The 144,179-nt window shown below is 38.4% G+C and overlaps 6 protein-coding genes and 1 long non-coding RNA gene across 8 annotated transcripts in view; 5 read left to right on the top strand and 2 right to left on the bottom strand.

The window, feature by feature from the left end:
- The window catches only part of LOC128026453 (protein kinase C epsilon type), a 97,243-nt gene extending 86,819 nt beyond the window's left edge, over positions 1–10,424 (top strand). Inside the window, exons 12-15 of the mRNA XM_052613631.1 lie at positions 1–97; positions 1,228–1,416; positions 2,513–2,659; positions 7,619–10,424. The exon at positions 1–97 is cut by the window's left edge and continues 42 nt beyond it. Of these exons, the coding sequence (XP_052469591.1) occupies positions 1–97; positions 1,228–1,416; positions 2,513–2,659; positions 7,619–7,765 (580 nt within the window). The 3' untranslated portion in view covers positions 7,766–10,424. The remainder of the gene's footprint in view (positions 98–1,227; positions 1,417–2,512; positions 2,660–7,618) is intronic.
- Positions 10,425–11,866: 1,442 nt separating this feature from the next.
- Positions 11,867–43,433, top strand: epas1b (endothelial PAS domain protein 1b). 2 transcript variants are annotated; one of them, XM_052613630.1, is made up of 16 exons: positions 11,867–12,140; positions 23,578–23,768; positions 27,980–28,131; positions 28,981–29,065; positions 30,049–30,161; positions 30,243–30,445; positions 32,534–32,640; positions 36,101–36,248; positions 36,565–36,773; positions 36,854–37,032; positions 37,135–37,248; positions 37,970–38,433; positions 38,544–38,640; positions 39,593–39,698; positions 40,003–40,119; positions 40,201–43,433. In XM_052613630.1, exons 1-16 carry the CDS (start codon positions 12,115–12,117, stop codon positions 40,350–40,352), a joined length of 2,463 nt encoding a protein of 820 aa, XP_052469590.1. In that variant the 5' UTR covers positions 11,867–12,114; the 3' UTR covers positions 40,353–43,433. The 2 variants fall into 2 exon arrangements, with proteins under 2 accessions (XP_052469590.1, XP_052469589.1); XM_052613629.1 differs by having other exon boundaries at positions 11,879–12,140; positions 30,046–30,161.
- Positions 43,434–52,317: 8,884 nt separating this feature from the next.
- Positions 52,318–66,110, top strand: dhx57 (DEAH (Asp-Glu-Ala-Asp/His) box polypeptide 57). The gene is made up of 23 exons (XM_052613626.1): positions 52,318–52,478; positions 52,745–53,179; positions 53,330–53,539; positions 54,742–55,628; positions 55,713–55,915; positions 56,154–56,275; positions 56,358–56,556; positions 57,056–57,180; positions 57,253–57,386; positions 57,494–57,548; positions 57,644–57,858; positions 58,409–58,525; positions 58,630–58,726; positions 58,933–59,106; positions 59,210–59,410; positions 60,851–61,127; positions 61,204–61,299; positions 61,422–61,505; positions 61,594–61,731; positions 62,164–62,238; positions 62,313–62,447; positions 65,327–65,527; positions 65,599–66,110. Exons 2-23 carry the CDS (start codon positions 52,779–52,781, stop codon positions 65,740–65,742), a joined length of 4,290 nt encoding a protein of 1,429 aa, XP_052469586.1. The 5' UTR covers positions 52,318–52,478; positions 52,745–52,778; the 3' UTR covers positions 65,743–66,110.
- Positions 66,111–67,741: 1,631 nt separating this feature from the next.
- Positions 67,742–80,663, top strand: LOC128026449 (atlastin-2). The gene is made up of 13 exons (XM_052613625.1): positions 67,742–67,908; positions 72,548–72,870; positions 73,791–73,925; positions 74,014–74,118; positions 74,192–74,242; positions 74,325–74,381; positions 74,922–75,014; positions 75,091–75,229; positions 75,311–75,438; positions 75,966–76,022; positions 76,269–76,340; positions 76,677–77,108; positions 79,570–80,663. Exons 1-13 carry the CDS (start codon positions 67,836–67,838, stop codon positions 79,687–79,689), a joined length of 1,785 nt encoding a protein of 594 aa, XP_052469585.1. The 5' UTR covers positions 67,742–67,835; the 3' UTR covers positions 79,690–80,663.
- A 4,908-nt stretch (positions 80,664–85,571) lies between these two features.
- Positions 85,572–94,976, bottom strand: LOC128026448 (lymphocyte-specific helicase). Its single transcript, XM_052613624.1, has 23 exons — positions 94,667–94,976; positions 94,483–94,580; positions 94,283–94,386; positions 93,919–94,041; positions 93,190–93,243; positions 93,064–93,088; positions 91,586–91,647; positions 91,452–91,490; positions 90,988–91,212; positions 90,579–90,761; positions 90,318–90,461; positions 89,949–90,145; positions 89,739–89,835; positions 89,434–89,595; positions 88,939–89,090; positions 88,716–88,860; positions 88,532–88,615; positions 87,835–87,954; positions 87,627–87,743; positions 86,601–86,760; positions 86,397–86,493; positions 86,206–86,282; positions 85,572–86,074 (listed from the first exon to the last, which is right to left on the bottom strand). Exons 1-23 carry the CDS (start codon positions 94,672–94,674, stop codon positions 85,983–85,985), a joined length of 2,565 nt encoding a protein of 854 aa, XP_052469584.1. The 5' UTR covers positions 94,675–94,976; the 3' UTR covers positions 85,572–85,982.
- A 9,230-nt stretch (positions 94,977–104,206) lies between these two features.
- Positions 104,207–137,529, top strand: LOC128026446 (uncharacterized). Its single transcript, XM_052613623.1, has 8 exons — positions 104,207–104,568; positions 110,939–111,735; positions 120,869–121,033; positions 129,753–129,921; positions 130,915–131,045; positions 131,948–132,069; positions 136,102–136,205; positions 136,735–137,529. The coding sequence occupies exons 1-7, from the start codon at positions 104,481–104,483 to the stop codon at positions 136,193–136,195; spliced, it is 1,566 nt and encodes a 521-aa protein (XP_052469583.1). The 5' UTR covers positions 104,207–104,480; the 3' UTR covers positions 136,196–136,205; positions 136,735–137,529.
- LOC128026447 (uncharacterized) lies at positions 116,181–119,582 on the bottom strand. Its single transcript, XR_008186427.1, has 3 exons — positions 118,644–119,582; positions 118,214–118,296; positions 116,181–116,736 (listed from the first exon to the last, which is right to left on the bottom strand). It is a non-coding gene; the product is annotated as an uncharacterized LOC128026447 (long non-coding RNA).
- Positions 137,530–144,179: the final 6,650 nt, after the last annotated feature.

The raw sequence follows: 144,179 nt of genomic DNA, 5'->3' as shown, positions 1-144,179 counted from the left end.
CTGTAAGCTGGCAGACTTTGGCATGTGTAAGGAGGGAATCCTGGGTGGCATCACGACCACAACATTCTGTGGCACACCAGATTACATTGCCCCGGAGGTACAGTATTTCACACATGCACACACACACACACACACACACACACACACACACTCACAAACACACACACACACACACACACACACACACACACACACACACACACACACACACACACACACACACACACACAAAGACAGACACTGACAGTCTCTTTTCTAATGCTATGATCCATATAATTTTTAAATGGCCATATATTCTTTTGCTAGTTTTCATATTGTGTTCCTCATTCATAAAGCAATAGCAAAGATACTCCGTAAATTAAGAAAATAATTTTTATGTAATTGACACATTTAAATGCTTTAAGAATGGTTTTATGAATACTTGTTATGAACATAGACTAATGTTTTGTATGTTTCTTGAATGTGGCCCGATTTAATGTTTAGTTTTAAGTGTTTTCCACCTTTTGTCTTTTTTGAAATCCCTGATATTCAGATGTATGTTTACATGTTTTTCTTACATTAATAACTATCGGTGGCTGCAGAACTTCACAGAAAACTACAGGAGAAAAAAACTCTGCAAATTGGAATTGGGAATGCCCTTCATTCATAATTTTCATTCAAATTCCAATTCAATTCATATCCGATGTCACCTGCATTTGTTTTAAATCAACCATATTATAAAGACTTGCATATGAAATAATAGTAAAAAAAAAAAAAAAGAGAGAGAGAGAGAGAGAAAACATGCTTTTTGACATCAGGTGCTTTTTATGGCTCATATAGCATGATATAAGAGAGAATATGGAGCTCATATGGAAGGAGGGAAAGTTTTATTCATTGCAGACTTCTTGGATAAAATGCATAAGACATCAGTTATTATCTTATATCTCTCAATAATAAGTCCAGTAAGTACTCATCTGGAAATATTACTAACAAGATAAAGTTATTCTTACAGACACATGAACCATAACCTGAAGGTGGACATTTCTACACACATTCTTTCAACTGCTAATAAGAGTTTAGTACCCTCCATCTCCATTTATCACTTTACACCATATGTTCATTATTTCTATATGAATCTGCAGGTTTTCCTCCCAAAACCAGCTCAACATATCTGTTCTGGGTCTGAGCTGGACCTGATGGTGTATCTTCAGTATATATTCAGCTTCAGCTGTGACTGATCTTTTGCAGATCCTGCAGGAGCTGGAGTACGGCCCGTCAGTGGACTGGTGGGCTCTAGGTGTGCTGATGTATGAGATGATGGCTGGCCAGCCTCCTTTTGAAGCTGATAATGAGGACGACCTTTTCGAGTCTATTCTCCATGATGACGTCTTATATCCCGTGTGGCTCAGCAAAGAGGCCGTCAGTATTCTTAAAGCGGTACGTGTCCGGATTTACTCTGGGATCACTCTGGGAATTCCTAAGAGTACAGTTTGCCAACTGATTATTATTAAAGACATCGGTCTGCGAATTATGCCTCTTGCCACTTCTTAACCTTTCGTTTTACTACCGTCTGTTTGTCCGTGAAAGAACAGTTAAATAACAGTAACAGCAAGAGAAGGCGACAGCTCGGAAAAGCGACACTCCTTGTGGGAAAAGAACAGATTGTTTGTGTTCCCTGCTGGAGTTTTGGGTTGCGTAATCTCAGAGGTCTCATTTCAGCATTTACAGGGTTCCTCCTCTTTTAACTGTTCAAATTGGTTAAGTGCATATGACAAAGAGCTAATGAACTATTATTTCTTGGAAGCATATGTTTTAGGTCATGGTTCATTTCTAGATCTGCTTTGTCTCCAGAGCTTCTCCTATAGTACTTTTGAAGTATCTAAAGTGGACACAAATTGTTGATATAAAAGTATAGAGCTCTGAAATGTGTCCAGTAGTTAATTAAACAGTCTGAAACCAGCGAATCAAGGTCTTCAGACTCAATAGAAACTTCCAGATAAAGTGTGTTTGGAGCTAAACTCTGTAGGACGTTGGACTTGACACCCCTTTTATAAATCTACACATAGATGCTGACTTCAGTGGCCTTCCGTATGACAGTGTGATACGTGCCGTTTTTGTTATTATTTATTTGAGTAAGCGGGTCAGTTCAGGAACGTGACCAGTTCACATTCAAATCTGATAATGGCTATGTAAAAAAAATGGGGGATCTGACCAGAAAATCAGAATTGAGCACTAAGGCTTGAAGTTTGTTTTGTGTGTTGCGTTTTTTCCTTTACGTGTACAAGATTTACTTTGGCTGTCCTTTGCCCGTTTGCGAAGCTTTGTGGGAAAAGCAGTCTGTTTGTCTTGGACGGCGTCGTGTCACTCTGCGATCTGACTCAATGGCACTGTGGTCACATGACCTCAGGTCATTCTTCCACAGGATGCAGTCTTATATCATGCATACTGTACATCTTCACTGATCATCCCAACTCAATAATACACGCTGTCAACATTATGCTTCTCTAATGTTTTCTTCACTTCATTTTTTTAGTTCATGACAAAGAGCCCCAGTAAGCGGTTGGGTTGCGTAGTGTCCCAAAGAGAAGAAGAAGCTATTAAAGTGCATCCGTTCTTCAGAGATATTGATTGGGTACTTCTGGAACAGAAGAAGATCAAGCCGCCTTTCAAACCACGTATTGTGAGTATCATGATGTGTGAGATACTATGGATATTCACTCTGTTACACATCTAGTGCTGCCTTCTAAGGCAGCATTATGTGCATTTATAATTTCTACAGAGGTCAATCCCATAATGCATTGCAAGATATATGTTGAGTGACTCAGTATCTATGAATGTCACTAAAAATAGTGGTTTTATTAAAAGTTCACTTCAAATTCAAGTGGCGTTTTGTTGGTCATTGTTGACCAACTTCTTGTGAAATTCACAACTGCTTGGATTCTTATTGAAATTACTGCGAGAAAAAAGGCAGCTAAAGGCAATAAAGCCATTGTTTATGAATAACACTAACCAAGCATGACATAATACATTTCTCAAAATTCTGCAACACAAAATAATAACACACAGTTTCAATGTATTTGAAGTTTAACAGAGTGCAGCAGTCAGATTCCCAAAGTAAAAATCACATTCATTTTCTCCATAGGAAATTGATTTTAAATGATAATCTATTAATCTTTAAAGACAGACCTACTTTGAGCTGTGAGGTTGTTAATTGATGGTAGATGCTTGTGTTGAAGCCACCAGTGTGCATTATTTCAACCTTTGTCTTTCTTTCTTTTCTTTTTTTCCCCCTTTTTTTTAACCACCATGTTCAACAGGGGAATTCCGGGTGAAAAACTACATTACCCATGATTCTGCAGAATCATGGCAAAAGAACATATTGGACTACTAAAATATTTGTATGCATAATATGCATATTTTGTGATAAGCTTAAAATATTCTATATATAATCAACATCTTTAAATCAATAGTTTTATATTCCTTTTGATATTTGACCATCAACTCCAGTCGCATTCATGCAATTGTACAAACCAATCAAATGTCTTGTTTCCCATTTTTTGTTGCACTGGCTAACTAGTTTTTTGAAGAAATAGGATATACTGTTTGACACTTTATTAAGTCGCGTCTGGTTAGCACATAGTTCAGCTCTGAATATTGGCTGTCTCTGCAAATACATAATCACTGGCCTCTCCAAATGCAATTATCTAGAACATTAAAGTACTTCAGCCCTCGTGGTTCTTTGAAGTGTTCCTGTCACAGTTCTGTTTCTGGTAGTGTGAACAGAGGGATATCTGAGATGCTCTTGGACTCTTCACACACATCGGACGCTGTACTTTGATACAGAGAGGCATGCTTGCTGCTGCAAGTGTGTGTGGAATGTCTCTCAGAGAGTGTGAGAAGGGGCCCGCCTGTCCACCCCAATCTCACGCCTGCTCACAAACTGATGAGACCCAGAGGGTGAGAGGGAAAGAAGAGTTTGGGAGAGTTAAAAAAAAATGCACCAACATGAGGCAAACAAAACAGATGTGTGCATGTTGTTTTGAAATCACTAGAACACCAGTCACCAATAATATGTAAAACAAACCAAGCTAACAACAACAAACTAAGATTTGAGAAATCAGATGATCAATGGTAATTAAGTATGAAGTGAAAACGGTATCAAATCCTCCCACAAATAAACGCAAGAGATTCACACTTGCGCACTCGTGAGGATCCTGTTTTATGTACTTCAGCTCGGCCTTTAACACTATCATTCCAAACCTTCTCCTGCCCAAACTAACTCAGCTCTCCGTGCCCACCTCCGTCTGTCAGTGGATCAACAGCTTCCTAACAGACAGGCAGCAGCTAGTGAGGCTGGGAAAATACACATCCAGCACCCGTACAATCAGCACCGGAGCTCCCCAGGGCTGCGTTCTCTCCCCACTTCTCTTATCCCTATACACCAAATATTACACGTCTAAGGACCCTTCTGTCAAGCTCCTGAAGTTTGCAGATGACACCACACTCATCAGCCTCAATCAGGATGGTGACGAGTCTGCTTACAGACAGGAGGTTGAAGAGCTGGCTGTCTGGTGCACTCTCAACAACCTGGAGCTTAACACCCTCAAAACAGTGGAGATGATCGTGGACTTCAGGAGAAACCCCTCTGCTCTCCCCCCACTCACCATCATGAACAGCGCTGTGACTGCAGTGGAGTCATTCAGGTTCCTGGGAACCACCATCTCTCAGGACCTGAAGTGGGACATTCACATTGACTCCATTGTGAAAAAGGCCCAGCAGAGGTTGTACTTTCTCCGCCAGCTGAGGAAGTTTAACCTGCCACAGGAGCTGCTGAAACAGTTCTACTCCACCATCATCGAATCCATCCTCTGCACTTCAGTAACTGTCTGGTTCAGCTCAGCTTCTAAATCTGATCTCAGAAGACTACAGAGGGTAGTCCGGACTGCGGAGCGAATCATCAGTACAACCCTCCCTTCTATTCAAGAGCTGTACTTATCCAGAGTGAGAAAAAGGGCTGGCAAAATCACTCTGGACCCCTCACATCCAGCACACTCTCTCTTTAAACTGAGCTACAGAGCTCTGAACAACAGAATGACCTGACACAGGAACAGTTTCTTCCCTCAGGGAATCCATCTGATGAACACTTGATAATAACTGTGGAACACACAACACTTTTTATATTTATATACACATACACGTATTTATCTAACACACATACATAGTGTATACTTCATGCACTTCTGCACATAATATACCTGTACATACAAAACTGCCTATTGCAATATACCTGCACATACAATTGTCAATTTGTATATTGTCATTCCTTACTTATTTGTATTTTTTTTGTCTTTTATTATGTGTTTTTTTTTTCTGTCGCCGTCATTCTGTTGCATTCCAGAGCTTCTGTCATGAAAACAAATTCCTTGTATGTGTAAACATACCTGGCAATAAAGCTCGTTCTGATTCTGATTCATTCTGATTCACAATCCACAAAAGCACTGAAGAGTTCCACAGGGCGATCCATAAATGCATGCGAGAAATCCACACTCTTGCGCACAATTCACAAATGCACATTAGAGAGCCACATTCGCACACACAATCCACAAGAGTCTCAAAAGAATACACAAATACAAAAACGCGTATTTATAGACATTCTTATGGTAGAACACTAATGCAAAGGACTCGCAATTTGTTGTGTAAATAATGGGTAAATATACAATATTTAAGGTTCATTCTGTGAGCAAAGAAACAATTAATTAATTTTCCTTTGCATTTGTGGATTGTGTGCGCACCTGTGTATCTCTCGCATGGATTTTTTGTGCAAGTGTGGATCTCTAATGTGCATTTGTGGATTGTGTGCATGAGTGTACTGTAGATCTCTAATGTACATTTGTGGATTTTGTGAGTGAGTGTGGATCTCTAATGTGCATTTGTGGATTGTGTGAGCGAGTGTGGATCTCTAATGTGCATTTGTGGATTGTGTAAGCAAGTGTGGATCTCTAATGTGCATTTGTGAATCGCGCTATGCTTTTGTTTATTTGTATGTTCGAGTGTGGATCTCTTGTGTGCATTTATGAGAGGATTTGTGTGATGAGTGGGGCGGGGCCAAGGGACGTGGGACTCGAGATCGGTGGTGGGTCGCAGGTGTAGCTCATCTCCAATCACTACACCTGGCCTCACTCCTCGTTCCCACGCCCCTCGGCCCCGCCCCACTCATCACATACCCCCATTGCCCCTCGCAGGCCGGGGGGTACTCCCGAGACTGCACTTTACCCCCCCCCCTCCCTCCGAGGGGGACCTCTCACGGGGACCTGCGGGAACCTGGGGGTCGGAAAGACGAGGTGAGAGAAAAGGAGATGGAAGGAGGAGCGACAGAGACGAGAGAGGGGGAAAAAAAAATTCCCGTTCCCAGACGCACTGCTGCTCGGCCCTCCACCAGCTGGGCGATCACCTCCGTGGTGCCTGGCGGTGGCACTGGACGGCCCGACACCCCTCCACCGCCCGGTGGATGGCGACGGCTCCTCCGGTTTTGGGCAGCCGGCAGGAGTCCCCCGTTCCCTGCTCTCCCGGATTCCTTCACGGAGGCAGCAGGCGCTGGCCCCCTCCCTCACGGACGGCAGTCGCCCCTCCACATCTCGGGCGGCTCGCAGCAGGCTCGCCCGTCCCCGGCAACTCTCTCCAGCCCACCGCCTCGAGCGTCCATGACGGCACACTCCTCGCCTGCTCGATGGCACCGCGGATTCACCACAGCAGCGAAGGATCTTCAGCAGTGCGTCCCTCCTTCTCCCGGGTTTCGGCACCACTGTAATGATAAAATCTCCATAACTACGGGAAGAAGGAGGCGGGAAGGGGCGCACAATCAAACATCATTTTAACAATCACAAAATAAACAAAACAGCGCCCTAGCCCCTCACGGACGACTGGTGCGCATAAATAAAAAGCAAAACATAAACTAAAACCCAGGCCTGGTCCTCTCTCGTCCTTAACTGTCTCCGCTCCAGTTTTATATCCTTCCATCTCCTACGTGGGACTCGAGACCGGTGGTGGGTCGCAGGTGTTGCTCATCTCCAATCACTACACCTGGCCTCACTCCTCGTTCCCGCGTCCCTCGGCCCCGCCCCACCCATCACAATTTGATACTGTTTTCACTCCATACTTGAGACGTGTTTTAAAACAAAAATGGCAAATAGCAACTTAATTGTTAAAGACGTTCGTCAAGTGCATGTCTTTCACATAGTGTTCACATAGAAGAACAAACAAACAAACAAACAAAAAAACAATGCTTTTTTTCACAGAGAAACTTGATACTCTATATTTTACTAACTGACAGCCTGCTTCAGATGATTCAATGAGAGAGTGTGACCATTTTTTGAAGCCCATTTGGCCAATTTTTCTGAAAATAAAGAACCGACTCAAAAGAATGATTAATTCACAAATGATTGGCATGGCTGTTTCAGTCGACAGAAATAAGTGACACACATAATAACTGCTTAAATATTTGCAGAGAAAGCGTTTATCAGGTCAGTCAGAGCATTTATGAGATGCACTGTGTTTCTACGTGTATATATACAAGAATGTTTTTGTGCGCTCTTGTTCTGAAATTGCTCATTCATCACAATTTTTTCTTCTCCATCCACAGAAAACCAAAAGGGACGTCAACAATTTTGACCAGGACTTCACGCGCGAGGAGCCGGTGCTCACCCCTGTGGAAGACGCCATTATCAAGCAGATCAACCAGGATGAGTTCAAGGACTTCTCTTACTTCGGAGAAGAGACCTTGTCCTAATACTAAAACCTCCATTTCCTGCGCTGTGCACAGCTGTGAATGCCCACGAGCATCATTTACCAAGAAGTTGATGCTTCAATTTAAAAGTAGAGAGTTAGGCGTTATAATCTTTCCTGCTGAACCCCAAAAACCATACGTGTGTGCACAGATACTCACACAATTTCACCAAATGAAACTGAGTCATCTTTATTTAATGTATATAAACACTTAAGGGAGCTCATGTGACATCACTAAAGCAGCTAGATAGAGTTCGTTAGAAGTCCATTTCATGTTTAATTTCTCCTCCGATCATGCAGTGAATCAGGGTAATGGTACACCTGGAGTCAATCCATTTACACTAACACCCTTTTGAAATTCAAAAACCAAATGCAAAGAACAAGTTTTACAGATGTGATGCTTATGAACGCGTGCATTGGGAGTTTTAAGCACTCAGCATTGGGATCTGATCACATGATGGTCTTATGGCCAGAGGACTCAGAATTGCCTTTCATGAGACCATCGCACCATTTCCATAAAAAAATAAACAGTAGTGTGACATGTATGCAAGTCACCAAAACAAGTGGTGTGTGTGTGTGTGTTCACGTTTATGTTGGAGGTTAAGGTTACAAAAGTACCCTCTCTTTATTGTTACATTGTGTGTGTGTCATTTTTCTCATTATATCACTGGATTGTTTTGTTGCTAGGATGTGGAAATTGTTGGTTTCTCTAGAATGCAACAAGACCTTTCATTATGAATGGGTCAGGACAGTAGCCAATCCCATCTCTACAGGAAGTGCAAGTCCTGATTACCCTGATCATTAGCCTGTGAACTTTGAAAATAGACTAATCATCTACTGCATGGTTATGCCTATGATATTCTTGCGTATTATTAGACAATGAGAAACTGTTATGTGCAATATTCGGTGTGTGTGTGTGTGTGTGCTTGCATATGTGTGTGTGTTAGTTTAGCAATTGTTTTCCCTCTCCATTTCACCTTTAATGTCTCTGATTTCCACCGTTTTTTGCAGACTGTCCATTTTGGTTGGTAATCGGTAGGTTGCCAGGTCATGTGATATCCAACACAGGTCCTTTATTTCAGCTGCTACAGCCCCTGTATTTCATATACTCTAGTTAGACAAAACAAGAATATTAGGCTTCTGTTGCAAAAAAGTCAAATACATGGAAATGATCTTCCATTCTAAATATAGCACAAGTACCCTAGAATTTCTCCTAATATGAAACAGTGTAACAGTGATGGATTTATTTGTCAAAAAAAATTATTTGACAGTTCATTTCATTATGAACATAAGAAATAATAAACACATTTGTAATAAATTCAACATCTTAAACATTTCATTGCAAGTTTTTTTATTCATTTATTTGTTTTTCAGACTCTTGCCAACACTGGGTTTAAACGTCAACATGAAATTGTTGCCAGATTTCTCTGTAATAAAAAAGCATTTTAAACAACTTTATTTTTCTGCTGATATCCCCCTTTGCATCCAAACACATTTATTTTGCTGTCAACACTCACTTTTCACCATCCAATCAATTCCTGTTGCAAAATATAGATTTTTCCGTCCCATGTTTTCTCTACATATCAGATCCCAAAGTGAAAAGTGAGTTGTGAACAGCGTCTCATGCTGACATTGAGACATTGACTCATTTCATGCACATTTTACAGATCTGTTGCTTCATGATTTATTTTGAGTTAGATTTTTTTTTTTTCATAGTTTACCTTTCATTTGTTTGGCCATTTTTCTCAATGCTTGTCTTGTCTGGCTTTATTTGTGCCATTCTGAACTGGCATATGTTGGCTTGGATGGAGCTACACCTGCCAGTCACCTGTGCCCTGATGCCAAATTTGCAAAGCTATATCGGACTTAATGAGTAAATCTTTTTATAATTATTATTATTATTGTTGTTGTTGTTGTGTTTGAAATCACTCGAGCATAAGATGAAAGCACCTCTTTGGTTAAATGTGAATCTGTGTCTCACAAAGGAATACATATTTGTACATACAGAGGTACAGTGAATATTAATAGTTATAAACGTGATTTATGTCACTGTAAGTATCATAAATGTGTATGTATTTATTTATTTTATTGTGCAGCCTCATATGTACAGTATGTCATGAGGTTTTTTTTTCTTTTCTTTTTCTTTTTTCTTTTTTTGACGTCTTTGCTATTAGTCACTATCACGTCATTATTCATATTTTACTGTGTGCCAAATGTACCATTCTCAAAGGATGTGAATGTGCATTGTTTGGTTTGTAACCTATTAAATAAGATGTCAGAAATGAACCAAACTGTTTGAAGTCTAAATTAGTCTCCAGATTCCCAGTATTGTAGCTGAGACAAAGTGTTTTAAGAATCGAAGTGCATTCTTTGTGTTTTTACAGAATGCTGGAGAAGACAGTAATGGTTGATTCTCTGATTAAAAAAAAAAAATAATAATAATAATAAGTAAATAAAAAAAGGACTGTAAAGCAAATAAAGGGAAAAGCAAATAGTTAAGCATGAGAGAAATTAGAGGGGGAACTTTGGTCCAAAATAAGGGTCATCATGACCAAAACAGAGAGTGAAGGATTAGTCTTGTCACATGTGACCTTCTACTCTAGATGGAGGCTGTAGATGTCCAAGGACATGAGGAAATGCTTAAACTTGTCATACTGGGAATGCTCAAAACCTTCTGTAAATTGAATAATCTGAGTGCAATAGCTCTAACTGCAGTGAAGTTGTATTGTGCTGTATTTTGAGAATAAATGGCTAATTGAAGATAGTACCAACATAGTTGTTTACACACACACACACACACACACACACACTGGGAAAATATAATAGTCTTTTTAAATATAAAATGAGCAGGGAAACATAAAGTATTCTGTAAATTGAGAGCAGACAGTCCTATAGATGGTAGATTTAAAATAATAAAGAATAAAAAAAATAGAAAAGAAAAGAATACTTTAATTGAACAAAGAGGCATTAAATTTATCAAAAGTGACAGTAAAAACATTTATATATTTTTTTTAAATCTTTCCATTTCCAATAAATACTATTCTTTCAAACTGTCATCAAAAAATACTAAAAAAGTGTCATGATTTCCACATTATTAATCATGAAAAACGTTTCAACAATAATAGTAATAATAATAAGAAGAACTATTAATAACTGAACACCAAATCAGCATGTTAGAATGATTACTGGAGGATCATGTGACACTGAAGACTGAAGCGATTATGCTGAAAATTCTATTTTACAATATATTCAAACAGTTATTTAAAACTGTAATAACATTTCGCAAATTCTTTTTTTATTATTGATATGAGCGAGAGCATAGTAGCCGAGACTTCGTTTAAAATATAAAAATAAATAAATAAATAAAATTCGTAATTCTAAATGTTCCAAGACGGTATTGTTATTTATTCATATGCATATACTATCTATAATCTTGCTCTGCCCAGGCTCACTTTCAGGGCTGAAGAAACATATTTTACAGATTTTCGCCCCAAATTACAGTCTGGGTCGACGAGTTCTGAAATCTGCAGATATTTTACTGTCTTTATGTTTGCGATCACAAAGACAATAATAATAATAAAAAAATAAATAAAAATAATGAACCTATTATTACTTTATATTCTAATTATTTTATTATGTTCCTCTGACACAGTGGAAACATGTTTTGGAAGCTACATGTGCTGTAGGCTGTTGTGTGAAGTTTTGTCAAAAATATGACAAAGTTTTCTAAAATAGCGATGATGTTATATTAAGGGTCAACATACAGAAAAATACAACAAAACAATTATGCTTCTCGGGAAAGCCATACATCGTCATATATAACTAAAGTAGGCTACCAATGGTTCTTAAATTATTAAATGTGCCCCTCATCCCTGAATATTTTTATTTTGCCGTTTACTCAGTCCTGCTGTTGTTATTGTCAACTAAATGAAGATACTTAACTGATTAAATGAGTATGATTAAAGTTGGATGCTAGATTTTGGGAAAGGTAGAGCTGCAGGAGTAAAGCACATCATGCAGAATGTCCTGTCACCCTGACGGTGGGCGGGTCCTAATGGCAGCTTCAGCCAATCAGAGAGCTGTAATTGATTGCTCAGCTGTCAGCGCTCTACAGTGCGGCGCCGCGGTCTGTGAACTTCTCTGACCACAAAACAAGCGAGAAACTCCCTCACCGCGCTCGGATTTAACAAAAGTGGGAGACTGTACAGTCACTTCTGACCTGCGGGTGGACTACTGCAATTCAAAACCAGTCGCGCGCCCTTTTCTGTTATTAAACGCGAGCGTTTGCGGTGGTTTAGAGCGCGTCCTGTTTGCACAGAGATCAGGCTGCGGGAACCGCGAGGGGACAGAGAGATGACCGCCGAGAAAGAGAAGAAGAGGTGAGTTCAGCGGGTGTTTGTGATTGTTGCGCGCGGGTCGGGTGTGTGGAGCTGCTGCAACAAGTGACTCTCTCTCTCTGTGTGTGTGGAGCTCAAAGCCGGAGACTCGCTGCTTACTTCACTGCGCACAGTTAGTTATTTTTTTTTTTATTTTTTTGTAAAAGTCTGAAGATCTTGTTTCTTGTTAATATTATGTAGCCCACGTTACTTTAAAATCGAAAACATATGGTTCAAGTATTCGTAGTAATAATCATTTGGAAGAAAGTGAGAGTACGTCATGAAATATTATTTTATTTTATTATTATTTTTTCAGAAATAAATATAGTACTGTGGTGTGCTTTTTAAAATGCAATAGAATTCTGTCGAAAATATTATATTATATATGACTACTTATTATTATTATTATTATTAGCTATTATTATTATCTGAAATGATTAATAAACAATAGTGTAAAGATATTTTCATCAGTTTATTTAAAACAAAATTTAGTTTTTTATCAATTTAACCTTTATACAGTCAATCCAAAAAACAAAAACAAACAAAAAAAAAAAAAAAAAAATCAGAGCCCAGAAACCATTTGTTATATTTATATATACATATAAACAGAATATTATATAGCAAAATGAAGTAAACTGTAACAGATTATACCCAAATATTCTTCATACATGGACTACCAGTGAAAATTATTCAGACCCTTTGACCCGACCATGTTTTGCTGACATTATCGAGATGAATTTGTTCTGACAGTTTGACTCTGAATTCTTCTCATATTGTATTAACATTTTCTAAACTATAGCGAATAAACTGTCATAATGTGTCAAATGTTGCAAGTGTTTGAAGGTGTTTGAATCAATTTTGTTTTGACTGTAAATAGTATATGTCTTCGTTTTTGTTAGTTTTAACTCAATTGTCTTTATCGGTAACAGAGTGGTTGAACCTACAGTTTGTGACTTTGTTACGACTTTGATTTTTGAGGTTGAATTCTTTAAGGTAGAACCACATTTAAGGTAGCATTTAAACATTAACACTGTTAAAGTTTATTACAGTGAGCAAGATATAGATAGTTTTTAGTGAGGCATATACTTAATATACAGCATGATATTGAGCTGTACATCATCTGGAAACCTTTGCTAACTTGGAGACATATCATGCATATCTGTGAAGATTAAAAGTGCTAATGAGAGAATAATAGAGAATGTGTTTGTGTGCGCCTTGAAGTCTGCCTCATCCTCGTGACAGTTCTTCCCTAACAAGCTTTCTGGCCCTTATCTGATGAATCTCAGAGTGGCAGAACATAACCAAACATTGCTACTAAACTCAAATGAAGAGAATGCATTTCTACAGGAGCGGGACTGATTCAGAAAGGGTGCAAAACCTTTAACCTCAAGACACAAGAGTGTGATCCTTCCTGACACTGATCACAGACTGTGAGACACGGGAGACAAAACACAAGGGGCCAAGAAGGGATGTGTTTACGTGTATAGGTGTGCATTTGTTTGGGTCTCTCTAAACTGATCCCATATGTTTTGGTGGTTTACTGTTGGTAGGAGAGCGATTAGATCAACCCTGACATGTTTTATATATATTTTGACATGTTTGTATTCATGCATGTTGTGTAAGATAGCCAGAGTCCCCTTTCGTGGCCCCATGCGCATATCGTGAGTTTTAGTAGAATATAATGACGCACTGAAATACATTTTTACAGAAACGCCGAAACTGTGAAAATAGTGTTCATTTGCTAATCTATCAATCAAATTAAAAACAAACCGTGTGCTTTTAGGAATATTTAACATCACCATTTCAGTCAATAATTTTTGTCCCCCGAAGCCGTTTAAAGAAAATTAGTTCTCAGTTGGTTCAGTGCTGAAAAGTTGGCACATCACTTATAGGGTTTATCAGAACTGCAATTATGAGCTGTTTGTATCTACAAGGCATGACAAAATTAAGCAAGCCTCTAATGAAGTCATTGGTGAAATAATCATCAGGGCTTTGACTGAGCATTAAGTATTTGTGTGCTTGTCAGTTGGACTTAATTGACTGCTGTAGCATTATAATTCATGCTGGGTGGCTTTTTGATTGTGGTCCCGGGCACTTTTTGCCCATCATTTGTTGTAGTTCTCCATTACGTCACCCTGAATCATCAGGCTTTGTCTCCGGTTCATTCTGTGCCTGAGTTAGAAAACGGTGCAGTGGCTCATTTACGAAGAGAAAGGCTGTGTTGTTGTGTGATGGGGCTCTGTTAACTCCCTCAGACTGAGCTGACCATTAACCTGATGTAACTTGTGCACTGTTTCAGAGCATTGTTCTGTGCTCTGCTGCAACATAACCACTTACCTGCACCTAGTCACCTAACCTGAGATTGGAGTCTAAGAGCCAGATTTATTAAACCGAGCCAATTAGCATGAGACTGTAATCCTAAAAAATAACTGCATGCCTTTTCATTGCTGATTTTTTACTGCGTGTCTTTAGTAAAACCTGACCAATAGAGGGGGGTTCCTGGCATAAACTGTTAGTAAATATGTCCCTAAAACTCTTCTTTCAAATAAGAAAGTTGCTGATCTTTGTATTGACAACTCATTGACGCAAAATCAGTCATTTCCAACCCAGGCTCATTGGAAAAAATGTGCCTATGACGATATTTAAATAATGTACCACCTACACTAAACTCTACCTTAAACTTGATAGTGTGAGCAAAAGCAAGCATAAAATAAAATCTAAATAAATAAACACTTATTTCCTGAAGTAACCATGTCGTTTTAGCTTGCTCCTACAAGTCTTTGAGCTCTTTTATCCTGCTTCATGTTTCATGGCGCTTTGCATCCGTGCTGTACCAGGTGAGCTACCAAGCAAGTCTACAACATTAGAAAAGCCCTATAGATCTGATTATGTGATCCAAACATCAATATATATATTTGTTTATTAGTAAATGTGTTATTACTTGTGTTATATATTAGTCTTTGTGTTAGAGTCTTTATTATCTGACCTTGTCATTATCTGCTGGAAACTATGGTATGTTTCTCTGAAGTGTACTGTAGATAGAAGCACATTTTCCCAAGAGCCTCAAAGGTTGGTTGTGTTCCTTCACTTAGGTACAGCGTCTGTCAGCCTCTGGGCATCGCTTGAGCATTTTGCCAGAATCTGAGCTTGTAATATGTGAACATTCTAAATGAAGTCATCTTAGAGTTTGGGTGTTTATAACATCCTTTGTGAATTCTAAATGCTTGCAGTTCTCATAATACCAGATCTATTTAGCAGTTGTCAAAAATTACCGGCTTCTGTGCTTCTATTTAAAAAAAAAAAAAAAAAATCTTATTATTTCATTTGATAAAACAAATACAGTAAAAATTATTCTGTGAAATGTTGCAATCTGAACCTGAACCATTCCATTTGAATATATTGTAAAATGTAATTTATTCCTGTGATGCAAATTGTTAATTTGGCACAGCAAACTGGTTCATTGAATCAAACTCTTTTGTGCCTCACAGAAGCTTTGCGTTGTTCATATCAGAATGTTTTAGTGAAGGTAAATGAAGAGATTTCTGTTTATATTGTATCATTATATAGATTTTACTTCACACTCTTCATGCTTTTTTTAATTTATTGTAGCCAACAATATTTAAAATAACGAAATGTTGTTTCTTCTAAAAAATAGTAAACTTTTTTATAGCCTTTCAAGAGCATTTATATTGACATATTTATCAGATATCATCAAAAGGCTGGGAGATTTACTGTATTGAGTAGGACTGATGTGGGCATTTAAGACCTTTGTTTTCATAGTAGAATCCAAGATATAAGACTTTGGTTAAGAGCCTCCCAGCTGTAGGACTTGTCTAAACAGAAATGTGCAGTTTATTGTGACAGGACCTCTAGAGAAGGTCTGAATGAAGACTTCATAGCCCCCACCCTCAGCTAATGGCAGGGGTGCGAGAGCGTTCTCCTTCTCTTTTTTCTTGTTTTTCTCCCTCGTACTCCAATCCCTCTGCTTGCCTCTGATTCCGTATCACTCCCATCTTCTCTTTCGTAAGGCATACTGATCTTTACCAGTGTTTTTCCACTCTTTAGCTCCTCCAGACCACTGTCTCCTGATGCTTCCTGTTAGTCAACGCCGTTCTTCCTTCTGCTGCATACTTTACCGTCCCATCAGTTTCTAACATCAGCTGCTTCCAGATGAACTTTACTCTCATTACCCTTATTTGGTCCCCATCACTTAACTACGTCATCAACAGTCACCGTAAACTTTGGCCCCAATTTCCTATAGTTGTGTAGAATTCCTCAAAAGTAGATCTACGAGTAAGCATGAGTGTGGCAGAAGTGGAGCGTTATCTTAATGATCCTTATTCATTGTGTAGCAAGTTTTAGTTCTCATGATATTTTCATATTCATATATTTTAAAAAAATGCTGATTGCTTCTATTGTTCTCTTTTGTAAGTTGCTTTGGATAAAAGCATCTGCTTAATGATTAAATGTAAATATTTTAATGTGTATAAATTGGATATCTAGCAATATTGTTTTTCAAAATCTGATCATATTTTCAGAGGAAGCATCATTTCTATTGGCTTTTAAAAATTGCAAAAATGGCAGTAGTCAAGAAAACACCAAGAAAAACAGAAGTAAAAATGTATGACAATACAGTATATGGTGATAATATTTATTTAAATGTATTTTCTTTAAAGTGTTTAAAAACACAAACAATGTGAGGCTTTTTTGGGCCTTATTTATGGATTATGACGCATATGTGTTTGAAACAGATTAAACGAATCAGATGTGAAATCAAGTGTTGTACAAAAGTGCTAAAAAAAGCTTTTTAAAGACTATATATTTTCAACTCCAAGCTTAAAATGATGCACATTGGATGCTATTTTTAGAAATCCACCAAATTATGTAATTTATTAAATATTACATTTGAATGTTGAAAACAGATGAATATTGGTCCTTCTGAATCCTCTGGACTTCATCAGGGTGATGTCCGGCCTGCAGCTCTGGCGTCAGCATCACTGACTCCATCCATTTCTCTGATCTTTCCTCTCCTGCTTCGACGAGGGTTGTTTGGTTGAGTTTGAGAACGTTCTGTTCCAGAGGATCAGAGATTAGCCCAGACCACATTGTTCATTGCGCTGTTTGTGTTTAGCAAGATGCCAGAACGACAGGAAAACAGACTGTAAGCAAGCTTTGGTGTTTGTGTTGAGAATGAGTGTTCAGGCACGGCTCTGAACTGAACTGCTGCACCTTTCCTCTCTGCTGCTGCGTTATACATTAACAAAGTTAGTCCGCCGTGGACATGAGCTGAATTTAAATGTGGCCGGACACATGGTTCATATATTGTTCATGTGTTTACAACACATACTGTGCTTGGAGCGGCTATTATTTATCGCTTTTGATGTGAACTAAATCGAAACAGAAATGCAATCATGTTTAATGGAAAAACTAAGATCATACTTGTTTGCAAGGACACGAGTGTGAAAAAAGTGATTATAGAATTAGAATATAGAATTGATTTTAGAAATGATTAAAATAATTATCTTCTTCGTGTGTGTGTGTGTGTGTGTGTAACTGGCTGCACCTTGCACCCTGTTACCCATCAACTGTTTGCTCTGTTCACAAACACTGGAGGGCCTGGGGGTCTGTGTCTGGACTTTCAGCTCCTGGCTGCTGTGTCCTAAAGCATGGAGCTGTTTGTTATGAAAATAGTTGTGTGACAGTACAGTAGACGGCTGTGGATGACACTTCTAGTTCTACCGTAGGCTACGCAGTGACATCTATATTTTCCACTTACAGTACAATGTGTTTCAGATCAAGCAGAGAGAGGCACAACAACCCTGTCAATCCAAAATCAGTGAGGCCTGCCGTGCTACAGTACACATGCCTGTTCTGACAGTCAGTCAAACTGTTCTTCTTTCACTCATAAAACCAACATCAGTTTTCTTTCATTTGATTTAATACCTGTAAGATTTGCCCAAGTTGCTCTTTTCTATTGAGTCTATGCTCTTTGTTGATTAGCTGCGCCAATCTTCTAAAACCAAACAAGAACATGCACCTAAATAAATTCTAAAAATGCTGCAATCACGTCTTAAACGAAAGTATTTTTTGACCTTGCATGCATGCAAACCTGGTGTAGGAGACTCCAAAAACAATATTAGGCACCTTAAAATGACATAATAGTGGGCACTTCATCTTATTTTGTTTAAAGTACAATAACTTCTGGTTTTCATTTTAGTTAACAATTATAAACCTGTTCTGAAGTCATATGAAAACTTTATGTAAAAAAAAAAAAAACGGACTTTACTTTGATTTATGCCTGTGCACCAGTGTTGTTATCGTATACCTAAAAATATTAAAACTATTTCCGGTAATTTAAATAAACCTGGAGTAAAACAAAGTTTAGATATTAAAAACTTTTCAGACAGTTGCCAAAGCACCACTTCTAAATTTAATTTCTAAAGTTAAATTGAAGTGCTAAAATTACTGAAACATAAACTGGAATAAAACAACGTACTGTAATAATAAAAGCATAACAATATCACTAAAACTTTAAACTTAATAAACTCATGAAAAATTACAATATTTATGAATACTACAATAGCATATAAATAATACTAAATAGCAGTCCTGTGCACTTTCAAACACAAGTTTACATGAGTCATGTTTGGTGAGAATCTGCATGTTTAAGTGAATTATCCCTTTAAGTAGCAGGTCATGTCATGACTTTGATATGCTTTTGCTGGTCAGAGGTTTAGGCCGGCAGTCTTGTGACATTTCCTGATCCCGTTCTGCCTCTCTTTCCATCACTTCCTGTCTTCTGCACTATCATCTGTAATGAAATGAGCTGCAAAGAAATCATTAACAATTTAAGTTAAATTGAAAGTTAAATGAAAGTTAATTGCATCGCAGTGATTTGTTGGCATTATTGTTCGTTGGTTGAATTCTGGACTCTTTTCCCAGGTGCATGCTGATGTAATGCAATGTAAAACAATCCCTTCTGTTAAATGTAATTTGCTGCATAGAAACATAAGCTTGTACTCTATTGGGATCATTTGAAGTTACGTCTCGCTGCATTCATGCACCATTAGTGTCTTGCAACTTTGAGTTTCAAAATAGTATGTTTTGATTCTGACTAAGATATGGTTCAGGTGAAGGCTGTATACGCTGCTTCGCTAATGGGAGATTCAGTATTATGCATCAGGTCACAAATATGTGGGCCATGATGATTCATTGTGCGAGTCTAAAACGGCATCATTGCTCATTTATCTCATGCTTTAGGAATTCCTTGAGAAAAGGCTGAACATAGAGACCCGCATCCACAGATGCAGTGAGCTGATTTCATGCACTGAGAGCGATTGCTCTGAAAGCTGTTTCTTTACACTGGTGTTAACCCTGCTCAAAGCTTTTTCTGCTTTCTATGCATACTTGATTATTTTGTAGGTTTTTAGGAATTGATTTATCATTGCAAAAAACGTACGAATTGATCATCCCGATTGTTTTTTCCTTTTTATTTAATCTGTATGAAGATCTAAATAAATGTGTTGCATTATTTATATCATATTTTGATATAATCATGTGTGATTGTTCATCAAAATAATTGGAATATAATTTAGTTTTTTTATCTTTATTTTTTTTATATATTTACTGTTTATAAATCTATACACAAAAACTGTTCAAACGTATTTTTTTTAAGAAGTTAAGACTTATTTACCAAGAATGTGTTAAAATGATCAAAACTGACAGTTAAGACATTTATATAGCTATAAAATATTTCAAATATTTCAAATATTCAAATAAATACTGTTTTTTTCTGTTCATCAAAAAAAAAAAAAATCATGGTTTCCACCAGGAATATTATTCAGCAGCACAACTTCATCATTAATAATAACCAGAAATCGTATTAGAATGATTTCTAAAGGATGACACTGGAGACTGGAGTTTTTTTTTTATTTCTATTTTTTTCATTATAATCATAATAATTAAGGTGAAAAGTTATATAAAAGGTACATAAATTACATGCTGGTTTTAATTTATGAACATTTTGGTAAATATAAAAATGTCTACGTAAAATATTATTGTATTGATGTAGTTTTATTTTTAGAAAATATATATGAGGATTTATCTTGAATCATTATGTAGGTAGCTGTTAAATTCCTAGGTGTCTTGTGCGACACAGAAGGTGTTTGGGGATGTTTTGGGGCTTGGAGAGGCCCTCTCACTCAGTACAGGACTATAATAGCTGCGGGGTCAGCTCTTAATTTAGTGCGTTTCACGCAAGGCAAATGACCGTTCTTCCAGTCATAAGGTAGCGTGTCGTTGTTTGCATGCCTGAATAGGGCAAGACTGCTTAGTCAGGTTTCGTGTTTGTTTATCTGTTTGCGTGCCGTACGACTGTTTTATCGTTACACGCCTCTGTGAGCGCGAGGCCATTGGTCGACCCGGTCCGTTCACCTGCTAAACATAGTTCAAGAGAGGTACCTCCTTTAAGTTTGGTAGTCTGTTTATTTGTGTATTTGTAAGGATCTGAAAGCAGCTCATATTTCAGCTTCAGCTGAATCTCATACAGTAGCTCATTTGTCAAACTGAAATAGATAACGTCCTTGTGACAGGTTGACATCTATCGCCCTTGTGTTAAATACTTTGAATTCTCGGTTTGGTCTGGACGGTTCAACAGCATGCGAATCTCACACAGGTTTTTGGATACTCTGCTTGGAGTTTCACTGAACAAACTGAAGTTTGTTGGATTTTGTCGCTGCGTTCAAATTGGGTTCGAATTGATGTCACTGTTTGCATAAGTGCAAAGGTGATGTTAGAAAATGTGATCTGAAATCTAAAATAAACTTCTACTTGAAAATTAGAATGGATTTCTATAGTGCTTAGTTTTTAATAAATGGAGCCCAGATGTTTTTTAGGTTGAAATTGTGTCTTAAGGTGCCAATGCACCAGACTTTGTTCCATGAACTTCCATTCATAGACTTAGGAAGACAGGAGAGCGGAAGAGCAATCATGTGCAAGGAAGTTTTGTCTCGCTGTGGACGTCAAGAAAGTAATCTTCCCAGCTGCATGGTTTGCAGTTTTGCAGGAACTTTTGCTTAAACTACAGTGTGTCTTAGCTCTCTGAATGTAGTCCGCAATGTCTGAATTAACATTTAAAGTCTCACTTGCATTCAGAAATCAGCCCAACTTATTTGAAATCATCTCCTTTGAGAATTTCTTCACTTTAGCTGAAAGGACAACACGGACCAGCAGTGAACAATTGAAGTTACTGCCATTACAACCAAATACATTGAAAGCTGATTTCCTAAAATCTATTCTAGAATGAAAGTATCGAATATCGTATCGAATCAGCTTCCATTGGCAAGGAACACCTCCTCTTCTCTATATCATCCTACGAGTTTAGAATAAAACAAATGTAAAGCTGTTACTTGAGTTGTACTTTAAGGTACAAAAGCTACATTTTTCTTTTCTTTACCCCAAATGCTACATATAAGTACCTATAAGGAACATATTACTAGCTAAACTTTACATGCATAACTTTTGATGTGCACCACCACAGTAACAGTGTGTAGAGAACCACTAATGATGGACGGTAGCTGCTGTAGAATTAGAATTGAGGATTTTCATTCGGTTTAATTTAACCGCTAAAACCCAACATCTGGTAAAACGAGTAAGAAATTGAAACGTTCACCATGTGCCATGTTTAGCAGTCTTGAGGTGACGGGCTACATGTAATCTTTGGTGTGACAAAAGCTCTGACAATAGCTATTCTTCGGGTCACTACCTGTTTTCCATTGTTAGTGGTGGTTTGGTCTTGTAGGGTTAAATAAGACCCTAGACATCCGCGTCTGCTACAAAGGGTTCAGAGGGTTCACTAGAGCGCTTCATGCTCTGAGTGAGCGCTGGATCTCCATTGTTTAATGTCCTGCAGTATTCTCTAGCTCTGTGCACTAACAATGAAGTAGACTGTCTGTAGTTCAGACCTGAACGTGTTCATCCAGAGAGTGAATGAAGCACGCACAACATTTGCTTTGAGTGTGAAGAGAAATGATTGAATTTATGAGCTTGTGTCTGACACTCTTTCGCTAGCAGAATCTTTGTATTCCAGATGTTGAGTGGTACATCATGAGCGCTTCTTCCAGCGTTGGACTAAATTAGCCTGTAAGGTACTATCAAAAGACCATTTGATTTAAATCCTTTGTCATCGAAACAATTATTGGAACAGTTTGCATCATATCTGCGCATTTGTCCTCTGCATTCTTTTTGGATGAAGGACAGGAAAAATGGAATTCCATTTGGAATTTGACCTGGCAGAGGATTCTTTTTATTTATTTATTTGAAAAAAAAAACACCAACAGCGACTATAATGCTTCTGATTTATTATTTATAGCATTCCAAAGTTGATGATTAATCAAGATTAAGCTGATCTTAGTTGTGTTGGTGTTTTTTTTTATTTCTATCGTCTTAATCTCACAAAAATGTCAAGAATGACTTGATCGGCTTTCTGTATTTTGGAAATGTTTTACTGAGTCTATATATAACAATCTAAACATAAGTCATTATCAAGCGGCGACATGAATAGATCAGAACATCTGTAGTTTCCACCTTTCAACAAGATAAATAGGAACTAAATTCTAGTTCCAGGAAATAAGATCTTTTTGTGGAACAGATGTGTTCTAATTTGGGACAATATTTTTGTTTATGAAATCCAGGACGTAGCTATAAGTGATCATTCCCATAAGCTCTTAAACAGCAAGGAATGTCTCACTTGAGATCTGGCATTGACCCGTCCGCTACTGAATGAAGCAATACAATGTTACAAGATCTCCTTTTGCTGCATTATATTACTGATTCATTCAGTTTAACCTGTATAGTGTAGGTTTATTAACCAGTAACCCAGCTAACTGCTTCCACTGTTATGTTGATCAAGAGACATGATCGTTTTGTTTAAGGCAAAATGAATCACTGAAAGGATATCTGTGTGTTTGGATTCATTTGCACCTGCCGGACACTGGCTCAGTCTTTGAGCCTGGTGTCTGAATCTGCAAGAGTGACTTGAGTTGAATAAGAAAGACTGTCAAGTGCACAAAGGGACTGTTATTCTCTGAAACCTCACGAGTCATGAGGAATGGGTTCAGCATGCCGTGTTTGTATACAGCATGAGAAAATATCAAGGTGAGTGTTAAAGCATGTCAAAAAGCAAAGGTCAGCTGAAAAGCAAACTGAAGAAACCATTATTATGGGTGAATCTAAAAAAAAATTTTTGGACAATGGCCAGATTTTAGGTGGAAACATTACCTGTACCAGTACATGTATTTTGGTCTTTTTAAAAACTTTTATTTGGCTTTTTTCCCATTTAATTAATACTTTTGGAAGTATTTGCATATTGAACAATACTTTTTGAGTATTTTGTTAAGTGGTGTTAATTCATCTAATATTTCCCTGTTGTTGCGTGTTGTAGGTGCAGCTCAGAGCGGCGTAAGGAGAAATCTCGAGACGCGGCGCGCTGCAGGCGGAGTAAGGAGACGGAGGTGTTTTATGAGCTGGCCCGCCAGCTGCCTCTCCCACACAGCGTCAGCTCACATCTGGATAAAGCCTCCATCATGAGACTGGCCATCAGCTACCTGCAGACACGCCAAATCCTCACCTCAGGTACAAGCATTCAAATCCACATGTGAAAACACACACAAACATATTAGATCATTAAATCTATTAAATCTATGTGAAAGTTCGGACATTATAGCATTGATTTGATAGTCAAAAACTGTTGATTTTAGTTTTATTGCACTATTTATTATTTTTTGTTTACAAAATATTGTAGATTTTTAATGAGTCTACCATTCATCAGCCAAAATATGGATATAATGATAATTTTATATGCATTAGCATAATTTTTAGTACTGAAGACCTAGTACCACATTATTTTCCTTTACTATGTTGTCCAACTCAATCAATGTATTTATTATTATTATTATTATTATTATTAAAATTTACAGAATTTATTTGGCGATTTGGCATTTAAGTTTTAATGCACGTTACATTTTAACATTTTTAATATTTGCCATTTATGTTAGCAGCCAAAGCTTGCACATTTTAATGTTTGTGCATCATTAGTACTGAAAATGTTCTGAAAATGCTACAAATTAACCAAAATAATAATAATATAGACATTTATTTTTTTTGAATTTCATACATTTTTCTATGCATATATGTTTATCTACAAAGGTAACTTCAAGATTTTCATTGAAAATTGAAGAGTACTATATTAAGAAATAATTTAATTGATAACATATTATAATTACTTTTTTTTTTTTTTTTTTTGCTTTTACGTATCAGTAAAGTCATATTCTTTAGATCTGGTAGAAACCCAAACAAAATCCTATCACTACAATGATTGGTGCTGCGCATTCTGCTGTTTTTATAGAGTAATATATGCAATTTGATAAAGGTTATCACATGGGTGACTCCTCTGTTAATACAGCATCCCAGACCATGCGACTCTACTTGACGTCACTTCAAAGAAAGCGCTGTGTTGCAAATACACACACTCTGCTGATAATCAAATTCTACCGCTCTAGTTTGATCTCTTATCTGGGTTCACCATCATTAGCACTGCACTGTTATGAGGAAATGTTTTAGTCGTGATGTCAGACTGCATTAAAGTTACTGCCGTATTATACAAACGAGGAGGCGCTTTCTGTAAAAACATAATTGCGTTAGTGGATATTGGGCCTGCCGTAACTCTGTCGGAGTTAATTATGTTTAGCTGTAGGTGCTAATCTAATAAATCAAAGACAGCATGTGATGAATAATACAGTTTAATGAAAACCTACAGCTTATGTTTAATAATGGATACGCCAAGCTTCGAGAGATTTGAATGTGTGTGAGTGTTAAGGGATAGTCATCATTTTCTTCCCTCATGTCGTTCTGAATAATTATCACTTTCTTTTTTCAGAAGTAATAATGGTTTCTACTGGATTGTGATTCAGTCACGCTGTAAAAATCATATAAAAGCACCATAAAATTATCAATAATAAGTCTATAAAACGTATGAGCCATTTGTTATTTTAGTGTCAATGATAAATTAGTTTTTGTTATTATTTTGAAAAAAAAAATACTACTGTTTTTACTTTAAATTTAGTCTGTATAAGTCATTTTATTTTGTCTGAAAATATGAAATGTTTCCTTGTTTTTTTTTTGTTTTTTTTTTTGTTTTTTATGGTTTTGGTTTTAGTTTTAGTTAATAAAAATAACCTATGTTTGGCAAGTGTTCTGAAGTTGAAACAGACTGAAATGTAATTCTGTAAATATTTCCCTCCACCGTAGCATTCAAATGTCATGAAAACATTATGCAAAATATCTTTTTTTGTGAAAATCATAGTGGATTTGGACGACATGAGTGTGAGTATGTGATGCCCGAATACTCCGCTCCAGATCTTGCGAAAGTCTCTCTGACCAGAGGATGTGAGCGCGTTCGTATTGTTTGTGTGTCTTTATTATAAAATAAGAATCTCCGGAAGCTGCACAAAAGAGCTCCTGCACTCAACATTCCATTCTGTGTTTTCACAGACACTAAAGAGCACAGGGAACACAATTAGTACGCAGTTAGAACGCAGAATCGCCTCTGTTCGTTCAGTTTAGAACAACTAAAAGACTGCACCTTTCGACTTGAAGTGACTTGACTGTCAAATGTTCATGCAGAAATGGAAAGAGGGAGGGAGGGGAAGGAGACATTGAAAAGCAGCCCTGTCAGTATGAGATGGCACATCAGATAGTGTTATCAGCAGGTCTGCAAGCTCTGTGCTGGAAGCATGATTGGTGCTTTCTTTAAGGCTGGCGCTCTCCGTCTCAGGCCAGCCAAAACACAGGCCAACCCTGGCGCCACACATCCATCCATCCCTCCCCCTTCTGCCACCACCCTACCCATGCTGAGGGTGCATGGGAAACACCTTTTACATAAGATCCCCAGTCCCTGTGCACTGATGCTTACAACTGATTCGCTCGCCCAGTGAATCACTCTTCTCGTCTATGGGCGGCTAGAAAACATATGTTATGAAATAATGTTTGACGCGACGTAATCTTGTTGAAATCAGTGACTCACCACTGCAATTATGATTCTTTACAGACTAACGAGAATTGGCCAAAACAAAACATGATTGCTTCGTGTCATTTTGGATGGCATGTCTTTTTTAGGCTGAAGTCTATATGCGGAGGTAGCTGTTGACGTATTTATCTGTAAGAAGCTTCAAGATAGCGCTTCCTCCAGTTCATTCTGTTCAAAGTTCAGAGGTCTTTAGATGTATGACAAAAAAGGTTTCTATAGGGTTTTTGTTTTGTGTTTTGCTGTCTTTTTTGTGTTTTATTTGGGTTGTTTTATTTTGTTGTGTGTGTGTGTTTATATGTTTCCTTGGGTTGTGTTTTTTTGTATTATTTTTTATGTATTTGTGTTTTTGTAATTTGTTTTTGTTTAGTTTTTTTTATTATTTTTAGTGTTTTTATGCATGTTCTTTTGTGTTGTTATTTGGTGTTTTGTTTTTGTGTGTTTTTTTTATGCGTTTTATTTTGGGTTGTGCTTTTAGCTTACGTTTTTTTAGCTTTTTTCTCTTCTCTTGTATTTTTTGTTTGTTTGTATGTTTGTTTTCATGCTTTGTTTCAGGTTTTTTTTTATGGTTTATGATTAATAACACCCATTAAGCTTTAGCACATATTATGTAAAGCAAAACATCCCGTAATCTTGAAATGCAAAAATGTTGCCAGATGTTCTGCAATGCCTTGAGATATCGGTATCAATATCATCAATATATTTCTAAAGCTCAGGTGATCATACGACCTTGTAGATACATGTCTATCAGCAACCGATGAATTTAGACTCTCAGTAGACTTCTTTCCAGATTATCAATTTCTGAAACCCCAATGCTGGGTGCAGTTTTGTTTCATCTTGAAATAAAAGCCACAGGGCAAGAACCCCTTCAAAGACGTAACTCTAATTCTCCTGGGTCCACAGTCTCTAGGCTCGGCCCAAATCCAGCCCTGGGCTCTCAATGGGCCTTGGGAAAGTTTCTTATCTGGAGGAAGCACACTGGAGCGATCACATGCTTCCGACCCCCCAGCGTGGAGCCGCTCTGTTCTCCATGTCCTTGTCCAGTCCACCTCCCTCCTGAAGCTCTGCCAGATCTACTGCAGGACTCAACCGAAGTCTGGCACCCCATCCATATTTCAGTGGTGGTATTACCGACCATGTAGGGATTTAGTTTTAGATTTTTTTCTTTTCTTCAAATGATCACTTGACTTAATCAACTATCTTTTATCATGCATAATATATACATCAGGGTCTACCAGTTAGCAATGCATTCTTTCTGTGGTCTTAATCTTTTGGACCCCGCTGTATTATTTTATGTTTTTTGCTTCAAAAATGTATTAGAGAGTGTCTGCTATGTTTGTACTGTATCTTCACATTGCCTTAAATAAGTTTCTGTATTTTTAGAAGCATAACCACAGATATTGGCCCCTTCCCATGGGTTTCTCACAGATGTGGGTTTTCCACATAGCAGGTGGAGTTTGTCTCTTTAAATTGAAAGACTGCACAGATTTAGTCCTGTCAAACAGCAAGGCATTGTGGGTGTCTGTGTGTGACTATATGTGGGTATTTGTTTTTTTCTGTGCATATGTGTGTGGAGCGGAGGGCAGTGACAGAATGGCGGTCAGTGTTCTTGGGAGGGTTCGGATTAGCAGGATGAAGTTGCTTAGTTGTTTTTTTTGGACGTCAGCCAGGAACTTAAGAGCCAGAACAAGACTAGCGATGTGTGTGCACGCTCACATGCACCCATGCATTCTCAAACTCTTGTGTTTGTGCCCCGTTTCAGCCTGTACCGCTGCCACAGAGACGACAGACGTAGACAGACTGATGGACAGTTGGTATCTAAAGTCACTGGGCGGCTTCATTAGCGTGGTAACATCAGACGGAGACATGATCTTCTTGTCAGAGAACATCAACAAATTCATGGGTCTCACACAGGTGAGTTTGAATGAACACCAGGGGTCCAGAAATGAATCCCTATTCAGACAGATACTCACCTTTTGTCCTGTTATTATTAGCTGTTTGTCTGTTTAGCATTCATTTCCGCTGGGTGCACTTAATCATAGGCAGACGAGATGCCATTATTAACCACAGCACAAGCCCGTTTCCTTCAAGCACTGTATGGGAGGAAGGATGTGTCACTTTTTTCGTACCCTTGCGAAGCTCTTGGACTTATCTCGTGCCTGGCAATTGCTTCCTTGCACACGGTTGCTGTTTTGTAGAACTGTGGCCTTTTATCAGTTTGTTATCTGATAGACTGCTATTATGGCAAAGATTGAAGATCCATAGTCCTTGTGAATCACAAGAACATGCCCAGGTCAGATTTCACTACAAAATCAAAAAAAATTACATTTACATAATGCTAAATGTTCTCAGTGATGTAAAATAAATTGTGGTATATTATAGAAAAGAATATTTATACTTTATGGTAGCATTTGATATAGGATTTGTGTATGCAAAATATAATTCATGTTATATACACTATGATTCAAACATATGGGGTCTGTAAGATTTTTTTATGTTTCAGAGATGTTCCACCAAAGCTGCATTAGAAAGAAATCATTTTTAACATTATAAAAGCTTTTACTGTCACTTTTAATGAATTTAATGCATCCTTGCTGAATTAAACTTTTAATTCCTAAAATAATAATAATTCTTACGGATCCCAAACCTTTGTGTTTTAGTGTAATATACTGTAATGAGCGGTTTCATGAGATTCACCTTTGCTGGAAAGTAGGTTGTTTCCCATGTAATGCACTGACCGCACCTGCATGTCTCTCTCTGTAGGTGGAGCTCACAGGGCACAGCATCTTTGATTTCACACACCCCTGTGACCACGACGAGATCCGCGAGAACCTCAGCCTCAAAGCCAGTATGTCACTTCTGTTTATTCAGCTTCACCAGCTGCAATATGTGTAGACAAAGCGTGTTTGAGAATGCCAGAGAACAGCCAATCAAATACAACTGGAGAAAATCTGTGTTAACTTGTGTTAGATGGCTGAAAACACGATCACACATAAGTATATGTATGTGAATCACAGGTTTCAAGCCTTTTCAGTTTCAGTTCAAACTCTGAATTACCTTCTAGAAGCATATGAAAGCATTTTAACATTCCAAACTGAGTTCAGCATGGGCTCTGGGTGTACGGTAGAATTCACTCCACATGCTTTCTTATGGGATTTTTTTTTTCTTTATGAAGATGGATTGGACTTTAATGGTTTTAGCCGTTGAGAAAAATGTTCTTATCACTTCTGCAAACAGACTTTCAAACATACCAGAACAAGTATCTAAAGGCCTAATGTGAAGAAAACACATGGCTTCATAGAAAAGGATTAGTTATGTGAAGAAATAACAATCATCTGCGTCTCCATTATTTGACCTCCACACTTTCCTACCCCTATATATTTAAATATAAATAAATATATATATATTTTTTTTTTTAATCAATATAATGGATTTCAGAGGGCCCTATAAATGTACAATGTGATTTAAATTGAATACGTTTAATGATTTCAGTTATTTAGACAAGCTTTTTTTTTTACTGAAATATAAATAAAGCTATTAAAATTGAATATCTTTTTAATGTCCCCCAATGTTGTTTTAATTTTTGTTTAGACATGCTTTTTTATGACTACAATTAAACCCTTAAAGTAGAAAAAAAAAAAGAAACATCTGCAAGATGTTTTGGAATTTGATAACCCAAGAAAAAATACTTGTGTTGAGTTTAGGCTTCCGTTTGCATGGAAGGAAAATGCTAGGAATGTTTTCCTGGGATTTTTGGCCCGTGTCTAAACTGAGACACTCTTTATGTTTGTGTGTGTGTGTGTGTGTGTGTGTGTGTGTGTTAATTGGCAGACACTGGAAAGAAAGGCAAGGAGCTGAGCACAGAGAGGGATTTCTTCATGAGAATGAAATGCACAGTCACGAATCGCGGGCGCACAGTCAACCTCAAGTCAGCCAGCTGGAAGGTGAATAACTTCTCTTTACGATAAGCGCTCACCTGGAGTCAGATGTCGTGCAGCTCATAAAGATGACGGTTGTTCTTTCAGGTGCTGCACTGCACAGGGCACCTGAAGGTGTGTAACGGCTGTCCCACACGAGTGCTGTGTGGATTTAAAGAGCCACCGCTCGCCTGTGTGGTCATGATGTGCGAGCCCATCGCCCATCCATCAAACATTGACACACCACTCGACAGCAAGACCTTCCTGAGTCGCCACAGCATGGACATGAAGTTCACTTACTGTGATGACAGGTACAAACACACATTCTTGGACTAAATGCACAGTATAAGAGCTGTGTTGTCGATCGACACTCATGAATGTTAAAAGTGAACACACATCCTGTTGACAATTTATGACCCCAGACACCGTCAATAGAGGGTACTATTAAGATATATAAATAAATCATTCATTCATTCAATAATTCGCCAATGAAAGGAGGTGCACTTCTAACCATATACAAGCGTCTTTATTTTCTGTTCAGTTTATGTGAGGTTTGTTATTTTGAAATGCTGTATGTTAAATGAATTCAACTGAATGTATTTGTGTTATATCAATAAACGGGTTGAAATATAATAGTCATTTATTAGTTTATGTACATTAAAATGTCAGATAAAAATAACACCTTTCTAAAGTTCTTCTATAAAATTAATTTATATAAAACATATATTTAACATTTATCTACAGTGTTTTAACATCCATAAACACCAGAGAGAGAGGAAAAAAATATTAATGCATTGGTAACTAGATAATACATACATTATAATATATTGAAGCCTACATGAAGAACTGGAAAAAAAGGGGAAAACATTATATTAAAGGCCAGAAGAGACTTGTTTAATGGAAGTAATGATTGCTTAAACGCTGAAATGTTCTGCAGTAGTTTTTGAAAGCGTGCCCTGCTTTCTACAAGAGCCTAGACTTATGTCACCTTGAGAATAAGAGCGAGATAGTCATTTAACGTATTCAAACACCCATCCAGTGGTAATTCTTGTCATTATTGTGATGGTAGCTCACACAAATTCAGAGAAGATTGGAGTAAAACATGATTATTTCATTTTTGGAGCACAGCATCTATGGAAAGATCTGGAATGGGGTCCATGGCCTTAATTCAAAATAGCTTGTATTTCAAAATAGCCCTAGATCGTGTGTGTGTGTGTGTGTGTGTGTGTGTGTGAAGTGGTTAGTTCAATGACTGGTGAATAGAAGCCTCTTTAATGAACAGAAGCCTGCACACACACACACACACACACACACACTCAGTGACATGCAGCTGTCTGCCATTATGTAACTTCAATACAAGGATCAGCTCAATACAATAATCACACACTTTCAGAACAAAAAAATACTCGTGTCACATTCATTACACAAAATCACATAACTGTTACACGGAGAGGGCTTAAACACATTATCACTGGAACTGTAAAGTAAAATTAAACAAAAAGGCCTTGAAGCATGTTGTTTCTAGAAATAGGCAAAAAGGCACAATATAGTAAGACAAGTTGTTGTTGTTATTATTATGATTAATATTACTCTCAGCAATGACATTTGCTGTGGTTTACCAAACTATTTTCTGTCAAAACTATAGAATATATAGAAACTATATTTATTATTAACAAAAAAAATGTATTTATAATATGAATTGGATATTTATATGATCGTAATAATAGCTGTTATCACAGAAATAATTTTCTCTTCAGCAGGTTTAATTTGATATATTTAAAATCAAGTCAAATCATAGTTATTTATATAAACTGTATTGTATAAAGCGTTGTTTCAAATAATTACATTTCAGCTGTAAGGAGCATCTACAGAACACAATTTTCATTATCTGGCTCCATTCAACTCAGATTTTGTTCAGTTTAATTAATGATATTATGGAATATTATTCGTGTAAAAATTCTAAAGCCCATATTTCTTAATATACACTAGTAAATTTCACAAATAATTACATAGAAATGGCAAGTAACATATTTCTTCTTTTCTTAGTCCACTAACCCTTGTTTTACAGTGTACCATCATATATTATCCTTTAATGTAAAGAGATATTAAATATGCAATGTTATATTAATCTGAAATGTTGTATTATTTCACGTAAATTCTAATTATTCACCCCAGAATCCGTATGAAACTCCATTCCTTGACATCAGCCAGACAAATCACATGAAATGGATCATTATTAAATTGGCTTAAAAAATACTTAGCGTGTGCAGATCAAAGAAAATAGCTGAGAGCTTTTGTGTGTGTGTGTTTGTGTGTGTCTGTGTCTGTGTATGTGTGTGTGTGTGTGTGTGTGTGTGTGTGTGTGTGTGTTAATGTTAACTGCTTCTCACTTTTTCCAGAGTCACTGAGTTGATGGGTTACAGTCCTGAAGATCTTCTGGGCCGGTCGGCGTATGAGTTCTATCATGCTCTGGACTCCGAAAGCGTCACCAAAAGCCACCAGAACCGTACGTGTCATGCATTTGCACCCTTGTATCAAAGCCTTGTGTTAGAAAACCAGAAACCCTTTCTTTTTCACAACTCAAGCATGTGTTATTGGGAAATAATTGACTGTATAAAAAAAAAGAGGAAAATCACATCCACGTGTATAATCATATGACTGCTAGACACAACACGCACTCTTAGCATGGCCTTGATGGTGTCGTGTGAGTGAACTGGGGACGAGGATTAGAGTGTGATCCTCTTCTGAGAAAGAGCAGTGGATCAGGTCAGCACAGGTGGTGAGGCCTGCGTTCCCAAGGTTTACTGTTTCAACCCTTCAACACGCGCTCGTAGTGTAACTGCGATCTGATATCTGCTACGTCACAGCAACAGTCTGTACGGATACACAGATACGCAGACACACAAGGACACTTTTGCACTTGCTTTCTCTCAGAATGCATTAAGCTGCTGACCTCTTTTCCAGTGGTTTCATAATAATACTCTGAATCCTGTTCATTGTGCTTTGTCTAATTGAAGTGAAATAGGTGTCCAGAAGCTCTTTTTAAAATAATAATACTAATGATAACGGAATGGCCCACACCTTTTTTTTTCACAAGTCAGAAATTAGTACCTTTTTAATATTTAGTACTTAGAGATTCATACTTTTTATTAAGCAAGCATGCATTTAATTGATCAAAAGTGACAGTATTATGTATTATGACAGTATTATGAAAGACATTCACAGTATTATGTAAATATATATATATATATATATATATATATATATATATATATATATATATATATATATATATATATATATAATATTTGTATGATAATTTTCAAAAAAATATTAATCAACTGTTTTCAACATTGATAATTATGATGTTACTTGTGCAGCAAATCAGAATATCAGACCACGTGACACTTAATACTGGTGTAATGATGATGATAAATTCAGCTTTGCATCACAGGAATAATATAAATTTTATTTCATTTATTAATTTTTTTTCACTTAAATTGTAATTATATTTCATTTTACTGTTTTTTTTGTAATTTAATCAAATAAACAGCCTTTATGAGCAAAAGAGACTTATTTCAAAAACCTCAAGCTTTTGAACGATTATGTATATTATAGTGAATTATTAATCTAAACATTATTAAATAATTATCAATTATTACAAAATATATAAAGAAATAATAAGAATAATTTACAAAGAAAATCTTTTGGATTTGGAGTATTTATTTATTTCTTTATCATCATAAATTTGTTTCTAAAAAAAATGCATTATTATAAATGCATATTAATAGTATTTCCACAGTTCAGAATGATAATAAACTTATAATAAAAAGTATGGGAATTTCTTATTGGAAAAAAACAATAACAGAACTACAATTAGATTGGATTAAGTAATTTTGATAATAAATATTTTAAATATTATATAGAATTTTTATAACATAGAATGCATAGCATAATATAAAGCATATATACATCAGTCGTAGTTGCTCTCGTCTCTTTTACCATCGACATGCTGCCTGCACAATATTGCCTTTTAGCTTTCATTTATCTGTCTCTCAGATAGCAGAGGTGAAACCTAATATCTGTTGATGTCAACAAACACAGACTCTCCACACACAGCTTACATATGTATGTGTGTACTCTATATACAGAGGTCTCTAGCCCCCTCACCCCATTGAAACAAATTGCATTTCACATGCATGTTTGAGATATGAATAAGATTCAAAAGAGCCTTATTGGACTGAATGAGCGGAGCAGCCTTTAGGACATCTTGAACCCTATTAGGGGTGACAGAGGAGATAGGAACACAGCTACGGTGCTCCTCCGCTGGGCCAGGTGTCCCAGATTGCTCCCTAATCAGATGCTGGACGTGGAAGGGTCCACTGAGATGTTAATGTGTAATTAAAGTCTTTTCGAAGTGTATAGAGGAGAATAAAAAGAAATGTTGATCTGGATTAGGCTTGTTGAGAGTGGAGCTGCCTCGTGACATTTGAGTTTGAATGCACCGCTTATTTGTCCCTTTCTTTTCTAATCGGTTTTGTATTTTCTGTTTCCCAGTGAGAGAAACGTTGTTGTGCAGTTCGTTTTATTACAAAACTTGCACCTGGTTACATCTCTTCTGTAAACTTTTTCTATTGTTTTCTATCATAAAATATCACAAAAGCAAAAAAGGCAAAGAAAATCAGTTATATAGGAACATAAATCAAACAGGCAGCATGAACCTGCTCTGTTGGCAACATATATCTATTGCTTCATAAATTAAAATAACAAGCTTGCCAACTCAAGTTTCCTTTATAGCACATATAATACAGACTGTGCCAAACACAGACATAAACAGGAAAAATAGCAGAGTCAATTATGAAAGCTCAGCTATGGGCAGACAATAAAGTCATCTTTTAGAGTAAGACAGTTCAGGATGTACAGTACCATTCAAAATAGTCTTGATAGTTTTAGTAAGAATGCGTTCAGTTTATCAAACGTGACAGTAAAGATATTTATCATTTTACAAATATATTTAAATTTCAAATAAATGCTTTTCTTTTGAACTTTGTTTATAAAAGAATCCTAAGAATTGTTTCTTGAGCATCGAATCGGCGTATCAGAATGATTTCTGAAGATCATGTGACACTGAAGACTGGAGGAACGATGCTGAAAATTCAGCTTTGCATCACAGGAATAAATTACATTTTTAAATATATTCAAATACAAAAACCGTTCATTTGAATTACAAAAATATATCACAATATTACTTTTTTTTTTTTTTTTTTTACGGTTTCAAATAAATGTAGCCTTTATGATCTTCTTTAAAAACTTCTTACAGGCCCTTAACTTTTGAACTGTAGTGGATGTATAAAAAAATAAATAAAACATTTGCTATTCTTAAAACCATTCGTAAGGAAGGGCAAGCCATTTCACTACATGGATATTTTTTCAACATCTCAACAACGAGATGTTTTATTTAAACTGTTAGGTGATATTTAGGAAGAACCAAGCTTGCTGGCCTCCTCTTGGAACCTCTGGCTTTCTATGCGACTTCCTTTACGACTGTGTCGATAAAGTCCCAAGGCTTTCTACGGCAACGTGGCCGTCCTGCAGAGCAGCGCATGCACAGGCCAGGGATGAACCGCATGATCCAGAACCAGTGCTTTCCCACGGCAGATCTGGACCGAGTCCAGGGCGAACGTGCCATGGAGACAGACTGTCAAAACTCAGATCAGCAATCCCTCATTGTCTGCGTCTCTCTGTTTGTCCTTTTGCTTATGTTAGCTTTCCCTTGATGGGTCCGGCTGTCTGTCCCGGTTTATGTTATAGCTACCCAAGACCCTCTTATAGATCCTCAAACCAACATGTATAATGCCTGAGAAAACATTCGGACCAGACGTTAAATCAAAACGTCGGTACAAAAATTAGTTTTAGGAAATGCATGCGTTCTCATGTTGCGCTATATTCTCCTCTTCCCTCACTAGTGTGCACTAAAGGCCAGGCGGTGAGCGCTCAGTACAGGATGTTGGCTAAGACCGGGGGCTATGTGTGGGTGGAGACCCAGGGTACCGTCATCTACAACAGTCGCAACTCTCAGCCCCAGTGCATTGTGTGCGTGAACTACGTGCTGAGGTAAGGCAAAAAAATGAAAGGTGCATGTTTGTACTGCGTCTGCAGACTAGAACTTTCTGTTCTCTGCTCATCGACGCTTGTAATCCAATAAAAGACAAAAAATACAACTTAAAAGGATAGTTCATCCAAAAAATGTACTCGTTTCGAAGCTGTATGCCATTATTATTTCTGTGGAACACAAAGGGGAGAAGTTGATGAATGTTCACACTGCTCTTTTGAGGCATGGCTCGGTGTAATGCTTTACTGTTACACCACAGTGTTGTTTAGACAGTGAAAAAAGAGGCTGTCAGTCTTAGTTTGTGCTCTCTCCTCTTAGTGACGTCGAGGAGAAGTCCATGATCTTCTCTACGGACCAGACCGAGTCTCTGTTCAAGCCTCAGCACTTGAACCGTTTCTTCAGTCCATGCAAAGGCGGCTTGGACAGCGAGCCAGGAGAAATGCTCTTCACCAAACTCAAAGAGGAGCCTGAAGATCTCACCCAGCTGGCACCTACGCCTGGGGACACCATCATCTCTCTTGACTTTGGTGAGAGCGGTCTTCAACCACACGGATGGTTACCTACAATGCAAATCTTCATCTGCTCAACTCTTTCCTCTTTCTTTCAGGTAACTCCCAGTATGAGGAGCACCCGATGTACAGTAAAGTGTCTGCTGTCTCTCACTCTGTTCATGATGGCCACAAGACGAGTTATGCTGGAGACATTGCCAAGATGGCCGCCACTTTCTCTGTGCCTCAGGCTCCGCCTCCCAGCAGCTCAACTCCCAGCCTCAGCAGCTGCTCTACAGTAAATAATACCAATAATCTTCTCATCGCCACATGTTGTGTCTGCATATGAACTTTGATTACTGTACAGTGTGTCCCATAGAGTCTGTTATATGTTGAACAGCCCAGCAGCCCGGATGATTACTACACCTCAGTGGACAATGACCTGAAGGTGGAGCTGACTGAGAAACTATTTTCCTTGGACACACAAGAGACAAAGACTTCCTGCAACCAAGAGGTTAACAAATATTCAACCTGTAATATTAATTATGCTTTTATGTTTAATATGAAGTATGCTGTACTCTTTAACATTTAAATGGAAATACGTCAATCAGATTATAGCTGGCTAAAATTCCTAAGAAACATTAAATATGTAATTTGAAAAGGATTATATCATGTTGTTATTGTTTTTTTAATTGCCTGAATATTTGAACTGTTCTGAAGGTACTTTTAAGGAGTTCCCATATATGCAGTGCATTTCCTCGGAAATAAATTTGTATATGTATGATTTAGTATGATAAGATCGTTAGGAAGACCATTGACACCAGTCAAAGTGAATGCAAACATCTTTTGAGCAAACACATTTTTAAACAAATTAAAGTTTTTCTTTTCTTTTCTTTTCTTTTTGTTTTGATTTTATTAGATTATTATTATTATTATTATTATTATTATTTCTTTTTTTATCTAATCAAGTTCTCTTTAGACACATTTGAGTGTTTTGGTTTGTTTGGGTTTATTTTGTGCTTTGTTTGTTTGATTTATGGCTTGTTTCAAAAACAGTGTTTTTTTGTTTTGTTTTGTTTTTTTGGAGAGAAAAAAATACTGTTCCAAAGGTCTTTTATCTTCCAGAGAAATATTGATTCCTCGTGATCCTTCTAATGTCAACATGTGATTAGTTACAAACACAGTCAGGTGTTATAAAATCTGTTCTGACCTTTGACCTCTCCATGACCTTCCAGACTGACTTGAGTGATCTGGACTTGGAGACTCTAGCTCCCTACATCCCCATGGATGGTGAGGACTTCCAGCTCAATCCCATCTGCCCGGAGGAGCCGTCATCTGAGATCGGGGCCCTGGGAACCAACCAGCAGAGCTTCAGCAACATCACAAGCCTCTTCCAGCCCTTGAGTTCCCCTTCAGCAGCCCACTTCCAGCCCAACATGAGTTCAGGAGGGGACAAGCAGAGCGTCAGCGGAGGCTCTGTGGAGTCCTGGCCATCCGTACCCTCCAGCAGGGGCCCCATACAGATGCCTCCCTACCATGATCCCGCCAGCACCCCGCTGTCCTCTATGGGAGGCCGTCAGAATCTGCATTGGCCGCCTGACCCTCCGTTGCACAGCAAGGCTGGGATGATGGATCCTTTAGCTGCAAAACGCTCTTGCCAAACTGTGCCAGCAAATCGAATAGCATCTTATTTGCAAAGGTAATTCTGAATATTACAGGTTGTTTCTCTTGGTTCGGTCTAATAAAATAACATATAACATGCTTCTGTCTAAACATTTGCATTAAATGACACCTGTGTCTGTTTCACAGGCCCATGGAGAACTTTGTGCAGAACTACAGAGACATAAGTCCAGCTCGACTTTCTCTCGCTAACAGTTTCAAGCGTTCATTCACACAGATGACAATGGTTCGTTCATATTTAACTTGAAATGTTTATGGAATATGTAAGCAATGATGCTGAAAATACAACTTTGTGTCACAGGAATAAATTACACTTTAAAATATATTAAAATAGACAACCGTATTTTGAATTGTAATAATATTTCAAAGTATTACTGTATTTACTGTATTTTTGGTCGAATAAATGCAGCCTTGGTGATCAAAAGAGAATATCAAAAATATTTAACCCTCTCAGGCTCAAACTAAGTTTTAGTAACAAGTTTTTAGTACTCCAGATACATAAAATATGTATCTGGAGTAATAAGGTAGTTCGTTTTTAACTGTTGCAAATCAGCAACGCCTGCCTTATAATGCAATAAATTATTCATCGAAACATTAATAAATAATTTTTAGTGGTATTTTACAAAGGAAATTGGTTAGGTTCTTTTTTTATGCTTTGTTTTGTTTAACATATTTCCCCTCTAAAATTGTCTTTATTATAATGAAAGGAATATTATCATCAACATAATGGTAGAGTACACTTATGAAGGTAGTCGTTTTACAATATTTATTTTTATTAAAATGCAGTAAGTAAAAAAAAAAAAAAAAAAGATAGAAGGGGAGAGAATTTGAAAATTAACTGGCTAACTGTCCTGCAAATAATGATCTATTTAAATAAATAAAATGACATGGCAATCTTAATTTTTCAAATGCACACACTTCCAAAGTTTGAATTCTACACATTTTTTTGTTTGTATTATTTTTAGTGCTAATAATTTTTTAATCAGTTTTATTCAGTTTAGAATGATAATAAATCCATACTAAAAAAGTATGGGAACTTAAATAAATAAATAAATAAATACCTTTTATAAATTAAATCAGGTGTATCCAAACATTTTAGTTTAACATTTTTCTGTTGGGTGATTTTAGTGTTTAGACAGCATGTGTTGTGGTTATGCGTGTTATCTGTTGTGTTTTAGAGTGAGACGTCCTCCACGAAATCACAACACACAATGTGGAAGAGACTTCGAAATGAAAGCTGTGCCGTCATGGACAGGAAATCACTCAGCACTAGCGCTTTGTCAGGTACCACACTGAAAACATTATTAATAGTACATCACCCATGAGTCTGGAGAGAAATCTCCACCAGTCAGAGAATCGAAAGAACAACTCCCATGAATCACTATAAATGACGTCTCCTCATTCTGTCAGACTACTTGTAGTTGTTCGCCCTCTTGTACCTCTTTAAATCAAAGTTTGTAATGTTGTGATTCACCTTGTAGCTGGTTGCTTTGGTTCATGGTTTAAAAAAATCCTCAAATCCTTTTTTTAGCAGATGTATTGTAGACAAAACCAGCACCAATTGTGAATCAAATGTATTTCTGTGTAGACAAAGACATGGCCCACGATGGAGGCATGGACCACCAGCACAGGAAGACCCAGTATTCGGGGAATCAGTGCTGTAACTTCAGACAGTTCAACATGCAGCCTTCCTCTAAAATGAATGGTGAGCTCTGAATCGACACATGTGCTCTTACACACATCATGCTCTGTGGATGCTGATTCTCAGAACCGCTTGTGTTTGCAGGAATCGCCAGTCGTCTCATAGGGCCCTCCTTCGAGACCTACTCTCTGCCTCAACTGACGCGTTACGACTGCGAGGTCAACGTCCCGTTGCAAGGCAGTCTTCATTTGCTGCAGGGCAGTGACCTCCTAAGAGCATTAGACCAGGCCACTTAGACCGGTTTCACCACAGAAATGCAGTCCCACTTCCCCCTGACCCTAACGCTCATCTCATAGCCACCATCCTGACAATAAGCATCCCAGCTTCGGCACATCCCACAAACCCCCTCTCACAGTCATATCTACCTGAGAGCATACATGACAAATGTAGCTTTGATTCTATTTTTATTGTCTACATCTTCATAAATTATATACATGTGCTATTTTTTTTAGTTAAAAGAGCGTTTCTGAATGAATTTAAGTGTTTTGGAGGAGTTTAAATGTTGCGCTGTGTTTCTCTGCTTGTCAGATCGTTTCAGCAAAGCTGTTTTCTGCATATTCTCCTCTTTTTCTCTATCAATGTCAAACGAGAAAAAAAAAGGAAGAAGAAAAAAAAAAGAATCTACTGTAAGCTACTTGTTTTGAAATGTTCTAATTTCTTTCATTTGTTCTAACTTTCCTACCTCTGACACATCACTAGAGACCCCATGAAATCAAGCTCGAGCTCATCTGTATGCTGATGCAGTGGTTCCCAAGCGTTGTGTAGTTCAGTTGTGTGCTTTATTAACAATATTAACAAGAGCCCATCTTCATACACGTGCTGCTGTCTCTCCACTCGCACAAACACATTCGCTCTGAGTCCAGGGTTGCCAGATTTCACAAAAAGCTACCTGGTATAATATAAAACTAGCTAAAGTCTGCAGGACACCGGCCCTGCAGAACCAAGTTTGGAGACTCCTGATATATACAGTGACCCCAGTTACTGTGCTTTAGAGATGTAGTACTCTGATATATAAGAAATAAATACAATTAAATTCAGTAATGTATGAGGTAAGATATTCAGTTTATAATGAATAGAATAGTCTATATAAAATACAATAAAATTACATTGCACATAAATTAGTTTCATTTTTTTATCTCGTAATTTTTTGTTTATGTAATTATGCATTGTTTAATGACACGTATGCTGGCAACCACTGTGCTAGTGTACTCCTCAAAGTTAACCAAATTTGTCCCACACTTTAAAATGTTATCATTTTAAAATATTTCCTGTTTTAATATTTGTTAAATCAATTTCTGGGATGAAAATATCCTCTCTGCAGTCGTCCTTTAATATTTTCACCAGGAAGTATGAAAATAAAGGGCAGAAAACTGTGCTGGCGAGCCGTTTCATGGGGTCTTTATGCCTTGTCCTCACTGACCACTTTCAGTGTTCGTATTTTTTTTTGCGTGCCTTTCTTTGTTCGATTAGTGGCAATACTATATTTCTCTGATCTATGTTTATTGCCTTATTGTGGAGACCACTTTAAAAACCTATATTTTTGTCTATTTAGCTGTAAACATACATATTTAAAGGAAGATGCTCTAAGATTTCTATATAATAGATTTCTACTTTGATGATAAAGTTAAGTGTTTATCTGTCCTGGTACTTTGTCTTGTCTACTCAGTAGATGTGAATCAGAGTCCTTATCGAGTCTGCAGTGCTGGTGTCCTGTGCTCTTTCTTGGTGACTTTTTTGTTTTCCGGAAATATGCAAAATTGCATATTACGATTAATGGCAGGCCAGTAGAGTTCGTTCAATTTTTTTTTTTTTTTTTTTTTTTAATAAAACAAATGAGTTTTAGACATGTTATGTAGCATATTGGATCCTTAAAATGAGTTTAATCTTAGTGATTTCTTGCATTGTTTAAAGATGGTGCTTCACGTCGCCTGACCATATGAATACCCATATGAATATAATAACATTAGCTCTTTTTATTTGAATTTCCCTGAGGTTGTCTTTAAAGTTGAATCATAAAGCATCTAAATTATTTCTTAAGGCTATTAGTTATGACTGTGGCAATTTGTAGTAATGGAGCAAGAACTGTGCATGATGATGATGATTCTTCTGCTTAAATACATATTCGCTCTTTAGATCGTCTGTTAAATTTGAATGTAAATCTTAACCCCTAGTGAAAAAAAAAAAAAAACAGAATGACACGTTGCTATGATTTAAAGGTACAAAGATGAGGTTTGGCACACAGTCCAGTTTTTTAAGTGCTCAAAGTGTGTTTTGATAGAGGACTGGAGATGTGTTGCTTTATGGTGGATCTGCTGTGTGAGACGGATCTGAGAGAGAGAGTGGCTGTGCACAACTGAGCAAAGCTAATTCACAAAATGTGTCCAGGTCATATTTCACTCCAAAGAAATAATCAATATAATACATCACAGGAATATAAGACAATTGTGCCCGTTTTCAGCACTATGAAGATTTTATTGCATTACTTGCATTACAGTTACCCCCAAAATTGCAACAACAAAAAAAAGCATGCGATTTTTAGTAGTTATTTAAATTTATACTGATTAATTTATACTAACAAAAGAAAAAGAAAAAAAAGAGAGAGAGACCGCTAGTCAGATAACACGTGCACATCTTTAAGATCATTCTTTACATCTAGGGAGAACTTTATTGTTGTTGGGGGAAATTCTGCATAGTCCCTTAAATAAGCCAGATACATCTAGACACAATGTGCACATGCTTTTTAACAGTTTCAGTTTTAGTAAATGGCAATAATCCGATATTTAAATTCTTACAGGTGCCTTAAAACGAGAAAAATCTAGGTCACTGACCATTAAATCGCTAACACAAAGCCATAAAGCAATGCAGTTCCGTACATATTACTTGAATGTTCAGATATTAATGCCAAAGGAGGAAATGGTGAACCTGTATCTTTCTTAAAGCAGTGCAGCCATATGAAGATGTTACCGTGAGAGTTGTGCATCTGAATGTGCAGAAAGCTCTGGTTCATGTATGTCTGTGTAATATCTAATACTCTGAAGGTCTTTCCCCAGACAGAGAGCCTAGAATTTGAGATGAATCTGCTCTTATGTGCCCCACTGGTTTTGTGGATTTCTTCAACTTTAAAGACAACATTAGATAAATACAGAAAATAGGCTTTTTTTTTTTAATAAAACAGAAAAGCAATTACGTACATATTTGAATATGCTAAATGTATATTGATATTATTATGATTATTATTGTTGACATTACTGTATGGGAAATGTTACCCAATAAGTTGTATCTCTGCACTGATATCTTATTAAAGCATATCAATCTTCTGTTGATTATCTCTTTGTTTTCATTCATAGTAAAAATATCACTTGTGTGCCAACCTGTACAGTGATGGTATCAGATGGTAATACCATGGTACTCCAAGGCAGGGTCTTTCCATAGTAAAAGTACAAAAACATGGTATTACTCACAGTATTAGCAGTTTAGTATCACTGATGTTTACAAGAAATATTAAGTACATCATAGTTTGATCATAGTCATCGATCACCATTAAACTGTGTGCGTTCCGCTCTGTCTTAACGGCATTTCACGACTAAACTTGTTTAATTTTTATTAAATAATGGCAGGAGGACACGCCTCTTCTCAGAAAAGTCACAATATGCAGCTAAATAAACGTAACTGACAGGGAATATAATGTGCTGAGAGGATGGAGAGACTGCGCTTCAAATGGAGTCGGGGAAACTGGACATAATGCGTAACTCTTGGACCCTGATTGCAGACAGGCTTGTCCTAATTGTCCCCACAAGCCAAGGAAAATGTCCTAATAGCCCCAGAACGTTTGCCAGTACAGACATGCTAATTAAAGGAACTTTCCATTAGCAAGCTCTGTCCCCCTCAGCCATTACAACCAAAAGAGGCAGGGTTGAAGCCAAAGAGCGTGACGGCGACTTCGTAAAAACCACAGACGGTAAGAACGCAGATTAGAGAGCGAAAGATGCACAAGTTTTGTAACGGCATCAATAATGATCCTGTCAGCCATTGCGGGATGCCAAAAAAGGTTGAAAGGCCAGTGCCAAACCTGTTGGTGTCCCTGGCTAAACCGTGAATGTTATCAGCCACACAAATGCACTGAATGTCCTCCTCCCTCGCCGCCTGTGGAGTCACTTCTGTACAGAGATGTTTGCTGGACGCTTGCCTAGCCAAACCGCTCTCATTTATTTGTTATTGTCCTTGTTATTTGTTTGGAATATGACGCACATCCCTTCCTCGCTCTCCATCTTCCACAGACAAATGGATACAAATGGAGGCGGCCTCACGCAGCTTCCCGTCTTTGCACAGGTACTGCGTCTGAGGCTGTGTATTAGCAAACACAACAGTTGGCAGAAAGAAGTCAACCTGAAATGTCTACTATGGCAATCCATTAACAACACCTCGATTAATGTCTGTTGATCTGAAACGCATGTGCTGAGAGCTGCCTAATTCACAGCCTGTTCCTTTTCTGGTCCCTTTGATTTTAGAGTCTCAAATATTTTTTTTTAAACAAAGGTTATTATAGTGTTTGCAAAGAAGCAAAGAAAATGGTGTTAAACATTTGGATAAGCTCATATTTTAGACTTTGGTTTTGCATGAATTAAATGTCTGTTGTCAAGACTCTCAATATGTGCTTTGTTTTCTGTGGATGTGAATCAACACACATTATGAAAACATCTTTGAAAGGTAATTGAGGTTGTATGGTTAAATAGATACAGGTGCTTCTCAATAAATTAGAAAAAGGTCATTTCTTTCAATAATTCAACTCAAATTGTCAAACTCAGGTATTAAATAAATCCAATGCACACAGACTGAAGTAGTTGAAGTCTTTGGTTCTTTTTACTGAGATGATTTGGCTTACATTTAACAAAAGAAAATAAAAATTAATCTCAACAAATTAGGATATGGTGACATGCCACTCAACTAATCAATTCAAAACACCTGCAAAAGTTTCCTGAGCCTTCAAAATGGTCTCTCAGTTTGGTTCACTAGGCTACACAATCATGGGGAAGACTGCTGATCTGACAGTTGTCCAGAAGACAATCATTGACACCCTTCACAAGGAGAGTAAGCCACAAACATTCATTGCCAAAGAAGCTGGCTGTTCACAGAGTGCTGTATCCAAGCATGTTAACAGAAAGTTGAGTGGAAGGAAAAAGTGTGAATACAAAAAAGATGCACAACCAACCGAGAGAGCTGTAACCTTATGAGGATTGTCAAGCAAAATCGATTCAAGAATTTGAGTGAACTTCACAAGGAATGGACTGAGGCTGGGATCAAGCCAATGTTAGGGTTAGGTTCACAAAAGTGTCAAGGAATTTGGATATTCCTCTTGATAAGCCACTCCTGAGGCATCTTATCTGGGCTAAGGAGAAGAGGAACTGGACTGTTGCCCAGTGGTCCAAAGTCCTTTTTTTTTTCAGATGAGAGCAGGTTTTGTATTTCATTTGGAAACCAAGGTCCTAGAGTATGGATGGAGTGTGGAGAAGCACATAGCCCAAGTTGTTTGAAGTCCAGTGTTAAGTTTCCACAGTCTGTGATGATTTGGGGTGCAATGGCATCTGCCGATGTTGGTCCATTGTGTTTTTTGGAAACCAAAGTCACTGCACTTCATGCTTCTTTTTGCTGACCAGATTTCTGAAGATGCTGATTTCATTTTCCAGCAGTGTTTGGCACCTGTCCACACTGCCAAAAGCACCAAAAGTTGGTTACATGACCATGGTGTTGGTGTGCTTGACTGGCCAGCAAACTCACCAGACCTGAACCCCAGAGAGAATCTATGAGCTATTGTCAAGAAGAAGATGAGAAACAAGAGCCCAAACAATGCAGATGAGCTGAAGGCCACTGTCAAAGAAACCTGGGCTTCCAGACCACCTCAGCAGTGCCACAAACCGATCACCTCTATGTCACACTGAATTGAGGAAGTAATTAAAGCAAAAGGAGCTCCTACCAAGTATTGAGTACATGTACAGAAAATGAACATACTTTCCAGAAGGCCAACAATTCATTAAATTTGGTTTTATGAAGTATTCTAGTTTATTGAGATAGCGAATTGGTGGGTTTTTGTTAAATGTGAGCCAAAATCATCACAATTAAGAGAACCAAATACTTTCCGTCTGTGTGCATTGAATTTAATACACAAGTTTCACAATTTGAATTGAATTACTGAAGTAACTGAACTTTTACAAGACATTCTTATTCATTGGAAGCACCTGTATATATGTGTATAAAACATTCACAATGTGCAAATATATGTAAGCACAATATTTATATACATGAGAATTCTATTCAATGTATAATGTAGATAAAATCCTAAATTAAAAATGTACAATGTTTATTAAATTTTAATATAAGATTTCTTACAATTATAATCTAAAATAAGAATTTAATGGAGACCTGTTAAATTATTAAAATATTTTACAACCTAATTAGTATCCCATAAGAGTAAATATGAATAAAATGCATTCCTCAGATCAAAAGTTGTTTTATAATTTTATTTTTTAATGTTTTTTTTTTAAAGTCTCTTGGGCTCACCGGGATTGCATTTATTTATAAAAAATAGAGTGAAATAATTGTACTTAAAATTTTAATATTATGAAATTTTATTTCAATTTAAAATAACTATTTTTATGTTAATATATTTAAAAATATCTTTTTTTTTTATGTGATTCCTGAGCAAATCAGCATTTTAGAATGATTTCTGAAAGATCAAGTGACACTGAAGAAGAATTCAGCTTTGCATCACAAGAATAAATTACATCTTAATATATATTCAGAAAACAGTTATTTTAAATTTGAATATTTTTTCACAATATTACTGTTTTTACTGTATCAAATAAATGCAACATTGGTTAGCATTAAAAATAGTTATTCCACATGTTTTAGTGTAGAGTGTAAAAAAAGTGCTACGTTACAAAAGTCATAAAGTGAAGGCTTCATATTGTAAGACCTGTGTGCTCTCACGGTACTCTTTAATTATAACTGTCTTGTTTACTCCAAGTTACTGCAGAGAGTATAGCCACTACTGTATTATGTCCAAGTAACCATTAATACCATGGTATATCTCCAAAAAACATGGTAAATACCTTTGGTAAGTGTAAAGCTGGTTTCTTTTTAGGTGTTTTTGGAGCAAACAGTGCAGGCTTTGTGAAGGCTCTTATCTGGACACTGGCTTCAGCTGATGAAAGAACATAGTAATGATGAGAGTGAACCCATGCATAATCATTTATTCTGGAACAAATCAAAAGCAAAAACAAAAACACTGGGAGAAATTACAGAAAAGACAAGACAAGAGACTCCTCTTCCTCTGGGTCATTTTTTCCAGTGATCAGTTTTGCCAGTGCCACTGTTCAGAGAGCAGAAAACTTCACCCTCCTCAGGGGCAAACGCATGCATCTCAACCATAACAATCGCCTTCTGGAGGCTTTGTGTGTCTCTTCCTTCCCATGGATACAGGACCAGACTCCTTACGAAAGCCAGACTTCCACTCTTTCCCCAACTACAAAGATTTCATTTTTGGATCAGTTGATTCAGAGATTTCAGATCCTTACAGTGCAAGAGAAAACAAAGTGCAGGAAAATAGGAGGGTCTGCCAATTCAGGCCATGGGACTTCCTCTTTCTTTAACAGTCCAAAACAGTGGCGACCAATAGCGTCTCATAATTAGCTGAGAAAATGAGCCTTTTAAAAATAATAAAGGACATTTCCACACGCACACACCCAGCTATCCACACATTTCCAGTCAATTCGCCTTAGTGGACTTCACAGTTACACAAAGAATGCTTCATAACATCATAGGCATTATAAACAATGCATTTTATTGTAGTTGATGTTTTTACCATTAATTATTTTGGAGGCTCTTGAAAGCATGAAAAGCACTTATACTTGTTGCTGTCTGCTGCTGTGGATGTCACAGCTCAGTCACTAGTGAAGGGTCTGGGAGTGTGTGTGTAATCATCACCAGCATTATGTTATTTACTTGTGGCTCAATGAGAGTCACATGTGTTTTAGCTGATTGGCGGATTTTAAATCGTGTGCTTCTGTGGTCCAGCCAGGCAGCTGCCATTGAGATGAATGGGATGCTAACGGATAGCTTTCTTCAGGTATGGCCTTGATGCCCAATTACCAGTTGCATGGATTTATTGCAAACAAAGTTACCTCATCAGCTTATAGCAATGAATTAGGTCCATGCTTTTCTCTTTTGATTTACAGAGATCCTGAAAACAGCAATGCACTTTCCTCAAGTAAGTAAACATTGAAGCTTTGCTACAGTGCAACTGCATGTTTCTCTTGGTCCTGTGAATGGAATTACCTTAAGGCAGGCCACAACTACTACGCCAACTTTTAAAATTTGAACCGATTTTACAATGCTAGGAATCAGACACTTGCCAACTTTGTAAATGGTTACAGAGAAACACTGGGCATCTCACACAAAATGAACCTCCGGACTTTATGAACGCAACATGTTCATGCAGGAACATGTAACTGGTTGCTAGAATGCACATGAAAAATTAAGTGATCTAAAATCGGCTCAAAATGTCAAACATAGTCTGAAGCTAAAAAAAAAAAAAGTACACTAGCAATTTTCTACATGCACTGTCAACTCTAACTGGCCAAAATCTGCAGACTGGCTCTGACCACCATTAACTCATCCAGACTGTAAACTGGGGCAAAAGTCAGGAAGTGTATTCCAACCTGAAATCACATGCAAAAACAACTAAATACTCAACATAAACAAAGTTTATGCTCCAGAGCAATTTCTCTCCATTGAAAGCAAACCTGGCCTCTTTTTAGTCAACAAATGTGTTTAAATTAGCAGAACTTTGACTTGGACAAGAGTGTCAACATCTCTCGGCTGCGTGACACAGCCAATCAGGATGGAGGGCCTTGATCCTCTTCTGCGTGCTGTTATTGGGGTGTTTAACTCTTCATGGTGTAATCTATAGTGCTACATCTCTTGCTGTGTTTCACAGGGCTTATGATATTGCCTTATGTCCCCCAGCGACACCTTGTCTCCGCCGAGGCCACCCTGTCCCAGACCAGCAGTGCTTCGTGTCCCAGAAAACCCGGCAGTCTGTGGGTGACTCTGTCCTCATCCTCAATGAGAGCCAGTGTATCCACTGAGCGTTTTCCAGTTTGAAACAAGCAGGGCGTCAGTAATTTAATTGGTACTTATAATGATGTTGTGGAGGGGCGAAACACAGATGGAGCATAGGGCTTTTAATTAATGTCTGCCTACAGTGATTTTACAATGCATGACAATTCTATCTATCTATCTATCTATCTATCTATCTATCTATCTATCTATCTATCTATCTATCTATCTATCTATCTATCTATCTGTAATTTTGTGAAAAGTTATTGAAAATTAAAAGAATTGTCTCAGAAAACCTTTGTTATTACTATCAGTGCTTTTCTTTTGTGGAAACGGTGATACTCTGTTCAGGATTCTTTGATAAAATAGTTAAAATTACAATAACTCATTTATTTGTGTTGCTCTGCACTCTGTCATATCCAAAGTCTGACACGATGCATTAGTCATAATTATGTGTATCCACTGATTGTTTTCACTGAGCAGCACAAAGAAATGACATAAGGCCATACACCCTGTGCCTTCTTTCTCCGATGCTCAGGCCTGTGTTTCAGGAAGAAGCCAAATATAAGTGAAGAAAGCCAAAAGGTTACGCTCTATCAGTATAAAAACAGAAGAACGCAGAGAGGGAGGATATCCGCAAGGGATGAAAATGAAACAGATAGCTAGAAATAAGGAGCTGCGGATACAAAGACCTACAAAGATAACAGAAACTACACAATTCATCTAAATGTATGAGAAAATGGCTCCCTTCCCATTTTGTCTAGTGCTTGTTACATAAGTAGCTGTCCTGTTTAAAGAACAGACACAGACTGACAGCATCCCCTCTCTGTTACCCTACTTGCCTCCGACCCACCACCTCCTCTTCCCTAAACTATCCTCTGTCATATTCAGCGGAAAGTTCTGGACTCCACAGATTCCTCCAGCATGTCTGCAGATATTACCACATCCTCCATGATGTCCTACACAGAACAGAAAGAAACTGTTTCTAGTATGAAGGAAATGGGAGAAAAAAGTCCACTGAAGGCTTTTATATATTCCTCACACTTTTCTGTTACTTTGACATATCTAAAATCAGCCAGCTCTTCCCCAATCAGCACTTCTGACCTGGTCTCTCGACTCATCTCATCAACGATCACTTCCGCTATCATCACTGCTGGACATCTTTTACAATTCATTCCCTCACAATGCTGACACAGGCTTTCTATCCATTTATTCCTAATCTTGTTTAAGAATAACTAGCTAAAAATATAAATTACCAAACATCCTGTGATACCAGCTTCATATGCACTTCTTTTAAAGACACTTATTTTAACTATTTTTTTACTTTAATACTTTCTGTTTTCCCAGGTACATCAGCAAGATGTCTGTTTAAAATCACTTCATGCATCTGATGGGTGTCTATATGATTTTGGGTGTCTTTATGATTTCAGTCATATACATTTTCTTTTTTTCACTTTTCAATATGCTTATATAGTTTTATAACGTTTTAGTTATTTTAAATGAGAAATACAATTAGTTTAAGGTTTTTAATATTTTATTTCAGTTTTTAATCATTGTTTTTTTTTTGTTCTTCTTCTTCTTCTTCTTTTTTTTTTTTTTTTACAAAAAGTTTTCATTTTAGTTAGGTTACTCCTGATTTTAACTTACAGCCTTTCTTCCATTAACACCTGGTAACATCCATCCATGTGTCCCAGATAGCACAGAAGTGCTACCTACTCGACCAAAATGTGAGTTTTGCTAATGTCCTGTGACTGTCCCACCACTGTCTTAAATCTAGAAAAATCTAAAGCCAGTCCGTGAACTCGGCCCGGCTGTTACAATCCCCCTCCTCTGGTCAGCTAGCTCCCCCATCTGTCCACATGAAGGATCAATTTAGGCCTTTGGATGTTTGCATCCTTTCCTCTCACAAATCATTTAAGAACATAATCTTCAGTGCAGTCAGACTGGAGATTCATTTATTCAGGTTTCACCTTCTCTAGGACACTAATCTTGTATGAATAAAAGACCCTGTCAGTTCCTCAGTATTTGTTCTGTACTCTGTGCAAACCTGGGCTGCTTAGATTAATGCACCTTCATTTTTAGCATGATATTCCTTGTTTTTAAAGTATACATTCTAAGCAGCATTCACGTAGGTTACTATAACTTTAGTTTGTTTTTTTTCGAAACAGAAGTTGTCGTGTCGAATTTCAAAGCTGTCAGTGACAACGTCTGTTCAGTAATTACCAAAAACGATGATTTTCGTACATGCAACATCAGTTTTGAAGCTGTCAGAATTATTTTGTAGTTTAAGTATATTTGTACTGAGGTGTTACAGTCTTAACACTGTAGGTCTGCTTCTTGAAGGGTTCACATTTTTTCAGTTTGATTTGGAATATCTCTAAATAAATAATAGAACACTATGGGAAGAAAAGAAAATCTTTAATAGGTCTATTTAAGTTATAATGCGTGGTTGTTGTTGTTGTTTTCATGTGAAGTAAAAAAATGTCTCTAGGTATCAGAGACTTTTTCACTTTTATTGTATGATACTCAGAAAGAGTTCATAGAAGAAGAAAAAAAACACCCAGAACACTCAGAAATGACTAATGGCTTGTTAGACCGAAAAGGCTTCATTTTTATGTGAACTCAGCAACCTCTTCTCTGTGAGAGCTTGTTCTGAACTGTCTATCTTGTGTAATTGGACCATTACAAATAGTGCAGTCAGATGGAGCGATGCTAGCAGTGTTTCCCAGTATTATTAGGACACTGGAAATTAGCATTTAAGCAAAACACTGAACTCCCTGTGCTCATTTGTTATGTGGTATAATTATATCCTTTTATAGACCACTGAACCTATTCATTGATGTTTTATTGTTTTGTGCTGATTCATTATTATGTCCTTTTTGAAGCAGGACTTAACATGATGGGAACACTATATATATATATATATATATATATATATATATATATATATATATATATATATATATATATATATACATTTTTATTTTATTTTATTTTTTTTTACTCAAACCAAATGAAATTAGAGTATAAAAACTGTTCGCCGCAGAGCGTAAGCTTTTATTTTGTTCCACGCATGACTTTTATTTTGAAAACTATAACACGTTTCCTGTTGAATCTTGCTTGCGGCCGGTTAGAATCATAGGTTAGAATCAGAATCTCCACTCGGATGTAAAAGCTGTAACTGTACAGCGAGAGATTCTCTAAACTTCAGATTCATTTGAAAGTCGGCTCGATGATCGGTTTGATTTGTGAGTTGCTGTCATTGCCAAATAACACTAATATTTTCTTAACCGCCTCGTCTAAATATAACGTAGCTAGTACACTTACAGTATTTACAATGCGCCCTGATTCATGTCTGGTTACCGTGTTTCCATATTTTAATGGTTAATTTATGGTTCTAATCCTTACAAATAAAATGCCATTCTTAAATATAAATTAACACATATATATGAAATGATTATATTAGTTTGTAGATGGTTTTCAGGACAAGTGTATTTACACAAGTATGTCTCAGTTGAAAGGAAGCACACTAAAAGGGAGCTGAACTGATGAGTGGAAGGAGGAGAGGCAAACCCAATCGGGGTGGAGGACGGTTCAATAAACCCAGAGGAAGAGGAGGAGGAAGAGGAGGAGGTGGAGGAAACAGGAAAGCTGCTAGTGGAGGTTGGGATGATGAAGATGATTTCAGCCTGGACTTGGGTCCCAGTCAGTCCTTCAAGCCTCCCTCATCAAGAGGTCCAAGAGGTGTCCGAGGGGCTCGTGGAGGATCCGGCAGAGGAAGATCTCAGGCACTGCCCAGAAAACATGACGAGGAGGACAAGAGATCCAGATTTAGACCCGAGCAGGTGCAGCTGCCCCTGCAGAAGATACACATGACGTCCGCGAACAGACTACAGGTCAAAGAGCTGCTGCGGGAGCTTCAGAGCCACGACCATCCGACACCAAACAGGTGAACTTGACTTGGCCTCACACTAATGTTCCCTCCGTTCGTTTTTTCCACAGGGGTTTTAACCTCTTAACCCCTTGTGTTGCACTTTAAGCAGTTGTTTATCTGGTTTATTGTTCGTTCGGTGTGTAATAATTGAATATTGTCATGCAGCGGCTCTGATTATGAGGGTGGTGAGGAGGAAGAGGACGAGGAAGAGGAGTTTGATGAGCTGGACCGTCGTGAGGAAGGTCAGTTCTGGCAAACCCATGATGACGGAGTAGAATGTGCCGAGAGTGACGACTGGATGGAGGAGCCGGTCGAGGAGAAGCACTCGAAGCCGGAGCCGGTGATCTCCCTGTTTGCTCTGGGCACTCTTTGCAGGTACACTTTGGCTAAAACAGGCATCACTACTTCTATTACAAGATCACTCTAGTGGGAAAACATATCCGGTTAAATTTACTAGGAAAATACAACAGCTGTGGTTTTCAGAAATCCACCAAAAATGTGACAAAACTCTATTTACTTATGTATTGTTGATAAATCATACCAACATTGGATTTTTACCCTAAAATGTACTTGTACTCACCATTTTAATGCAGGTTCTGCATATGATGAATTCAGGTTTATTGTAAGTGGCCTGTCTACAACATTGGCCAATGCACAGGGTCATACCCAAAACACAAAAAAACACCATCATGCTAACACACGACTCTTAAGTAATGCAATAAACATTCACTAAATAATGAAATGTGAAATGTCACTCAAAACATCTGAATGTATAGTAGTGTTAGCAAAAAACAGAAGCAAAATGTTTAAATAAAATCTATTCATGTGTGATGTCACTAAGGGACCATAAATTATGCCATAAATAATACGGTAATTCATTAGTTTTTACTTGCAGTAACCATAAATTTGAGAGTATTGTATAGTAAAATCACATTTAATGCAATATTAGGCCATTTACAGATTTTCATCTTAAAGTTAATAATTGTAATTATTGTTTCTGTAATATAGCTGTAAAATAACAAAAACTGTAGAAACGAGATGATCAAATTATTTATTAATAATATAATCATATGTTGTGTCATGCACATGCAGGGACTTCTGGGAATGCCTTTTTACAGTTTTTTTTTTTCTTTTCACTGTGAATTATACAGTAATTCTTAGTTTTTGCTTGCAATAACCATACATTTCACAGTATTTTACATTTTAAAAAATCACTGTATGATTAATAATCAATAAAAGTGTTTGTAATTAATAAATAAATTAACAGAAAATATAACACAAAACTCCCTAATGTACATTACTGATAACAAAAATAAGAAGAAACATGATTATATTTAATATTTAAATACGTTTCATTTTTGAAAATATTTTTTCACCATGAAATTGTTTTCTAATTCAATTTAGGTTTTACTTTTTCCTGTTAAAAATATAATTCCAGTGTATTATAGCGTTACGTGCAGATTGTTAATGCCTGGGTGGTAGATGAGGTGGTCTTTTAAGCATACTTTTATAAAGTACTGAATCCGTTTGTTCACTCAGTGCACTGTTTTAGTAACTCCGTGGTTCCCACGAAACAGATACGGGTTTGATCGGGAGCGCTGTCGACAAGCTTTGGAGGCCGGAGAAGAAAGTGGACGAGGTGAGGTTGGAGCGACATTAGAGCTCCTCCTATCCCAGATGTTCACAGAACGTTTTGGCACCAGCGCCCTCAAACCCCAAACATCCCAGCTCCCTTCTCCGGAGGAATGTGTAGCTCTGCGACAGGAAGAGGCCCTCGCTTTGACCGCAATCTACGGGGATCGCTTCTGTGAGCGCATCAGCAGTCGTGTTTGGACGATTCAGCTCGACCTGCTGTGGGTGGATGAGAGTCGCAACAAAACTTCAAACTCGTCCAATTGTAAAAAGCAGTCAGGATCCAATCAGGTTTGTAAGTTTTACCTGAAGGGGGCAGGTTGTAAGTATGGAAACCGCTGCAAGTTCCAGCACCAAACTCATGAACCGAGCTCTCCCAGAGATTTTTGCAAGGGAAGTCAGCCAGGGTTTAGCAGCACAGAAGCTCCCGTTTACCAGCTGGAGATTCGTTTCCAACCAGGTAGTTTATATCCTTTTCAAGCTCCGCTCGTGGCCTTCAGTAGCACCAATGAATCGCTCTCTGGCGCGGGACGCCTCAGTGTCACAGAGCACCTGTTCGATCAGTCACTAAGTGCTGCGCGGGAAGGAGAGCCGGTGGTCTACACCCTCATTTCCTGTCTGGAGGAGGACGGACCTGCCAGAGAGCTGCTGTCTGCTGCTCATCACAAGTACAGTGCTCCGCCCCCTGTCCTGACTCCACCCACCGCCGCTCCGACCAGGAGTCAGAGCAGTAGGAACACACTAGCCAACAGCATTACGACTGATAAAACACCTAGAGATCGATCAAACAACACCACCGAGAGCACAAACCACAGAGTGGGACGAAAGGAAGGTAAGCGATTGGGCGTCTCAAAACTCAAAACTTCACCCGAAAATTTAAACATGTGTCATCATTTACATTTGTGTGTTCAATCAGATGCGTCGTACCGAAGACAGGATATTGGTGATGAACAAGAAGATAGTGATGATGAAGGTGATGAAGATGAGGAGGAATGTATACCCGTGGAAAACGAGAGCTATGTGAACTTAAGGAAGAGGATGGTGAAGAAGAGCGAGGTCAAAACTGAGCAGATACTGCAAGAGAACAAGAAGCTCTGCGGAGAGTTCAAGAAGAAGCAGGTAACGCTCCCGGGCTTGGATGAGTGTGGGACTGTTTTTGGTTTTACTATAGTATGAAGATTTTCCTGTCTTTTTCTTATCCTCATATCTTTTCAAACCTGTACAGAGTGCTGCAGTGATCTACTTCTACTGTAGCTTTAAATCCAGTTGCTTCAGGGTTGATGTTAATGATTACAATCATTACAATCAAAGAGAGCAGTCAGGATATTGTTCAAATGTATTGTGTGTTCTCTCTCAGTCGTCGAGGCGCTACATATCGATGCAGGAGCAGAGGCAGAAGCTACCTGCATTCCTGAAGAGAGAGGCCATATTGGATTGTTTGGATAAGAACCAGGTTCTCGTCATCAGTGGGATGACTGGGTAAGACTGGGACCTCCAGCACTTATCTTCTGCTAACCAGTTTTTCTGACATCTCTTCATGTCTGAATTCATGTGACTTCAGATGCGGGAAAACCACTCAGATCCCTCAGTTTATCCTGGATCGTTTCCTCCGGACTGGACGGCAGGATAAAGTGCCCAATATTATTTGCACTCAGCCACGGCGAATCTCTGCCATCGCTGTGGCTACCCGAGTGGCCCAGGAACGAGCCGAGGCCCTGGGTCACTCCACAGGCTACCAGATCCGTCTGGAGACCGTCAGGGTAACACCGTTTCTACAAACATACCACATTTACTCTAGGCTGAGTGATACGTCAAATATCTATGATATATTCTCAGTTTAATTTTGATCATCATTTGATTATCTTTTGTTTAATTACAGCTACTATTAAATATGATATAACTATAAATGTGATTTAACAAAAACTCCTGTGTTCCTGTGGCTCAGTGGTAGAGCATTGCGTTAGAAGCGCAAGGTTGTGGGTTCAATTCCCAGGGAACACATGTTAGGTAACAAAAAAAAAAATGTTAGCCTGAATGCTAAATGCATAACATTAATTTGATTTAATAGAACTAAAATTAGTTCTTGCATGAAAAGTTTCATCTTTACTCCAGCCTTCGGTGTCACATGATCCTTTAGAAATCATTCAAATGTGCTGATTTGCTGCTCAGAAACATTTCTTCCAACTGTCACTTTTAAACAATTTAATGCATTCTTGCTGACAAACGGATGAATGTGTGTATATGTTGTCTTGCGTCCAGTCCTCCAGCACCAGGCTGATGTTCTGCACCACCGGCGTCCTTTTGCGCAGGTTAGAGGGCGACTCCGAGCTCCGAGACATCACACATGTGATCGTGGATGAGGTCCATGAACGCACAGAAGAGAGGTTCGTGGAACGCAATCGTACACCTATCAACACATCCTGAGTCTGACAGTTAACACGACTCCTGTCTCACAGTGACTTCTTGCTGCTGGTTCTGAAGGATCTGATCGCGAAAAGATCGGATCTGAAAATAATTATGATGAGTGCAACCCTGAATGCCGAGCTCTTCTCCCAGTACTTCAATGACTGCCCCACCATCCATATACCAGGTCCTGAGATTAGATTAGATCAGGAAACATTCACGGTTATTGATCATGAAGAGATGCAACCTTTAATACTTAATCCATAACACATTTCATACTTTCTTTATCTGAAGGACGCACATTCCCGGTGGAGCAGTTCTTCCTCGAAGATGCTATCGCTAAGACCAGGTATTTTGCCTCATCTATGATTATGTTGTATTCTTCACACAATAATAAAAAGAAAGTCTTTACATCGCGACCCGTTTGGTTCTTTTGTTGTAAAGGTATGTAATTGAAGATGGTAGTCCATACCGGCGCTCCACAAAGCAAACTCGTCCCTCCGCTCAGGGTGGCATGACTGGGAAGGGACGGGCTCCTGTTGAAGACTTTGATGATGATCGTGGCTGGTCCTGTACGTCCTTCATGAAAAAGGATTCGGTCAAAGACAACATCCCTGATCAGCAGCTCAGTCAACAGGAGCTCACCGTCCGATATTCCAGTAAGAATTTATTACCAGATTGTCTCTTCATTTCCTGTTCTTATTTTTTTTTTTGTGGGCCTGCTTATTACTCTATTTCTGTTTTTAGTGATTGTACAAATGAACTTCTTAAATCATTTCTTGATATTAGATCTTTGTGTAATTTGACAAAACAGCCTTTCGGACTATAAGTCGCACCTGAGTATAAGTCGCATCAGTCCAAAAATACGTCATGATGAGGAAAAAAACATATATAAGTCGCACCGGACTATAAGTCGCATTTATTTAGAACCAAGAGAAAACATTACCGTCTACAGCCACGAGAGGGCGCTCTATGTCTTCAGTGTAGACTACAGGAGCACTGAGCAGAATAGAGCGCCCTCTCGTGGCAGGAGACGGTAATGTTTTCTCTTGGTTCGTGTCTCTTAGTTCATTTCTCTTGGTTCATGTCAAATTAATTTTGATATATAAGTCGCACCTGACTATAAGTCGCAGGACCAGCCAAACTATGAAAAAAAGTGTGACTTATAGTCCGGAAAATACGGTATATATTTGTGCATCTCTTTTTAAGATTGCTCAAAGTCTGTAGTGAAAACATTGGCTGCTATGGATCTTGATAAAATCAACATGGACCTGGTGGAGAGTCTGTTGGAGTGGATTGTTGATGGAGACCACAGCTTCCCAGCAGGTAAAGACCACCTGTTCAAATAATCTTCTTCGTAAGGTTAAAATAAGTCACAGTGATGGACCGTGTGTGTGTGTGTGTGTGTGTGTGTGGGTGTGCGTGCACAGGTGCTGTTTTGGTCTTCCTACCAGGACTTGCTGAAATAAAGCAATTATATGAGCAGCTCCAGTCGAACAGGATGTTCAATAACAGAAGAAAAAACAGGTAGATTGTTCTAATGGGTTATTGCTGTACTTTTGTTTAACCAGAATGCTTTAGATTGATAAAAATAATAGTGTGGACTGTGGAGATTTAATAATGCTAGAATTAGACTATTGAAAGGTAATGTATGTTAATATATATAAGTAACATTAATAATGAAATGTGACATGTTTTGGTTAACCTGATGAGTGTGTGTACATTTCTTTTAGGTGTGTAGTGTATCCTCTACACTCAACCCTGTCCAATGAGGAGCAGCAGGCGGTCTTTAACCGCCCCCCTGAGGGTGTGACCAAAATCATCATCTCCACCAACATCGCTGAAACCTCTGTCACCATTGACGATGTGGTGTATGTCATAGACTCTGGCCGGATGAAAGAGAAGAGGTTTGAGACTCTTGAGACAGATCTAGATGTTTATTTTTCTTGGCTAACATTGACTGTTCTTTCTGGTTTGGGATGCATTGTCATATGATTGTGCATGTGTTAGGTACGATGCCAGTCGCAGTATGGAGAGTCTAGAGGACGTGTGGGTGTCTCGTGCCAACGCTCTTCAGAGAAAAGGCCGCGCCGGTCGTGTGGCGTCAGGTGTCTGCTTCCATCTGTTTACGAGCCATCGCTTCAGACACCACCTGAGCCAACAGCAGCTGCCTGAGATCCAGAGAGTTCCTCTGGAGCAGCTCTGTCTAAGGTAACCACCTCAAAAGGAAACCAATCACAAAAAACACATGCTTTTACAATAAAACACTTTCATTAAAGGTTCACCCAAGGTCACCCGAAAATTAACTTTTGCTGAAAATGTACTTAGCCTCAGGACATCCAGGATGCAGATGAATTAGTTTGTTCACGGGAACCGATTTGGAGAAATTTAGCATTACATCACTCAGTGAATGGGTGCCGTCAGAATTAGAGTACAGACAGCTGATAAAAACATCACAATAATCCACAAGTAATCCACACCACTCCAGTCCATCAAGTAATGTCTTGTGAAGAAAAAAATGTTTATAATAAACAAATCCATCACTAAGACTTAAAACCATCTCCTCAGTCCAAAATATGAGTCCATAATTCATAATAACCCTTCCTCCAGTGACCAAATCAATCCACTGTTGTTCTCTTATATAATAATTCACCAATGTATTTGTTTGTTGGACGTTTTTTTTTGCTTGTAAACGGTGCTTAATCTGTGCACATTTCTCTCCTGATTCAGATGGGACAGCATTTTCACTGAAGAAAGCAATAGCATGGATAAATGGATGTTAAATTAATGTTAAAAATAACTTAATGATGGATTTGTTTCTTAGAAACACGCAGCTTTTGACTTTATAAGACATTTATTTAATGGACAGGAGTGGTGTGGATTATTGTGATGTTTTTATCAGCTGTTTTGACTCTCATTCTGACGGCACCCATTCACTCCAGTGGTGAGAAAGTGATGTAATGCACCATTTTCCTTCAAATCTGTTCCCATGAACAAACAAACTCATCTACATCTTTTATGGCCTTTCAGCAATTAAAAAATTCAAGTGAACTATTCCCTTAAAGCTGCAGTAGGTAACTTTTGTAAAAATATATTTTTTACATATTTGTTAAACCTGTCATTATGTCCTGACAGTAGAATATGAGACAGATAATCTGTGAAAAAAATCAAGCTCCTCTGGCTCCTCCCAGTGATCCTATTGGCATTTGCAGAAACTCCATCGCTCCTGGTAAAAAATAACCAATCAGAGCTGCGGTCCGTAACTTTGTTTGTGTTCAAAATGTAGAAAAATTTATATAATAAGCGAGTACACCATGAATCCATTTTCCAAACCGTGTTTTTGGCTTGTCCTGAATCACTAGGGTGCACCTATAATAAGTGTTTAGATTCGGACTATTTTAGATTGCTTCGGGGATACCGCGGCGGAGTAACCCAGTACCTTTGTGATTCTTCATAGACATAAACAGAGAGAAGTAGTTCCGGCTACGATGTTCTTCCGCAAGACGCAAGCAGTTCTGTTTATTAACCGCTAGAGCGTCAAAAGTTACCTACCGCAGCTTTAATACAAGTAAACTTCATGTGAAACCCAAGTAGGACTGGTTTAGATCTTAATAGTTTAAACTTGAACCCATTTCTGTTCATGTCTTCCAGGGTTAAGGTGTTGGAGGTGTTTGCAGAGCGTCCTCTGGAGTCAGTTTTCTCTCAGCTTATTGAGCCGCCCGAGGTGGGCAGTCTGGATGCCGCTAAACAGCGCCTGTGTGCCCTGGGCGCCCTGACAGACAAGGAGTCTCTGACGCCCCTCGGCTGGCATTTGGCCTGTCTGCCGGTGGACGTGCGCATCGGTAAACTCATGCTGCTGGGGGCCATCTTCCGCTGCCTGGACCCTGCCCTCACCATCGCCGCCAGCCTGGCCTTCAAGAGTCCATTCGTAAGTCAGCAGCCACATGTAGAAGATCCCACTCCAGCGCTGTACTGTGTTACCTGAGGTCTTGTCATGCTCACAGGTGTCTCCCTGGGACAAACGAGAGGAAGCGAATGAGAAGAAGCTGGCCTTCTCTCTGGCGAACAGTGACCATCTAGCTTTGCTGCAGGCGTACAAGGTCAGTCCAGGCTCTGTAAATACACAATATTTAAAGATTATGTGAACATACTGAAAGTATTCCAGTGAATTTTATTTTCTGTTGACAATATAATCATGATATAAACAGATTTGTTTGCTCAGGGCTGGTGTAATGCAGCACAGAGCGGAGCTAATGCAGGTTACCGGTACTGCAGAGAGAACTTCCTCTCGAACCGGGGCTTACAGGTGAGACTGGACTCTGATTGGCTCAGTGGAAACGTCAGTCATTTTAGCATGCTTGGGTAACTGCTCTGTGTCGTGTGTGTGCTTTCAGGAGATAGCAGGTCTTAAAAGGCAGTTTGCAGAGCTTCTGTCTGACATTGGCTTTGTGAAGGACGGACTGAAGGCCAGGGTCATTGAAAAAATGAGCTCGAAAGGAAGTGATGGGGTGCTGGAGGCCACAGGTTATGAGGTAACCGATTCTGGAGTACAGAGACAAGAACTACAGAACTGAAAGATGTCCATGCAGTGATTAAGCTTTTCTAATAGATTTTGATTGATTTAAGTGTTTTCATAAATTTCTGACTGGTGGTAGAGACAGCTATTTCAAAATTGAAATTAAAATATACAAATATTTTACATTATTTCACTAAAATGGTGCGTTTGTGTTAACATTCTAGTGATCATCGCTGATTAATATGAGTTTGGTAATTGTGCTGTTTTCTGAACTATTTGGAAGATGTTTCATTGCATCTCTTCCAGACAGTGAATGCTTTCTGACACTATATATGTCATATTTAGACTGTTGGGTAAAATCTATACAAGGTATTTAAACACTGTAGGTAAAAATAATGATAAAAACTCACAACCTGTGACCTGTTCTTTGTTTTTCTGCGCCTCACAGGCCAACCTGAACTCTGATAACACCAAGCTGATGTCAGCCATGCTGTGTGCAGCTCTCTACCCTAATGTAGTCCAGGTCAGTGCACACATGTCTCTGGTGTGTAAGATGTTAAATGTGACTGTGTGTAAAACATGCTGTGTTTTGTTTAGGTGAGATCTCCTCAGGGGAAGTACAAGCTCACTAGTAAAGGAGCTATGAAGATGCAGCCTAAAGCAGAGGAGCTGCGCTTCATGACCAAGAGTGATGGAGCCGTCCACATACACCCCTCATCTGTCAACTACTCTGTAACTATCCCATCTAAACTACATCTGCTCTGAACATAGCATCTGAAAAATCAAGCATTTTCTGCTGAAACACTGGGTCTTATTCACTAATTTTTGCGTACAATTTTCTTATATTTACGCACATTTGAACTTCTCACGAGAACTTTCTGCCTTATTCACAACACGTGCGTATGCACATGAGCTTGTTCTTAAACTCGTTCTTCTGTTAGTGAATTTGGAGTCTTCTTAATGAGCGCCCGCGTGCACGAGGTCAGTAATTAGCATAATTCACGCCCAAACCAGCTCCATATAAGGGCTTTCCACAACGCGGCACTTGTACAGAGAAAGACAATTATGGCACCGAAACAAAAGACAAAGAAAAATAACTTTAACGATAATGAACGTGAGGTTTTGCTGTCGCAGGTGGAAGCCAGGAAAAATTATTTGTTATTTAAAAGTGTATCCACTGGCATAACGGGCACAGGTAAGAAGGAAGCATGGGTTAAACACAGGCTTGGAGATAAGGTGGTGAGAGTGGTTGGTGATGTGGCTTAGGTGTGGTTCCAGTGAGTTGCATAAATCAATGAGGACTTCTCTGGGCAACCTAAACAGGGTGTCCGCGGGGTTTTAAAAAGTATTAAAAAGTGATAAATCAAAATAGTCAAATTTAAGGCCATTAAAAGTGTTAAATGTGGTCTCAGAGGTATTATTTTTTTCCAAATTAGGTATTATTTTTTCAGACTATCAGGTGTCCTATTCTGATTGAAATTCTATCTGCGTTCGCGTTAGTTCGTTTAAATATGGGCTTTAGCATATCTGGGCAGATAATCAAAGATCTTTCGTCTCCATCTCAATGTATGTTTGATGCTGACGTCATATTCAGTGGTCGTTCGGCATCATCTCAGAACACTGCGCGCTCAACAGAAGTGGCTGGTTTCCGTTTTATTTTAGACTTGCTTCAAGGCATATCTTCAAAGACTGGACAACCATCGTCGTCTTCTTGGGCAAATGCAAGTTTTCTAATAGATTTACTGATAGCGCTGTTTCTCACACATGCAAAGAGAGAGAGAGCGAGAGTCTTACCACGCTGAATCGACACGCTATATGTAAACTATTCTTTGTTGTCTTCTCCTGTCAAAATAACGGAGTTCATTTAGAATTACTCATATTCATTTTCGAACAAAGTAAGTTCAGTTAAAATGACAAATATGCATTCATTAGGCCTTAAAGTAAATTTTTACATAAGGGCATTGTGCTAGAAATATTACTATTATTTAGTAAAATGTATGTGATACTGCTACTACTGTTGAAAAAAATTTAAAAAACTTTATTTTTTGAAGAAATAAATCACAATATTTCTTCCATGTTTTAATTTTAATAGCAAATCCCCTTTATTTACCAAAAATAAAATGTTTAAATTTCATAAATTAAAAGACAAATTAAATTTGGGTGAAACTTGTTTACTGTTTTTCATAATTATATAACTTGTAGAAAAACTTTAAACACAATAAGTATAAAGAATGGCATTGGTTTTATTTTTAGTGTAAAAAGTAATTTTTTTTTTTAATTAGCATATTTTTGTGTTTTGCTTTGGTACCGAAATTGGTACAGAGAACCGTGGATTTTCACGGCTATCGGTACCGAATATTGAAATTTTGGTACCGTGACAACACTAACAGGAAGGCTTATTGTTCGGTGTGTAAAAAAAACATCAATGTCAACTGGATGGGAGCTAACGCACTTCGGTCGCATATGCAATCCACTAAACATAAAAATGGAATGCGTGCTCGGAGAGAGCAGTTAATTCTACCAATCTCAGCTGTCTGCGCGGCTGCACCTCCACCACCACTGCCGCAAATTCGTGGCGCAGTTTTTGAATCCGCAACAGTTCTTAGAATCCGCAACAGTTCATAGAATCCGCAACAGTTCATAGAAGATGCCCGTTTGTAATGCATCAACTTGCAATGAATGCCAGCCAGTGTGCTGGAACTATACATTCTCTCCATTGCAAATTTTATGTAGTTTGTTTTATTTTATTTACTAAGTTTTATTTACGAAGTTATTTACTCTAAATCTATTCTTTTTTTGTATGTTATATATGTCAAAATCTGTGTAAATAATAGAAAGGTCGCTGATTAACACTTGCAATTCAGTGTCGTGATGGTTTTAAAAAATATTCTGAAGGTAGTAAAAAAGGTATTAAAAAGTAGTAAATTTAACTTAAGGATTGCTGTATATACCCTGCTAAAGTGACTGAACAGCCATTCGTCACTCTCAGCGAACATATCTGTGCGCTCTCTAAAGACGCGCTCTCTCCTTAGAGCACGCGCCACGATGTCTTCAAGCAGTACCAAGTGTGCAATGCCTCTAAACACAAGATGAGACATTAATCACCGTTTATATAAGGATAGATCAGGTGATTGTTGTTTGGAGCTCTAATATTTTATATATATATAATTGGAACTGTAATTATAATTTATCAATAACATCTAATTATATAGGGTTCTTAACACATGCTTATAAGGCCCCCGTTTGTACATGATTATTGCGTACGTGTGGTATAAGTTGTTCTTGAATCTTTTAGTACATTTAGAATAAATTTTAGTACGAAAGTTTTTGATGAATTATTATTTATTCGTGAAAACGTCCGTACGCACATTTCACTGTTTTCAGGGCAGGATATTGTCAGTTAGATTGTGAAAAGCGGGCATTTTTAGACTGCACTATTATCAGTAATAGTATTTATAAATTATATCATAATTTATATAAGACCTGTCTGTCTTACATTATTTGTAAGTTTGTTTTAGAGGCAGATAAATTTAATATAATATTAAATATATTAAAAAATGTGGTATTTTCTATAATATAAGATTAAATGGAGTATAACTTCCACTCTGTAGGTGCGGCACTATGACAGCCCATACCTGGTGTACCATGAGAAGGTGAAGACGAGTCGAGTGTTTCTCCGTGACTGTAGCATGGTGTGCGTGTATCCCATGGTGCTGTTCGGTGGCGGGCAGGTGAGCGTGGAGCTGCAGCGTGGAGAGTTCATCGTCTCTCTGGACGACGGCTGGATCAAATTTGCTGCTGCGTCTCATGAGGTAAAGCAGACGTGCACTAGAATATTATAGCATGCTATGGCAGTATTTGATTTCAGATTGTGTTTATGTAGGTGGCTGAGCTGGTGAAAGAGCTGCGGTGGGAGATGGATCAGCTCTTAGAGGAGAAGATCCGAAATCCCAGCATCGATCTGATCAGCTGTCCTCGAGGATCTCGCATCATAGACACCATAGTGTCACTCATCTCCACACAGTGACACACATTCATTCACAACAAGGTGTTCACCTGGAAACAGCCTTATAGCTTGTCAGTAGAAGATTTTTGTTGAACCTTGTGGAAGCACTTGAAAAATCTTTCATACAAATGCATAAAATGTTCTTTGACCATGTGTGATTTCACACAAACATTTCCTGAATCCCAGAGTCTATATTGGACTGCTTTACTGCAGTATTACAAATGGCATGAGATTTTTGTGAGTATGTATTGTGTCGAATATAAAATACACTATTATTTTGTTTTGAATTATCAACTTCTATTATAATGTGGGACTACTATGAAATGTCAATGCCAAAAGATGCATAATGAAGTGTATGTAAGAAATAAATGAATTAAGTGGATTCAAAATTATGGATTTACTTATTTAAAAAATATTTTTTCCCCCAATTATATTTAGGCACTTGTGATAAAAAAAAACAAAAAAACAATTGTGTGATTTTGTTCCGTTTCTATAATTTCGGCAATTTTGAAAATGTCACCGGCATCTCATCACATGATTGCACTTTTTGGGTAACACTATTACAGTATTACAGTAGTACAGTACACCTAAACAAAATATATTAAATATATATATATATATATTTATATGGGGGTTAAAATTGAATATATATATATATATATATAGTTGAATTAAAATTATAAATATTATGAATTTTAGTTGTTTAGCTTATTATTTAAAAGCTTGCTTTGATTTATTCTTGAGGCTTGCTGGGAAGTGTGCTGAGACCCTGGTTAAGAAACACTTCTTTAAAAAGTGTAAATCTGTTTTCAAAGTTTTTTGTGTATTTAGTAAAAATGGTGTGTTCAATCAAAAAAATATAATTCATGAAACAAGTCGTATGCTCAGACAGAAGTCACAGCTCCACCACTGTAATGAAAGTTACAACACGGAAGTACAAATGACTACAGCTTGAGTTAATGAACTACAATTTCCACTGGAGTTTGCTGTTGTTGTACTCGTACTGCCACCATCTGGATTGGAGCAGTACTGCGCAGAAATACATGTGGCCCATTGGTGCTGCTGCTCTGATTTTGTAATATGCATGAACCATTTTAGTTTAAATTTTAAACGTTGTTTTTATGCATTAAACTTATAAAATGGATTAAAAAAATGATTTAAAAAAAATGTACGTTGCACATGAATAAAAGCAATACTCAAAACAGACATTGCAAAACAACATCGTTTTTTTTTTCATTAAAAAATTAATTCCATCATAACTTATCTCCTGTCTTGTAATACGTATCTAGAATTCCTTGTGGGATTTGAAGAGGACCAATAAGTGCAGCAAGCTGAAGATCTGATCATATTGATCTAGAATAGTTATAATGAAATTCAATAACTACAATAACATTGGATTAATCACTAAGTATTGTATAAAGTTGCTCTTATTTTGTTTAATTTAGTTGTGTAATTTGCTAAAAGCTTTGTTAGTTCATATCCTCTTGAGTTTCTATCCATTGGTCATTATTTCTATATTTTCATGAATGCATTATTTTGTGACATTCTGACCTGGTGAGTTATTAAATGGGCAACATATGCAAATGGTTTTTAAATGTGTCAGTCTAAAGATAGACCAGTCCTAGATACGCTGTGCCTCCGAGAGTTCCTTTTCAAACCTCTTTTGTTTCCTGTCATTTAATTTCTCAGGGAAAATAGCATTAGTTTGAGATCACTATAATGTTTTATTTCTTTCTTATTTTTATTTTATAATTTTTTTTACTCCACAAATTTGTGTAAAAACATGAAGACCGTGTTCTCCAAAGAGTTCCGAAGAGCTTTTTTTTTATTATTCGGTGAAAGTATCTGACCCTCTGCATAAAGTCGCACGGTCAGTGCCACACACATTTGATGACTTTTATTGACGATTGATATAAAAATGCAGTCTCACGAATATTCCTTATAACATATTTTCTTGTAAGAGCTCTTCTCTTTCTTGTGTTGACATCCACACTGACAAACCCATCTTTGTTTCCCAAACATCTCTGAACGAGTGCAGTAAGTTAACGCACAGTGCAGTCCGAGGGAAACTGGGGCCGCGCGACGTCACGCTGCGAAGTTTGAGCAGATCCAAGATGGCGGAAGACGGCGGACCGAGGAATCGGCGTTTCTCAGCGTCGAAGCAGAAATGCCACAACTTTGCTGAAGGTGACAACCTCATTTCATCTCGTGTAGCATCGGAAATCCGTTCTTCACAAACTCACTTTGTTTTCCTGATGCGTGTTTGTTAGTTTGCGTTAATTTGTCTTTTAATGACCGGCTAAAAGTACAGTAAACGGGACCTGAACTCGTGTTTTATCTGTTTCACGATCGAATTTGAGCAGGTGTGATTCAGCGCGCTCCAGAAAGCAGCTCTGAAAGAGTTTTCCAGAGCTCCAGCGCTTGTTGACGCTCGTCGCTGGCGTTAAACGCCGCGTGAGAGTTGAGGTACCTGTCAGTGAAACCATAACGGTTTTATCCGTGATATGCCCCTCTCTCGGTGCATGTTTATCAGGAAACGGCGGTGTTCTCGGCGAGTTCTTACGTTACTTTTATCCTTGCTATTATTAGATGGTTTAATTTGCAACCTTGCAAACTTTGGAGCCAGTCTTCCTTAATTTCTCGCTTTGTCGTGGTCGTTCAGTATGCGCTATACATTAAACTCCACTATTATGAAGACTCGTTAGTGGAAGTGTATTTGTGAATTAGTTACTGTTAGATCATTTCAGTGTTTCACTGAATTCGCCAGCTGGTTTGTGATTGACGAGCTCGTGCACGTGAGCGAGCGCGCGGTCAGCTCTTCGAAGATATCTCGCGCGCGCCATTGGGACCTAATGAAACTATCTACATTCAAACGAGTTGTGCTTCTCGCGTGCTCTCTTTAGCTTTAGGGTGATGGGTGCTATCCTGTAGGCCTGTGTGCATAGTCTCAGAATTTACCAGGCTGATTTGCCATGTAAATTTACTTATTTCTTAGGGTTTGGTTGTTGTGTACAGTAACTGTAAGTGGGAAGGACACTTATATTAAGTTCTCTTTTGTCTGTGCAAATATGTCAGTCAGCTTATGAACCGATAAGACATAAGCAGAGGTGGTTGTGTCTGATTTGTATGTTTTGTCTGTCTGAAGTTATGCATCTGTGTTTGTGGTCCACATCTATGATTATTGGGCTTTCAAATGACTTATAACAATATAGCTTACCTGATATTATTTTTAAAGATATCAACAATTGTACTTTGGAATTATTCAGAGATAAGAAAAATATGATAGAAACATGTACTGTATGTTAGTTAGTAGCACTTTAAGGTTTCAGCTACCAAAATTACTTACATTTAGTATTTGTTAGCACTGTGAATAACAGCAATGGACATCTGTCTTTATTAACTTAAATCAAATTATAAAAGAAGTATGATTAAATGTATTTTTCATATTAGCCAATGCATTACCCAAGAAATGCAACTTTATTGTCTTGATATCCTCTGTCATGTTCTGTCCTGGCGTAAGGAACAGGTTAATTTAAAATGATAGTTTACTATAAAGTATATTATAATTTAATATTAAAGTATTTCTAGTCACTCTTTCCATATTTCCCCCTTTATGAGTTTAGTAACATCACACAAACTCTGTTGCACTACATTACATAGTCATGCTATATTAATGTTTTAATATATCAAATTAATTTATTATATAAATTGATAAACCGTGCTAAGAAATAACTGAATGCAGGTAATCGGGATTAAGTAATCCAGATTCCATCTTTTAAGTAATTATATTATAAAAGGGTCATAGTCAGATTACAGTTAAATTTTTATGGATTGCATGGTTACATATTGTTCACACAATGGCAGCAAATTATTCATAATTTATTCGTTCACACTAGTTCTTATTTTCCTTGTTAAATGTTGCTTTCTAAGTGAACCACTTGCAGTATATACAGAGACTAATAAATTTGCAGGTTACCAAACACTGGATGTGTAGCTGTGACATACTACGTTTTCATCATAATTCAGTGACCTTCACTAATTATTTATTTTGGAAGTCTGGACAAAAATATTACAAACCTGGAAGACTTTGGCATTGCGATGTCAGGTTTTCATGTCTGTTAATGAGCCGACATGAAATATTTAGTCCCCTTGAGATTTCAAGAATTTAACAGCATATTTGCCGGTTCATTCGTGGTATTAGCCGATTATTCAGTCTGGCCAACATGAGAGCGTCACAGATCTGAGCTGAGCTGAACTTGCAGCTGTTTTGGATGGACTGTCCCGTCTCCAGTGTGTCCTTGGTGTGTGTTTGCTCACACTGACACTGCTTGACTCTGTTCCAGTGGCTCTGCTCGGCTGGCCGTGAGCCTGAGGAGACCACAGCGAAGGGGAGAGAGAGGGAGAGGGTGTTTGTTTTCTGTTACATGTGTCTTAACCCGAGGACAAAAATTACCAAATTTAGCCCTGTGGGCGAAGGGATCTAGGCTTATCGCAGCTCATGGATAAAGTGCACGGGGTTTAAACAGAGACCCATGCTCCTGGAATAGAAAGTGACCGCAGTAATGAGCTGCTAGTGAAGTGCTAAAAAGCAAAGCTGCAAACATCAGAAAACCCATCTCTGGTCATCGAGGACTGGATCTCAGTGTGTGGATGTTTCTCATCTGTGCCTTTTCTGACTGGGCCAGTATTACACAACAAAAGAGGACATTGTGCAGATGCTGAAGCTGCAACAATATATATTGTTTTTTTAAATTATTTAAATATATAAATTACCAGTGTTATACAGTATTGTTCAAAATAATAGCAGTACAATGTGACTAACCAGAATAATCAAGGTTTTTCGTATATTTTTTTATTGCTACGTGGCAAACAAGTTACCAGTAGGTTCAGTAGATTCTCAGAAAACAAATGAGACCCAGCATTCATGATATGCACGCTCTTAAGGCTGTGCAATTGGGCAATTAGTTGAATTAGTTGAAAGGGGTGTGTTCAAAAAAATAGCAGTGTGGCATTCAATCACTGAGGTCATCAATTTTGTGAAGAAACAGGTGTGAATCAGGTGGCCCCTATTTAAGGATGAAGCCAACACTTGTTGAACATGCATTTGAAAGCTGAGGAAAATGATTACTTTGATTAAATGACGTACTTTGATTAAAAAGTTGATTAGAGAGGGGAAAACCTATAAAGAGGTGCAAAAAATGATAGGCTGTTCAGCTAAAATGATCTCCAATGCCTTAAAATGGAGAGCAAAACCAGAGAGACGTGGAAGAAAACGGAAGACAACCATCAAAATGGATAGAAGAATAACCAGAATGGCAAAGGCTCAGCCAATGATCACCTCCAGGATGATCAAAGACAGTCTGGAGTTACCTGTAAGTACTGTGACAGTTAGAAGACGTCTGTGTGAAGCTAATCTATTTTCAAGAATCCCCCACAAAGTCCCTCTGTTAAAAAAAAGGCATGTGCAGAAGAGGTTACAATTTGCCAAAGAACACATCAACTGGCCTAAAGAGAAATGGAGGAACATTTTGTGGACTGATGAGAGTAAAATTGTTCTTTTTGGGTCCAAGGGCCACAGGCAGTTTGTGAGACGACCCCCAAACTCTGAATTCAAGCCACAGTACACAGTGAAGACAGTGAAGCATGGAGGTGCAAGCATCATGATATGGGCATGTTTCTCCTACTATGGTGTTGGGCCTATTTATCGCATACCAGGGATCATGGATCAGTTTGCATATGTTAAAATACTTGAAGAGGTCATGTTGCCCTATGCTGAAGAGGACATGCCCTTGAAATGGTTGTTTCAACAAGACAATGACCCAAAACACACTAGTAAACGGGCAAAGTCTTGGTTCCAAACCAACAAAATTAATGTTATGGAGTGGCCAGCCCAATCTCCAGACCTTAATCCAATTGAGAACTTGTGGGGTGATATCAAAAATACTGTTTCTGAAGCAAAACCAAGAAATGTGAATGAATTGTGGAATGTTGTTAAAGAATCATGGAGTGGAATAACAGCTGAGAGGTGCCACAAGTTGGTTGACTCCATGCCACACAGATGTCAAGCAGTTTTAAAAAACTGTGGTCATACAACTAAATATTAGTTTAGTGATTCACAGGATTGCTAAATCCCCGAAAAAAAAATGTTTGTACAAAATAGTTTTGAGTTTGTACAGTCAAAGGTAGACACTGCTATTTTTTTGAACACACCCCTTTCAACTAATTGCCCAATTGCACAGCCTTAAGAGCGTGCATATCATGAATGCTGGGTCTTGTTTGTTTTCTGACAATCTACTGAACCTACTGGTAACTTGTTTGCCACGTAGCAATAAAAAATATACTAAAAACCTTGATTATTCTTGTTAGTCACATTGTACTGCTATTATTTTGAACAATACTGTATGTATATGTGTGTGTGTGTGTTAGTTTATACTGTATAATGTTATAGTTTTATTATTATTTTGAAATAGCTTTTATTTTTATATTTTAAATATGTTATATGTTTTTTTATTTATTTTTATATATATATATATATATATATATATATATATATATATATATATATATATATATATGCTACTGATGTGCTTACTATTTAATTTTTATTTATTTCCATTTAAATTTTGGCTAATTTTTATTTTTTAAGTCATTAATTTTAGTCTTTCAACTTAAACTAAATAGAAATAAAAATTTGAAATTGTTCGTTTTTCCTCTAATATTTATATTGTATTTTGTTGTGGCTTTATTGCAGTTGACAGAATGTTTCTGATAGTTGTAGTTAATGATAATAACCGTTCCAGTGACCCTGTTCGTTCCCCTTCTTCAGAGATGAGCGGTGTGGAAGATGTTCCACTGTGCCGCCCCGTCGAGGGGATGAGCTCACTGGACACTAATGGAGTCACACCGTGTGCTGTAGAGGAAGAGCTTGAGCCGGAGGACCACTCTGTTCCTGAGGGGGCTCGACCCATCCAAATTGTAATCACCAACGAGGACGATCATAAGTTTGAGTTGGATGCTGCCGCGTTGGAAAAGATCCTGATGCAGGAACATGTCAAGGATCTCAACGTGGTTGTGGTGTCTGTGGCTGGTGCCTTCCGCAAGGGAAAGTCCTTCCTGCTGGACTTCATGCTGCGGTACATGCATAAGCAGGTTAGAACAAACCCCATTCTACTGATGTCAGTGCACGAGTAGCTGAAAGATGGACATATATAAGATTTCAGATTAATACGTGTATAATATTTTCTCAGTTTTCTTTTAAATGAGTCATATTTTAAAAGCTTATGTTTCTTATTTACTTCCTAATCGGTTTCTAAATGTTTTTCAGGGATCCTCAAAACATTGCTTCAAGAATTGATGAGAACATTGTTGCTCTTAAATGAATAAATTTATTCAGTCATTAATGTAGATACTAATTAGATAGAAGATATTTCTATTTCCACTTTAATTTTTCTATATTTTACATGTTGAGAAAAATTACACATTTTATAGTTTAGGTGCAAAGTCTGTCTTTTACTAAGCAAATGGTTATAGATATTTTTCCCCCAGTGTACAGGGAAAACACATACAATGACTAGTACAGGCATTATTTATTACAGTAAATCAAGAACATTAATAATAATATATGGGTGCAAAATTGTTACCATATATTTATGCCAGCAAAGGTTTAAATTATTTTAATTAAGATTCTTTAATTTTCTTCATTTTTGTATTTTCCCTGTTTTTACAACAGCTATAAACGCTATAACAGTATAAAAAAATAAAACACCGCTAAAATGAAAAAGAAAGTATTGTCCCTTTTTTGTGAGGACAGTAAAACGACACATCAACTACCCATATGCATTCAAATATGTGAAGCATGAGACCTCTCACACATCTGTTAAAAATAAGTCTGAATTATCGTTCCTGAGAACAAGTTCCTGATGACTCCTATCACTGACATGCCTTAACTTGCGGGCTCCATCCTGCATGTATAAAACCAGCTGGGTCACATAGATGTGAGCATGCATGCTTTATTAGGTACATTTCAGGACATTCACATGGCACTGTCCTTTGTCTGTGTGTCTTTGTAGACATCTGAGTCATGGACGGGAGGAGACGATGAGCCACTGACTGGTTTCTCCTGGAGGGGAGGCTGTGAGAGAGAGACTACAGGCATCCAGGCCTGGAGTGAGGTGTTTGTTGTGGAAAAGGAAGATGGAACCAAGGTGGATGGGCGTTTACTTGAAGATGTGTATTATGTCACTGTCAAGAAATGTTGACTGTGTGATAAAACTAATCTGTGTGTGTCTGAAGGTGGCGGTTCTGCTGGTGGACACTCAGGGAGCCTTTGACAGTCAGTCCACCATCAAAGACTGTGCCACGGTTTTTGCTCTGAGCACCATGACCAGCTCTGTGCAGGTGTGTTGAGCACATTAGTGGGGTTAAGTAATCATTAACATAATAAGTGACCAAAAAATCTTGCTTGTTTTAGGTTTACAATCTCTCTCAGAATATCCAAGAAGACGATTTGCAGCATCTCCAGGTAGCAACTTGCTTTGTTGGTGTACAACGTTAGTTAATGTTAAAAGTGTGTGTGGGACAGTAACATCATGCATCTTTTATAGCTTTTCACAGAATATGGTCGCCTTGCATTGGAGGAAATCTGTGAGAAACCATTTCAGGTAGAAAAGCTGATCATTTCCAATTTACAGCCGTTATTGAAGAATCAGAGCATTTGTTTTGATGGGTTGTATTGCTAAAAAAGAAATATCCCCTCAATATGTATTGATATGTAAAAAAAAAAAAAAAAAACTATTCTGGGGGGGCCAAATAATAACTTTTAACAAAAATGTATAAATTCACAATGCACTAATTAGAGAACAATTTATGAACACTTGATTTATTCAGAAATAATGTAATCTTTACTGTTCAAATTGAAGTAATTTTAGTTGTGGCTTGCTAGTAGAACAGCGTTTACAAAATAACCAAGCCACTTTATTTTGTGTAAAACGCTGTGAAGTGTAGAGGCCCTTTATGGCATTGAATGCACATCTGTGGCCACAATACATCACTATAATTTGGTGTGATCTTGGTCCACTCTTCTTCCAATCTCTTTCATAGTTTGGCAACTGTAGTTGGGTTCTTAGCCATCAATTTGTCACCAAGGATTTTCCAGAGATTTTTAATCTTAAGCTTCACGTTTCTTGTTTACTGTCTTCCAGAAACTATTGTTTCTGATCAGAGACTGGTGTTACCCCTACGAGCATGGGTATGGGCTTAAAGGAGGGAATGGCTTCTTGAACCGGAGACTACAGGTGAGAAGATGCGCAGGTGAACACGGCTTCACCATGTTGAACGGAGTGCGAGTTATGTTTTATGTGTTCTCTGTAGGTGAAGCAGAATCAACATGAAGAGCTGCAGAACGTTAGGAAACACATTCACAGCTGTTTCTCCAGCATTGGCTGCTTTCTGCTGCCACATCCAGGTCTGAAGGTGGCCACCAACCCTCACTTTGATGGCAGACTGAGAGGTCAGTATAGATTTTCTCTCAGACACAGACACACACGTGCACATCTCAACTCCTGGCTCATCATAAACTTGTTTTGTGCAGACATTGATGGTGAATTCAAGAAGGAGCTGCAGAGTCTAGTGCCTTTACTCCTGGCACCAGAGAACCTGGTAGAGAAAGAGATCGGCGGAGCTAAAGTCACGTGCAGAGACCTGCTGGAGTACTTCAAGGTCAGATTTGATTAGTTGAGCTGCAATAACAGCTGCAAACACAAATCTGATCAGGTGTTAATTGTGTCAGGATTGAAACTGAAGAGGCTCTATTCAAGTGTTCCCCAAGGTTTGTGCAGCGAGTGAAGTGACGGTACCGTCACGAGATGCTTTCATGCTCTGATAATAATAGCTTTGCACCATCTTTATACTTTACACCATCATCGAGTACTTGTAATAACTTCTGATTGTGGTTTCAGTTGCTCACTTATCATTTGTCATGAACATCCTTTATTGTTATGAAAATACCTTGAGGTGCATAAAAACACATACAGAAAATATGAGCGTCATAGCACTGCACATTCATGACAGTTGTCTTTTTACAGTTGTCAGGCAACATTAATGTAGAGTTGAGCTGATTTAAGATCACTGCTGGGCTTTTTATAGTGTCATTGAACAGGGTTCATCCAATCAGATTGCATTTCCAGAACATTTTCTGCTTTATGAACATCCAGTATAAGACAAATGTTTATTTTCCTTGTTTGTAGGCGTATATTAAAATCTTTCAAGGGGAGGAGCTTCCACATCCTAAATCCATGTTGCAGGTGTGTTGCTCTCAATCTTTAATGTCACCTACAGTGTTGTACAAAAGTTTAAATGAATCAGAAATGCAGTAATATGGTGAAACATTTAAATTGACTATAACAATAATGTTTTCTATTTGAATGTATTTTATATAGCTATGAAAAGCTAAATTTTCAGCATCATTACTCCAGTCTTAAGTGTCACACCATCCTTCTGAAATATGAATATGAAAGTGTTAAATACCCACTGTTCCCTTTTTTACTCAGGCAACTGCTGAAGCAAACAACCTGACAGCTGTTGCTGGAGCGAAAGACACTTATAACAGAGCCATGGAGCAGGTAGAGTTACCTTGAGCTGCTAGTTTTTCTTTCATGCATATAGACCAATTTGAAGTAGTGTGAGAAAAATACATTCTGCATATGAAAGTTCTTTATTTTCCTAAATGGATCATGCATGGAGAGGGACCTCAGTTCTCTTTAAATATAGCAGGAGCGTGACGTGAGATGAGCTAGCCTATATAACTGAAAATAACAAGGCCATTGCTCTAAAATAGTAGGTTTGGCCTAGATAACTCAAAATACAGAGATGCCTGTAATGGTTTAATAATTTCTGCGATGCATGCATCTGGTGATTAGGAAAAGATTTTGAGCTCATATTTTTGTTGTATGTCACAGGTATGTGGAGGTGACAAGCCATACATCGCCCCTTTGGACCTTCAGTGCTATCACGAAGAGTTTAAGAAAACCTCCGTTAAACAGTTTAGCGTGGTGAAGAAAATGGGCGGCGTGGAGTTCTGTCAGCGCTACCAGCAGCAGTTGGAGACGGAGCTGGATGAAGTGTACACAAATTTTGTGAAACACAATGAAAGCAAGAACATTTTCTACGCAGCGAGAACTCCAGCCATCCTGTTTGCCATCATGTTTGTGACCTATATGGTCTCCACAGTAACAGGTTTCCTTGGGCTATCGGTAATCGCGGCTCTGGCCAATCTGGTGATGGGGGTGTCGCTGCTATCGTTGTGTGCCTGGGCGTATGTCAGATACTCAGGAGAGTATCGAGAAGTGGCTGTGGCAATAGACCTCATCACAGAGGCCCTGTGGGAACAGGTGAGTTATGCTTCCTGGATGTCCTTCCACATGTTGGTTGGGTCCATGCTACAATATCCCACCATCACATTGTTTCAGTTGCTTGCCGTCATTATATAAACCCTTCACTTCTAATCTTGTCATAACCCCAATTTATAAAGATGAGAAAGTAATTTGACTCCTCAGTGACAGCACTTGAGATGATGGGGGCCCATCAAGCTCATTTATACAGGTGCTGGTCATATAATTAGAATATCATCACAAAGTTTATTTCACTAATTCCATTCAAAAAGTGAAACTTGTATATTATATTCATTCATTACACAAAGACTGATACATTTCAAATGTTTATTTCTGTTAATTTTGATGTTTATAACTGACAGCTAAGGAAAATCCCATATTCAGTATCTCAGAAAATAAAAATATTGTGTACAGGTTCAATATTGAAGACACCTGGTGCCACCCTTTAATCAGCTAATTAACTCAAAACAGCAAAGGCCTTTAAATGGTCTCTCAGTCTAGTTCTGTTGGCTACACAATCATGGGGAAGACTGCTGTCTTGACAGTTTTCCAAAAGAGGACCATTGACACCTGGCACAAGGAGGGCAAGACACAAAAGGTCATTGTAAGAGGCTGGATGTTCACAGAACTAAATGTCCAAGCACATTAATAGAGAGGTGAAGGGAAGGAAAAGATGTGGTAGAAAAAAGTGTACAAGCAATAGGGATAACCACACCCTGGAGGGGATTGTGAAACAAAACCCGTTCAAAAATGTGGGGGAGATTCACAAAGAGTGAACTGCAGCTGGAGTCAGTGCTTCAAGAACCACTACACACAGACGTATGCAAGACATGGGTTTCAGCACCGCATTCCTTGTGTCAATCCACTATTAAACAACAGACAGCATCAGAAGCGTCTCACTTCAAAAAGGACTGGACTGCTGCTGAGTGGTCCAAAGTTATGTTCTCTGATGAAAGTAAATTTTGCATTTCCTTTGGATATCAGGGTCCCAGAGTCTGGAGGAGGAGAGGAGAGGCACACAATCCACGTTGCTTGAGGTCCAGTGTAAAGTGTCCACAGTCAGTGATGGTTTGGGGTGCCATGTCATCTACTTCATGCTTTCTGCTGCTGACCAACTTTATGGAGATGCAGATTTCATTTTCCAACAGGACTTGGCACCTGCACACAGTGCCAAAGCTACCAGTACCTGGTTTAAGGACCATGGTATATCTGTTCTTAATTGGCCAGCAAACTTGCCTGACCTTAACCCCATAGATTTTCTATGGGGTATTGTAAAGAGGAAGATGTGATATGCCAGACCCAACAATGCAGAAGAGCTGAAGGCCACTATCAGAGAAACCTGGGCTCTCATAACACCTGAGCAGTGCCACAGACTGATCGACTCCATGCCATGCTGCATTGGTACAGTAATTCAGGCAAAAGGAGCCCCAACTAAGTATTGAGTGCCGTACATGCTCATACTTTTCATTTTTATACTTTTTAGTTGGCCAAGATGTCTAAAAAAATCCTTTCTTTGTATTGGTCTTAAGTTATATTCTAATTTTCTGAGATACTGAATTTGGGATTTTCCTTAGTTGTCAATTATAATAATCAAAATGAAAAGAAATTCACATTTGAAATATATCAGTCTGTGTGTAATGAATGCATATAATATACGAGTTTCACTTTTAGAATGGAATTAGTGAAATCAACTTTTTGATGATATCCTAATTATATGACCAGCACCTGTGTGTGTGTGTGTGTGTGTGTGTATATATATATATATGTATATATATATATATATATAATTTTTTATTTATTTTTTATATAGATTATGTTTTTAAAAGATCATAAAGACTTTGTAAAAGTAATATGTGAACTATCCTTTTTAAAGGATTTGAGAAACATGTCTGACGTTAAGACCAGCGTTCTCATCCTCATGGAAAATCTGAAAGTATCAAGGGATTTAATTGTCCCAGATAAAAAAAAAAAAGATATAGAAGTTTATAAAATCTCATGGACACTTTTTATGTATTAAATATACTTTGTTTTTTAAATGGTCAACTGCTATTTTATCAGCTACACTTTGCTCTTTGTGAGTGCAATGTTTATAAAATTATTTAAAATCCTTGTACAATAATTGCAAATGACTGGAAAAGTCATGGAAGGTAAAACAATTGAGGAGCAGTGTGTTTGAGAGGTTACTTTAAACAACCAACCAGGGGAGCGTTTCCCAAAACCATAGTTGCAAACTAAGTTAGCAACTTTGTTGGTTGCAATACAATTTACAATTTAACAGGTTAGCAACTATGCTTTTGGGAAACGCACCCCAGGAAGATGTTAAAAGAGGTGTATATCTATGGATTTGACCCCTCTGACCTGTAATCAACCACCCAGAACATCCTAGCAACAGGCTAAAAACTCTCCAGACAAGCGCCATTCATGTTTTCATTGTTGTTTTCCCTTTCCTCGCTGATTCTAGGTGCTGAAGCCACTTACTGAGCAGTACATGGAAGAAAATGTCAGACAGACTGTTGTGAACTCTATAAGAGCCACGCTCACAGATCAGGTGACACAAGCCACAAAGTTGAAGACCAACTGACAGTTTGCTGTGCCTTATCTGCCCCGTGTTTCAAAAATCACTGCTTCTGTTGTGTAGTTTTTGTGATGTACGGTCATGTAGGTTCTAACCAAAGTTTACAGCATTATTTTCCCTGACCAAGACTTTTTAAAATAAAGGTGATTCACGATGCCATAGAGGAACCTTTTTGTCTAAATGGATCCATAAAGATCCTTTCTGTTCCACAAAAGGTTCTTTGTGGCGAAAGAAGGTTCTTCAGATTATAAAAAGGTAAGAAAGAGATGGTTCTTTAAAGAACCTTTGACTAAATGGTTCTTTGTGGAACCAAAAATGGTTCTTCTATGGCATCGCTCTGAAGAACTTTTACTTGTAAGAGTGAATGTATACCCCAACATGCTGACTGACACTGTAACAGCAACGGACAGCAGTACAGATGCTTCAGGTTTAATCATCAGGTATACATGCAGCTTTGAGGGATTCTTCAGGGAAGCACTACAAATGTTTTACAATCTGAAAGTTTTGAACAGTTTTGAGATCTTTAATCCCTTATGTGCTTAACGGTTGAATTACTGCTCTCAGTGGATGATCCGTAGCATTTGCCATTTTGCCTTCTAGCACACAGCTTTACTTGTGTGAAAACGCATTTTTGCTGGATTTCTTGAGGCATTTTTAGCCTTTAAGGAATGCTGAAGTTGTAAATCCATCCATGACACCCCTCTATCGGGCCTCTTTCTGTACAGTGTTGTTTTAGACCGTATCATAGTTTCCTGCATGTAAATGAGTGTACAAATATCAGCTGTAGATCACGAGGATTTAATTTACAATATTTTGAGATGAGTATGAATGTGATGCTGTATTTGCTTTTGTTGTCCCACAGAGCACCTTTCATTGTGCAGTCTTCTGACACATGGGAGTGCTCATGAGAAGACTTTTAAGTCTTTTAAGGTTATGCATGTAATTTATTTTTTAAATGATTAAAATATTGAAAAACTTTGTTTCCAGCTCCTTCAGGATTATTTGGGAGGCTATCAGTTTTCTTTTTTTTCTCTTATTTGTATAAAGACAGAAAAAAAAAACTAGTAAGCTATATGTTAATGTTTGTATTCAAGTTAAAATTTACATTAATGTGTTATGGTTGACTTGAAATAAACCATAGCATGTTTAACTTCACCAAGATTACAGTTTTTAAAGCTGTTAGGGCCCATTAACTTTTCAAACCTTCACAAAGTGAGAAAAACAGCAGTTTATGTGAGCTAAACTGGCATTCAGTGTCTATATCTTTCATATTACAAGAGTTTTTCTCACTCAGAAACAAACACCACCAAAATCCAATGTACCTGCAGTCTAGTTTGCTATGCAATATTTCTACAGTAATATGCTACGTTTCTAGAGTAAAACAATACTGAAATGTGTTACAAATCAAAAATGAAACGCTATTTATTAATACAGATTTATTACCATCTACACAGAATAATTGTGTACTGTAATGACACCATGGACCATGATACATATAATGGTTGATTTGAGACATATTTTGGTAGTTTTAGTGCATTTTAGAGAAATTTACTGTTGGCCAAGCTGAAGAGATTTTAAAAAGTGACCTACAGAAAGTATTACGAAATATGGCCTAGCATTGGCAAATAATAATAATAATATTGTCTATTGTTAGTTCATAATACAATTAATTCACCCTTATTGTAAAGTGTTAACCAAAATTCTTACCAATGTCTAATATGTTTTGCTTTTTGTTTTAAAATCAGATACTTCTTGTTTGTTTACAATTATTACGGTTCCCAGCCTCACCAGATGTCAAAACTGCTGGACAGGAACAAATGACATTTTACAATAATAAATTAAGTTTGAGTTGATCCCCACCAGTGTGATAGTAGCTGCTTTTGTTCTGGAGACGCTAATGTTACAGTCTTTCAAGAAGAACTGGTTTAGTTCAAAACCATTTTATAACGTCTTTTTCCAAGTGCTTAGCATTGGCACCATTGGTCCTGTTACTATGGCGACAGACATTAAGTTTTGAACAATGGGTATTGAGTTGCACAGTCGGCTTCTGATGTAGTCGGTTTGGATGCTGGGAGTAATGCAAGGTAAGGGCTAATTTCAACAATTTCATAAAGTGCTTATCAGAATTGAACTTCGTACACCATTGCCTGCATTGTTGTCCAAATAACTTTATCTGAATTTCTTACAGTACAAAGAAACTCACCTCACCTGGACCTGGACATTAAACAGACTAGAGGATCTATGCACAAGTGTAAACCTAACGGCATTCACGACTCACAGCAGGACAGTGACAAACCAATTCCTGACAAGCTGGGCACCGGTCAGCCAGAAAACGTGAAATGCAGTCAAACAACAAAGAGGTGCTTTTCAGTCGGAAGAAAGGACAAGAACTCCCTGCTAAATCACAGCATGCTGCAGTGGATAAGCTTGAAAACAGGTTCTTGAAAGTGCAAGAGAGTTCACTGCAAAATACAAGTGGAAATGTCAATCAAGATTTGAATTAGGGCTGAAACGATTCCTCGAGTAACTCGAGTTACTCGATTACAAAAAATGATCGAGGCAAATTCCTCTGCCTCGAAGCCTCTTTTAATTTATTTTAAATATCACGTCAAGTCTTTCGCAATGATTTTTTAATGTGACACATTGCGTTTACGTCACCCACAAAGTGGAAGGAGACTTAAGCGCTGCATCCGAGATACTGCAAGGAGTCAGCAGTGTTTTGATTAGAGCGCGCGGGCAAACGTGAAGAGAACGTCGTGGCGTGTGTCCATTGCAAGATAGAGCTGGCATACAACAACTAGGGCCATATGATTTCCGCGATGCAGAAAACGCGGAGGGAATCGCGGAATCCAGTCATAAAAACGGAGTTTAACGGAGTTTAACAGTTTAATGCGGAATGGCACGAAATTTGACAAATTGTGAATGAATTAATCAAAAATAGGTCATTGCACTTACATCAAATCAAATATAGACTAATATCTGTAAGTATTAAGCCGGAACAGTCGATTTAAATATGAATCCTGCATGTTCTGCGTGTCTCTGTTAATGAATGGAGCAGAAGCGCGAGTTCCTTTATCACACACACTGAAGCGCGCGTACTGTCTCACTAAATAAGGATGTGAACACATGAACAACATCTCCAGAACTGCACTGACAGTCACTTCATGAGCATTTGACCGTTGTCACATCACAATACAAAGAACTGTAAAGGTACGTCGACCCGTCAAAATAAAAGTCCGTTTTTTTTAAGGTTTAATCACACAACATTTCTTCCATGTTTTATTTTTAATAGTAAATCCCCTTTGTTTACCAAAAAGTTAAGTTTGCTTAATTTTTAATAATTAAAAGATAAATTAAATTAATGTTTTATGTGTTTAATGTTTAATGTGCATCTCAGAAAATGCTTTATTTTAAACCCCAACTGAATGGCACTTAAATGAACTTAATTCATCTGTCAACTTTATTGTCATTGTTCACATTACGAGTACAGACAGAGAAACAATGGGTAATAATTAAATGTTTATTTTTGATGTATGCAATGCATTTTATGCATTTAAAAAGTAAACAAAAAAATTCTAAAAAAGGAAACTTATTTGTTCATTTTAAGAGCCCCAGGAGTCTTATTTTCTCTCGCATAATTAATATTGCACTTTAATTAAGCAAAAACACATTTTATCCGATTACTCGATTAATCGATGGAATTTTTGGTAGAATACTCGATTACTAAAATATTCGATAGCTACAGCACTAATTTGAATGAGCAGGCAATTGAATCCTTACAAAGAATCCTAGCTGGAGCACATTTATTGAGAAAAAAAAAATTGTGGCTACGATGAGTATCCTTAGGTCAAAATATGATTTCCTATAGCCTTACATCTGCCCTTTTATTACGTTATTAGGTCTAATTCAACAAGATCTGTGGAATGTTCCCCAAACCCATCCAAATTCATTTTGAAGGAAATATCAGAGGGTCAAGAAAGAAGCAGAGCCCTCAAAAGTTCATCTCTGAAGAGCAAACATCTCGACTTCTTTGAAGTTGTGAAGAAACAACTGCAACAGAAGGACTTGGAGAATCAACATCTTGTCCATTTGTTGTTGGTTAAGCAACAAGAACTGAAGGATATTAAAGAGACGTCAAAGCAAAAGGAGAAGGAAACCCAAATTGTTACAGAATAGCTGAAGTGCGAAGAACAGAAAAACACTGAAAATCACCACCAGGTTTGAGCAAACCTCTGAAGATTTGAAGAAGGAACTCGGTGAAGCCAAAATTAACTATGAAACGGCTTAAAGCACTGATGGAGAAATAAGAGCGCCTCAAAACACGTGCTAACACCATGAAGGACCAACTCAATGTGGAGCTCAGTGAGAAAGAGCTGTCCAAAAACATTCAAGAAGTTTCAGCAGATGTCTCAGGAGCTGCTAACCAAGCAGAAACTTCTGGAGGAGCAAAGAGATGCAGCAGATGATGGATGCCGAACACAAGAAGAACATCAGCATTCATCAGAGACTTGAGGAGGAGATATCAGCCACGAGAAGTGAATCTGCAAACCTCAGAGAACATTTACGTAAAGCTCGGAAGACGAACAAGGAGTTCATTCAGGCGACTCCAAGAGTCTGACAAGAAGAAGAATCTTAAGGAATTTCAGGATACGGTTGAAAAACTGAACGCGGAGTTGAAAAAAATGGAGAACAGAAAATGCAGTTCAACAGCTGGAGACTGTGAAGTATGAATTCAAACTGAATTCACAAGCAGAGAGTGGAGATACTTCAGCGGCAGGAGCAGCAGAAAGCCTGTCTGCAGCAGTCCGGTTGTTTGAGAAGATTATGAGACTTTGATGCAGATGTTCAGTGAACTCAAGAAAGACAAGCAGGTCTTGACGGGGAGGCGGGAGAGAATTCATAAAGAAAAGATAGCGTTGAAGATGCCAAGCACAAAGAAGGGAGAGCGACTCAAAGAGGCCATTTGTTTGCTGGAGCGAGAGAAAGAGGTGCTGTTAGTGGAGATGGAGGACTTCTGTCAGGATTACCTCGGCCCTTAGTGATAGAATCACACAGAAAATGAGGCACATGGATGCAGCTGATCCTCCCATGACCATCACTACAAACGACCAACGAAACACACAGGTGCTCTAAACCACCAATGATGGAATGATTCCTAAAATACATCACTAGTGAAATATTTAGATTTTCCTATTTTAAATCCTAATTTATAATGCTAATTATATTGTCAAGAAGTGGAGATTAATAATGAATATAAATTAGTATTTGAACATTTGTATGTATTAGTTTTATCCCTAGTTACAGCAGCACTCAAACTGCATGAACTGAGCTGAAATCTGACACTTTCTCCGTGTCAGTGGATGCCAGTTTAACAAACTCATGTTTGTTTTCACGCTATGAAGCAAGAATGCATCAAATAGATTAAAATATATATTTTACAAAATATATTTAATGGTTTTATGAACTTTCTCTTCAAAAATGAAAAAAGTTTATGTTTCCATGTTTAAGCACAAGAGCTATGGCTGCTGGAAATTCAACTTTAAAATAAATTGTGAATTGGATTTATTTGGACATAAACTGTAGTATTTCTATATTATTGTTTTAATAGTATTTGGATGAAGTAAATGCAGTATTGCATCGCATGATCTTCCCAGCCTCAAACTTCTGATCAGACACATACATGTAAAGCCACATGAAAGGCATTCCTTATAACTGTAATGAAAATATAATCTCATGGTTTCTTCTCTGCAGCAATTCTGAAGACAGAAAAGGACCAGCTAAAGTGAACTGGTATGGTGGTCTTTTTAACACTACATCTATTGTGTGTTAAAAATAAATAACCAAGTTACTTAAAATGCAAATTATAGCCGGTTTAAATGAACGGCACGTTATATATGAAATGTTTATTATATTCTGAAAACATGACAAGAATGTTTGCCCTACAGTATTCTAGAAGGTCAAAGTGCTTTGAAGCAGTTTACATGCACGATTACTATTCAGTTTCAGACAGCTACATATGAAATGTACAACAGTATTTACAAAGTTGGCAAAATGTGGGATTCTTTTTTTTTGTGCGCTAATCCCAAAACAAAAGTTGACATGGCATGAAAAAAAAAAAAAAAGACTTTAATTTGTAAAAACTCAAAACCACAAATGGACTTATTAAAAGCAGCAGTGTTCAACTTAAGTCTAAAATAGAGAAGATCTCAATCTTTCAGTAGAACCAGCAGGCAGCTTTTAGACCAGTTTATGTTGCTTGATCAGTTTAGGCAGTGGGACAACTTCAAGTGTCAGTGTTCTCAGGACAGACTGATTTCACCATTTTCATCTTTGGTCTCCATTATTTTAAACACCCCATCCTTCTCCAGTTTAACACGCTTCTTGGCTTGATCTGAAAAGGGGAGATTTGATTCATATAAAAGGGGCATTTAAAATGCCAAAGCATCACTTTGACAATTGCCATGCAGTGGAATCTACACAAATTACAAAGACATTCAGATCTGAGATGTGAAGGACACTTACTCATTAAATCACTACGGTCCAGCAGGATCTCCAGATCTCTGTCACTGATGACCTTTCCTTTGGTGCCTTTCACTGCCCTGCAACAGCACGAATCACATTAAAGCAGTCCTTGTGATGCAACTTACAACACAGAATTTGTCAATACTTTGTGATTGATTAAAATGCTTGATATACAGTGTGAATGTCTGTACCGGTCATAATCTCTGGACTTCAGCAGTTCCACAAGCTCATTTAAATCCACACAGCTCTTGGTCTGTTTGAGTTCTGCTTTAGAACCTTTAAACTTATCTAACAAGACAGATATTGGGGTCAATAGTCTCACAGCAAAAAAATAAGAAGAAATTCATTAAATCCAAAAGGTTGGTAATGTGGCATTTTCTGCAACAGCTACATACTTTTGTGAATGACCATCTTCTCTAGCTTTCTCTTGGCAGAGGCTCTTTCCAGGATCTTCTCATCAATGGTGTTGGCCGTAATGAGGCGGTAAACCATCACAGGCTTCGTTTGACCAATACGGTGACACCGATCCTGTGCCTGCAAATCTGCCTGGGGATTCTGAAGATGAAATTCATAAAATGTATGATGATAATTAGGCTTTTCATTTAAAACCGTAAAAAAGAAAAAAAAGAATAGACGCTTTATCCAACTATTTATTTAGCTTTTAAAGCGGACACAAATTAAGAATTGGTTTAACTAAAAAGATGGAACAAATTCTTAATTTCATGGCCACAATGAATATTTTTCATCTGCATGTCATGTGTGGGGCTCCATACAAGTCACATATATGTGACCCTGGAGCACAAAACCAGTCTACCCCAGTCACTGGGGTATATTTGTAGCAATAGCCTAAATACATTTTCTACCGTACATGTATCTTCCCAGTGCGTGCACACTGGTGTCCTCATGGGTCCAGGAAGGGTGCGTTGACGGACTCCCATGCCACCAGAGACGTGAGCTGCCAGACCCGCGATCCGGATGAGAACCGAACCCGTTTACACGGCCGACAGGCCAGGATGCCGGGCCGTCCATCCCCTGCCAGCGCCGTGGCCAAGGAGAGCGATGTGGCCACTAGAGGAAGCCGCTGCCCCTCCCACCCCGGACCGGAGAGGGGAGCGCATGTGGCTGCCAGACTCCGTCCCTTACCTGGATCCTTCCTCCATGAACACTGCCCGACCCACACGAACCCCGCAGCACGACGAGGACACCAGATTCCGTTTAATTTGGACACTCTTCCCCTTTGGCAACCTTTATCCCGTTTTATTTGATTTTCTGTTTATAAAAGCCTCTCCGAGGCCTGACACCACGCCCACTGTGTCTGTCTTGTCCTCCTCCAGTAACAATATTTAGAAAAAAATTGACCCTAATGACTGGTTTTGTGGTCCAGGGTCACATATGAACAGGTTTCACATTTAAAATCATACCCAGTCACTGTCAAATATGATGACTGTGTCGGCAGCTGTGAGGTTGATCCCAAGACCACCAGCCCGAGTGCTCAGGAGGAAGAGGAACACCTCCGGATCAGAAGAAAACTTCTTCATCTGCATGAGAGAAAAAAAAATATATATTGTCAAATGAGAACAACAAAATGTAGTGATTGCAATTTATTTTAACCAACAAACTGCTGCTCACATTCTCATCTCGGTCGGTGTAGCTCATTGACCCATCCAGACGGCTGTAGTCATAACCGCGGAGATAACAATAATCCATCAGAATATCTAATATGGAGGTCATCTGGCTGAAAATCAGAACCTGTTTAAAAAAAAATTATGTAATTAAAGAGTGTTTGATATGGCTACCATCAAAACATACATTCATATATCTTTTTATACAGAAAGATGCATTAAAGTGAAGGAATCCTGATATAATATATTTGTTGCGGCTTACTAAAAAGCTGTTTTTAACTGTGATAACAACTTGGATGAAATGGCAAGTCATCCAAGATGTTAATGTCTCCCTTTCTTCAGTCGCAAAGAATTTCAGTTGCAACTTATATAATGAAATCATCCGTCATTTTCTTAAAAGGAAATATACACTCTTTGCTCGTTTTGTTGATCTCTACAAGGCGCATGCATAATAAGGGCACTAAATTTTACTAATTCACAATACTTTTTGTGTCTCTTTGATTAAAAATAAATAAATAAATAGCTTTGGTGAGCATAAGAGACTAAACCATTAAAAATATTTCAGCCCTTAATGCAAATCACAGATACATTTTTTTCTACAAAGTTAAATGCGTGCAAACTTTTCTTATAACCACAGTGGAGTTTGTCACTCAGACAGAGCAGTTAATCATTAAATCATATGCATGAAAGATTGTGAACTGTACCTTGTGCCCTCTTTTCTTCAGTTCAGGAAGCATTCGGTCCAGGATGAGAAACTTCCCTGATGTTTCCACTAACTGCTCATCAATCTGTTAACATTGAGATGATTATTTTCACTCATTCTGTTGCCAATACCTTCATACCAGATGAGATCATTACAACTCATGCTAAATGATGTGTAAGTACCACCTTAAATTCCCCAGTGGCGGGGTCCAGAGGATACTCGATCAAGTAAGCATGGTTGCAGCACCTCTTCAGCAGCATCAGTATGTTTTGCAGTTTTAAGTTGACTTGAGCATCAACAGGCATTGAGACATCCACCACTGGGCAGGAGCTAAGGAGACCGTAAGCATATCATGTCAGAAAGCTCAGAGAGTTTAAAGAAGAGGTAAACACAACAAGAGAGACAAACCTTGCCTGACTGTCCATCTCCTTCTGGACCTTCTCTAGATATTTCTCAAGATCTTTCACAGAGTCCGTGTTTGACTCATAATAGTCCACCACCTTCCTGGTCCTGCGCTTTGGTCGGCCACTGGATGTTAGCGGCACAGGTGCTGAATCATCCTTAAAGAAGGGCCATAATCTTGTTATTAATAATGAATAAATAAATAAATACTCCAACCACACTCCTCCTGCTAAGTTTAATTTAATATCCTGTTCACACTTAGACAAATATTCAGTGAGATAAACATTTTGAGTTGAATGAACAATGAATCAGATCTTTGGTGCTAATACATCTTGTATTTGGTGCTGTTTGATAAACACCAGAGCAGATACAAAACTCGAATGATTGTAAATAATAAATACTGTAGAACTTTCTTCTCCGTGACAAGCTGGTGTCAGAAAAGAAAAGTTGCACAGCTTTGTGTCCCAGAATAACTGCTGTTCCTCTATCATTAACACTCACCTTCTCTTGACCCAGCAGCTTCGCTATAGTCTTGTTAACAATGGCCATGTAAAAGGCCTCCTGTTTGTTGGTGAGGGGGGCATACACTACAATCTCTTTCTTAGGTGGGACCTCCAGTGTGACGTCTGACTTCAGTCTTCTCAGAAGGAAGGGTGTGAGGATCTGAAAACATTAAATTGACATTCAAACCAGCAACAAAGAACAGAACAACTATAAATGCTTATGATACTCAGCCTATACCTGATATAAGACCATTTAAAGTTTACATTCTGGAAAACGTCTACAAAACATTGTGGTGAAGATACCTGATGAAGCATGTGGAGGATATTCTGCTCGCGCTCATTAGCCACAATGTTTTCTGCATCTGAAGTGATGGTGCTAATGTCAAACCATGACTCAAAACTGAGGGAAGAAAAGAGGAAAAAAAAACATTTTGATTTTGAGTCAAGAGAATCCTCAATTCTATATACGGAGGAGATCAGTATCATGAATTCCCTTTGCATGTGCCTTCTTACCTCTTCAGGTCATCAAACACATCTGGAAGCAGGAAGTTGAGGAGAGACCACAGCTCGGACAGGTTATTCTGCAGGGGGGTTCCTGTCAGCAGCAGTTTGTTGTCGGTCATCAGCATCTTCAGTTCTTGCACCAGCCGACAGTTTAAGTTTTTAATCCTGTGGCCCTCATCCACAATCATATAGTTCCAGTGGAAACGCTGAGGAGAAAAACATGACAACAATCCATTCATGCACTTCAAACTTCTTTGTGCTTATCAGGATTCAATTCAGTGTTATATATTCACCGTTTTCCAGATGAACTCTGCACAAGACCAGGGACCAGACACAGTTTGTATGCAAGTAAAAGAATGCAATGCCAGATCGGTTTACCTGAAGAAGCTTCCTGTCTCTCATGGCTATTTCAAAGGATGTAACGACAACAGGACACATTCTGAGAGGACCCTGCGGCTGACGGATCTTCTTCACCAGGTCCATCCTCTCTTTTTGTGGACCGTGATACAGCAGGACAGTCACCTGAAACATTGAAAACAAGAACGAAAGAATCAGTCAATCTGCAGAAATGTCTCAAACTGCTGGTATTTATCAAAGCATTCATTTCAATGAAGATGAACAAACGTTATGGTTTCACACCTCTGGGGTGAAGCGCTTGAATTCTGAGATCCAGTTTGGAAGAGTGGACAAAGGAGCCACAACTAGAAAGGGCCCGAGGACCTTCTTCTCAACCATCATCGCAATATGGGCGATGCACTGTATGGTTTTCCCAAGACCCATCTCATCAGCCAGGATACCATTGATACCATTCTCCCACAGCATCTGCAAAGCAGACAGACCCGTTTATTAGCTATTATACAAGCAAAACACATCCTTGTTTGGCAACTCACAAGTATAAGAAATGTGTGTTTGGCTATCCCTTTTTAGGCAGTTCAGAAGATACACACAATATTTAGATGAAAATTGAATCCAGCTCATAATCCAGACACTGGTGATTAAATATACTGCCCTCTGCTGGTCATCTACACATTCAGGTCTGCTCACGTACCCTTAGCCACTCGATGCCTTCCACCTGGTACCACCTCATCACACCCCCAGTGAAGAGTTTGGGCTGCTGTGCAGGCACACGCTGGCCATTCACGGTTCTTTCGGGATCCAGCATCTGCTTGCTATTTTCCCGCAAAGTTTCAGACAGCCGGCCTTTAATATCAGAGTTGGTGTCGCTTATCTTCTCTATATCCTCAGCTTCCAGTTTCACTGACGAATGAGCCTCCTTCAGATAAGAAATCAAAACAAAACAGTATTATTACTAAATATTACAACATTTTATTATAATGTTTTTAACCAGTGCAACTGTAGGTGGTATATGGCTGCCAAGAAATGTAGCAACTTGGCATTAATAAAGAATGTGAGCTCACTGGTGTGTTTTATCAGCATTTTACAACAGTTTCAATACAGATAATACAAATTTCACAATGTCTGAAGGCACAATGAACAAAGCATATACTTTACCTCTTCCAATTTTGTTTTTTTGGCTTTTGAGAGAATTTCCTAAGAGAGGAACAAAGAAAGAAAAAAAATTCAACATCAGTAACATAACAGTAAATATTGGTGTCATTGAAAAACAAACTACAATGAAAACTCACCTCTTTAGTCATAACATCTGCGATTTTGTAATCTTCTTCCCTTTCACGCTTCTTTCTTTCAACTTCAAATGTAACAAACAGATCAGAATTAATTGACTGCACATCAGACATCTTACGTCAGGGCTCCAGACTAACATTTGAGAGCATGACACCAGCGCCACTAAGTTCTGCAGATGGTGCGCCAGGAGCAGATTTGGTAGCGATAGGGGTGACACGTGAAGGTATTCAAAATAAAGATCATTCAGTCATAAAATTACTAGTGTTTTGCATCAATAAGTGCAGTTACTAATAATATTTCATGTTCATTTCTTGTTTATTTTTATTTTGTTTATACAGATTTAGCAGTAAAGCACTATTAAGATGCATACAAAATTTACTTTTAAAAACAGTAACCGGTGCAAAATCTACTTTATATAAAGAAAATATATATATATATATATATATATATATATATATATATATATATATATATATATATATATATATATATATATATATATATATATATATATTCCACTTATTAAATGTACCATTACTCTTCTAGCATATGGAACTGACCAAGTTCAGTGATTATGTGTGATTTAGTAGCAAACTGAAGAAAAGTTTGAGACTTATTACTTCTAACACACACACACACACACACAAAAAAGTATAAAACTGACAAAACCTGATTTGAAAAGTAATTTTATAAAATTAAAAAAGTAGAAATGAATAACTAGTAAGCCAATAAGTGCTCCTCTGCTGCAGTCTACTGGTTATAATTGTGATTTGAGGTATTTTACATAAGTGTTTGCTTACCACAAAGTATATTGTGTTCATCCCATTAAAAATAACATTAAAAATGGATCATTTTAAAGCTTTAAAGAGCTGGAAATAGTTGTGTGAAATGCTTGAAAGAGATTGAAAAGTGCTTGAATTTCTCTCTCAATTGGTTGCACAAACCCTGAAATGAATGATATAATGCATTCGATTATTTCTACCAGGACACCGTGATTACAGTTAGCGTTACCGCTTCTGGTTTCCTGATCCATGTCAGTGATTTCTGTGCAGAATTTGAATGATTCTCAATAGATCTCGCAGCAACCTTATCATTGTGCGATGAATTCAAACACTTCTCACTGGATCTCGCAGCACTGTTGCATCTGTGCAGTAACAGTGTTACAGTAAATCAACTTTGGCTCCCAAATAAAGCTGTTCTGAGCGCTTACAAATTTGTTTGGGTCAGGGTCCGAGCTGATAAACGGTCCACGCTGCGCAGCTGAAACGTAGCACGGTTTAGTTTCACTTTAGTTTCAGTTGCCGTTTGATGTTTCTCAAATGCAACAAATGGCAGAGCTTATGAGTTGGGCAACGTGGTGGTCCCGCCAATGCGACTGCTCACAAAAATTAGTAAAATGTCTGGAGCCCTGTACTTTTTATTTTAATATTACAGGATCACAGTTAATACTCTGTATTGAAATGTAATATTTGAATCCTACCTTTTACAGTCTTCTTATCATTTCCCTGTTGGGGGGGATTAAACAATGACATTTGAGAAATACAACTCATTTATCCATCTTTGTCAACATGGAGAAGAAATTGATAAAGCATGAACATAAACTTACCTTTTGCTTCTGATTAGTAGCTTTCTTGTCAAGTCTCTCTTTTTTTATTCTTTCCTGTAATTTTTTTTTTTTTAAATAAATCAAAATTGAATTACTTCACAAGCAAAATAGCAATGTCAATATTACAGCTTAAATTGAGAACATGCTGCAACTCTATCACGAACTACTAAAAAATTAAGAACTCGACAGAATCATTACATTTTCAGTCACCGTAAATTTTCAATGCAGAAATAAGCCTCGATTCATTAGCCACTATAGATGATAGATTAAAAAAAATAGTTTCGATTAGTAGTTTAGTAAGAGCTAAACTATTTGCATTACAAACTTGTGCATTATGCTTGAGGCTATAAATTAAAACAAAAGTATAAATACCAGTCAGCAATATAAAATGGACTGTTTTTGTACAGGTAAAATAACTGAGTGAATGACACCAGAAGCGTTGCACATTCAAGTCACAAATTGCCATATTCACTCTAAAATTAAAAATAAGGTGGATAGTGAAGTGGATTTCACAGATGCTTCCAGAAAGAGCTTAAATAAAGGAAGCTGGTTTTAAATCTACCCTGATCTTTACAGCCTTAAATTAAATGAAACTAGACACGATCAAACTTCACATTAGGGGCAGGTGGTGCAGAGCACTGGATTCGTTTCTTCACAGGCCTCTGCATGCAAACATCTGTTTCCGTGCCACTTCACCAGCGCTTTCCTGTCTTCAATCAAAACACTCACATCTAGCTGCTGCTGTTCCATCTTTGTGAGCAGAAACTTGGAGTAAATGTTGCTTTTCTCCAAAAGGTGCTGAAGTCTTTTGAAGCGCATCTCTTGAGAATCTTTCTCCCACGACTGTCTGGCCTGTTAAAACAGCATGCAGTATTCATACAGACATTTACTGATAAACTGAACCTCAGATTCCACTGTCAATTATATTTATAAAATAGAGATTTTTGCAAAATAGGACAACATGGAGACCCAATCATCTCACACTGTGACAAAACTAAACATTTCTAATTACTTCTCAGTTATGTTAATACTGACTAAGAACACAATATCACTTTATAGGTATTGCATACATAGTCTTATGGTTTTAAGTTACCTCTTCCATCATTTCTCTTTCTTTCTTCTCTCCCTCCTCCACTAAATGTTTCTCCTCCTCCTCCATCTCCTTTGTAATGATTATCTCTCCATGCAGACTTTTTTCTGTAAAATGCAGGAGATTACTGAAGTTAAACTGAAGACTGCATGGGCTTGCACAGACAGGTGTCCCATCATGCACAGAGAATAGTTTGGACCTACCATTAGTGCTCTCCTCCACTGCTGTACCTTCTGGCTCTTCAGATTCGTTGGGTTTGGGGCAGTGAGGAGACACACTGCGTGTTTCTTCTTTGACAATGCTGCAACGTGAACATGGAGATAATAATTGAACACGGCTCTGCTAACAACTCATAACTTACTTAATGTGAATTATATACACACTTACCCACTCATTTCTGCTGCTTTCTGGTTAAACCGGCTGTAGAATTAAACTAGGTCTGAAAAACGTCTGCAGTGTAGTTATGCAGAGCAGTTATGTCTATAACTAATAAACCAGTTATCTAACACACAACAAAGCCGCAAGCGTTTTGCAACCACAGAACGGAACGCAAATAAAAACTCGGAACTGCACCCGAGTTAAGGCCTTTTCTTCGCAAAATGTAAAATTACAAAGCACTTCTCGTCCAGTCACACAGCTGGCAGACACAGAAACCTCGCCTCTGCTGAAACGTGATCGTGTTCACTGTAACGCGCGAGGAGTTTCGCGCCACTGTGGACCAAACCATTACAGCTCACATTTGGAGGGGAGCACGTCTAACTTTGCTTGTTTAATGATTCGCTTTATTGCAATAATAAATCATAGTATTGATCCAGACCCTGAAAATAATACACTCTGAAGAAACTGGAGACTCATCTCGCAGACAATATTCTAAACTAGTCAAAAGGTTTGAAACCTATTAATAACCACCCCTTATACTACGGTGCGTATGCAAACAGCCGAGTTGATATTTCCCGCGAAAGTACAGTTCATTCAGTGCAAAGTGTGGTTTGTGTGTTGAGGATCAGAGGATTGTTTGATCTATCCGGCATCTACACACACACACACACGCACACACGCACACACACGCACACACACGCACACAGAGAATTTATGCAGAGCTGTTTAGTCTGAATGCCCTAGCATTTTCAATCGACGGTTTCCCTCAAGGAACTTTATATGAAACTTGCATTTTAGAAACAGAGTGGTTCAGATTCGCTGAAAAATCGTGAAAACACAGAAACTATCCGCATTTTACTCATAAACTGAAATCCCCCATTGTCAAAAACCCATGACAACTTCCTAAAGGCTCATGCCAGTCATTGACCATCTCTTTTTTCATTTCTTTTTCAAATTTGATGCGTTTATGCAAAACAACGAGGTTGAATTTCTGTGCAATAATATGTTGATTGTAAGTTAGTCCAGTTTTATGTGCAGAGATTTCTTAAAGTGTCTCCAGTAACACTTTACAATAAGATTCATTTGTTAACATTAACTACTTTAATTCACATACCTCTACAGCATTTATTAATCTTAGTGAATGTTAATTTCAACATTTACTAATGCATTATTAAAATCAAAAGTTGTGCTTGTTAACAATTGTTAATGCACTTTGAATTAACATAAACAGTGCACAACTGTATTCTCATTAACTAACATTAACAAATATTAATATTTACTGTAATGTATTGTTCTTTGTTCATGTTAGTTAATACATTAAGTAACATAACCACTGAATTAACCACAAGGTGTCAGCAGAGAGTTACTCTTCTGCTTTAATTGAGCTCATATTACTTGTTGAGTTCAAATTAGGTGAGTCTGGAACTACTATTGGATATTGAACCCATATTATGTGTACTGTGGATGTATTTACAAAAATAATCTTTATAAATTTAATATAGTTTCTATTCTTGAGTTGTTATACAATCTATAATTAATCTTCTACACTATCTGTATTAATTGCACACTTAATTATTTTATTGCCCATTAATGCTTTTCTACATTTTGCAGCAGTTTTATTCAGAAAAGTAAGTTGAAGACTGTGTATATAGCCTACTAAAGTGTTGAGCTGGTTAGCAAACATCAACACCATTATTTTAGTTTAATGTCTTATGATCAATATCTATAATTGAGCTTTGCTGAAAAGCATGTCAGCTTATGCTTTATGGCCTTTAATTTGATTTTGAGTGCACACTCAGTGGACACTGAGCGTTAGCCAGAAGTAGTGAAACAAAGGTGGCTCTGAAATTCTTCACGCTTGAAAAGAGCAGATCCATTTACAAAACAGCTTTTCGTCAAAGGACAGGACTCCCTCCTGCACACTGTCCCAGAGCAGTCTTATCTTCCCTTTGGGAGAGTGTGTGCTCTGCGTCACGCGTCTGCTCAGTGATTCTTCGGCATTCCCTCCTTTCTTCCATCTTGAAGAATGCCCCGCTGCAGATGACACAGGGGCCTGAGGCCAGATCTGCCCAAATTATTCTTGAAATCTAATAGTCCCACATCCAGTGACGGAAAGAAATGTGCAAGGGAAGGTTTTCATTCATTTAGGTCATCATAAAAAGTTTAAGACATAAAATAAATGAACAAAGCTTGTGGATTCTAATAAATGTACATTTCCCTGCAGGCCATAGTCTATATTAAAGGAAGAATGAAATCACTTTACAATAAGATCTAATTCAGTGAGGTTAATGCTATTGCAGTGTGCTGTTCTGAATTGAATTGAAAATGCATTTAAATTCAATTATTAAATTAAAACAAAATTTGAATTGAGGTAGCAGGATGCAGGATGCACTATCCCTTAAAAATAAATAAATATATAAAACATAGCTGACATGAACTAACCATTAGCAGTCTGTTGCTACTTATTAATCTTTGTTGTTTGTTGATAAAATTAAATTTGCATTAACTAATGTTAGCAGACACAACTTTTCATTTTAAACATTGCTTACTGAGATTAATAAATGCTGTATTGTTCATTATTTGTTCATGTTGAGTATAACAAACAAAACCTTATTGTAAAGTGTTACTGAAAAAAAATAACCATTTGAACCATTATATAAAAAGTTTCATATGCTGAATTTGCAATCCATCTAAAATGAATATTACTGTACATTCAGCAATGGGGATTTGTCACTCAACAAAGATGACTTGACCTGAAAAATCATCAACGTTAAAAATACAAATCAAGAAGGTTTTTGGCCATGAACCATTTTACATTTATTTTTTTATTTTTTTTATTATTATGATACCTAACAAGATGTTCAATAAATAAAAAACTTAATATTCAATAACTTGATATTTCAATAACTGAAAATTCAATATTTATTGCTATTTGTACTGACCAAACACCACATGATTTATATATTTTGGTGTAACACAAAGATCTTGACAGTAAGGTCAGCATAGTGATGTCTATGTTCACCTAACAAATGATTAACTGAAATATGCAGGAGGGGCGATAACCAAACAATGGAGTGTAACTGGAGACTTCTGACTATGAATTTTTTCAGAATAACATGGATAAGTTGAAAAATGGTGGTCATGTGCAGGGTGTGTTAAGTTGGAGATCTATCCGTGCTATCAGGAAGGCTATCGTGGACAGCTGGCTGCCTGTAAACATATGGAAATGACCTATTAACCCATTTCCTCCGTTGCCGCTCTCTGACTGTTGTCTTAGACTTTAAAGAGTGACTCTTTATTCTTCTCTCACTGATGTATAGCTTCCAACCTTGTTTACATATGTAATTATGACCCATAATGTACCATTGACTATTCTGAAAAGAATAGTTCACTCATAATGAAAATATGCTGAAAATTGAATCAGCCGTTCAAGATTTAGATCAGTTTGTTTCTTCATTTGGCATTAGCATTATGGGTGCTCACCAGTGGATCTTATGCAGTGAATGGGTGCCGTCAGAATGAGAGTCCAAACAGGTGATAAAAAAAAAAACACAAGTAATTCGCACGACTCAAGTCCATCAATTCACTTTTTGTGAAGTGAAAAGTTGAATGTTTGCAAGAAACAGATCCACCATTAAGACCCTTTTCACCTTCAAATGGTTGTTTCTGGCTAAAATATGAGTCCTCTATCCATAATAGTGTTTTCTCCAGTGAAAAAGTCATCCTATCTGAATCAGGATAGAAATAGGCAATGATCAAGCACTGTTACAAGCAAAAACAGTTCTTGTGTTTTGGCCAGAAGTGGCTGTTTCAAGTTAAAATGGATTATTGTGATGTTTTTATCAGCTGTTTGTACTCTCATTCTGACGGCACCCATTCACTGCAAAGGATCCACTGGTGAGCAAGTGACGTAATGCAGAGTTTCTCCCTAAATCTTTACTGCTGCTTGAAGATGTGGAGGTGCTGGCCCACTGTAAGCCCACTTTGTTCCCTGTCTTCTTTTTTCTAGAGCGTAGCACCTCCATTGACCTCTGCCCACATTGTTCTTCACTTTGAAAGAGTTTGCATGAGGGAACTTGTCTTTGCAAATATTTTAAGGTTTCCTGTTTTCATAATTCATCCTGCATAAAGGCCGGCTTTATTGTCCTCTTGCTCAAGACAAATATGGGGTCATTCACTGGAGATCAAATGACGATGTATAGGCTAAGACACGTGTTGATGCTTGAGGAAAACCTTGAGAATAAACATCTCACAGGTTTGCCAGTGATGTCATCATTTTAAATGTGCTTAGACAGCAGGGAGATTTTCAGACGGAGAGATATTTTTATGTCTCCTGTCTTTGTTTAATGAATGGGAGACTGGAAAAAACAGCTGCTCCTACCATATTCACATGTTGTGCTGTTGCCAACAAGGCTCGGCTTGTTACTTGATGAAATCTTAATAAATCCTGACAAACAGAATTAAAAGTAATAAAATTTTTCCATCAGATAAATACCCCCGTGAAATCAAAATTGGGGTTTTGTTGCTTTCCCCCCTGATCTCCTCTAAAAGTTGACCAAACAACCAGTGTGCTGTCCTAAACTGAATTCAGAATGATTTGAAATTCAATTTAAATTCATTGATTTAAACTAAATTTGAACTGAGGGAGCAGGATTCAGTAACTAAATCTGATTTATTTAAAAAGTCTGATTACTTAAACAAATATATTTCCAGCATTTTCTCAGTTTTTAAGAGAGATTTCTCAGTTTGGGGAGAATCTGTTTTTCTAGCGATGCACCCTGGAATGTAGAATTTCACGTCAAAGGTTTAGAAAACCTAATACGTTTTCACCCAGTCAAACACCATCAGAAAGGCATGCAGTCACATTTATTAAAAGTGCCCAGTGTTACTTAAGATAACACAAAGAATAATTTAATAACTAAGGTCCCAGATATATCTGACAGAGTGTGTGAAGCCCCCACCCCATCCAAGTCTGTCCCAATTCCTGTAATACTCATGTAAACACTGGCCTGGAGTAAAGTCAACACCTCTGAAACGGAGGAAAAACCAAAAGTAATCGCGTCCGATTAAGGAGGCCAGAAATACTGATAGCTGGAGAAAAACATCAAAACAACTATATTCCCAATCACACACAGTGTCAGGTTTTCCGGAAGTAAATTACCACTAATTTGGCTGTTCTTGGTTTAGGCAACATCCTCGTCTCTTTAATGTCAAGCACTTACACATAAATTGGACTGATCTGAGCCGTTGATAAACGCATAAATAGATGCCTAACCACAAAATAATAAAAAGGCAAACCCAAAATCTGCCAAACAGAACTCCAAAGAAGAAAAACACATCCTCTCTGGCTATGTGCTGAAGGACACGTCACCCGATGTACTGTAGGAAAAGTCTACTTTTAACCAATGCACGCTTTTCATTTGATGTTGTTGTTGCACTGTCCTCAGTCTGAGGAAATGAGATTAAGGAAAATGTTTGTGAAAATGGTGTTTGGGGTGTGACAAGGGGTCCGTCCGGCTTCCCTGCAGCTGTAAACTGAAAATACACTGCTCTGTCTGATCTCATCAAGGACATTATGATTATCACGTGACAGAATATTAAACACAAGGTGCTCTGGGGCTTGGCGACTGCAGGCAGTACGAATGTTGTCATGAAATGAGCTCTGGTTTTCATCAGTACCGCAGGGAACACCTGAAACTGAACCATGAAAAACTAGGATTTAAGACTAGAAAAATGGAAGTGTGTCAAACAGAATCCAAATTTGGACATCTGAACCAGATATGCCCTTACTATCAGCAAAAGTATTAACTGAAGGCCCATATGGTTCTGCTTACTCCAAATCTGCTTGGACTGTGATATTTAATAAATATGCCAAGATATAAAGCTCTCAAGTCATTTATTAACGTCTTTGCTTGTTTTGCTCCTTGAGAATCTCAGGAGAATGACGGTCTTATGCGGTAATAAACTGATCTATTGTTCCCATGAGGCGATGTGAGATGTGGGTAAATCAGAGAGAGATATGAGATATGAAATTAAATTAACTACAATCCTGCCTAGAGTCAGTCAACTAGCATTGCGAGGTAAATTACAATTTAATGAAATATGACACTTTAAAACAAAGTAGTAGTATTTGAGAAATTCCTGTAAAGAGTAATTCATTACATCTCTAAATGTATTTTTAACTATTTCTTGTCTTATTATTTAGCTATTTTATGACTTCATATTAATTGAGAAACCTTAGGATTTATGTCCTGCAAATTTGATTAAAACCATCATAAAAATATAATAACCATAGAACTATTTCAATTAATTGTTAATAATATAAAAGCTTAAAATGTATGAAAAGTACTAAAATGAAGACAAAGTATTTTAAAAACTGCACTACGTTAATTTTTCTTGATGAAAAAAAAAACATTTTTATCATGAATTTTGTAATTTACCCAGATGCACCTCTGCATTTCATCAAAAAGGTACGTGCTGAATTGTGAATATAGCAAAAGCAACTTACTACATATTAAAAATATTACTATTCTTGAGTAAATCAATTTAGTGTCTTTATAGAACGTTAGAAAAAGAAATAAATAAATATGCAGAGATAAAGAACATTTGTTATTCATGTGAGTCTATATTCTTCAGCTTCCGTTAAAGTTCATATTATATCAAAACACAAGAGAAATTCAGACAGCTGACCACTTGTATACAGAAGTTGGAGTGAAATGCAATATTGTAAATGATGAAATGATAACTTAGTCTACCTCACCTGTGCCTTTTCAGTATTTCTGGCTTTAAAAGGGACTATAACTGTTCACACTTTAGTTTCCATTAGGGAAATCTTATTCCTCTGCATATTTCATCTTCAAATAGATGGGGGTGATATGATGGAATAAGATCACTGTTAAAACATTCCACACATTCTTTTTTTCTTTTTCTTTTCAGTTTTCTCATTTACAAACTCTCTCAAAACTGTGGAAAAAAAGAGCTTTGCGAAATGATATGGGAAACACCCATGAAGCTCAGAAGCAGCATGAAATGTTCCACTATAATGCTTTTCAAAGACAGTTATATAACAATACAAAAAGCAAACCTTTAAATCTGGAGAGATAGATGTCTGCACAATCCAAGACCAACAAGACATTGTAAAAATCACATCAGAGGTTCCCAAGTAAACATACAATTTTCCAACGTTTCCTCATTATTGCACATCTTATCTATACTGTGTTTCCAAAAAACAACCAGATGTTGTCAGTGTTTGTGCAGGGAACATCTCACTTGTGTTCCCACCATGGAGCTGTCTGTAGAATTCTATATTATTATTATTATTATTACCACTAGTAGTAGTAGTAAATAGTTGTATTTTATATATATATATATATATATATATATTACATTTTGACATAAAAATTGAAATAATAAAAATATAACACTTCAAAGCAATGTATAATTATTTAAGAATATCTTTTAATCTTTTAATTATATTACGATTACGTTCTCAACCAAAAACATTAATACTTTATATGGGTTAAATCATGTCAAAAAATTATTTATTAAAAACGTATTATAAAAGATATTTTAAGACCTCATTAATTGAGAGACATTCAATGTTTTAATGTTTCTTCCCTTGTTGGTAGTCATTTTGGTCATGTTGTTAGTTGTTTCGGGAACTTAGTGTGAGGTCCGGAACTGAAAGCAACATATTTACAGTTAAAAGTCTAATTTTGTGTGATGGTTGAATGCAGTATAATCGAGTGGCAACTATGTAATCATATTCAACAGGAATTACAAATCCAGGGAACCTGAGGCTTTTGTGCTGTTCCTTTGGTTCACAACGAGAATTCATTTGGAGACCTCAGCATTGTCCAGGCCTGTTTGAGGTAATTACCCTTTCTTAGCTTCATCTTCTAGCCCAGGGTGATCTCTGACCACTCGATTCCTTTACCAAAACAACAGAGAACCAGAATGGCATCAGATGTCAGCGGTCAAAAAACAACAACAACCAAAAACCATCCATAATTAGATTGCAATAAACATTAAAAAAGAGGTTAATGTGACAAATTACTGCATTGTTTTTCCCTGCAGAACAATGGGATGCTTCATATAATGTTGTGTTACTTTTCTCACTTTCTTCTCACTTTCTTTCACTCCTACGTCTGAACTGAAGAGCGGCTGAGAAAGCCTTTCATTGTGACCGTGAAAGCTGTAGTGTGTGGGCGCATCTGAATTCCTTCTTTTTTTCCTTCTTCTCTATGAACTGGAATCTTTGTATGCTTTATTATTAAATAATATAACAGGATCTTTTTGCTTTACGTGTATTTTAATAAAACTGGGTTTATTGATATTGATGTTGAGAGCTTTGTAAATGAAAGATAATCACTTTTCTTTCATCTCACTGTCTTTAATATTCCTAAATATGTTTGTCTACTAGTGAGAAGATATTATCAGTTTCATATTTCTTTTATTTTGATTTTCTTTTGGTATTGTCTCAAGACAAACTTTAACTGTTGGCTTGAAAAAAAAGGCAAAACTTGTCTTAAAGAAGTGCGATTTACCATTCTTTAAAAAAAAGTTAATGCTTAAGTTTAACTGAATATAATATTTCCAGACACTTACTTGTTTGCAAACTGCAATTAAATGAAAAAGGATTATAGTATAATGTATATTAAACGCAATTAGCTTAACCTTAAGGCACTTTTTCGCCCACTTAAATAGGACATAAGTACATTTTTATTTTGAATTTCATAATTACTTCTATTATTATTTAAATATGGTTCATGGGTACCTCTGAATGCATTTATATCAAAACTAAAAAAATACTTTAATGTATTTCTTTTGAAACTTGTATGCCATCTATTTAAATATATTTTTAGTTACACATTTGTATTGTTGCAATTTAGTACCTTTTAAAATACAGTACATTTAAACGTAAAATGAAGTCAAAATCAAGTATTTTTAGTATGTAAGTCAACACATCAAAATAAGTGTACTTTAAACATGACAAAGCATCATTAAACATAATACACTTTAAATGTAAAACTTTCAAATCGAAATGATTGTAAAGTGCACTTAAAATTTTACTTAGGCCTAAGTGTGTTTAGAAACAGCTACATGAAAATGTCTCTAAGTAAGCTTTGGTGGTAATTTCATTATTATTATATTATCTGTAAGAAAAATAAATAAAACCAATACAAGTACACATTTAATAAAATCATTTACACATCTTTTTATAAGGGTGTGCTGGCTCTGTAACTGAACTCTGATTGTAAGCTATATTTAAATTAAAATGACAGAACAGCCTGAAGGATTGTGCTGAGTTTGGGGGGATCTAGTTTGTTCAGTAACAGTATGCTGGCTTTAATGAGGTGGATTCCTCAAGGAATGTCTTCTGGGAACAACTTCTTATTCACTGATTGCAAGACACGTTTCCCAACTTCTCCCACTATCTCTCCCTCTCTCTCTCTCTCTCTCTCTCAACACAAACACACAAAGGTTTTCTGCGAAGTCTTTCCCCTCCCTCCATCTGGCGATCCTCCACCCCTCCTCCAGCTGCTGATGGTCCTGCTGTAGGCAGTCTGCTCGATCTCCTCCGCACACACTCCTTCACAACCAGCCTCCGTCTCTCACATACACTCCTGTCTCCAACTATTCTGACAATATGTTTAAAACTGGATATACCCCAAGCAGCACACCCTTCTGGAGCATCTGAACTATTTGAGCACTCGATTCAGGAGAGGGAAGATCAGTCAGCGGTGAGGTATGAGTTGTGCTTGAATAAGCCTTCAAGGAGGGGATTCTTCCACTTTACACTGAAAAACTACTGAAGTTTTGGATGTCCAGGATGAGTCTTAAGAAGAGGAAACCAAGCATGGTGTTCAGCTGGCACAAGTCTTTCACCATCCTTGCCCCGTGGAGAAAAGGTTAGTGGCGTGAGTCATTCTTCTGCTTTGGATGCATGGAGTCATATTGCTTCACCCAGTCGGCTCTACACCTGGATGTGCAGCACAGGTAGTAATTTGTCTGGCTGAGGTGTTGGAGGATATTTAGAAACCTGTCATTTGAACTCTGAGGCATCATCTGCTCGGTTAAACATGGTCGGGGATATCTTCAAAAACAGTCTTTTAACTATCATCAGATGAGCTCCACAGCTCCTGTAGCTGAGCTGATGTCATTTAAAAGCTGTGCTCGTATAGAAAAAACCCACAAACATCAGCCATAATCTTTATTACACATACACCGAATTTTGTTTTTAACTACAGTTGTTATTGTGGCTTTGGTGTTAACTAGAAAAACATGTGCAAGGGGGGCAGATTTGGGTTTAATAAGATAGAAATTCATATCAAACGTAAGTTCAAAGAGAGAATTTATAAACCACCCAACAGCCAGTATGATATCCATGCTAATAAGCAACTAGCCAATAAAAAAATGCACCCTAATATAACGTGTTACTGCTTTTGGTTGTAACAGAAATCTTATAAAGCAGATAGCAATGGACAGGATTTCTCATGTGATGGTTTATCTTTCATAAGGACTGAATTAGGTGAATAAGTTATTTGAGAATATGAGTTATTCATTATAAATGACAGTTTAGATGATTAGTATGTGTGTTAGAGTGACAGAAGACGACGGGAGGGGAATATCACACAGGTGTTTCAACCTCCAGCAAGAGCGTCGTGAGAAACAGAGGGATCTCAGATGGGAATGTTTTAGTGGTGACAGTTTCATGTGCGGGCTCTTCTCATCTACTTGAGTCAGATTATATGACTCATAACTGCAACCTGGCACAGCTGTAGTCAAGTTCTTCATGCGTAGAAGACCAGCCAGTGTGTGAAATCACTGACACACATGACTTAGTCAGGTAATACGGATGTGAAACTGACCTGATGGGACAAGAAGAGGGATTTCAATTTAGCAGAACGTGTGCCTTTATTGTGGTCACAAGTGAAAATCTTACTCCCCAAAAATCCACAATTTCCTCAGAAATCTACAACTTTATTTTTTCAGTGCAGATGGAGGGAGAAGAGTGGGGTGAGTTTGCCTGAAGGCTTGACTGATGTTAGTGCTCCCGCACATTCTTGCCTTATCCTAATGGTGTTAGATAATGAAAGACTGGCCCGTTCAGCACACATTGATATTGTGCTTTTGGAAAGGCTCCTTAGGGTCAAAACCATTGCCTTGCTGGAGCACAGAAAGCATTGTGATGAGAGAGACAGAGAGGTGTGAGGCACTAAAGGTCTGCTGGCTTTAGATTAGGAAGAAGCAAAGAGCAATTCTGGAGAGAAAACAGAACAAAACTCAAAGGATTTAACTTTCATTTAATTTCTCATTGGGAAATATTTAGTTTGAATATGGGTTTGCCCATAAAAAATGCCCCCATGATGCTAGGGATTTTTGGGTGGTCACTAGGGTGTTACTATGTGTTATCATAGTTAACTACAAACAAACAAACAAACAAACAAACAAACAAAAACAACAACAAAAAAAGTTAATTGCTTGAAATAAAATAAATATTCACTGAAACCTTTCACAACTCTCATTTCTGTTTAGTTTAATTTGAAACTTTAATAAATACAAAATAAAACAAAATAAAAAAATTACAAAAAAACCCACAAAACAACACAATTTAATACAAATCAATAACTAAAATGAAAGATAAAACAGAAAAGATATTTAAAAAAATAATTTAATTTATAATTATTATATCTATATATTCTGTAGACCAGTTATATTAAAATAACACTGACATATATATATATATATATATATATATATATATATATATATATATATATATATATATATATCGATCGAAGAAATGATCCTTAACATAAAATTTCAGGACAATTTGTTGTGTGCTGTTTTATTTATTCTATTTTATTATTCAATACAATATATTTTATTATTCAATATATGGGAGCCCTGAAAAAAAAAAAATAGTACTAATGCTAGCAAAAAAAAAAAAAAAAAAGATTTGTTGTAATGTACAGTATTATTCCATTTAATACACATCCACACAGATGCTTGTATTATTCTTGTAAGGCCACAACTTTAATTCTATGTTAAACCAGTCCATATATAGCATAGAAAAGAGATTATTGGTTGAGATGCTCTCTGGGTCATTCAGTCTGTCCGCAACAAGTGCTAACAGAGTTCAGACATTCTCCTGGCTGTAAAAATAGAAGACCTGCCCTGGCCTGCCTCTGACCTCTCCACCCACGAGCACAATGGACCTGTCTGCAGACAAGAGCGTCCCTAAGCACCTATACTGGTCCCACTGCATCCCTTAACTAAATTGCAGCCTCAATTCTTTTGAAAACCTGCTGCTCTTCCATTCAACAGAAAGCCTAAAGAACTAATTTTTGTTCACTAATGGGCAGTTTCCTACTCAGAGCTCACCTACCAAAACCAGAACACAATTCTGAGGGTTTTAGTCCATTAGCTTTGAAGTCATCTACATATTAGTACCCTCAAAGTAGACAAAATTATAACCTGTCCAAGACCATTTATCAGTCATTCGGCTGGCAGGAAAGGCATTACAGTAAATGTAACATGTATGACAATAAACACCCATGATTTTTATAGAGAAATAAAAAAGGTGTCTGTGTATAGCTTGGGTTTGAGTTTTAGTTTACACACATAATGTTGGGATGTCAGAATAACGTGATTATGAAGAAAAAGCTGATGAGCTAAAAACAAACCATCTATAAAAATCGTTTTTTAAAAATCGATATCAGCATATTAATGATCCTGATCATCCTGATCAAGTACAACTCAAATTTTGTGCCGGTGAAGCAAAACTCACAAAAACAGCAGGGTTGATAGGATATGTGGTAAACATGAGTGGTTGAGACAAGATGGAGTAAACATGTTTTTGTCTAAGCTTGTGAATTCTTCACATTTCATCCCTGTGAATGTGATTCTCACATTCCTCATCTCAAATGAATAACAGCAACATTTGATTATTGAAGCAGACTTTCCTTTCCCTTTCAGGACAGAAAATTGACAAAATGTGTTTTTAGTAGTTAAGTCTCCCAGAAATCTCCAAATTAAATATTTATTAGTATTGGCTTGGAAACATCACTGCACTATAATATCCACCTGGGACATGTGTTTTTACCTACCATATCTATGCAGAGCTGTAAAATACACTGGAGCAGATGAAGCCAGGATTCTTGAACGTGAACAGAGTATTATATCAGCTCAAAAATGTGAGGTACTTGCCATGTTGTACACAGTGAAAAACATTCTCTGCAGGCCTTGAAGAAAAACACCACTGGAGGTGGGACATGCCTAACAGTGCTGCTTTAAAAGAAAGAGAGAAAAAAAAAACCAAACCAATTTCCACAAACACACACACACACACACACACACATATATATAAATTATGCTTTTAGTCAAAATTATTATAAAAATGATTACATACTATGCCATTTAATTTAATATTATGAGATAAAAAGAATATATTTTGGCATTAAAAAGTCAAACCTATGAGATATTAAGCAATAATTATGAGATAAGATAATAAGTCAGCTCAAGTCAAATATGAGATAAAAAGTCAAATATGAAATACTGTCCTAATTATGAGATAAAAGGACAAAATTATAAAATAAAAAGTCAAGATTTTAACACTGTTAAGATAAAACGCTAAATTATGACACACTAAGTCATAATTATGAGATAAAACCAGTTACTACACACTGTATTAGTCTATATGATGAGATAAAAAGGCAAATTTCTGAAATAAAATGAAAAAATTATGACATACTGTGACAATTATGAGCTAAAAAGAAAGAATTATGTGATAATACAAAATTATAACATGAAAAGACAAAATTATGACATACTAATTATGAGTCATTAACTATGATATAGTCGGCATTGGCAAATTGATTAGATAAAACTATTATGACACCTAAAAACACCTGTTTAATGCTATTATGACTTTTCATCTCATAATAAATTTCCTTTTGTCAATCTTGTAATTCATATTAATATCATATTATGACTTTTTATGTCATAATTGTTCTGATTTACAAAAGCATGACCCCCCCCCCCTTATGAGTCATAAAAAGGCTTCCGCACAAGACTGACAAGATTGAAAGTTGCACACAAAATGATTGTGTTTGCAGATGTGCAATATATATATATATATATATATATATATATATATATATTGTAGTGTTGTACCTGTCTTTTCCTCCTGAAACAATTCCCAGTAGATATTTGAAGACTCCAGATTGATTGTCATTGACCTGTTTTTATTTTGAATGCATTAAACACTGCAGCATAAAGGACCTTTGCATTACTTAAATTCCTTGCTGCCAAGGCCTAGCAAGGGCTTTTTGATCTCCCTTTACAAGCGGCCACGTCTAAGCGATGTTAATTGAAAACCCAGGGGGATTTTGATGTGGACTACTTGCTCCTACTGAGTGGCATCAAAAATGTCCAACCATCAGCAGTTCTGTAGTCCGAGCTGGAGAGCACTGCTGTATGAAAGGCTGACCCAATGGGTCCGTCTAATTGACCTGTAGAAATAAATTAGCAAAGTTATGATTTGGGGTCTCACATAGAGAACTCCAGTTATTGTATACTTTAATTTCATGTTGGGGCTGCTTGTATGTAGTCATTGGAAAATGTCTAAGATTTTTAAGATATTTATAGTTGACATTATACATGTAGAGTTGATAAGAAAAGTAACATTGAAATACTGATGAACTGGCCAACACAGATGAATATCAGAGAGCACATGTTGTCCATAGTTGTTATTCTTTCATGGTTCAAATTTATATGGCATCATGAGCACTGCAGATATGTTACAGATAGGCTATGTTTCTTCAGATATGTTTTTTTTGGCTTTGCTTGCATTGTTGTTCGTGGAAATTTGTTGAATTGCACCTGGTTAGCACAAAATAATTGGATTACATAACATTTTACTGCGTATTGGTACAGGAGGTAAAGAACAATGACGTCTAGTTGAAATGGTTCTTTAAAAGGATTGTACTGCCCAGGTGTTGTGTGCCCACATGGTCTGTGAGAAAGGACTGCAAAAACAGGCACTGTTCTGAATGTGAAAACAAACCTGGAGCAGCAGCAGAGCTCAAATAATTGAAATGCTATCAATGTTTTCACAGTCACTATCTAATCTGGGGTGGAAAATCTTCCCTAACAAAACACATGGGTATGCTTAATATTGATAAAAGTTGCACACACAAAAAAGCAACCTTTCAAAAGACCTGGGAATGGCTAAAGTCATTATTATTGTTATCTTTTTAAAGCTTCATGAAATGATATCTTAGTATTGTGATAAGTCTGTGAAGAATAAAAGCTATTTAAAATCTTTCAATTTCCTCACAGAATGTAAATTAGTGAAGTATTTCCTATAAATATATTCAGAATGAATATCCTTTGAATCATCTTACTAACCTTTCATTTCCACCCAACTGCAAGCTTGTTGTCACACCTCTTCCTGACAATCATGTTTACCATTGTTTACCACTGTTAATCATAAGCAAAAACAGAACTGTGTAAACTATTGTTTTTATTTGACCTGATTGTGTCCAGAAATATTTGACCAATTTATTTTGCATTTGAAAGAACAAGTACCGACTCTTACTATGGAGAAAGTGAGATAAAGATATGACATAAATGACATCTGAAATGTCTCAGATTTCCAGTACTATAAAGGAGCTGGGCCTCATAATAGCATGAAGATAATGCACAGATCAAAGTTCAGAGCAAGACAGGACTATATAACTCGTTGTGGTCCACTGATGCTAAATAATGCTTTATAGTGAGATAAGTAGTCTTCTTTCTGCACAGGGAAATATGTCTGCATATAAATGCTTTTAAATAATTTTAATAATGAGAACTGAAGTATGCAATGGAAATTCTGCTTTACTTTTTTACTACACAACTGATGATTTTTCTCATACCAGTGCTGCAGTCTGCAATTTTTACATCTCAGTTTAATGTTTAGAGACACATATAAGTCCAGAAGTTGGTTGATTTCCCTGAGAAGTGTAAATATTAATGCTATTGTGGTGATATAAAAATGTTGCTGTTTGTTTGAGCATCCTGTCCAGCCATTTGAGTGAATTGTCCCACCAGTGGCAGACAGGTGGAGTGTTTGGGAAAATATTTTGAAAAATAAAGATTTTTATTGCAACTCCATCTGGTGGTATAGTTGCACAGAAAATGCACAGTTCAAACTAACTTTATTGAATGATTACATGATTTTAATATTGTTAAAGTATAAAATTATTCAAAACACTTTCTTTGTTTGTTTTGCAGGTAAAAGGGATATTGTTCTAGACAACGAGGTTGTACTGACAAAAATGAAGGTCCTCAACAACTTCCCTGAGAAACTTCTCAATGTTGAGGATTCCATTTCAACCATCTCCATTTCAATGTCTGAGCAGGATAACACTGGACCTCTCCAGGCTGATGAAGTAATCTCCATCCACAGTGCTGCTCCTGAGACAACTGTCTCTGAATCAAAAAATGACTATCTATCTTCTATTTTTGCTGATTCTGAGCTTCCAAGATTGTACAAATTTGAATCTAATGACTCTGGGGTAGAGATGACTAGTGGAGCAACTTCTCCATCCACCCCAACTGGTTCAGAACACAGCTTTGTGGTCCACAGTAGAGAGTCTTCATGTGACTCTGACAGCCTGAACTCTCCTGTACCTGCTGACAATCCTCTTGAAGACAATTCAGTCTTCTTGGAAACTGAACAAACATCTTGTAAGTGTCTTAATCAAGACACACTTACAATCTTGGGAGACAGAACAGAGGATGAGAATGTTGATAATGATTTAATAGACATCACAGTAGATTCAGAGAGGTCCGAGGACAGAAGCCTGAGGAACACCATGAAGAACTGTAAGGATGCCATTGAAATCATGGCAGCACGGGAGGAAATAACAGACACTGCAATGTCTGAGGACACAATGTCAAGTAACCAGTGTTCTACAGAAGCTTGCAATGGCAAAACAGGACCTGATTTTCAGCAACAGCCTTTGAGGAAAAGTACAACCAGTAACAGTCTGGATGAATACATGGAAGAGTGCTGCAGGCTAAGTGAGGTAATCAACAGTTTACAGTTTTATTGTTATTTACTTCACATCATGGTGTTCTTTCTGCTTTTATGTAAACAACAGCCATATAATTAGCCATTTAAATTGTTTTTTATTTCTCACACAGACGATGAAACTGAGCATTTGATAGATGCCTTAGTGAACAGTGTCAGAGTAAAACACTTATTGTCAACATGGTGAAATGAGTAGCTTTTGTTTACAGTTTAGAAGCACACACACATCCTTACTCATTAGCCATAATGACGGTCTTTCCGCAACTTGACGTCATCAACTCATCACTGAAATATGCATACCATGACTAAAAGGAAAACAGGATGAAACCATTCCTGTTAGTAGTGCTTCCGAATATATTTCTTTTTTTTCTAAAGAAACTGCTTCTTTCAGCATTTCTGCAGATTTTTTAAGGGTTCTGTCCCTAAATTAAAATACATAGCTCACTGTGGCGAGTGGGGCGGGGCCGAGGGACGTGGGAACAAGGAGTGAGGCCGGCGGGATGATTGGGAAATCAGAGACACCTGTGCCCCACCGCTGGTCTCAAGTCCCACGTAGGAGATGGAAAGATATAAAACTGGAGCGACGACAGTGAAGGACGAGAAAGGACCAGGCCTGGGCCTTATTTTATGTGTTTGCTTTTTATTTAGGGGACCAGGCCTGGGCTTTTAGTTGTGTTTTGATTTTTATTTATGCGCACCAGTCGTCCGTGAGGGGCAGGTGCGCTGTTTTGTGTTTATTTGGGATTATTAAAGTTTCATTTTGATTGTGCGCCGGTTCCCGCCTACTTCTTCCCGATGAATAGGAAGTTTATCATTACAATGGTGCTGAAGCCCGGGAGAAGGAGGGACGTGCTGCTGAAGAGCCATCGCCGCTGTGGTGAATCCGCGGAGTATGACTGGCCCTGGTGCTCTTCAAGGCACGACTGCATAAAAATGGCAAAGCGGATGGAGAGTTGAATGAAGTGTTCGAGCCTGATGGTGTCCTCATTTGCAGCGAGTTGCAACTGCACTCGAGGTTACAATCCCTGATGGTAGGTGGTCAGAAAGGCTTGCTCATTCCATCCGCTAGTGGCCGCAGGAGTCCTGAACTTAAGAGCATATTCATTGCCAGACATTTTTCCTTGTTTTAAATTATAAAGCATCTCACCAATAGAAGAATCCCATGTGGGTCTGCCAAAAACTTCTCAGAAATGGTCGATGAAGCTAGAATAAGACTGGTTAACAGGGTTATTTTGGGTCCAAATGGAATCGGCCTACTGAAGCGCTTTAACTTGGAGTTGAGATATCAGGAAGGCCACTTTCGATTGCTCGATGGAGTATAAGTGCGGTTGCCTCTCCAGGACCAGCGAGCATTGGAGCAGGAATCTGCTGCAATCCTATGCTGAACCAGAGAAGGGCACCAGCTTGGCCATGGGACTGGCATGCACGGCAGGTGAGGAAGTGGTGGTGTTGTCACCGGAAGTGCTCGCAGGTGAAGGGGATGCCGTAAAATTAGTGAGGGTGCAACGCAGGGCGTCAATGAGGTCTTGGAATGGGTCCGTGTGGCTCATGCTTGTGCCGATCGGTCTTGGTCCGGTCTACTGTTACGGTAATCAGGGACAGGAGGATGGAATAACAGGAGAACATGATTTATTATGGCACAAGCAGAGGGGCAGGTAGTGCACAGTGAGGTAATGTTGCTAGAGGTAGTGGAGATGGATGGATCCATTGGTGGAGAAAACAAGATGCAGGAGGTAGTGGACATATACACAATGGAGACACTGGAGATCGCTGGAGAGAGGTAAGCAGAGAGATAGGTTAGTCCTTAGAGTAAGCATGCAGGCTAGACCTTGTTGCAAACGAGACCGGACGGTGACTGGGTACGTGAGTTTGGTTTTTATGGGGGATGATGATTGACCGGTGGATGAGAAGCAGGTGAGGGTGATTAGTACTCAGGTGAGAGAGTGCGCTGTGATTGGTTGGAGTTGGAGCCTGGCCTGTCTGTTACAATTACAATATTACACAAGCAATCCACATGATTATGATAACAGTCCATCAGTTAACATCATCTGAAGTGGAAAGCTGGATGTTTTTAAGAAACAAATTGTGACGGCTGGTGAAAGGACAGTCTGGAAACAATAGCGAGTTAACAAGGTTTAATGAGATGATGATATATTGTACAAAGACACACAAAGACGATGATACGGGAACACTCCAGAGGGATGATTAAGGCGGTGAGAAGTCCAGACACTAATGGAGTGCAGGTGAGGAGTCCGGGTGTTGACGGCGTGAGGCAGCAGGAGAGAGTGGCACAGGAACTGCGGAGAACAGAGCCGAAGGTAAGTGTCTGTGGCTGAGTGATCGTGCGGAGAGTGGATGAGGTTCTGGGGAAACACAGACATCCAAACGCAAACTACACAGAAGCCAGACGGGGGTAAACACAACGACATGAAACAACGATCTCACAAACACAAGACGTGAGACAAGCCATTATATAGGAGATGAGTAATGAGTGGCAGCTGTTGCTGATACAATTAACGGAGACACCCACAACTAATCTGTGCAGACGCAGAACACAAAGAATTCACCACAAAGTGTAAACAACCCGAGATCACGGTTTACCAACCGTGACACAAATCCATTATAAAATGGTTAAAAACTTTTGACAAAAAGCCCATTCTCTAATAACCTCTGGAGCACTCGTCTGACGTGTTGAAAATGGAGACATGAAGAAAAAATCAGTATGTCATCCAGGTAAACATATATAAACTGATCTACCATATCTCTCAACACGTCATTCACGAGTGCTTGAAAAACCCCGGGCGAGTTGGAGAGCCCGAACAGCATAACCAAATATTCAAAGTGCCCTCTAGGGGTATTAAAGGCAGTTTTCAATTCATCCCCTTTCATGATGCGGACCAAATGATAAGCGTTACGTAAATCCAATTTTGTGAATGCAGATGCTCCCTGCAACCTCTCGAAAGCTGAAGACATGAGTGGTAATGGATAAGTATTCTTAATAGTAATGTTGTTCAGCTCTTGGTAATCAATACAAGGTCGCAGAGAACCATCCTTCTTACCCACAAAAAAGAACCCCGCTCCTGCTGGAGATGAGAAAGGATGGATGAACCCAGAGGCTAAGGAATCAGAAATATATTTCTCCATGGCCTCCCTCTCATGAATAGAAAGAGAGTATAACTTGCCTGTAGGCGGAGATTTACCTGACACTAAATCTATGGCACAGTCGTAGGGACGATGCGGAGGAAGAGAAGCAGCCCTGGACTTACTGAACACTTCCTTCAGGTCCAGATACTCAACGGGCACGTTTGGCAACGCCATGGTCTCCTTCTGTAAAACAGAAACAGGAACAACAGGACAGGCAGAAACCAGACAAGACTCATGACAACTTTCACTCCACAATGTGATAGTGTTAGAACCCCATTGCACTCGTGGATTATGTTTGAACAACCAGGGGTGACCCTAAAACAATGGGAGCAACAGGGGAGTCCATGAGAAAAAAAGGATATGGTTTCTTGATGGTTGCCGGATGTGATAAGTGTGATGGGTTCAGTATGGTGGGTGACATGAGGCAGTTCCTGGCCGTTGAGTGCGGTGACATGGATGGGGAGAGACACAGGAAGGACAGGAATGTTCAGGTGATGTGCAAATGAAGAATCAATGAAATTACCTTCGGCTCCGGAGTCCAGAAGAGCTTGGCATTCATGATGGTGATTCTTCCACTGCAGTTTCACCGGAAGGAGGGTCGATGATGTGGGTGAGGATTTCTCGGCGGAGATCCCACCCGATAGTAGCCTCAGGTTTACTATCGGGCTGACTCTTTTACCGGGCAAGAGTAGTTGTTATGATCAGAGCCTCCACAGTATAAACATAGTCCTTGGGACCTCCGCCGTTCCCTCTCCCTCCGGGACAGCCGAGCTCGACCCACCTGCATGGGCTCGTGATCGTCGACAGAACCGACCGTGTTCTCTCGACTCAAGCGCCCCCTACTGGGAGAGAATGGAAGTCTGGAAGGACTGTGTTGGTGGCCCAGGTGATTAAACCTGGCCTCCACCCGCAACGCCAGGTCGATGAGTTCGTTGAGAGTAGGGGGCAGCTCGAGGAGGTAGATCTCCTGCTGAACACGGTTGGATAACCTATGAAGGAATCTATCCCACTGTGCCACCTCGTTCCACTGGCACGCGGCCGTCAGGGTACGGAACTCGATGGAATATTCGGTGACAGATAAATGTCCTTGTCGGAGTTCCGAGAGGCGATGGGCGGCCTCCCTGCCGGTCGCGGCCCGGTCGAAAACTCTCTTCATCTCGTCAGATAGGAGGTGGAACGAGGCACAGCACGGATGTTGATTTTCCCACACCGCCGTTCCCCATAAGGCAGCCTTGCCCGATAAAAGGGTGAGTGTGAACGCTACCTTGGATTCTTCTGTGGCGAAAGTGAGGGGCTGCAGGGCAAAATGCATAGAGCACTTGTTAAGGAATGTCCATTATAAAATCCATTATAAAATGGTTAAAAACTTTTGCTTTAAGCTAAAATTCAAGTCCTTTTTAATTTAACTAAATATCAATAAGAAGTATAAATAAATATTCAGTATTTTAAAATCTACTGGTTTATGTTCAGAACATGCTTTTTAATGACGGGGCATGACACCAACAAGTAGTTATCATGACATTCTTGCAAATAAACGCCATTAACAGTTTTTTTCTTTGTCTATTGCTTTCTGCCACTTAATAATAAGCAATCTTTAATTTTTGTGTCACAACCCACCAACTGAGAGCCACTAAAGCTCATTGAGATGTTGGAGTACAGTACTGAGAGCTGGGAGGATGTAGTGGGGGGTGTGCTACAGATCTCTCCACTTTTAACACGGCCGCCACATCACAAAGCACCTGTTCATCTGTCTTGAGAGAGCATGCAGATGGCAGCTGCGATTACAGCTGGAACAGCCAATGCTTCTCATCTGGACTGTGTCCCTCAGTCCGCCATACTCGTCCAAGCCTCCCTGGAAGCATCAAACAGGTGTCAAATAGCTCAAATTACTCACATATTTACCCAAATAATGCCTCTTTGATAGCTTCTAGGTCTTTTGGTGGCCAGTGACTGGACATTTTTTTTTGACGAATGGTGGACTTTATGGAAGCTGCGATGACAGGTAGCCAGGGCGGTAAACTCGGCCCTCATCATCACCTGTCACCACAGCTAATAAGCTAATTCCCTTGCCTGTTAAATGGACCTCTGTGGCCTGAGGAAGAGGATATTGAAAAGGGACTATGGGCTTTTTTCCCATTCACTTCAAACATGGCGACTTCAAAGGCCCTTTCTCCCTCTCATTTTTAATCTGGTTTGTTCCCAATTTATGAGGGAAGACACTGAGCTACAGTGAAGGTTTAAATGTACAGCAGGTGTATGTCAGTCACAATAGCATGACTGATTACTCTTTTTTTTTCATTGTTTCTGAACTGATTTGTGGAGGGAAATCCACAGAATGGATTCAGACATGGTAGATGTGTTAAATGAAGCTAAGAGTACTATGCTTTTTAAAGGCATAGTTTGTGCAAAAATCTAAATTCGGTCATCATTTATTCACCCTCACTGCATACTGAATGAAATGTTTTCAGACACTAAATTGCATGTTAGTTGAAAGTGCATGAAAATGCATTACAGTTTTAATTCATGTTAAATGCAGTTACTTGAAATTAAGAGTACTTTTTTAACCCATTTAAGTACATTTTTAAATGTACTTTCGTACTTTAATTTACAACTTCTAGTTCAGCGAAATCCTGTGAGCTCAGATTATGTGTGGGCCTGAGGAGTCAGGTATGGACAAGAGAATAGACAGACAGTAGAAATGTACCCTATAAAGGCTCATTCACAATATTTAAAGATGGATTTTGGAATTATAAAAAACCTAAAGAGTGTTGATCAATTGATTTGGCTGCTTACCAGCTAGCCTGTATATGCAAATCTCTCTGCACTTGGGTCAATGGGACATTAAAAGCATTTTTTAGTTTTTGGTTTTATGGTGTCATGGAGGAATGAAGGTGGCATAATTGCTGTTGCCCTTATTGCCTTATTGCCCCCTCAGCCACCCCCAGGATGGCTATAGCTGAGTTGAATTACTGAGCTGTAACATATAAACAGTCATAATGCGAACATTTCCACAGTGCGAGTATGAGGCTTTAATCTAGTGATAGATGAGGCACGGAGACCTGCGCTGTGTATGCCACATCCAGCCTCAAACATTTGGCTGACACCCTGAAATCTGATGTAACAGGTCATGATACTTGAAGGATTTTCAATGGTTTTCAGATACACAGAAAAACACAGAATATCAACACATCTTCTTGGTCTAGCAGGGCGTCTTTGAGTAAATACACAAAGCTTGTTTTTTAAGTCATCACATCAGCCAACAATACTAGTTCTAAGCTTTGTTTTAGGCTTATAACCGCCAGTACAATAAATGAAAATATAGTGCTAACCTCAAGAAGGACACAAGCTCTATGTACCTCTCCCAGCATCACCTGAAGTCACACTGTGGGGTGAGAATAGGCTGTAAACGAACCTTTAGAATAACAAAAAAAAAAAAAAAATTAAACTTTAATTGAATTAAAAATAAAATTAAAATGGGAAACACTGATTCACAATTTTTTTCATAATCAAAGTTTCCCCATAATCAAAAGTAAACCCATGAGAGCATTAGGACAAATTTCACAATTGTTAATTTGAAAGAATCAGCAATTATTTAAAATGTTGATTTAAAATGTAACTGATTCAATGAATAATTTGTCACCAAAACAAAAAATCTCATTAAGTTTTCAGCTGAATTATGAATACAATTTTAAGCACATAAATGTGTACATAAATCCATAAATCTACTGAAAATGCATTAAAAATTTATGTTGAACCCACCTTTTTTAATATTCCAGTCAACATTTTTTCCAATATCTTTGAATACACCCCACATATGGTTCCTCATTCCTCTCCACTGAAGTCACGCTTAGTATTGCTTTAACAGACCCAGTGAAATATTTCAAATAATAAAGGATTATTTTCTCAGACACGCCTGAATGGGTTTATAATATCTTCCCTCATATTTCGTAACAGAGAGTTTATGTGATTAGAAAAATATTATCCTTGCAATCCAACCCAGAGGCATATGCACAGCTGTTTTCCTCAGTTTGTTTTGATCTTCAGTGTGCAGTTAAAAAACCACATCCTCGCAGCAAAGAGAGCTACAATCCACCCACATCATCAATACACCATCAATAGCCACAATGTCACGCTTAAGTCTTAACAGCTTTATAGAAAATGATCTCCATGTTTTTTCCCATATGGGGCAACACTCTCCGCTTTGTTTCTGTGTTTGTGCAGAAGCGTACGTGAGAAACGCAGATTCATTCACACTGAGAAGAGAAGGAGGGGGAGGAAGGGAGTGGGGCTTTCCCAAACCTTTGTGTCTTCCCTTCTTCCAGGTCACTGGGGATCTTAGGCAAGGGAAACAGATAAGATCTGTCATGTTTCTGCATTCATAAAGGCCTGGCAAAGTTACTTTCCTCTCACCACTCCACATCAAACATCAGTGCTAGCTGTCGCTGTATGAGAGAACACCAGGTTTTGTGCCACCTGTCTGGCCTCCAATACTACAAATAAAAGAATGACTGCAGTTCATTCACATGATCTAAACAAGTCTAAGTCTGAAAGAGGCTCAATTGGGTTTCTTGCCAGACAAGCATCCACAGCATACACAATAGCTTTTTAACATTTGCATTCACAGGAGTAAAGAAAGTAAACGCCATTTTGGTCTAATCCAGTGCCTTTTCCATTTTTCTAAAGATTTTTTCTTTCTTATAATGTACCATAACTTTCCTCAGTCGGCATATGTTAGACTCTGTAGTGGCTGAGTTTATATTTAACAAAGCCCTTATATAATTTTTTGTGCAAGTTATGTTTGACATCAGGAAAAAATCCAATAATAAAGAAACATATTATATGACCTATTTAAAGCAATAATAGATGTTAAATGAAGGTAATTAGAGAAGCATGAGAAAAGTTTACGGCCAAATGTTCAGAATCGGGACCTGCCGAGGATCACACACTCTGCGAGTGATGTCAGTTCCAAGTATTTCATCTCTCTGTTGTGTCCTCTATTGTTAAGCCCCTGCGTTTCCATTAATGCTGGGCTTTGGGACTAGATTGGACGCAAGTGGCATGGAAAAGCTTTTGGACGGAAAAAGCTTGAGACCTGAAATCACATCCTGCTTTTGTTGGGACACTTTTTGGAATGTTGATGATTGTAAAAACATTCGTTCAAAATTTCCTTTGGATTAAAAAAAAACAAACAAAAAAAAAAACGCAAGGATCTGCAGCTTTACAACCAAAGATGCAAGGATGCTTCAACAAATAAACAATAGCACCTTGCACATTTCCCACCAGTTATTCATACCTTCAAACTACTTATCTTCAGATGAAAAAAAGTGGGGCAAACATACAAGACTAAATCGCAATTTTGGGGTTTAGTTTCATAAAACAATTTTATTACATAATGATGTCAGAATTGGTTAAAATATATATTAAAGATGAAAAGTCAGCCTGGTCTCCTGGAATGTGTCAGATTTTTTAATGAAAGGCAGCAGAGTAGTTTCTCAAACTGTATTTAGACATCTAATGTGTTTCCAGAGCTGTAATAAATCCCATTAAGAATTCCACAGTGATACTAAAAATACTTGTAGTGTTAAATAATGGGTGGTGATCATGGTGTTTCCATCATGAGAACCTCTAGTCCACCTGAACAAATGCAATCATGCTCTTGGAATGATCTTTATCAGTTACTGTTGGAACCTTTGCTTTGTGCTTATTAGCCTGTCAAATGAGCCATTGGCTTTCAAACAATAGGATGCAGTCAAACTGTTCTTGTTGGCTTGTTCCACAAAAGTTGCTTAACCCCCTATGGTGTACACAAACATCTGCAGTAATCCCTTTATTTAGAGCCAACCTATTGTTCTGAGAGGGGGGGGGGGGGGGTGCTTTCCCTAAGGGCACAGTCCTAGTGTCCAGCGTAAATGTTTACAGCCCACATTTTTGGTTGTATTATGAAAACTTAAATTATTTTGTCTCTGTTTTGTGTTGACCACCAGGTGAACCAAGCCAATCAGTCCAACCCTCTGGGCTCAGGACTGGGCTACCTAGAGCACATCTGCCAACTCATAGAGAAGATTGGACAGCTGCAGGAACACAACCTTCGACTACAGAAACAGATCTGTGGCCTGCAGAAGGAAGGCCGTGTGATCAAGACTAAAGAGGTATCAATGTCCAATCCTATATATATCCCAGAATATAGCTCCAGTCTTATTCAAACACATTCTTGAACCAGCTAATCAAGGTCTTTGGGAGTACTAGAACATTTTCAGTCAAGTGTGCTTGGGCATGTTGTACCTAAACTCTACAGAACATTGGCCCTCCAGGAGCAGGTATGGACAGCTCTGGCTTCCCTGATTCATATACTTGGTCCAGGACAAAAATCTATAGATGAGGTTTTTGAAACATATCCTAATCTGAGGTTGATTAAAGGCACTGCTGTAGGTCAGGGTCTGAAAGATGACATCTTGGAGTTATGATTTGTTGTGGGTTAAACTCCATATTGATGCCTAGGGCAAGGGATTATTGGTTCATACTGTGTTAGTGTAAATCCAGCTGGTTCGAATGGAGTTAAAGGGGTTTTTGGTCAAGATGGATAAAAGCGTATTTAACAAATAGAGCTGCTGGGTCCAGACCTTTTCGACCCGTACACAGATCAGCTAATAATTTCAAAGCACGTGAAGTCCCCTCACATGGATTTCATTTGTTTTTATGTCCCATGTTGACATTATTCAGGACAAAAGTCTTTTTTTTTCTTCTTTTTTTTTGGATCATCTAGAGAAGCTCACTCAGGCATGAAATAATTTTGTTTAAAAAAAATCATTAAAATTTTAAACAGAAAGGATTATGTAATTTAGCATATATTTACTGCAAAATGCCAAAATGAGAAGGAATTCTGTTAGCAGGAATTCAAGCATCTGGCTTGAATGTTATCAGCCCAAATCACAGGCAAAATATCAACACGTTTTACAATGTTTTGTGAAGTCATGGGTGTTTTTCTAACATGTCGGTCTTTGTTTTTCCCGGTGGATTTGTACCTCTCCAAAATGAGTAACGTAACTCCAAAATGTTAAGACCAGGAAGGGAACTTGACTTTGTTGAAAGTGTATACAGGTTAGAGTAGTGGAATCTACTGAAAATGCATCCAAATGTATTTGTAACATTTAGTTAGTTAGTTAGTTAGTTAAAGTTAAGTATTATCATAAAAAAAAATCAGTATGGTTCTTTTAAAAACTGCTCACTGAAAGATTCTTTGGGAATCCAAAATGGTCCTGACCTCTGGACACTGTGCTATTGAATAAGAGCAGTTTTGTTCATGGTTTTTCAGAGAGTCATCTCTAAACTGGGTCTGTCAGTTCTGGCCGTGGGGCTGGAAAAGTCTTCCAGGGTCACAGTGAGTGAGCTCAGTGGGGGCCTGCACTTCAAAGTCATCAAAGAAAGCAAAAGAGAAAGAGAGGCAAATTGTCACGGAGACGAACCCCGTGATTCCCTCTACTGGCCAGCAGAGGGCCCCATCTCCGGAATATTGACACTCACGCACTCTCTCACAACTACACTTCCCATCTACCCCGTGCATTGGACTCTGATCACCACTCAGGTGCAGCTCATGAGTACTGCTATTTAAGCTGCACAACCACATCAGTCTAACGCGAAGTCTTGTTTTGCTCCGGCTAACATTTCCAAGCGTTATTTCCCGTGTTTGTTTTCCTGTTACCAGTACTGTTTTGTTTACCGTCTCTTGTACCTTTGCTGCCTGCCTCTTGACCTTGGATTGTTTATTGGACTCTGAATCTTGCCTGTTTCCCCTGAACTTCTGCTTGTGTTTGACGACGATTCTGGTTATCTCTACTGTTGTGTTTGCTGGTCCTGATCCCCGCCTGTACGACCTCGAGTCTTTCAATAAAGCCTGCTAAATGGATTCCCTGTCTGATGAGTTGTTACAGAAGACTTCGCCACAACCGAATCCAGCGGCTTACGATCATCTGTGTGCTACCATGGCAGCCCAGGCAAATCAGATCGCTGCTAATCAACATCAAGTGAATCGTCTCACTTCCATCACGGAGGAACTGGTAAAGGCTGTTCAAAACCTCCACAGCCCTGCCGTGACGTCAACCCCACCTGCAGCGGTCACCGCTTCCCACATGGCAGGAACGCCAACTCACGTTAATCCTCGACTGGCTTACCCGGAGAAATTTGACGGGGACTCTACCAAGTGTAAGGGCTTCTTACTACAGTGCTCGCTGTTTGTTGAACAACAACCCACCCTTTACACCACTGATGCCGGTAGGATCGCCTTCGTGTGTTCATTATTAACGGGAAGAGCTTTGGAATGGATAACGGCTGTATGGCGCGAGGATGGAACGGCGTTCACCACTTTCACTGACTTTCTGATACGTTTCCGTGAGGTGTTTGATCACCCCCGAGAGGGGAAAGGAGCGGGTGAGCGGTTGCTTGAATTATCGCAGGGAGGATTAACAGCAGCGGAATATGCCTTGAACTTTCGCACTTTGGCTGCTCAGACGTCATGGGTGAGTGACACGCTGAAGGTATTGTTTCGCAAGGGGCTTAATCACGAACTGCAAACCGAACTCGCTTGCCGTGATGAGGGGAGAACTCTGAGTGATCTTATTTCACTTACTATAACCATTGATAACCTGCAACGCTCTCGCCGTGTCAGTGCTCCACGCCTCTTCCCCGCTGCGGTAACGCGACCCGTAGAAACTACAGAGCCCATGCAGATAAACTCCTATCATCTGACTGAGGAGGAACGTCACCGCCGCAGGGTTAACCGACTCTGTCTCTACTGTGGCGCTCCGGGACATCTACAAATCACTTGTCCCAATCGCCGCTCTTCTTACACTCCGAAATCGGTGAGTTTACCTTTTAACTGTGTGTCAGTCCCTCTGATAATCAAGACCGGCAAGGTTCAAATAGCCACCACTGCTTTACTTGATTCAGGAGCAGCTGGGAATTTCATCTCTGAGGAATTTGCCAGAGGGAATAACATCTCTTTAATTTCATGCACTAATTCTCTGTCTGTAGCCACAATAGATGGGCGCCCTTTGGGGTCTGGGTTGATCACTCACCGCACCCAAGATCTCCAAATGTTAACCGGCCTGCTACACCAAGAAACCATTCAGTTCTACGTGCTCCCTGTATCTAACACCCCTGTTATTTTGGGATTGCCCTGGCTCAGACTGCATGACCCTCAGGTGTCGTGGAGAGAAGGACAAATTCTTAGATGGAGCACCCAGTGTCAGAAATCATGCCTCTCGACCATCTCTCCCATGACGGTACAAGTTGTCACATTAGACTCGGAGACCACCAGCATTCCCAATCTGCCCAAGGAGTATCACGATCTCGTCACCGCCTTCAGCAAGGTACAGGCAAACACATTACCACCACATCGCAGCTATGATTGTGCCATTGATCTCATTCCAGGCTCATCACCACCCCGGGGTCGAATATTCCCGTTATCATTACCCGAGTCAGAAGCTATGGCCAAGTACATCAAGGAGGAGCTGGAGAAGGGGTTCATACGTCCATCCACCTCTCCTGCTTCAGCTGGCTTCTTCTTTGTCCGCAAGAGGGATGGAGGTCTGCGCCCTTGCATCGATTATCGTGGACTCAACGAAATAACAGTAAAGTTTCGCTATCCTCTACCACTGGTGCCCTCTGCTTTAGAACAGTTACGTACTGCACAGTACTACACCAAATTGGATCTGCGCTGCGCATACAACCTCATCCGCATTAGGGAGGGGGACGAGTGGAAGACAGCTTTCTCAACCACCAATGGGCACTACGAATACCGGGTGATGCCGTTTGGACTGGTCAATAGTCCTTCGGTTTTCCAATCCTTTGTCAATGACATCTTCAGAGACATGCTAAATAGAACTGTTATCATATACATTGACGATATCTTAATCTATTCAGATACCCTGGAGGAACATGTCCAACACGTGAGAGCTGTACTGCAAAGACTCCTTGAACATCAGCTCTATGCTAAGGCGGAGAAGTGTGAATTTCATACCACCTCCACCACCTTCCTGGGGTACGTCATCAGCCCAGAGGGGGTCGCCATGGATGAGAGCAAAGTCAATGCCGTTCTCAAGTGGTCAGTACCAGGGACACTAAAGGAGCTTCAACGCTTTCTGGGGTTTGCTAATTTCTATCGCCGTTTCATCAGGAACTTCAGCTCTGTGGTTAGTCCCCTCACGTCTCTAGTCAAGAAAGGAGCCCATCGGCTACACTGGGCTGAAGCTGCTCTTCAAGCTTTCCAGGAACTAAAGAGAAGGTTTGTGACCGCCCCCATACTCCATCATCCTGACCCATATCTCCAGTTTCTCGTCGAGGTGGACGCCTCCAACACTGGTATCGGGGCTATTCTCTCCCAACGCCAGAGTTCTACCGGTAAACTCTACCCATGTGCCTTTTACTCCCGCAAGCTCAATGCTGCTGAACGTAACTACGACGTGGGAGACCGTGAACTTCTCGCTATGAAAGCAGCCTTCGAGGAGTGGAGACACTGGCTGGAGGGGGCCAACTTTCCTTTCACCGTACTAACCGATCTTAAGAACCTCGAGTATTTGCGCTCAGCCAAGCGCCTCAATCCACGGCAGGCCAGATGGTCACTGTTCTTCTCTCGATTCGACTTCTCAGTTACCTACCGTCCAGGCTCCAAGAACACCAAGGCAGATGCGCTATCCCGTATTCACGAAGATGAACAGATTCCATCCGAACCAGAGTCCATACTCCCCTTCAAAGTAGTCATTGCACCAGTACAATGGGACATCATGACGCTTATCCAACAACACAACTCTCAACACGCACCTCCAGCAGCTTGTCCTCCTGGAAAAGTTTACGTACCACCTACCTTACGTGATCAAGTTCTCAACCACACGCACTGCTTGCCCGCATCCGGTCATCCAGGTATCACGGCTACCATTCACCTGCTTCAGAACCGGTTCTGGTGGGAATCATTACCCAAGGACACTGTAACTTTCATCCAACAATGCCAGACCTGTAATGCACACAAGACTCCCCGCCAATTGCCAGCCGGATTGCTGCAACCTCTCCCCATCCCACAACGACCCTGGTCCCATCTGGCGATAGACTTCATCACTGATCTACCTGTCTCTCAGGGTAACACTGTTGTTCTGACTGTAATTGATCGATTCTCCAAAGCCTGTCGCCTAATTCCCCTACCTAAATTGCCTACTGCTCTACAGACTGCCGAACTACTCTGTAACTGGGTCTTCCGTCTCTACGGACTACCGGAGGATATCGTCTCCGATAGAGGTCCCCAATTTACCTCCCGTCTCTGGAAAGCCTTCTTCCAAGCCCTCAATATAAACGTTAGCTTGACCTCTGGTTACCACCCTCAATCCAACGGCCAGGTCGAAAGGCTCAATCAGGAAATCACCCGGTTCCTGAGATCATACTGTAGCTCCAACCAAGAAGATTGGGCACGGTTCCTCCTTTGGGCTGAGTACGCACAAAACTCCCTGGTCAAACCAGCTACTGGTATAACTCCCTTTAAGTGCATCCTAGGCTATCAACCACCCATGTTTCCCTGGTCCGGGGAACCCACCGATGTACCCGCCGTCACGGACTGGTTGCAACGCAGTGAGGAGACTTGGAATCAAGCTCACGTACACCTTCAACGAGCCATCCGCCATCAAAAAGAACATGCCGACCACCGTCGTCGTCCTGGGCCTATATACCAACCCGGACAATGGGTGTGGCTCTCTACCCGAGATCTCCGTCTCCGACTACCCTGCAAGAAACTAAGTCCAAGGTACGTGGGTCCCTTCAAGATAACACATCAGATCACTCCTGTTTCATTCCGTCTTGCATTACCTGACACCTATCGCATCTCTCCCACCTTTCATGTATCTCTGCTCAAGCCCGCTGTGGCCCCTGGAGTGGAGGGAGAGGGGAGGTCCCGTGAGCAGAGTCCCCAGCCCGTCCAGATCGAGACTGAGGAAACTTACCAGGTGCGAGAGCTTCTTAACTCCAGGCGTCGAGGACGCATCCTGCAGTATCTGGTCGACTGGGAGGGGTACGGTCCGGAAGAACAATCTTGGGTCAACGCTGACAACATACTAGACCCCAACCTCATCACGGAGTTCCATCGGTTACATCCGGAGAGACCGGCCCCTCGACCACGTGGCAGACCCCGACGTCGTCTACCATCTCGCGCCAGGAGTCGCTCGCAGGGAGGGGGCTCTGTCACGGAGACGAACCCCGTGATTCCCTCTACTGGCCAGCAGAGGGCCCCATCTCCGGAATATTGACACTCACGCACTCTCTCACAACTACACTTCCCATCTACCCCGTGCATTGGACTCTGATCACCACTCAGGTGCAGCTCATGAGTACTGCTATTTAAGCTGCACAACCACATCAGTCTAACGCGAAGTCTTGTTTTGCTCCGGCTAACATTTCCAAGCGTTATTTCCCGTGTTTGTTTTCCTGTTACCAGTACTGTTTTGTTTACCGTCTCTTGTACCTTTGCTGCCTGCCTCTTGACCTTGGATTGTTTATTGGACTCTGAATCTTGCCTGTTTCCCCTGAACTTCTGCTTGTGTTTGACGACGATTCTGGTTATCTCTACTGTTGTGTTTGCTGGTCCTGATCCCCGCCTGTACGACCTCGAGTCTTTCAATAAAGCCTGCTAAATGGATTCCCTGTCTGATGAGTTGTTACACAAATGAAAGGAGGACATTTTAAAAAGGTTTTTTACTGAACTCAAACATGTTTACAAGTTTGCCTTAGCTCAGCTTACTTGATTCCATTCATTTAAAATACTGGAAGTGAATGATTCTTCCAACATTCAGTTCTATAGTACTATGCAATCATGACAGTAAAGACAATAAATAGACAAGACAACTTTATATTGTGTTATTTCCACTGATCACACACAGTGAATATAGTGTACGGTGATTCACGAATTAATGATGGTTATGAACCCGATCTCTTTGGGAGCTTCATACAAAGATTTCATGGAAATCATATGTTTTCTGAGTTCGGGTTAATAAAATCTCTTCAGGTTGATAAAGTCTTAAACTGAATTTTCTCTTTGAATCAATCAATAGACTTGCTCACTCAGTTCATTAAGGAGACAAAAAACAAAGAACAAAAAAAAAAAAAGATCAGTGAATCCGGAATGTTAAATCCTTTACTCTTTATAATTCCAAAAACAGGAAAATTGTGCCACACAGGAATAATCTGCAGACCACCCTTGAACTCCCTGGGTCTTAGATTGTATGGGCTGTGTGTGTCTTTGGATAAAAAGCAACAGGCAGCAACATGCTGTTACACACATCAAAAGGCAGGGGAACTCCTGAAACGTGCCCCAGTCTCCACTATAATGGACCAAGCTGTCTCACTAGTCTCCTCCCTGGCTGTTTTACCTACTCGTCCCCAAAAACCTCACAGCATGCTTTCATCTGTACTCATAAAAAGCATCCAGAACTCAGACAATATGCAATTACCTCCATTGTAGTGTCCTCTGTCTCTCTTGTTAGTTCTACACCTGGATCTCCTCAGTTATCAGCCATGACGGATCTGAAGAACTGATATGCTCCATCACAGTACAGCAGGTTGAAGCAGCTGGTGTTTAGGTTTATGGGACATTTAAGGCAAATGCTTTTATCTTCAAACCTCATCAATCACCTCATCTGTCAGACAGCATTTACCATCCAAATACTAATGTGATGGAACTAAGAGGATAATCTTGGATAAACAGAGATTAGGGAAGCATCTTATCACTCTGGCTGACAAGAAACACTGCCATGTTATTTTCAGAGGCTGAGAAATGGATCTTGTGTTTGTTTGTTAGTTTTTTTCTTAAAAATCAAAGGCTCTTAAATTTGTTCATACACGGTATTCAAAATATAAGTCATATCCACTACACTCTACGTTTGGTCAGGAGGCAAATGTGTAACAACAACAAGAATAATTGGTGGAAATTAGAGATTTCAGCTGTTCAGGTGGTCCAAGTGATGATGTGTCATACACGAGGAAAATGCTTAAAATAGGGACCCAGATAAAGACATTTCCCACTGGAAGAGCAATTCAGGGTCATTTTGATTTTGTCTCATGACTGCTAATTTTCCTCATAGGAATGCATAATCACAAGTGAGATGTCATTTTTTTATTATTATTATTGTTTCTCCTAGACAACGATAGGAATAAATAAAGTGCAAATAAAGACTTGCTTCTCAATAAGAACATCATATTAATTTAAAACCAAATTTTCTGAACTGCTATGTGGATTAATATTTTAGCTCTGTGCGTGGACTTTGTGATGAAGCCATTTCAATCCATTTTGTTTTCTTATTTTAATGTTTAAATAAAGTATGACTGATGTGTCTATACAGTTATACTTTATATAACAGCTAGATTAATTATTTCATGTTAGATAAAGAAAGGATCAGATAACATGGAATTATAAATTGACCATATTTTCACTTAACATTTATGAAGTAGCAAGGCATCCCAATATATATAGTGTGATATTAACATTATTCAAATAGTTTTGTCACTGAATGCATGCATTTGATGGCTTTAGTCATTTTTCAATCACATAAATCTGAACCAGTTGTCTATTCTATGGGCCAACTATGTGCGATCATGCATGACCCATCGGTGTGAAATATCAACAAATTGAATTTAGATTTCATAAAGTGAACTATTTTAAGTATTCTTCTTTCCCAAATTACCAAACTTTTTTTTCTATACCAAACATAAAACTTTTATGTTTACCAATTCATGGGCCTATCTGTACATGCCTTCATAAAAGAGATCACTAATAAATTGAATAAATCAATTTGTCTCAGTTTCACGAGACAAACTCTCAATCCCAGCTCTCTTTTTTAGGATTTTTTTATGCAGCACTGTAGCTGTGGAGCAGCCAACCTGGCCTTCCAAGAGCTCAAGAGACACTTTTGCAGTGACCACTACAGCCTGATGGCATCAAACAGCACACTGTCTGACCTCAGCACAATCCCTGAGGTCACACGCATCCCCCTCAGTGCAGCCATGGGAGGTCAGTGTACAAACACACCTGCAGTCATACACTGAGGGCTTAGATTAATCTGTGTTTACACTGGCTAGAAATACTATTGAAAAAGCCTAATGTTTGTAAGACACGGAGCAGGCTTATCTGTGCTTAACTTCTGATAATGAATTACATAAGCACATAATTAAACTAGAAAATGAATTCAAGTAACATCAAGAAACATTCAAACTTTGAATGTTGGTTTGAAAAAGCCATGCCTGAAAGTTTTTCAAGTTTGAAAATTGTATAAGACTATACAGACAGACAGACAGACAGACAGACATACAGACCGACATTCAGACAGACAGACAGACAGAGAGAGACAGACATAAATTCAGACAGACAAACAGACAGATCCACAGACAGAAAGAGAGACAGACAGACATTCAGAGAGACAGAAAGAGACAAACAGACAGACAGACAGATCCACAGACAGAAAGAGAAACAGACAGACAGACAGACAGGCATTCAGACCCACAGACAGACAGAGAGAGAGACAGAGACAGACAGACAGACCCACAAACAGACAGACATACAGAGAGAAAGACAGAGAGACATACAGACAGACAGAAAGACAGACAGAGACAAACAGACGGACGGACGGACGGACGGACGGACGGACGGACGGACGGACAGACAGACAGACAGACAGACAGACAGACAGACAGACAGACAGACAGACAGACAGACAGACAGACAGATAGATAGATAGATAGATAGATAGATAGATAGATAGATATGCTGTCTTTGTTGCTTTTATTCCATCTCATGTTCCATCAGATGGGTGGGCTACCAAACATTAGTCTCTGGGAAAATGGAAAATTAATATGTCAGCGATAAGTGGAATTTCTGGAATTCCATATAGAAAGAAGAAAGATATTTCAGGGATAGAGTTTAGTTTAGTCATAGAGTCATAGATCAAGCATTCATAATATTTAATAACAGTTATTATAGTAGTTATTAACTTTGTATCTTGGACAGATGGTGACATGGGCTGCCAACAGGCTCTTCCTGTTTGGAGGAGGAGGGGTCTAAATCGAAGGAGCTACACAGAGGGAGAGGCAAAGTACCTGAGTGACAGCGCTGAGGTCCTCTCTGCTCCACACAGACGGGTGAGTCAGGCAATTATCAACTCAATTGGACAAACACTCATCCTTCAACTCTCAGGGGAAATCAAATTATAGCCAGTGTTTTGTCAAGCCTCTCTGTCTCATGCATCTGTTTACTCATTATATTATTCTAGATTGGGGTAGTTTAGTCAAATGAAAATAAAAATCAAGCTGCCTGGCATGGAAGTAGAGCCTGTTGAAACTGTTAGTTACATTGTTATTAATAACGATTAAGTTTATTCAGCTGACAAAACATTCCACTGGACAATGAATCTCCATAATAAAAAACTTTGTATAAATAATATAAAAAAAAGTAATACAAATGCATTGATCTGTGTCCTCTGGTTTTATGAATGGCTTTCAGGTGTATCTACCATCATACACATACAATGAATGGTAAAAACAGCAGCTGTGGTTGACAGAACTTAACTGTAGAAATATAAAATAATTAAAATTTTACAAATTGAACTTTAATTTACAGTGCATAAAAGATATATTTCATTTACTGACATAATGTTAATAGACCAAAGTACAAAGTTTGTTAAATGAAAAGGCAAGAAATGTAAAGTGTCATACTAGGAATTGTGTGAATGTCAATTTATGGCTTTAAAATACAAGATGACTTGTTATTTTCACTTCCAAACAGTATCCGTATCTTATTATCTAACAGTAACTTACTGTTAAATTACATAAAAATATAAGATTCCATTCAATTACTTCACTTTAAGGAAACTTACTTTAACATTTATACTTACTCATTTTGCTTTTATGCAAAGCAACATGCGAATGAGGTTAATAAAAATAAATGAAACCAATTATCCAAGTAATTTAACCATCTTTTATTATTACTGCCTTTTACCAATAAAGTTACAGTAGTTTTTACAGTGTAACTTTGTGTTTTGCAGTTGACTGAGAACTATACATGGGGGAAAGTGAAGGATCTGGTGAAGAAGACCAAACTGAGGAACCAGAGCCGGCTGGGACTGTCTTCTGGCTCCCTGAAGAGATCGTGTCCACAGCTTTACCGGTACTCCATCATAATCCTTTAGGAGTTTCAGCTCAAAACAATAGTCAGATTTGATCCTCCCCTGAAGGCTCACTGAAGTTTATTTTATAAATAAGTAGAATATTTATTTATTATTTTTAAGTCAAATTGACAGACCATTAGTTTCTAAATGTTTTGAAGCTTCAGCACACTCCCCTAGAAGAGAGAGTTTATTAGTAAATTCAGGAACAGAGAGGATGATGATGATAAACGAAACAATGTCCAGGAAAGCAATCACTTAGTGACAGAGGGGCACTGTAGTACAGCCCAGTCCAGACGTGAAGATCCCGTGAGGTGAGTGAAGACGACAAAGATCCGGAAGTTGACAGCAGTTGTAATCCGAGAGATACTGAAGACGTGAAGGCGGACGTGCATGACAAACGAACAGGCAGCAACAGTAATTGATCAGGTGGGAACAGACAGGAACATCCAAACAACGATCTGACAAAAAACAAGAAGAAAACAGAGAGACTAAATAGTCAGCGCTGATCCTCTGCAACTGGCATGCTGATCAATCATGATTGAGGTGCTGATCAGCGGCTCCACCCACACACATACACACACCAACGGACTGTAACCTTCCCAGTCCACCAGGTACTGGAATCCACGTCCCCTCCGTCTCGAGTCAAGAATACAATTAACCGAATACGTAGGTTCCCCGTTTATGAGTCGCGGCGGTGGGGGAACCGGGGCCAGCGGATTAAGGCAAGAACAAAAAACAGGTTTCAATTTGGAGACATAAAAGGTGGGGTGAATTTTCCTGTGCGCCGGAGGAAGTTTGAGGCGGACTGTCACTGCACTAATAAACTTGGTGACAGTAAACTGGCCAATGAATTTGGGAGCTAACTTATTAGACACGGAGCAGAGCTGAGTATTCTTCGTAGAAAGCCACACCCTTTGACCCCCGACATGTACGGGAGGCTTTGACCGGTGGCAATCAGCCTTGGCCTTAGTGCGCGGCCCCACCTGGAGCAGAGTCTCATGGGCTCTGTTCCATGTGCAGTGACACCTCTGGACGAAGGTGTGAGCATTGGGGACTTTGGGCAAGGGAATAAAAGGTGCTGCCTTCGAGAACTGGTCCACTATGGTTAAAACAACCGTCATGCCATTAGAGGGTGGGAGGGTGGTGACAAAATCCATCGCAATGTGGGACCAGGGTCTTGAAGGGACAGACATCAGAAGAAGTAACCCATCAGGAGGTCGGTTACATGTCTTACCAATGTCACAAACTGAGCAAGCCAAATCAAAACTGCACATGTCGCGAGCCATTAATGGCCACCATAATCGTTGCTTAACTAACCAACTAGTGTGACTTACTCCTGTATGACAAGCAATGTTGGAGCAATGACCCCATTGAATGACTTTGGACCATAACCGGGCATTCGGATGCATTAAAGATGTGAGATAAAGAATCAGGTTGGATGTTTTTGGACCTTGGGCGGTACGAGAGAGAAAAGTCAAAATGTCCAAAAAAAAAGTGCCCATCGAGCCTGCCTGGAGTTGAGTCTTTTAGCAGATCTAATATATTCCAGGTTCTTATAATTGGTCCAAATGATAAAAGGTACCCCCAACCCTTCTAACCAATGACACCACTCCTCCAACTCTAACTTGATGGCCAACAACTCTCTGTTACCAATGTCATAATTATGTTCGGCAGGTGACAAACGGTGGGACAAAAACACGCAAGGGTGCATCTTGTCATCTGAGGTAGAACATTGGGATAGAACTGCACCTACCCCCACCTCTGACCAGTCAACCTCCACCACGAACTGACATGAGGGATCTGGGGCGACTAAGATGGGAGCTGAAACGAACCAGCTTTTGAGGTTGAAGAATACTAGCTGAAGTTGCGAATGAAATACCAATAGAAGTTGGCAAACCCCAGAAACCTCTGTAGGGCCTTACAGGAATCTGGACTTGGCCAATCTACCACAGCCTTAATCTTGTCAGGATCCATACGCACTCCCTCAGAGGAGACGATGTTACCTAGGAAAGGAATAGACTGTGCATGAAAAGTGCATTTCTTCGCCTTGACAAAGAGCCCATTCTCTCGCAAAGTCTGAAGCACTCGTCTGACATGTTGTATGTGTTCCTGGAGCAACAAAGAAAAAATCAATATGCAATCCAAGTAGGCATATATGAACTGATCTACCATGTCTCTCAACACATCATTGACGAGTGCCTGGAAAACTGCTGGGGAGTTGGATAGCCCGAAGGGCATAACCAACTATTCAAAATGACCCCTGGGGGTGTTAAATGCGGTGTTCTATAGTACAGTCATAGGGAGGATGCGGAGGAAGAGAAGCAGCCTGAGACTCTGAGGGCATGTTAGATAGACAGCCCAGTGATCAGCGGCTCCACCCACACACACATATACACACCAACACAGACAAGAGAGAGATGGCGAATTCATGAACCATGACAGTTGTTCCCATGGGGGCACTTTACAGTAACTTCTGGGAAGCATTATCACTAACACAAGTACTACTAATGGCTTTGTTCTTTTGATGTTATGACTCACTTTGTGTCCATGTGATGCAAGATAAGACTCTCATCACAACCACACGCTGTATAATGCTAAACTGCTGGGCTTCCAAATCTGGCCTGTACGCTGTCTCCTCTTAAATACCTCAACACTGGGCTCATGTGGTAGTCAGTGACTAGCACCACATTGTATGAATGAGCAGAAAGCAGAACACCGATTATGTATTGGATTATTAAACCCAGTATAATTAGGATATTGTCTATACTATTAGGAGCATTTATTAATATTTAGAAATATTTTATTATTATTATTATTATTTATTTTTTTAATTTAGTAATTTGTTATTAATCCACCCCCCACCCTGTTAATCTCAGCATTTACTAATACATTTTAAAGATCAAAAGTTAACATTAACATGAACATTATTATTAACTAATATTAACTAAAAAGGTTAATTACTGCTGCATAGCTATTGTTTTGCTCAGTGTTAGTTAATGGATTAAGTAATATTATCAAATTGATTTAAATTAAATTAAAATATTGCCGATTTATTAGTGTAATTTTTTCAGACATTTTACTACTATTTACTACTATTACTACTATCATTCCATTTCCAATTTGTGTTTAATTTTTTAAAACTTAATTTTAAGTAACAGAAATAAAAAAATGTATAGGAACAACTCAGATTTGTTCAGTATCATGGGTTTTGTGGACGTAATACATGATGCTAGAACATCTATACTGCACTTTTCACAATGTTAATAAATCAGTTTGTACTATGACACTGTTAAGTTGTTTATTCTGACTGGTTGAAAAGGCTGGAGACTAGTTTCAGGTTTGCTGAGCGTATTGCAACATCACCTCCACATTTTTTCTGAACTGATAACTTATATTTCATCTGTGACATAGGGAAGAGCATTTTATGGACAGACCCTTGAAAAATGTCCTCTCTCTCTCAATGAAAACAACAACTTGAACCTCAGTCTGTTGTACCATTGAGCTGTGATCCCACACACAGGTTGGCACAGACTCAGATGAATAATTCAGGGCTGCAGAGTCAGGTCGGAGGTATGCTGGTGGGAGTAAGTGAATTCCCCATGTATTTCACTCATTAGAAGAGATATAGGAGCCATGCTGAACATGCTCCCCTCCCGATAGCGGATATTTTCTGAGGAATATATCCATATGGACAAGTGATTCATACAATATGCTGAACTTTAAGAGACAGTATTTGCTCTTAGTCTCTGTTCTTAAATACCATTATAATCAACTTGTCATCACGAGTGCAGTGCAATTTGAAAAATCAGGTCAGACTGTCTTCCATTACTTCAGCCAAACTTAATGGGGCATTAACATTCTCATTAGTGCTATCTGGAAAAGGTTATGTAATACATGTTTAAAATGTTTTAAAGTTGTGCCCCAATATTTAGCGTGATATGGAAAGCATGCTTGAAATCCACACCTAAATTACACTATAAACTTGTTCACTGCTACTAAGATTGCTAAAATGGTGTCTGTCTTCCTAACAGCCCAGATGTGATGTCAGCAGAACGTCCCAGGACAAACAGAAGCTCCATGATCGCTCTGGGCCATCAGAAACTGGACTATCTGTGGCCACAGTAGTATTAATCAGGTAGGCCGAAAAATACATCTTCTGCCACTTCCTAGTGCAAGAACTATGGAAATGAAGGTCAAAAACTGACACTAAGACACACACACACACACACACACACACACACACACATATATATATATATATATATATATATATGCACTGCGTTTAGCAATCAAGCAAGCGCAAGGTTGGGGGTTTGATTCCCCGGGAACACATGATATGTAAAAATGTATAGCCTGAATGCACTGTAAGTCGCTTTGGATAAAAGCGTCTGCTAAATGCATTAATTTAATTTAATTTAATATGGCTCCCATGGAAATATGTTTCATGGAAGATGAAGAGGCCTAGACCCGGAACTAATTTGAAACTGAAAAAACAAAGCATTCAGTGCTTGGTCCAGGGTTTATGTTCCAGGCCAGTTGTTATTTTAAGACTGTTTAGGAAAAAATATGTCTCTATCTCTCAACAGTGTTGTTTCAGTACAACTGATATCATGCACACAGTGAATGAACATTATGTTAACTCTCAGCTTTTGTTTTCTCCTCAGACAATGAGTAGACGGCCTGCGATGGTGCAGCTTATCTGAAAAGCAAAGGACAAAGTGGTGGTTTTTGCAATTTGCAGATGGTTTTTCCAGACTGAGGAACAAGATGGGAGAAAAATACACAATGAACGGGATTTGAATAATGACAGAGAAAAAGTTGGTATTGTGTGTGTATAATACTAAGAGAGAGGTTTATATGTTGATGAAAGTGTTGAGTTGACCGGTTGATGGAGCTTGTGTGGCAAGACATTTCTATAAATGTCTTTAATTCAAATAAAGCACTCATTAGATTTATCAGCTAATGAGGTACTGTAAAAGACTACATATACACGGAAAAATGATTTACAGAATGTGATCCGACAAAGGGAATTACAGCAAGCCCTTATGTATACACTGATATAAATTTCTGCCAGGACTATTTACCAGACACCGTCCTAATTGTAAAGTACTTGAAATACATCCAAATGATAACAGCTGTTGACCATGTTGGCTATAACTTAATATAGATCATTTTGTACAACTATTATAAGAACTGCCATGTGTAAGTGTGTATATACAGACAGAACAAATATGCATGTATCCATGAAGCATGGATCATATGTGCAGATGAGAGTGGATAAGAGGCGCTCCCACGTCTGAATTCCTCTATCTACAGACGTATATATCGCTGTGATGATGGGGCTTATGATAACATGTAAATGACTTATGGTAGTTCTGTACGCAGCTCGCCTGTCTGATGTTATATATTGTGTGTGACCTTTCACTTCCCTAAAAAATAAACAATGCCCAGAATCTGAACCTGAATTATCATCCTTAAATATGAATTAAAAAGAGCTTCCTATGTGCCTAAAGATATAAACACTGTTAATTAAACAGAATGAAATGCAGCATAAAATGGTCATAACACTTTATTAAACTTTTAAGTGGACCTCAGGGAGAAAGCGCAAATAATAATACAAAATATGTTATGAATTGACCCTTTTGAATTAATAAGGTGTTTCATTCAGGCTTTTACTAATAGATAATACAGTGAAAACAGTCAGATCTCCTTGACAACATTAAGTTAAGTTTAGAAAGTGAGCAACATTGCATTTGTCAAGTGTTTAACTGTCTTTGTTGACAGCTGAGTTAGTGAGGTACTAAAATACTGATGTCTAGATAAAGACTGTTGTGCTGACCACTTAGTGTGAAAGATGGAACATCAGTTTTCTAATTAAATTTCTGTAACACAATATTGTTCTGGCCAGGAAAGTGTATTAAAACACAAGGTGGCTCCCAGCACTGGCCTTTGATATATGCTTGACTTATCATTTCATAGTCACTGTACAGAGTAATGGTGTTAAACCATGTGTAAAAATACATGAGAGCTGAAGTATGGCAGATTTTTTTTTTTTTTTTTGTCTGTTAGGGACAGAAGACAAGACAAAGATATTCTGTTCTTATTTTGTGCTGTAATGGACCAAATGGACAGAATAATTCAATATGCATATTGCATTGTTATTCAAATGTATTTTTAATAAATAAGATATTTCTAAATAACATTGGATGGTTTAAATGTGTCTTTCATCATGTAGATTTAATCAAGAATCTTGGCAAAAGCCCTCCCACATCATATTATTTTGTCCCCAAAGGTTTTCCTAGTGAATGCAAAGTATATTAGGGCAATGGAATATTTTGCAAGAAAACTCAAAAGCATTAAAATACGATTTTCCCTTAATTTGAGTATTTTTATCACCATGTTCCCCCGGGGGTTCCATAGGTTTTGAACTAAAAAGGTAATATTTTGTCATATTCATATCAAGACACAATTCACAAAAGATTAAAATGTAAATTGACTGTTATACTCAGCATAATATAAAGCCACCTTTCAGTGTGAGAGTTAATATTTAGTCTATAGGATAAGCAGTGTCTAAAGGATCAGGTGAGAAAACATGAGTCCAGGTGGAATTAGGTCATGAGGTCACTGGGAGTTGACAGAAAGACGGCAAAATATAAGCAATACCTTCAGCATGAAGTATCTCAGGTTTCTCTCACTTAACACAGAGTTCAAGAAGTCGCTGCACAAGCAGCTTTAAATAAATTGTTTACATCTGATTATAAATGTGAACAATAGATGTACATTTATAGCATGTGTGGAACTTATGGAGTCACAGACTTTATATATGTACTCCAAACTCATAAAATTTAAACACTTGAGAGTCAAGCTGTTTATCAGCATGGCACAGCGGAGCACACTTGATATCTGTAGGCAACGGTAATGCATGAGCTAGACCATATTACTAATTCCACGTTTTCATTAATTTCTAAACTGGAATAGAACAAATTGCAATACTATAGTACGTTTAACTGAATTATCAACAGAAGTACAAACGTCTACAGAGCATTTTATGCGAGCTGAGTGGCTTGTTGAACAAATATCAGAAATAAGAACTTGTTTTATGCCCCTCAGAGGTTCAGGAGAGCTGGTGTACTGTAGCTACACACATTCCAGCAACTCCAACACAATGGAGTCATAAAATCTGTCATACAGACCCACCCTCTGCATCTACAGATACCAGAAACAAACACTCTGAAATATATAGAGTAGTTGGATGTGTGCCAGTGATTGATGATTTACAGGTACACTCCATTGCTCCAGAGGCACCAGCATGTTCATGTGTAATTCACAGATTATTTGTACATTTAAAATATATGAACTTTTTTCTGTTATTGCTTAGTTTTTTTAATAAATTGTGTAAGTAAATTTTAATCATGAAAAATTGATCAAGTGAGTTCTTTAAAATGGACTTTATAATTGCATGTACAATGAGACGTTTACAAATTTGTTAAGTCATGTTTTTTATTGCTACAATCTATATTATTAAAATAAAAGCAAACATTTTGGCTAAATAGCAATTTTAAATTAAAAGTCAGTGGAATGAAACTGGGCCATGTCTTCGGCCCAAGGGGTACGCCAAGCCTCCGGTGGGCCAGAATCTAACCAGAACTGGTTAACTTGGGTTTTCAAATGTAAAACCCCAAGAAAACTTAATGATATAATAATCATAATTCTACACAGGTCCACAAACCGGCCTAAGTTATTTGTTAACTCATCTGATTCTGAAGACTTGTTGCAGTTGCTAGCACTCCTCTGGAAGGGAATTTTCAGCAAACTTGGAATAGCGCACAAGTCATCTGAACCATTTTTATTATACTTTTATTATGATTTTCGTGTTTTTTAAGCCAAAATCTTCAGTCCCATTTGATTTCAGTATAACAGAAGAAGCAGCACACTTTGCTAATTTTTTTTCTTTTCTGCTCCAGTTTAGAAAGAAAGTCATACAAATATCACATATGAAATCTCTTCAGGAATTATCTTACTCTATGTGAGTCAGCCAGGAGACACGGTTTATGTCATCTTGTGTCGCCCTCCTGTGGTGCTCCTGACAGTTTACAGTCAGTGCTCTGACTGAGAGGATATGGATATGGTGCACATGATGAATACAGCTTAGAAATCATATAGAATCATCCATTAAACAAAATGAACACATACATATTTTTTAAATGTTTTCCAGTCATATTTTCTCATTTATATTGTAGAAAAGGATTAGATGAACGCCCCTGAAGCTCGTCTTAAAAGCACATGCTACATAACTACTGAGCACCCACATATGGAGGAAAGGCATAAAACGTCATTCATCTGCACAATATTTATGAACACTCATTATTTTACAAGATGATTATAAACTGACTGGTGCTTGTGATTGCAGACTTTTTCCAGTAGAGGACCTTGTTGTTTCACTCATTACTGAACCTCAGAAATATCTAGAATCTGATACAAAACCTTGACTGCAAAAAGTAGGCTACAACACAAAAATACATTATCTGTACATTAAATATTGTTAACATTAGCATTACAAGCATGAATTTCCCATCAAAATGCATTGTATGGGAACTATATTGTAAAATAATGTTTAAGTCTGTCACGTTTGGTTTTGGTCTATTCTCATGTTTTCACGTCTGCTGTGTCATGTGTTCATTGATTGTCATGTGACCCCTTTTGTTTGCTGTAGAGCAGAAACAGAGAAGAAACAATGGCCTCCATGACTGTGGTAATTTTTCTTTCTTTCTTGAAACATATTGTTTTAAGCAATATCCAAATCTAAACCAACATACCAATAAGAAAGGGAATGGAATGCCAACTCAGCCTCATTATATTATGATGGGGATGGCAAGTCAAGTTTTATGGATGTATAGCATAAACAAAAACAGCACTCATGAATACCGAGTGAGTATAAAATCGGCTTCTTAAAAGAAAGTGTGAGCCGGAGTACAAAATGTGTAATATATCTGAACACAATACCTTTCTCAACCGTAGACAGATTTAAGGCATCAGTGATTTAATGATCCATTTATAATGAAATAATCAGTGAAATAACCTTTCACTTTGGCTTCTAAAACAATAATATTTAACTTAAAGGGGACCTATTATGCAAAAAACCCAATAATGATAAAAATCCAACCACTCTTTTTTTTTAATCCCCATAAGTAAAAAGCAGTGTCTTCCAACTATCTTTTTTCAGTATTGCTGTTAATGTGACGTCACATTAGCCAGGCCTCGCCCACGAAATTCGACAGACACTGGTGTTTATACATAGAACCACACTGAGTGAGTTCACAGGGATTTGAACACAGTCCGCCATTGCTGCACTGATGAGAATGTCTCCCAAGCGCTTAAGGTGTACTGTAGCTGCATGTATGAATCCACAGAGCTCTCTCCATATTCTCCCGAAATCTGAGCCACTGTAGACGAGATGGATTCATTTTGTTTTTGAAGAAGGTGCTCCTTCAACTCTACCAAAATTCAGTTATGTCTGCGCAAATCATTTACACCGGACTTGTAAAGTTTTTGTGTCCCCTTGAGCTGTACTCTATTAAAGCAGTGCTACACCACTCGTAGCCTGTTCAGTTCCTTGTTAGCCCAAAGCACCACTCACCCAATCTCCAATTAGAATGATTTTACAGGCTTTATTAGCTGCACCTGGGTCCACCGCTTGCGCTTTATTGTTGCATTTGGTTGTGCTGGGCAGAGGACTGAGCACTCTATTCATTCTGTTTTTCTTGCGTGTGCGTAATTGAGCATGTAAGTGCCTTTGTTTGATTCTAAATAGTATTTTGTATGGTTTAGTTTGGCCTAAATGTGTTTATTTTCATGCTTGCTCTAGTTCCTGTTTGGCATGTACTGTAGTTATTTCATGTGCAGTTGATGGAACATTGTTGCTTTGTACCTTATTTAGCACCGTTTACTGGTAAACTAAAACTCTGTATATCTGTTCCCTTCATAGAAACCACACGCACACATGCATACCTACATGCACAAAACCTCCTTGGATGCACAATAAACCTTTTGATGCCTGTTTTGACTAAGACTGGATCTGTTCTTACAGACAGCCCCACTGGCTTCAAGCTAGCTACCTAAACATCTGCAGCCTCCTTAAAATGGTTCCTCCTTTTCAGAAATGCTTTATGAATGAGGGTCAGTACATAAATTAGTTTTTGCACAAAAGTGTCTTCTGAAGGATGGAGCCGTGTCAACTGTTCGTTATCCAGCTACACCTGCAGAAGTAGTAAGTATTACATGCTAGTTTTCCAAATTGCCTTTCTGAAAGGCCTTCTTGAGAATTACAGTTTAAGTAACGATGCAGCACATAAAAAAAAATATCGGAGTAAAAGTATTAAACTCAGCGAAAATATGTACTGAAGTAAAAGTGGAAGTAGGAGAAAAAAATAATACTCTAGTAAAGTACAGATACCGACTTTTAGTACTTAAGTACAGTAGTGAAGTAGTTCTACTTCGTTACTATACATCTCTGAATTTCATGCATCCTTGATGAATAAAAGTATTACTCTATAACATTTCTGACCCCAAACTTATGGATTTCACTCATCTGACGATGCATTGTTACCTAAATATACATATTCATGCCTCCATTAAGAGCATGCACCTTCATTTGCATAAAGCTCTGAACATAATATAGTGACATAACACAAATTATGTTGAGGTATTGTATGCTTTGTGTGTTAATTAACTGAATCACTTACTTTGATAAGAATATTCAAGCATAATGAATATAAAAACAACAGTGTCTCAGTACAAACACACAGAACGCTAATAAAATAAAAGTGTGATAAGTCCCAGTTGATTGTAGTGGGAACAGTGGACATCATCAGTGCACATAGGCGCTATCACTCGCTGACTGTAAAAGGACTGGCCCAGTGCTTCACCTTGCTGTCTGCAGCTTCACTGTACTGTGGAAGATGGCAACTGCTGCTCCTCTCGTTTTAGACACTAATTGCTCCCCCTGTGAATGCAGCCAGGCTCATTTGGCAGGCTGGCTCAGCTACCCATTGTGCTGGACAGACAAGCCTGCAGCAAAAACAGACTCAACAATACACTACCTGTGATCAAATAAAGAGATTATATTAAGATGTAGGATGTTTTCAGAATTTTTGAAATGTTTAAGGAATAGTTAATGAAATATTTTGTATGTAATTTTTAATAAATCATTGTTTACTCATTTGTCCCTTGTGCAAAAGCTGAGTGGTATTGAATGTACAAGTCTGTAATGTGAAAATCATAAATGTACTTGCAGATAATACAATATTAATGAACTAAAAGGCCACTTAAGAGTACTCAGACAAACACTTTCATAGCTGTTTAACACACTTAAGTACACTTCAAAATAGTGCACTTTCTAATAATGTCAAATTAAATGTTTTGCTTTACAATATATTTTAATACATTTTGCATTCATTGTTTTAATAATCTTTTGTCATTCTTTATGAAATAAACTTTTTATGTGTTGACTAGCACACTAAAGCACATGTACTTGCTCATAATTGTAACTAGTGTCCAGCTGTTGATCACACTGCAACAGCATTAGGCAGTCCCATCCTCAACACTCTGTTGCTATGGTGATGCAGTCTGAGGCTTGAGGCTATGGAGTTTGCTGTGAGAGCCAAGACTGCTGATCTCACACCAGAGGACCATTTGCTGTGGTCAAGAGAGCCCTGCTCTTTACCAAATGGATGTTGAACGTGGAGCAGAGCGTTTAAATCTGTACTCTTTAAAGGTGAAGTGTGTTGTTTCTGCACCACTAACGGAATTAAAAAAACTTTACACACTTTACAACTTTACAACTTTACGCTAGTGGAAATGGTAAGTCTTTCTTGAACTTATAGTATTGTTTGAATAAGAAGTTTCTTTAAAATTACCACAAGGCCAATGTTTCCAGTGTTTGGGAATTTGACTTACAGATGCAGACCTGTGGAAGCATGAAACAGATGCGCTGAAACACAAATACTATTTACCTGCCAATCAGGAGCTAATTAATAAAATAAATAAAGCGCAAGGTTGGGCGTTCGATTCCTTCGGGAACACATGATATGTAAAAATTGATAGCCTGAAT

The sequence above is a fragment of the Carassius gibelio genome, chromosome A13, assembly GCF_023724105.1.
Source record: "Carassius gibelio isolate Cgi1373 ecotype wild population from Czech Republic chromosome A13, carGib1.2-hapl.c, whole genome shotgun sequence".
NCBI classification, from domain to species: Eukaryota; Metazoa; Chordata; class Actinopteri; order Cypriniformes; family Cyprinidae; genus Carassius; species Carassius gibelio.
The sequence above is the reverse complement of the archived record's forward strand: the minus strand, read 5'-3'. Positions and strand labels throughout refer to the sequence as shown.

What these genes read in the sequence shown, in the direction of transcription:
- epas1b (XM_052613629.1), top strand. Translation starts at nt 12,115, where the DNA reads ATGACCGCCGAGAAAGAGAAGAAGAG. An exon ending in GAACCTCAGCCTCAAAGCCA is followed by an intron (nt 29,066 to 30,045) that starts GTATGTCACTTC and finishes TGTGTTAATTGG; the next exon opens with CAGACACTGGAAAGAAAGGC. An exon ending in TCAAGTCAGCCAGCTGGAAG is followed by an intron (nt 30,162 to 30,242) that starts GTGAATAACTTC and finishes TTGTTCTTTCAG; the next exon opens with GTGCTGCACTGCACAGGGCA.
- dhx57 (XM_052613626.1), top strand. Translation starts at nt 52,779, where the DNA reads ATGAGTGGAAGGAGGAGAGGCAAACCCAATCGGGGTGGAGGACGGTTC. An exon ending in CATGAACGCACAGAAGAGAG is followed by an intron (nt 57,181 to 57,252) that starts GTTCGTGGAACG and finishes CCTGTCTCACAG; the next exon opens with TGACTTCTTGCTGCTGGTTC. An exon ending in TCTCGAACCGGGGCTTACAG is followed by an intron (nt 61,506 to 61,593) that starts GTGAGACTGGAC and finishes GTGTGCTTTCAG; the next exon opens with GAGATAGCAGGTCTTAAAAG.
- LOC128026449 (XM_052613625.1), top strand. Translation starts at nt 67,836, where the DNA reads ATGGCGGAAGACGGCGGACCGAGGAATCGGCGTTTCTCAGCGTCGAAG. An exon ending in ATGCCACAACTTTGCTGAAG is followed by an intron (nt 67,909 to 72,547) that starts GTGACAACCTCA and finishes CCCCTTCTTCAG; the next exon opens with AGATGAGCGGTGTGGAAGAT. An exon ending in TGCGGTACATGCATAAGCAG is followed by an intron (nt 72,871 to 73,790) that starts GTTAGAACAAAC and finishes GTGTCTTTGTAG; the next exon opens with ACATCTGAGTCATGGACGGG.
- LOC128026448 (XM_052613624.1), bottom strand. An exon ending in AGCTGCTGGGTCAAGAGAAG is followed by an intron (nt 89,091 to 89,433) that starts GTGAGTGTTAAT and finishes CCCTTCTTTAAG; the next exon opens with GATGATTCAGCACCTGTGCC. An exon ending in CCGCCACTGGGGAATTTAAG is followed by an intron (nt 88,616 to 88,715) that starts GTGGTACTTACA and finishes CAATGTTAACAG; the next exon opens with ATTGATGAGCAGTTAGTGGA.
- LOC128026446 (XM_052613623.1), top strand. Translation starts at nt 104,481, where the DNA reads ATGTCCAGGATGAGTCTTAAGAAGAGGAAACCAAGCATGGTGTTCAGC. An exon ending in CCTTGCCCCGTGGAGAAAAG is followed by an intron (nt 104,569 to 110,938) that starts GTTAGTGGCGTG and finishes TTTGTTTTGCAG; the next exon opens with GTAAAAGGGATATTGTTCTA. An exon ending in GTGTGATCAAGACTAAAGAG is followed by an intron (nt 121,034 to 129,752) that starts GTATCAATGTCC and finishes TCTCTTTTTTAG; the next exon opens with GATTTTTTTATGCAGCACTG.